The sequence below is a fragment of the Ictidomys tridecemlineatus genome, chromosome 8 (assembly GCF_052094955.1).
Source record: "Ictidomys tridecemlineatus isolate mIctTri1 chromosome 8, mIctTri1.hap1, whole genome shotgun sequence".
Taxonomy (NCBI): Eukaryota; Metazoa; Chordata; class Mammalia; order Rodentia; family Sciuridae; genus Ictidomys; species Ictidomys tridecemlineatus.
The window spans coordinates 53,283,276-53,386,719 of record NC_135484.1 but is presented as its reverse complement, the minus strand read 5'-3'; the positions used below and the strand labels follow the sequence as shown (position 1 = coordinate 53,386,719).

The window sequence follows — 103,444 nt, the reverse complement described above, 5'->3', positions numbered from 1 at the left end:
CATACACATAACAGAGCAAAGGCCTTTGGTTTGGGGGGATTGGCATATACATTGGAGAAAAGATCAACAAAATGGTGCTGGGAACACTGGAAATCCATTGGTAGTAAAATGATATTAAACCCCTATCTCTTACCCTGCACAAAACTCAAAATGGATCAAGGACTTAGGCATTAGAACAGAGACACTACACCTAATGGAAGAAAAAGTAGGCCCAAATTTTCAACATGCGGGCTTAGGAACTGATTTCATTAATGAGACTCCTAAAGTACAAGAAGTAAAATAGGTATGGAATTTTTAGTTCATTTTTTCATTGAGGTGATATCCCTCCAAAGGTCTCAATCCCCCCTCACCACCCCCACCACCAGGCCTTATCTCTAGCACTCTAGGCCTCTAACAATTTCTGTTCAACTAAAGCCCTAGGGAGGCTGTCATGTGGATTCCTGCCATACCCCCTGCTCTAGGCTCCCTCTGGGATTTTTGTATCTGAAGATTTTTCTTTCTTGGACATTTAAGCACACTTGGGGCACACGTGCACACACACACACACACACATTCATACATCTTGGGGGCTGCCCTGAACAAGAGCTTTTTTCTTTTTTTTTTGGTGGTGCTGGGGATTGAACCCATGGCCTTGTGCATGTGAGGCAAGCACTGTACCAACTGAGCACACCTCTTTAGGTCTGGAGTAAAGGGGTACTGGACAGGCATTGCACCCTTTGCAATGCATCTGGACTTGCTTGTGCTGGGCAAGAGAGGTGCAGCTCTGGGAGTGTACATTACCCAATAAGATAGGCGTGGCCTTCCAAGATGTCAGTCAATCTACTGACCCCAAGACATCAAGAAGCTGGAGTCAACCCCTTGAAATCTGACCCCTTGCCTCATTTGGGGTGGAACTTTCTCGAATGTCTTCCCCCCAATAAAAGGGCTCCAGAATGTGCTCCTCTCTTTCTTGCCTGCCTTGCCCACCTTGTGGGATGTGTGGCTAAGGACCCGTCACTGAACCCAAAGAAAAAGGGATTTTGTCTGTGTGATTATTTCATGCCAGCCCAGTTCACCTGGAGTGAGCCTGACTAATTTAGTCACGTGTCACATCACATACACATTGGAAGAATCTTTGGGAGGATACATTTGGATGCAGTCATGTTGTTGGGACAGTTTAAAACCAGTATAAAATTGGTGCAGCCTGTGAAACCTCCATTCTGGTTTTAAGAACCATAAGTTTAAGTACATAATCCAAAAAAGTACTTCTACCAAAGGCACTTCACTCAGTAACTGAAGAACTATCCATCCTGGATTTTCTTTCTATCTGGGCTCTGGGATTTTTCTTATGCATAAGCACACCATTTGGATTCCTCTGAATTTATCTGAAGACTTCTCTTTATAGACTTCTTGGTCCTTTGGGGCTGCTAAAAATTCTGAAGACTGAGTAATTTATAAATAACAAACGTACAGTTCTGGAGGCTAGATGTCCGAGATGAAGGTGTCAGCAGATCTGGTGTTTGATGAGGGCTTCCCCTCTGCTTCAAAGATGGTAACTTCTTGCTGCATCCTCACGTGGTAAAAGGGGGAAACACACTCCCTCAGACCTCTTCCTAAGGTTCTAACCATGAAGGCTCCAATCTCATAACCTAATCTCTTCACAAAGGACTCACCTCTTAATACTAACATTGGGGATTAGATTTCAAGGTATGTATTTTAAAAGGAAAAGCATTCAGACCCTAGCGGCACACAAATTGAGAAATAATCCTATTGTCTAAGTCTCATCTGATCACAAAACCAAAATTATGAGATGTTCAAGCCAGAAGGAACTTTAGAAATTAAATATTATAAGAAAGTAATCCTAGAAAGGCTAGGACTTGCTTAATAAAATGCAGCTGCTTAGCAGCTCTGTCAAGATCTCCTTTTTCTTTCAACTTACTGTCCTACTTGGACATATGCCATTTAATTGTGTATTCTTACAACTCAGTTTGTGTCATAATCTTTGCAGCTTCCAGCTTGCTATCTCTGTTAGGTAGTTTTTTAAAAAACAACTACTTAGGTAATGTTTCATTCTTTAGTAAAACAGAGTCTGTACCTGAAGACATTCTCATGGTTCCTTCCTTTAGAGTAGGACCCCCATCATTTTCTCTGTACCCAAAAGGAAATTTTCTTGATTCATACTTCAGTCTTGAGAATCTACCTTTTCTCACCTTGACTTTTACTCTTTCAATACTGTCTTTATTATCCATTTTGTCCTATAAAAACAATGTGACTTGAATAATCATATTTATAAAAATACCAGTCCCCATCCTTGGTAGAAATAGCCTTCCATCATCACACATTCCTTGTCTCATTAAACAAAAAATATGCTCTATGCTACTGTGAATTGTATATACTGTATTGTATTTTATACTGATTCTTTAAAAAAGGTTGTTTGCTGGAGATTGGTACAAAGAAAGGACAATGAGAAATAAAAAAGGAAGATTGAGATTTAATATCATAGGACATAGATCTATCTTCAAATAATAACTGAGCCTTCAATTATATTTAATCTATTCAGTTCAGTCATTATATAGCTTTCAATTCCCCAAGGTCAAGAACATCTCCGTTAACATGTTTTAATCAGGAACAGGACTACCACATGCAGTACAGTTATGTCAAGAAAAAGAAAAGAACAAAATGTGTCCAAATTTAAGTTAACAAAATGAGAGACACTGATCCATTTAATTTCCAAACATTTTTAATGCTAGAGGAAAAAAAACAATAGAAAACGATGATGAAATAATTTCATAGGAAAATTCTATATGAAAGAGGTTTTAAAATTTATATTCAACAAATATTTATTGAGCACCTTTTAACTAGCAGGTTCCATAATAGGCACTGGGGCTACAGACATGGCCCTTACCTTCATGGAGCTTACAGTCTGCTGGGCAAGACAACATAATACAAGCAGATACATTAAGGAACAACAAGAGTAAAAATAGAAAGAATAGAGGTCCCTGGGGACACATAGTTGAAGATCTTAAGGAGGGGGTCCCTGAGCAAATGATGTTTGATCTGACATCAATCCTTGAGAAATAATAATACAGATAATTAATATTTTATTCATACATAACTGTAGTTTCTCATCAATGTTGCAGAACACATTTGAACGTTTTTTCTTATACATCTTTCTAATGTCTATCCAGGAGTAGATATTGATATGCCCTATATCCAATAACAAGTAAGATAGAAGATAAACCAGTTAGAATAGACCCTAGCCACAGTATGAGTCAGGTCCTAGAGGCTGCCTGTACATTAACCTCTAATTGTGTCATTAACTGTGCATTAACCTTTAATTGCTCTACTATGGAGAGGTCAGGCATCCTGAGAGAGACCTACAGTGGAAGGACCACTCTAGAACTCAAGACCACAGCCTTTTTACCAGCCTCTATAGCTCTACTGGTGGTTTTGTTTCATTTTGCATGAATAATATATGCAAAGTATTTCATGGGACATACTTGTTTAACAGGTAAAAATTATGTACATTTATAGTATGCAAGATATTGTTTTTGTATAGTATACATAAACATTGAAAAATGACTCAATCATGCCAACAACATCTTATCATTTTGGGGGGCTAAGAACATTTAAAATCTGCTCTTAGCAATTTTCAAGTATACAATACATCATTATTTACTGTAATCACCATGTTGTTCAATAGATCTTTTCTGCTTACATATAGATTAGATATCAGTCTTGGCTTCTCTATTGAAATAGTCTAGATTAGAATTTGAAGTTGCCACCCACAAAAATAGTCCCTTATCCAAGCTTACTGTACAAAACCAATCACTAAGACAGTTATAGTATTTTTAAAATTTTTTATAATTGTAGATGGACAGAAGGCCTTTATTTGATTTGATTATTTTTATGTGGTGCTAAAGATCAAACCCAGGGCTTCACACATGCTAGGCAAGTGCAATGACATTAAGTCTGCTGGATTTATTTTTCTAAGGACAGGAGTTTAACAAAATTATTTTTTTTAATTTAATAATCTATAAATTTAGATAGGTTTTAAAATATAGATGAATCTTTGGGTTTTGATTTCATATAAATAAAATTAAAACACCTCTTTTAAGGTAAGTAAAAGGAAAATTTTTGAGCCTAAAGCAATTATTGAATTCTCAAAGTGCCAGCAATTGGCTACCATGAAAAGAATTATTGCATGAAAAGCAAACATAAATTTATTGCCAGCAGAAAAGAACAATTACATTAATTGAGCTTTGGAGGTATTGTTGTATTGTCAAGTAAAATCATCTGTTCATATAAGGGCTTGATTTTTCAACTGGCAAAATATTATGAACCTGACTTCCTGGTTTAATCCAAGATTTGCAAAATCCAAACATTTAATACTTAAGAAATTCAAATCTTGGACTGTATTTATTAAAAGATCTTATAACTAATGCAGAAATGCTTACATGAATAACAGATTTGGACTAAACACTGTAAATTCATGCATTTACTTTGTTCTGCCCTTATGTAAATATTAGTCGATTCTAATAGAAGTTCATTCACTTTTCCATGGCTTTCTTCATGTAAACATGTCAAACAGTTACAAATATTTATATGATAACCTATTATAACTGCATCTAACGCAATCACAATAAGAAAAGAGGAAGGGGAAATTGTTTTTCTTTGACTTTCAGCTCAAATCATGACACAGAGTTTGTGCTAAAAAGTGACTTCAGAATCTCTTACATCCTCATATGTCTCACCCCTTAAAAAGTGCAAATTTAAAAAAATAATTTGATCAGAACATCATTAAATTTGTACTTTCAGAATCATTTATGAAATACACTACGCTGGAAAGAGTTAATTAAAGACGTGCATGTCACAGATGTTCACAACTTAGCTCATTCATTTGCAGGTCAAAGACAAGTTTTAAACGAAGTAGCAAGTTCACACGTGCCCTTTCTAAAGCCTGAGAGGAAAGTATGAAGTATTGGAACAAGCTTAGGCAAGAGACCCTCCAAGGCCAGGCAAGAGCTTTACTGGCAGTCTAATATATTAACAGAGAATCTGGGTTCCCATATTTCTTCAGTAAGCCTCCATTTGATGGGCTTACTTTGATTACATAGATGATTCAAGTTAAAGAAATCTATCTATATGCTACAAAATTATTCTAACAGATTTGCAGGTCTGGTTTAAGTATGTATGTCATCCATACTCCTCCCCTCCTCCATTTTTTTTTCTCAGTAATAGGCAAAAAAGTGCCTTCCAATGTGGCATCTTGCATTTGGTAATGGCTACAAAGGTCATGGTGGAAACAGGCATGGTCTTTGTGGGGATCTGATAGACCAAAGGGTAGTTTTCTGTTCTACCATCTACTCGTAGAATAATCTGAATAAACTATGTAACATCTCAAGAGTTTATTTATTTATTTTTGTACCAGGGATTGAACTCAGGGACACTCGACCACTGAGCTATATCCACAGCCCTATTTTGTATTTTATTTAGAGACAAGGTCTCACTGAGTTGCTTAGGGCCTCACTAAGTTGCTGAGGCTGGCTTTGAACTCCGTGATCCTACTGCCTCAGCCTTCCCAGCCACTAAGATTATAGGTGTGTGCCACTGTGCCAGGCTCAAGAGTTTCTTTGACCATATACTTGGGGAAATCATACTTACTTTTTGGGTTGTGGCCAGAATTTGAAATAACCTAAACAAGGTACCTGGCATACTGTAAGATCTTGGCAAATAACTCTTGATTTTTGTTCACTTGCTACATTTTGTTTGTGCTGCTTTTGTGGTGGTTCTGGTGGGGATGGTTATTGTTTTGTCTATTCCTTCCAAGAGGATGTTGTGTTTGCCAGTTTTTTAAAAGCAAACGTCATGCTGTGGTAACTTCATCCCCTTCTCATGACCTACACCAGTACTTCTCCACAGTGGGTAGTTTTGCCCCCTAGGAGAATTTGGCACTGTCTGGGAACTACAACTGGTTGTTATAGCTTGTGGGGAAGAGGTTTTTGTTCCTACCATCTAGTGGGTAGAGGCCAAGGATGCTGCTAAAAATCCTTCAATGCATGGTACAGTCTTCCCATCCCTATCAAAGAATTACCCAGTTCAAAATAGTATAGTGGAAAGGTTAGGAAAACCTGGTCTACATGACAAACATAATCAACTCTAGAGACAGGGTTTCTAGAGACAAGCATCAGAATATTCATTGTAATTTTCAACTATCCATGAAGGGAAATAAGCATAAATAAGTATGGATCACTTTTGAACAGGCTGCCTAAGTTATTGGGTATAGGTTGGTGTGTTTGTGATTTTTTTTTCAATATTACATCCATTCTTACTTCAGATATAGAGAGTGATGAAGTAGATGTTCTGCACCATCAATCTTGATCAAATGGTTAACTGGCCTTATACAAAACAGTTTTCAGTAATTCCTTAAATTAATTCTTTGAATTAAAAATCTTGATATGGGTGTGTATGCATCTAAAAGTTGATCAGGCTGCATACTTAAAACTAGCATACTCCACACTGTACAATATAAGAATATATACTATGTATTTCAGTGTATAAAATTTTTATGAAGAAAAAAATCTGACATAATTCAAGTGGAACTGGACTGAATAAAGTGAACTTTGCTTAGGAGAGGACAGCATACAAACTAACAGTTTATGGACCCTTCAGCACATTTGAAATACTTATGCACATCAAAGAGACGGAGCTGCCATTTCAAATTATACTTCTTTAAGCTGCTCCTCTCAATCCAACAACTTTTATTAGTGTACTGTGAGTTTCAAATCAAAACTTCATTTATACCTTTAAAAATAGTCACAATTAATTCAGAACTTCTGTTCTCTTTTGAACTCAAGTTAAATCATTCTATTCTATGTTGGTTCTCACTTGAGGAATGGTATTTTCAAATTGTTGCAATAAAAAAAATCCAACCAGGGAATCTGGAGGCAGAAGCAAGTAAAAACCTGCAAGAAGGAAAAACCATGGCAATATTCAGTGTTCTACTTCCCCCTGCCAATTTTTTGAACAAACAATATACATAAGAGTTTTCACACCCTCTCAGGATGTTAAATAAAAAGCCAAAAAACCCACCTAATTTATAATAAGGCAATAATTTGGTTTATTTTTATACTACCACTTTATTCAAAAGAGAATTTTTAAAAATCATTCATAGGAGAGTCTGTTCCTGCATATAGGAATGATGGAGATTATATGAACAATAGAGAGCCTACATTCTCTACTTAATTTTTAAAAATGTAAAAAAGTTTAGAAACACTGAAACAGTATAATACAATTCTAGGAAAAATAGACTACGGCCTACAGTCTTATAAATAATGCCACTGGCAATAAAGAAAAATATACTTTACATTCAAGGTAGTGTATTTAAAAAAAGATTTGACAGTATAGGCAAGTCTGTGGGGAGGGGCAGTCATGTCCATAGACGGAAGAGTTTTCTACATATTATAAATTTTGTAGGAAGCAAAAGGAATTTGAAATTGAAAATCTCGATCAAAGCCCTTGATGGTCTATTTTTTTTTAAACTCAGTGACAGAATTTAATGCATCTGATTCCAAGAAACCAGAATCAGTGTTCTTATAAAGCCACAACTAGCCTCAGCAAAGGCTGAGAAACAATGATTGAAATCTAGCAGGTTGCAAAGAATATGATTGATTAGGTCAACAAAGGAAACCTTGAAAGAAGTGAGTCAAAGTCACTTTTAAATATGGGACGATAAACTTAAGAATTCTCATCATCAACCTACTAAAAATGGAAACTACATAATTTCATTTTAATGTTGGTGAACTCATGGGCTATAGATACATGACGATTCTTGGGAATGAGTCGGGGAATAACACTCTGTCAAAGGCAAAGAGCCTGAGTTTAAGCAAACTTGTCCATTCCTTCAACTGTGCCCTTATCATTCGCCAAGCACCAGGGTACATGCACTGCACACAATACCACAATCCCTGTCTCCAGCAGGTAAAGGGTCAGTGGGAGGCTGGTTGGGCAAATCTGAGATTAGAAGCACAGACATGCTCCATTTTGCAAATATTTCCTTGGATTCTGGATGAGGTCCTGCATCCTATTTCCATCTTGTATTCACCCAACTCAGAGTGTAACAGCTACTAGCATTGAAAATGTCTTTCTTCAGAAATAGCTGAGGTTTAGATAAATCCTTATAACTGTAAAAAAGCCTGAAATCCTTCCGTTCTAACTCTTTGAGGAGGCTGTACCAGAATCGAACGACGCTGCTGTCACTGCCGCTGACCTCAAACCCAGGCCAGTGGAGATGAATCTCAAAGATGAGCTGTCCAATCTGTTCAAGGACATCTTCCAGAATAAGATTTTCCAAAACTTTCCATTCTGCACTTTCCAGATCTGCCTTGAGAACATCAATCTGTAGTTAAACAATGAGATGAGATTAAAAGATTTGGAAATCACTATGAAATATATCATTTTCCTATGAGGAGTCTCACATCATAACCTCCTCCCAAGGTAGCAGAATTTTTAAAATTTTAGAATTAAAGGTCATTTTCAAGGGGACATGATGCTACCAAGATGCTAGGTGGAACTCATAATGGACCCTCTTGCTTTCTGTCCAATGCAATTGGCTACCCAGGAAGAAACTGGATCATGTGTATCATGGAGCTTCTCCCCACAGCCTGTCCAAGAAACACAGGCAAGTCCTGACAGAATGATGGCCATGGGAGGGACTGACTGAGGGCCACTGCCTGCAGAGACCATCTCAAGCATTGTCCCCCTCCAACTTCATCAGGACTGGAAATCAAGGAAAGGATTTCCAAATTCTGAATATTGGACATATAGAAAAATTATTATCCCATGAATTCTTTATTTCTAAATGCCAATATAGCATCCTTTAAAAAAATCCTCTGCCTATTTACTGAATACTAGTTCATATCACAGGTAAAATGGAATACAGCAAGAAGTTAGGATGGGAAAGAAATATTTTGCCATTAATCAAGTTATAAAAATTAGCTCCTTTCTGCTGGCTTTGCAAACAATCCATTAGAATAATGGACCTCTCAATACCTTATAAAAGCAGGACTGGGGGTGTGGCTCAGTGATAGAGCACTTGCCTAGCATACACAAAATCCTGGGTTCACTCCCCAGCACCAAAGTATTCAAAAAAATAAAAAATAAAAAGCAATAAAATTATTTATATGTGCCTGACACCAATCTAACTGCTTCCCTTTGTGATATCCATTTAATTACATCTTAACTGTGCTGCAAAGGTAATCCTATCAGGATCCCTAATTAACACCTGGGAAATCAGACTCAGTGAGTAACCCATCCCAGTCACACAGCTGGAGAGGCAGTGGTGAAATTTAACCACCCTGTTGCCTCCCCTCTGCCCCCAAACCACAAGGGGAAAAAAATGGTAACTCAAAATCCCAAAGAGGTTTTAGGTTTGGAAAGTGAGATGCTATTTATGGAGAATGAATATGGGTCAGCAAGTAGCGTTTTGTTATCAGTATCACTGCTTGACATTTGCAAAGCACTTTTCAAGGGGATCATTTTACCACGCAAAGGAAAGCTGGCAGCATTCAGAAACAAGTTGGGACAGTTGAAATGGAGGGAATCATGCAAAGGAACTACGGCTATAGTCCCAAGAGGTGACAGCAGAACCATAAATAGCCCTTCAGGAAGCTGCGGACTGAAATCACTAGTCATTGTCCTGTCCCATGGAAGTGAAAATATCTTTGCTGGTTTAGGATGGCTAAACCCCAAGACGGATCCTGCCCAGCCTCTCCTCTCTCTCAGTACATGTCTATTGGATAAGTTTCCCATGTGAGGCTGAAAAGCGAGGCTCCCAATGCCATGGAAACATTCCTTGTGTGACTTTAGAGTTGGGAACAGGAGAAGGTACGCAGAACTAACATATAATTACTCCAAGAAAATGGGCTTTGCCTAGTGACCTGGGACCTGCAGGCAAAGGCTTCAGCTTCTGGCTTTGGACAGTACCTCCTGGTCTACCAAGGAAAGAACAATGGTACGATCCCAAGAATCCCCAGAGAGCTTACTGGGGATTCTTAGGACCTTAAAACAGTTTGGGGGCAAATGGTTTCAAAATCAAAGAGAAAAGGTTAAAAAAAAAAAAAAAGAAAGAAAAAAGAAAAACCTCTTTGTGAAAGTAACTGAGCAAGGGCAGGTACCGTGGGAACATACACCAGGCTAATTAATTCTTGAAAATTAGACACAAAGGAATTAATTCATCCTTTTTTTTTTCCATCTCTGCTGCCCTGGCACTTCCATGGCTTTGTTTAATTTTGGCAGTTTTCACCAGAATATTCCTGGATTAAGAGTAATTAAACTGCCTAAAGAAATATTTAATCAAAGTTTCACAAAGTATTCTAATTGGTACAGAATATATCCACAAAATTCAAAATCAGCATTTGTTATATCAATTCATAGAGCCAAGAATTTCTTTGGTTCCTTACAGATTTATTTTGACATTGTTTTCTGTGAGTTTGCATCTGATGAATGTCATCAATAAATCAGAGTGTTAAAGGACAGAGTAAAGTTAATTACCTTACCTTAGTTAATCAACTTAATTGACCTAAAAACTATTCTAGTAAGATATAGGGGAATATACTTTCTAGATTTTTTCCCAAACATTTAAAAAATAAAACCAGCAATTAGAAGTTATGAACAACTAGAAGAAAATCAAATTAATAGACTAAACTATAGCAAATATAAACTTTCTGCAACTTGTATTTGGGGTAAAAAATGGGAGTTCATAACCCACTTGAATCAAATGTATGGAAGATGATATGTCATGAGCTTTGTAATGTTTTGAACAACCAATAAAAAAAAGAAAACAAAAAAAACTATAACCAGATATCACCACACCAGAGTTAGAATGGTTCTTATTAAAAAAAAAACATAAATAATGAATGTTGGCAAGGATGTGAGGAAAAAGGCACTCTAATGCAGTGTTAGGGGAAATGAAAATGAGTACAATCTTTATGGAGAACAGCATGGAATTTCCTCTAAAAACTAAAAGGAGACCTACCATATGATACAGCTGTCCTACTCCTGAATATCCATACAAAGGAAATGAAATAAGCATACCAAGGGGGATAACAGCATATCCATGATTACTATGGTCTATTATTTAGCCATAAAGAATGAAATATTGTCATTGGTGATATTATGGATGGAGCCAGAGGTACTGTATTAAGTGAAATAAGCTGGACATAAGAAAAAAAGTACTGCATAGTCCCTCTCACATGCACAGGTTTAAAATAAACAAAAAAACTCAACCTGGACTTAGAATAGTGATTATAAGAAGTAGGAAATGTGTTGGCAGGGCTGATAAAGGGAGGTTGGACTTGATCAGTGCATGCTGTATGTATATATTGAAATAATGTACTGAAATCCATTAAAATGTACAATTAAAATATTAATCAAAAATAAAATTTTTAAATGTTGATTTTAAAAAAATCCAATTTTATTTACGAAAATGCAAATCTATTTTAAAAGGCACTTTTTGTGCTTTCAATAATGATAATATCCCCACCCTGTTTGATCCCAGTGACCAAAAATTCCCACTTCAGTCAGAATTGTCCAGGTTGATCTACAACACTCAGCCTAGAGGTGGTACAACCCTGAGGCTCACCTAAGCTCTCCCCTGTCCTCCAACCTGAGATCACAGCCACACAAAATGCATTGAATAAAACATTCCTCTCTCCTGCTGTGATTTTTCTACTTCTTGCATTTCAGAATGTCCCATTACCATTATTATTTTGCAAATGTAATTTCCATTATTACTGCATAATGCATCCAATATTATTGTTATTATAAAGCACTAAACATTTCTGAATAAGATATGCCACTTTTAAGATTCTAATATCAGCTTCCAACAATTAGGACACTAAAAAATCATGCAAATGATTGTATTGGAATAATCAAGTGCCAATCCTAATACAGTTAGATTAGATGAAATCAGGTTTCTAGAGAAAAACAACCAAGTGTTAAAAATCCTTATAAATTCTGGAATAAGTGAAGACATATTTTGGATAGAAGGGGCTCAAACAACTTATTTGATGTTAGAGGGGTTTTATTTCCAAGATATTAAAGGGGTTCTCCTATCAAATATTATCTCCTTTTCCTTGTACCTGAAATAGCCAATAAATTGCCTTTCACAAAAATTTTTTGAAGAAATGACAATTTTAATTTTAACTGGATTAAGATGTGATTGGCAGATTTCCTTTGGGCACAAGGTTTTCCCTGTGATCATGCACCCAGATTTGCAGATGAGATGAAAAGGGAGGAAGGGGGATGGGTGTTTGAGAGAGTACCACAGCCTCGGTGGTTTAAAGAACAGAAACATTCTGTCTCCTAGTTGTAAAGACCAGAAGCCCAAGGTCAAATGTCAATAGGGTTGCTTCATTTTGAGAGTCCTGGGAAAGAAACTGTTTATGCCTCTCTCCTAGCTTTGGAGGTTTGCTGCTAATCCTTAGCATTCCTGGGCTTCTGTGTCACCTGAGCTCTGCTTTCATCTTTATATAGTATTTTCTAGGTGTCCATTTCTATGTCCAAATGGCCCCTTTGTATAAAGACATCAGCCATCTTGGAGTGAGCCCACCCTACTCCACTATGACTTCTTAACTAAGCACATCTATAACAACCTTATTTAAATAAGGTCATATTCTGAGGTACAGGGGCTCAGACTTCAACATATTCATTTTGAGGAGACATAATTCAACTCATAACAATGTTCAAGGCAGCTATCTCAGTGGGCCTTTCCAAAGCAATACGTGTTCAGGAGCCAATTCCCAGAGCCAATGCTGGAAAAGCTGCCCTACTAAAGAGATCCAAGGACTGACAGCTCTCTGAGGCAATCATGGTATCACCCCGCCAGTCCCTACATCAGCCAACACTTAAAATTACAACTTTGCTAAGTACCAAACCCAGAGCAAGTCGACAAGCCTCCAAAGCCAATTGACACTCCTGTTGTGAAAGCCCTGCACTTCATTCCTTGCTTCCTCCTCAGCCACATAGCCGGATGCAGCAGCTACAGCCTATCTTTGGCACTTTCCCATTCCCTACATGCATCCCTCTTGTCCCTCTGGAACTCCTTCAAGCACTCAACATCTTCCCATCTTCAGCTCCTCACCCAAGACTTTCCCTCTTGAATAGGGATGTCCCACAGGACAGGCAGATTTTGTTACATGTTGGCTGGCTTTCAAGAGTACAAAACGGAGCTGCACCACCTTTTTTGAACTGGGGATTGAACCCAGAGGTGCTTAACCACTGAGCCACATCCCCAGATCTTTTTTATATTTTACTTAAGAGACAGGGCCTCCCTGAGTTGTTTAGGGCCTCATTGTGTTGCTGAAGCTAGCTTTGAACTCACAATCCTCCTGCTTCAGCCTCTGGAGCTGCTGGGATTACAGATGTGCACCACCATGACTGGCCACCTTTCTTTCTTTTTTCTTTTTTTTTAGAGAGAGAGAGAGAAAATTTTATTAATATTTCTTTTTCAGTTTTCAGTGGACACAACATCTTCATTTCATTTTTATGTGGTGCTGAGGATCCAACCCAGCGCCCCACACATGCCAGGCGAGCACATTACCGCTTGAGCCACATCCCCAGCCCCACCTTTCTTTTTTTAAAAAAAATCTTTAATGGTACATTCTGTACATAATAGTGGAATCCACTGTGATATATTCATACATGCACATAAAATAATTTGGTCAATTTCATTGCCTAGTATCTTGCCTTTCCTTCTCCTCCTTCCTTCCCTGACCCCCATACTTTACTAAAATCCATGTGATTACCACCCACCATCAACTCCCCCTACTTTTTTTTTTTTTTCGCTTTTTTCTATCTTCCACACATAAGATAAAAATAAAACTCTTGACTTTATGAGTCTGGCTTATTTCATTTAACATGATGTCTTCCGGTTCCACACATTTTTCTATGAATGACACAATTGTGTTCTTCCTATAGCTTAGTAAAACTCCACTGTGTATATATACCACATTTCCTTTACCTGCTCATCCACTGACAGACACCTAGGCTGGTTCCATAATACAGCAATTGTGAATTGTACTGCTATAAACATGGGTAGGTATGTATTTACTATAGAGTGATAACTTTGATTCTTTAGGATAAATACTGAGGAGTGGTATAGTTACATCATATGGTGGTTCCATTCCTCATCCTTCAAGGGATCTCCATGCAGATTTCCATAGTGGTTGTACTAATTCACAATCCTACCAAGAGTGTATAATTAAGTGCTTCTTTTCCCCACTTCCTCACCAGTGTTGATTATTATTTGAATTCTTGATGATGCCGCAATATCTTTCTAAGTAAGGCCTAGTATGGAAGTCATGCGGCATCACTTCCACAGCATTCTCTTGATCAAAGCAAACCACAAAACCATCCCAGAAAAAAAGGGAAGGCAAAATAGAGTCCATTGAGGAGAGGAGTGGCATAATTGGGTGAGAGTTGTTCATGGCCACCTTTGCAGGCAATTAGTCCCAGTGATTCAAAGTAATATTGCTTCATACAAATCCAAAAATGATCTACATTATCACAGGAGACATAACCCTCTCCTAGGCACATGCAATATTTAGGAAAAATAAATAATAAAGCCCTTATTCATCAGAATATCATTAAAGCAGGGACTATTAGATTTGGACTTCCTTGGAAGTTGACAGAGACCCTAATGGATTAGGATCAGTAATTAAGAAAATATTAACAAAGGCAACTGAAGTATGGTTAGTCTTAGATATTATATTGGCTACTGCGGTGCTATAACAAAACACTGCAGACTTTGATGACTTAGCAGAAATTTCCTACAGTTATGGAGGCTGGGAGTCTAAGGTCAAGGTGTAAGCAGGTTTGTTTTCTCCCCATGACTTGCAGATGACTGTCTTGTCACCATGGCCTTTCCTCTATGTGCAAACTCCTGGCATGTCTTCCTTTTCTTATAAAGCCTTTTGGATTAGGGGTTAGGATCTCACTTAAGCTTATTACCTCCTTAGATGCCCTACCTCCAGATAGAGTCAAACTGAGTGTTGTGGTTTCAACCTATGATTTGGGGAGGGACACAATTCAGTTCCTAACAGACACAAAACAGGTACTGTTGCTATACTTTATTTTGAGGCAATCACTATGTTCACAAAGAATTGTAAAATACATCCCCAATACTGTTATGGCAGCCTGAAATTTATTCTCTGTGGTTTATGGCCAACTAGGGTTCTAAGTAGTAAAAGTGTAAGAAGCCAACAAATTAGTTGGGGGTGAGTCACAGAGACTGTAGGAAATGTTATTTTATAAAGATGGTCACATAATTATCTCCTGTCTCACATGCTTTCCTACACCTGCTTAAGAGATGAGGTTAAGTTTCCCTCCCCACGACCAACTTTATGGCCCTGGAACCAGGGATCAGTCACACAGGACCCTGCATGCAGAAGGGCTTTTTTTGTGTGTGTGGTACTGAGGATTGAACCCAGGGCCTTTTGCATGTGAGGCAAACACTCTACCAACTGAGCTATGTGAGCAAGCTCCATGTTTGCTTCAATGCTCTGTTGTCACTGTCTTGAAATCCTTAATTAGCTTTGAACAAGGAAACCCTCATTTTCATTTTACATTGGGCCCCACTAATTATGTAGCTGGTCCTCTTGGATCTTGATGGGTCCAGGTGTTTGGCTGCCCAAGAGTTTGCCATGCTCTGAGCAAGTCCCAACTGGCCTTTGAAGAGAGACCACCTGAAGAGGCCTGAGTCCATATGAAGAGAGCAACCCCTGGCTACATGAGAGACTCTGAGCCAAAATCACCCAGCAGAGCCATTCCCAGATTTCTGGTCCATATAAACTATGACAGATAATAAAATAATCAATAGTTGTTTTGTTTTTTTTGAGGGGGTCTAGCCATATTACCCAGGTTGGCCTTTGTGATCCTCCTGCCTCAGACACCCAAGTAGCTGGGATTATGAGGGTGCAGCCTCACACCTTGCTTGTTATTTTAAAAGTTAAATTTTGGGGCTGATTCATTATGTAGTAATAAATAATTACAACAGAAACCAATTTCAATTTATGCAAATCTTTTTTTTAAAAGGTAGAAGTTGGGGCTTGGGTTGTGGCTCAGCGGTAGAGCGCTTGCCTAGCATGTATGAGGCCCTGGGTTCGATCCTCGGCACCACATACAAATAAATAAAATTAAGGTATTGTGTTCAACTACAACTAAAAAATAAATATTAAAAAAAATAAATTAATTAAATAAAAGGTAGGAGTTATTTATATTGTGCCAAATACTACATATTCCAAGGCTGTGATTTCTAGAAATTAACATATTTAACCAAACATATTTTCTTATAAAATAAATTGTAATAATTTTAAAATCAAACTTATAAATAAGCAAAAATAAAAAGAATTTTAAAACCTATAATCCAGAGTTCAAAATATTCATTCCTGAACTCCAAAGAATTTTTCTTTGCCATAAACACACATCATACACGCACCCCCACCCCACAACACAGATTGCAATATGCACAATCATAACTGAAACACATATTTTTAAAAATTTTTTTTAGTTGTTCAAAACATTACAAAGTTCTTGACATATCATATTCCATACATTTGATTCAAGCGGATTATGAACTCCCATTTTTACCGTATATACATGATGCAGATTCACATCGGTTACACATCCAATTTTACCTACTGCCATACTAGTGTATGTTGTATTCTGCTGCCTTTCCTAGCCTCTACTATCCCCCCTCCCCTTCTCTTCCCTCCCCTCCCATCCTCTCCCTTCCCGTCTTCTCTCCCTACCCCATCTACTGTAATTCATTTCTCTCTCTTGTTTTTTCCCCCTTTCCCTCACTTCCTCTTATATGTAATTTTGTGTAATAATGAGGGTCTCCTTCCTTTACCATGCAATTTCCCTTCTCTCTCTCTTTCCCTCTCCCCTCTCATCCCTGTTTAGTGGTGATCTTCTCACGCTCTTCCTCTCTATTCTGTTCTTAGTTGCTCTCCTTATATCAAAGAAGACATTTGGCATTTATTTTTTAGGGATTGGCTAGCTTCACTTAGCCTAATCTGCTCTAGTGCCATCCATTTCCCTGCAAATTCCATGATTTTGTCATTTTTTAGTGCAAAGTAATACTCCATTGTGTATAAATGCCACATTTTTTAATCCATTCGTCTATTGAAGGGCATCTAGGTTGGTTCCACAGTCTAGCTATTGTGAATTGTTCTGCTATGAACATTGTTGTAGCTGTCTCCCTATAGCACGCTCTTTTAAGGTCTTTAGGGAATAGTCCAAGAAGGGGAATAGCTGGGTCAAATGGTGGTTCCATTCCCAGCTTTCCAAGGAATCTCCATACTGCTTTCCAAATTGGCTGCACCAATTTGCAGTCCCACCAGCAATGTACAAGTGTACCCTTTTCCCCACATCCTCGTCAGCACTTGTTGTTGTTTGACTTCATAATGGCTGCCAATCTCACTTGAGTGAGATGATATCTTAGGGTGGTTTTGATTTGCATGAAACACATATTTTTATAAAATTAGAATTAACTGTTTTCTGAGCTACATCCTAGACTCAAATCCACTTTTTAATATAATAGACAGTGAATATATGTTCATGTCAAATATCTTTTCAAACAGAGTCCCACAGAACTTTACAAGAATTTCATAGAGGGGCCTTAGCAAGGGTATAGGTGATGGGTAAGGTTCAGATCTTCACTCCAATTCACTAAGAGCAGTTCCTCCTCTATTTCTTTTATATATTTTGAATTCCTCAAAAAAAATTCATTTGGGAAAAGAGCTTTCTTATTTTGTTTCTTAAGTTTGAAAGCATCCATCTATAATAGATGCTGTTACCAACTGATATGATTAACAAATTGCATCTAAGTCTTTGAACAAGTTCTACTATTTTCTTAACATAAACAAATCCCCAGAAGTAGAAGAGGTTGTTTAGAGGACAGATACCATTTACAACTTTAAATAATTTTACTAACCTGTAGCCCCTTCCTGTCCCTGCACTTGAGACATCGAGGACAGACTAGGTTGTATTAAGTATGAAAGCCCTGAATCGCTTAAGGCTCTTCCACTTGTCAGCAGCCAGGTTAACATCCAATTCATTTTTTTTTAACCCTCAAGCCATGTGATATTCTGAAACATCTAAAACCCACCTCTGCCTTTATGTCTCAATGATTCAATAGGACACACACACACACACACACACACACACACACACACACACACAGAATGCTCTTTTTTAAAAAGTGCAGAAAAACAAATCAATTTTAACTAAATGCATGTAAAATTGCCTTTATGTAATTTGTTACTTAAATCATTTTAATAAAAATATTTCAACATGAAATCTTTAAAAGGATATAGATTCTTTTTTCCACCTGGAAAATGCATATTATAGCTTAAAATTGGCTATTACCATAATCATAAGGATAACTAATCATTATGTTAATCAAAATCCCTAATTAAGAGCTAAACCTACATAAGTAACACCAATGAACTGTCCATACGACTGTCCATATTCTTGATTATTTGGCCAAGAAAAAGGGCATTTCCATCCAGGCTTTACCTGACCTGCAAACCCTGTTGAATAAGTTCTACTATGTCAGCTGTCCATATTTGGGGCCAGAATTATACACTAGAAGGCATTTACTTATTACTTTACCTTTCATGAAAGAAAGTGTGAAAATTGAGTTTTGCAACTGAGCTCATATTTTTAAAATTATTGTTTATTTTACTCATCATCTAGTATTCATGTATATTTTAAAATATTAAATTATCATCAGTTACCTACCATCCCAACAAATCAAGCTATATTCATTCTCTATTTTCTTTACAGTTTGGGTCCATATTCAACCATAAGTTAAAAGTAATTGCCTCAATTCTTCTTCCCACTTTTTAGTTTAATTAAGAAAAGCAGTTATCTAATGACAAAGTAGTGCAAATCTAAGTTTTTATATATCAAGTCTACTTAAAGGAAGATATTTCTGCACCTGCAAAACTGGGAGCTACATGCATTAGAAAAGGGATCTTGTTGCAGAAAAAAATAGAACAAATTAATCTATTTTAAATGAACAAAAGGATCAAAAGTCTCTTTGAGAGTTTTAAACTCTGAACACACTGAATCATGTTTAATTAACACTGTCAACTGGCAAATATGTAATATCACAAAGTTTCTGCTATCAGTAGGGAACAGAATGAGGTCTGCTCTGCACATTATGAGAAGCACGCAGGGTCACTCTAAGATAATGTGAGACCAATTTTAAACTAATAATGAAATAAAAATTTTTTTATGAAGTAATCAGCTCACAGAAATGACCTCTGCAGGGAGCAACACTCTGGAAATGAATTTAAAAGGAAATAAGGGAAACATTTACAACCAAAGATCTACTTTATTTTTTCCCCCAGATATTATCTAGCTTGACCAAAGAATTCAACCTGAGAGCTAGGTTGTAGCTCAGTGGTAGAGCTCTTGCCCAAGCATGTGTGAGGCACTGGGTGTGATTCTTAACATCATATATAAATAAATAAAATAAAGGTCCTTTGACAACTTAAAAAAAAAAAAAAAGTCAACCTGAGACTGCTGAGCAAGAAACTCTGGGCTGTGTGACATGACACAGAGAGTAGTCATAGAAATCTAAGTCAGGGACAAGTAATGGGAGAACCGATGACAAGTCAAAATGTCATCAGTCAGCAGGGCTATTGTTGACATGCACCAGCAAGGAGCCAAGCAGCACAAGCTTTGGGCAGGGTTACTGTTGTAGCCAGGGACCTGGCCAAAGAAAGAGTCAGGCAGAAAAGCAGAGGCAGAACCAAGGACAGCGCCAGGCAACGGTATTTATATTTTTCTATCCCACCTTCTGGGCAGAGATGGGACATAAAACATATATATTTATAGAAATGAACATACAGAACGTAAAAGGAAATGAGGGGGAAATAATTTAAAAAGACTTTTCTTGGCCAGATATCCAGCATGACCAAATGATCCAAGTTAGGGCTAAATTAATAGATCTACAGACAAATAAATACTCAAGGAGCCACCAAATAAAATGCTCTTCAGAAATACTCTCTTGGCCTTGGGAGGTCTATAGCGGTTTTCTAACCAACTTCTTTCTTAATTAAGATGCCATCACATCAGCATGTTTCCTAAGCACGTGGCCAAAGTTTCAGTGAGGCTTGTAGTCCCTGGAACTGTGTACAAAAATGTGTTTTTGTACGTGAGCACTTTTATAAGAAAAGTGTGGTGGCTGAGGGCCTTGTCTCTGGAGCAGAACTTCCCCACCAAAGGGCCTTAAACAGGTTGTTTAGCCTCTCAGTGACTCAGAAGAAAACAACAGAACCTATATTGTAGGGTCATTTTGAAAGTAAACAAGAAATGTGAGTAAAGCACAACATGTACGTGGCAGAGTGAGGGCTCTATCAGTGTTAGCTGTATTCTTGCCAATTTTCTATGAGGTCTATAATAAAAAAAAATTAAAGAGTACCTGATTTAAACTAATATCAAAATATGCCTTGTTTGCATCACAGCAGCTGCATTTTAGGAGATAGTTCAGATGTGAAATTAAAATTTGGCACAGGAAATATACAGACATAATCAAACATGATAGCCAAAAGCCATCTGTATATAGCATGTTGGCAGGTGAAACTGGAGCAGTTCACTTAACTGCATTTTCATCTGAAAAGAGGCAAAAGAGGTCCATTACCTGAGCCTTAGACTGGGCTACAAGCTTCATGAGAGTTGGTCATTTATTTTTGAATCCCTATATGCTAGCACATTGCCAGGTAATTTGCAGATGCTCAAAAATATTTGATATATGGGTGGATGTGTAAAAGGATGCATGGAGAAACAGACAGGGTAGATGGATGACTGGTGATGGACAGAAAAGTGGAGGATTAAGTTCAAGATCACAAAGTACTTATTGATAGGGATTCCACATCTCAAACATACCTCCTTTGCTCTGAGTTTTATTCCCTCTCCCTCTCTTTCCTCCCCCGCCTCCTGCATACATATGCAGCTTTACAGTAAATTTATAATTCTAAGCCCCATTCTCTTTGGAACTTAAGGACTGGCCAGGTGGTTACTTTAAGGATAAATATACTACTTTAGAAAGAAGCACATTTCCTGTCTTCTCCAATATCTCTGCCAATAATCTCTTTGCACCAGAAACACAGAAAAAAGCACAATCTGTTGTTTTCCAAATTTATTTCTGATCAATACCAGTTTGCACATTAATAAAAATTCAAATGCCATAAAATTGCACTGAGAAATTCATTTTATAAAATGGGAAAAATAGCAATATATACCATTGTTTAGTTTAAAGGCAAATATAGCATAGCAGAGCTGTTGCTTGCCCACGCATTCATATTCTTCCTTCTTCCTCAATAACAAAACCATAACTGACCATAATGCTGTTCAGTTAAAACACTGTTTTCTAGTCTTTCTAGGCTGTGTGGCCCTGTGACTAAAATCAGATAAGATATAAGTAAAGGTGTCATGGGGAATTTCCAAGATGTTTTCTTGAAAGAAAAGGTTGTACTTAATGCTTCTCCTACCTCTTTACTTGGAGTAAGGATGTCATAACTGGAACTCCAAGAACAATATTGGGCCACTAGGAAAAGGATGACAGGATAATACCTTAAGGGTGAAAAGGGGGAGAACTAGATGGAGCGTAGGTCCTTGATATGGAATCTCCATGTAAGATAGGTATAAATGGCTTCCAGACTTCTTTTATGCAAGAGGGAAATGGTTTAAGCTACTTTTATTTTTTTTTTCACATGCAACTCAACCTAATCTTGTGTACATTTAACACATTCTAGTATTCTCGGCTACTTATTAAGAATGGTGCCTCCTATTGGAAAAGTTACTCAGAGTTTAAAACTTTTGTGAGGAAGTGTTGAGTGGCAGAGCAATAGACCACCAATCAGTGTCTACTGAGAGTTACAGGTCCAAACTAGAGGTTCACTGTTCTTTTCAGTACTTCTGAATTAGTAACTTTCTAATCCTGGGATACCCACTCTTCCTCTAGATTCTCTACATATTTCCTTCTTGCCTCCTCCAGCTTTGCTCCAGAACCACAGAAATTTGTTTCTTTTTTTGGTTTTCTTTTTTGGTCCCTTTCCTCTACTGATTTCCCTTGGATGTTCATGAGATCCATCCTCCACCCCACACTTCTTTTCCTTTTTCCTCTCTAGCTTCCACATATGACAATTCATTTTCCAGAGTTCCCATGACCTCCACACTACACTCTCCTCCTCTCCTATCTAGAAATTCACTATGCATCACAAACCAGATTGCAAAATCATGCTTGGTCAGTTCCATTAGTCTGAAAATTCTATTCTATGTATATGAAATTCTAGGATACAATTAAGACGCCAGATACTGATTTATTGTGACCAGCCAATGGATTCTACATGTCTGTATATTTTTGATGAAAGCACATATATTTTTTCACCTTTGAAGTGACCAAGATTTTATCAGGACTTCAAGTGAAACAATAAAATAATCACATTCTTAGTTTCAAAATGCTCCTAAAAGAATAATCACTTTAGATAATTTTGCAAACCATCACAAATGTTGCTTCCTTTATTTATTTATTTATTTGTTTGTTTGTTTGTTTATTTATTTATTTATTGGTACTGGGGTTCAAACCCAGGGCCTCAGACAGGCTAAGCACACATTCTAAGATTAATTTTTTATATCTAACTCATATCTGAGTCTCTAGCACATTTGTTTGTATGGAACACATGTGTATTCACTATACATCACAAACCGGGTTGCAAAATCATGGTTGGTCAGTTCCGTTAGTCTGAAAACTCTAAGCTACATCCCAGACCTTCATTTGAGACAATTTTAAGTTGAAAGGGAAAAGTCTTTCATCAGCAAAACCAATTTAACTTGTAATTTGAGCATATTTAGATTTTGTGGAGTTTGAAACTTATTTAATTTGAAAGGGTCTTAGTTTTGAAAGAAGAAATACAAAATTATAATTACAATTACTATAGAATTAAGTGCAGGTCTTGGAAGGGGCCTGTGGCCCATGCATGTGTGAGGCCCTAAAACCTGAGTTTTATCAACTTCGTAGTAAAGTCACTTTTGCATAGAATGTATATAGAGATACATATAAATATACATACACACAAGACTCAGCCCAAGAGAAAAGAAAGGATTAAGTGAAAGTGAACTAAGGGGAAAAATCCTGCAAGAAAAAATTCAGGGCTGGGCCTGTGGCTCTGTGGCAGAGCACTTGCCTAGCATATGTGAGGCACTGGGTTAGATACTTAGCACCATATAAAAAATAAATAAAATTAAGGCATGCTGATCATCTCCTGTTTATAAAGAAAAAAAGAAAGAAAAGAAAAACATTCAGCCAGTAGGAGTTTTTAACTTCCTGTTAAATTTATGTAGCAATTGGAATGGGAGGTAATTTATACACAAAAAGATCAATACCTGCAAGATACACATAGGTTCCATACAAACAAATGTGCTAGAGACTCAGATATGAGTTAGATATAAAAAATTCATCTTAGTAAAAATGTTTAGACAATGAATTTCAGAAATAACCACTCGTTGGCTCTCAATGGGTATTGTTTAAAAGTTTTGATGTACCATCCCTCAGAACATATCTTGTATCTACTGGTAATGACAAAACTAACAGCTAACTTTAGTAAAGCACTTGTGAGTGCCCAGCCAAGCTGCGTGTTTAACACTTTACAAAGAATGCCTCAATGAATCCTCAAACAAGCAAATGAAATAGGCACTTTTGTTACACAGCTTGTGAGAGAGAAAACCAAGACCAATTCCAAGCAGTTTCCAGAGAAACCTGAGATTCGGAGAGGTTAAAGTCAAAAGTTACTCAGAGGCAGAGTCAGGATTCTTAATAAGGTCTGACTGTAAAAAGGTGTTCTCACATCCTCACAATATTAAAGGACAAAAGCATGAACAACCTTGTTAATGGTTTCTGCCTTTCTGGTTCCTTTTGCAGAAACCACATACAGGAGAAAAGCAAACATGAAGTAGTTATAAATTTAATAAGTCCTTGTTGAGCTTCTAATGTGTGTGTGGTCCACTTGGGGGCAGAAGGCAACAATCAGGCCTGACTTCAGACATTGAGTACACACTGTCAGGTTTTTTTGTTTTGTTTTGTTTTTTAATCTTTAGAACTTGACCTCCTGATCCATGTACGTTTTCTAGATTTATGGCATTGTCATTTATATTAATTTCATAGTCTCTCCATGGCATGATATGGGGCTGGGACATTTTCTTTGTTACTTGTTTTATAAAGTTCCATATAAATTTATGTGATTACATAATAAGAAAGTCACCATTTTCATCTATAGATGCTGGAATAACTGCTGCAAAGTCCCTGTTCCTGCTACAGAAGGTTTCCTCCACTAATTCACCCCCTACTCACACACACACACACACACACACACACACACACACACACACACAAATGTTATTCCCTTCGATTCCTAAATTTAGGTTCAAGTCCAATTGAAAGGGACCAGGTCCTCAGCCAACTGTATATCAGGTGTTACATTGTTAAAAAGAAAAATAATCACTATTACATGACATCCCAACCCACCCCAGAAAGAGATACCAATTTGGGAAGGTAGACATTTGTTTCTGCTGATAAAAACAAGACATGGTGATTACTAAAAATTAGGAAAGTACAAAAGGCTCTGAGAAGAAGAAAAAAAAATGTTACAAATCCCTGTCCCAAAATAATTGAGATCAAATAGTACATATAACTCTGAAATCTCTTTCTGGTGAGTTTTGCTGTTGTTTTCTTTAAAAGGTCATCTGTTTAATGCTCACAAACAATTCTGTTATATTTCAGGCAAAGATCATTTCAACATCATTAACTTGTGTAATTTATAGAAACATCCACAAAGAGCCTGAGTTTCTCATAAATGCAATTTAGTAGGCTGCCCTGGGACTTTCTGATCCCCTAGTAGTGAAGATGCACCTATACATTTTAACTACATAGGATCTCATGACAACATGAGAGCTGACCTTCCTGGAAAATATGATTATCATTGTATTTTCATCCTAATCTGAATTTAGCAAAATGTTTTTAATTTTCTCATGTTTCATAACATCCACTGCTTCACACCTGGCGATCTTTGAATTGCACAAGCAGGAAAGACTGCAACTTCAAAGGGAAGGAAGAGACACATTGAGCAGTTTGATGTTAAGAGCCCCATTCGTCTGCCAAGGGGGAGACGAAAGAAGATGTGAAGGAGGAAGAAAGGAAAAGAAGTGTTCTACAGGACTTCAGATTATGCTATGTCCTCTCTTACTTACTTTTCAGTCTTGCAATAAGAAAACCAGTAGGATGGCTGCCTAACAGTTTAAGTAAAGAGATACTTTGACCACTTTGTTTGATTTGAGCTGACATGTGGAAGTTTTGGCAAAAGTTCATCCTTTTAAAAATGATCCAGAAATATCCTCTTCGAACTGAATCAAAGAGATCAATATATATAATGGATTTTTTTTAAAAAAAGTATGTATGTTGGCCCAGAACAGAGGAAGGGGAAGTAATCATCGTTGTTTTATGGGTTGTCAGCCAAGGACTTTGTCATCTGGTCTAATTTTAGTGGTCGTGGTGGTTCTATAATTTTTTAATTGAAAGTCCCCAGGATTCTCTATCCTTTTGTTCATCTTCCTTTGTTAGAAGAATTGCTGGTGCCTGGAGGCATCAGTCATGAGGCAAGGCAATGTTACTGGAGCTGGAGGAGTTTTCCAAATGGCATTTTATCAATGGCAATGAGGGCAGAATGCAGCTTCCCCAGTGTGCAGACACCATCTATGGAGCTTAGCAGCCAGGTCCTTTGTTGACCTGTTGCCATGAACTTCCCTAAATAAAAGGTATGCTCTGTATTTCAGGCAGTGGGTGATTTCAGACAGATATGTTTCAGGCACCAAGGAAAGCTCATGTTAAATAGAATGGGAACTGTCACATCCCAGCCTAGGGGCTTCTTTCCTGGATACCATAATAACATTTGAAGTTCCTGGACTGCCAAATCTCTAATAAGACATTATGCTAGCTACCAAAGGTCCTCATTCCAGTGTTTTCCATAAATGTCTTAAAGGAGACAAATGTATTCTTATCACTGTGCCTTACGTGAGGGGACAGAAAACAGCTCTGTGTTGGTTCTTGTAAAGTGTGGTTTCCAAATATGATTATTTAACTGCACTAACAGGACATTTAACCAATAAATTCATGCTGTAGACAGCTTCCTCATATTCTCGCTTAAGAGCATACATTTTCAATTTGTTGTTTCCAGAAAAAAAAAAAACTGAATGTGATGAACTAGCTACATCAGTTGTGAGCTTTTTGATCTATGTGCTGGAAATGTTTACCCCAATATGTATTTGAACTTGAAAACAATTCTCAGGGAAGGTTCAACAAAAGCATGTTTTTAGTCCATGTGAAAAACTTACACAGTCTTCATTTCAAAGAAAAACCAATTCTCAGTTATCTATGGATTGATTCCCAAACCCACATTCAAAAGCAGTTATAAGTGCACAGTTCATAGCTAAATATTTTTTGGAGTTATCTACAACTTATATGAACAGGATCCCTGGAGGAAGAAGATGAATAGTACAAAAACAGTTTTCATTGTTTCTGATCAATGTGATATATGTCTGTTTTCTCCATAGACCCCCCCCAAAAAAATCAAATTTCTTAATAGCAAGCCCCATAGAGATTTTTAAGTGTTTTAGCATGAATATTTTAAATGAATTATTAAATAGAGCTTTTAAGTATTTTGTGCTGTAGCTTTAATTTTATGACATTAGGATTTGCTTTTCCTCTTTTTCAGAAATATATTTGTTCCTATAAAAGTTGTTTATAAAAATATAATTAAGAGAGAAATCTCATGCTTGGCCAAATTTTGAATTTCAATACCTATTGATAGATCTAATAGCTATTGCTAAAATGTCAAGCCTGATTGATTAACGATGACTGTGATCAATCTTTTTAATGTTTGTTCACCCAATATTTTTAATGAACTAAGTCCACTCTCTCAAGAGATCTCAACCTTGAATTGTCCCCCCTTCTGCAATACTTATAGAATTATCTGTTTAATTTAAATTCTCATTATTTAAGTGTCTTGCTTTAAAAACTTTGCCGGCTCCCAGAGGCTACATAATGAAATCCAGATCCCGTTCTAGGGCTCACCAGCCCAACCTTCCTTCCTTGCTTCATGTCCTTTCTCCTTCCACAATTCACCATTTGTACCAATCATGCTGAATTTTTTTTTTACCTCGCTCAGAATCCACCATTCTCTTTCTCACCTCTATGCCCTACTATTTTCCCTCCCTCCTTCTACCTTGAATAAATTCCTATTCAACTACCAAGAGCCACCTGAAATATCACCTCCCCTGTGGTCTATACTTGAACTCTCCAAGAAAAACAAACTGCTCCTGTTCTGCCGCTCTGTAGGGGCACTGAGCACACTATTATATAATTCTTGTGCAAGTGCTCATCTCCCCCTATAGACCCTGGTGTGTCTGAGGGACAGGACCCTTCGGCATTGACTGCCTGTCTTTGATTGAGTTCCTGACTGGCAGGAGACCTTCAAGAAGTGTGTATAACACTAAATCATTTTAAATATTATCCTGAAAAAACAAACAATAACCCAAATCCAATCTCTTCTTCATCCATAGCAGGGAGTAAGAAATACTTCATAGTCATTAGTGCATGCAAGCATTCCTAACCTCTGGCTGGCCAGTTCAGTGAAAGCATGCCTGATTTCTGCGGCTGGTATTTCCACAACATCAGCCAAAATGCAAAGAAGGCAAACTACATCCAAGTGTTTCTCCTTTCCACCTTCCTCTATATTCCTCTCCCACCTCTTGTAACTTCACCCCCACAGCATTCACCTTAAGATGTCCTCTTGGCCAAAATTTCTTATTATAGCATGTGCACCAAGTCATGTATAAAAATTTCTCCCTTTCCACCTTGGCCAATGTCCATCTCCATAGCCAAGTATCATAAGACACCTACATGAGACATCAATAAGATTACATGATTTAAGTAGTTGTTATTTGGGCTAGCTCAACCTCCTAGAGAGGAGTGAATTTTTCAAACATTACTAATGAATGAATCTACCAGTAGAAAAAAACTGAAGAGGTATTATCATTGGGAGACCTTATGGACATTTCTGTGGTTTTCTGGATCACAAGATGCCACCAGCCCCAAGGTGTTGAAAACATTGTGTCAATAACCAGAACCCCCATTTGTGAAAGGTTGTCAACTCCTGGCCTGTCTTCAGGACTTCCCAGTGTACCCTCATTAAGGGATCAGTGCTCTGAAAGTCACAATCACTGTCCCATTGTGAGTGGTTATACACGGAGTATGTACACTGTCTGCAATATATATACTACATTGCCAGACCCACAGAAAGTGTCACTAAAAGACAAATAGAATTTGGGCAAGAAAAACAGGTAAGAAAAAAGGGTTGAGAACAGTATAGCAAATGAGAAAGAATCAGAATATTGGGAGAACCACCTAGAAAATCCCATGCCCAAATAAATGGCACTTGCACAAAAAGCTTACTGAAAGAATCAGAAGCGCACCCACTCCATCATTTTTTCTTTAAAACGTTTCTCGTCTAAAGCTGAATGCCCTGTACCATATTAGCTTAACAAACAGGGGCAGGATTTGCAAAAAGATTGAGTGGGTCAGAAAACTTCAAGTATTTTTCTTCATGAATTTTTGAAACCCTCCAAATGGCTGGAAATGTCTCTGTTCTACACTCACTTCTCATGATATAGTTTCTGTCCTCAATTTGATCTTATTTTCAGGGAAGCTATTCCCTCTAATGGCCACACATGCTGAGATCAAAGGATGGAGAGGCTGACACATACAAGACCAACATTACTGAGAGAAGAGTTAGGAAGGGCTCAGACTCCATTATATAAAAGAATAATTTCAAGAAATAAAAAAACCATTTTCAGAGGAAGCTGAAACCAAAAATAGGAGCAACCTTAAACTTCATTTTAGGAGCTTGAGGAATGTTATACCCTCCTTGTGGTTGCCTAGGAGACAGGATCCATTTATCCTTTGCTGTCCAATAATTTCTTAGAAATTGCTATCCTATATTATATCTATGGTTGTTAAATTCACTCTAAATGGGAAAACTCTTCAAAGAGTGCAGTTTAAGTTATAGTAGAAGAATCTTTGTCAGGAAAATCTTATGGAAAGCTAAACCTCAGTTAATATTTTTTGCTGTCCCAATAAATTCACATTCTTCTACTCGGATAGGATTTTCTTACCCATAATATCTTATTCTTCATTTTGATTCTTGGATGTGTGAAATTTATAAATAAGTGAATTCATCTTGACTAAAATAATTTCTCTTAGCACTTCAAAAAAACATAAGTAGGAATATTCTAGTCTGAACTAAAGTATAGAAAATTATTCTGCCTTTCCTATAAACATTCAAGAAAGGATATTGTTGATAACAGAATGTGTAGGAAGCTGAAAGAGTGATGTTTGGCTGTCTTCATATGATAAATTTTCTTCAGATTTTGTCTGCTATAAACCCAATCCAGAGAGAGAAAATATGGGTATCTGTCATGGGCAGGCATATCGGAAGTGCCATCAATAGAGTGTGTGTGTGTGTGTGTGTGTGTGTGTGTGTGTGAGAGAGAGAGAGAGAGAGAGAGAGAGAGAGAGAGAGAGAGAGAGAGAGAGAGAGAGAGAGGTTTAAAAACAACACTACGTGCTGAATTTCTATCTTTTTTAATTCCGGTAATTCTTTCAGGCCAAGGTAATTATTTCTCAGGCATGCTGGAGTCCTTCGTTTCTGGTTCCTTCGTGTTAATTGAATAAAGGGCAGTCTGAGAGCCAACTCTCCAGCAGGTGGAATATTCCTTCTGCTTATGTTCCTTGCTAATGCTTTTGGCTTCTCTATACCTTATCATTTTTTACAAGCTAGAAGATGCTGAACTTTATCTCTGCACATTCCTCTTTGAAACAATTTGTGCTAAAATTTAGATGGGGGAAGAAACTGAGACAAGAAGCTAAAAAGGGAGTCAGATGATTTGGCAATCACCTATTTTAGTTTTCTGTGAAATTTTAAGAGCCTGGCCAGAGTATGCCTGAGACCAGAGACCCTCTGACTCAAATTCATGCCCTCTAGTAGGACATCTGTAAATCTTAATGAACAAGAAGAAGAGAATTCCTATTTGTCATAGTGAACACTTTCTTGGGCACTGTGGAAATTAAATAGATGTTAAAACATTTTTTTTCTGCAAGTCCATTTTAAGGGAGCTGAATTATAACATGACAGATTCATGTATGAAATCTTGTATTAAAAAAAGAAAACAGGGAACATCTTCAAATCGGTGCATATCCAGTTCTGTCTCCCACAGTTAATTTCTAGCCATAAGAGTGAAGCTCATAATGATGCTACAAGATTGTCAAATATCTTACTTTCCTCACTCTATTTTATTCATAAGGGCCTATTTAGGTTCCTATAAATGCTGTATCAAGGTTTTTGAACACAGAAGTGGATTGCTGGTACAAATAAAGCTCTCGAACAAGATCTTATTAAGTTTTAAACTGATTTTTAAGTTTTAAATGCAATGTGCATTTGTTATCTTTGAGAATATTCCTTTGCAACATATGTTAAGAATAAAGGGCTGGAGTTGTAGCTTAGTGGTAGAGCATTTGCCTTGCAAGTGTGAGGCACTGGGTTTGATCCTAGCACCACATAAAAACAAATAAAGGCATTAAGTCTGTATATAATTAACAAAAATTAAAAAAATAGAAAAGTCAGTAACTTATGAGACATTAGGTAAAATTAAAAAGTAGTACATATGTGTGCTACTTTTTAATTGTACCTAAAATTAAAATTAAGAGGAGGCTGACCAGCTGATCAACTCTAGCCCTTCTATTCTTAACATATGTTGTAAAGGAATATTCTCAAAGACAACAAATGTACATTGCATTTAAAACTTAAAATTCAGTTTAAAACTTAATAAGATCTTGTTTAAAGAGCTTTATTTGTACATATGTATGCTAAGCATAGGAAGTGATGGGAATGCTGATTAAAACACCGAAGTAGTTACTAAACATGAAATATACATGAGATATGTGTGTCACTCAATATTCATGAGGTCACCAATTGGCCACCATGGGTGACATCCATTCTAGCCCCACTGATAAAATCCATAGCTGTTCATAGTCAAATTGGTGAGCTCACAGCTGTGACCAGAGCACTCATCCCTGCATCTCTCCAGTTGGGCATCCTTGATCTATACCTTAACTCTGGTCCTGCTAGCCACAACAGCAGCAGGGGAGGCTTAAGAGAAGAAGAGGGAAGGGAGAAGGGAAAGCTCAGGGAGAGAGGGAGGGAGAGGAAGGCTGACCAGCTGATCAGGATTCAGGCAGTGTCCTCCTTACACTCTGTTTGTACTTACCCCAGCTTCCTCCCCTTACTTCCCACTGTGTTTTTTTAATTGATTCAATAAACCGTGTGATTCAAGCATCTTAACTTGTGATCCATAGCCTCTGGGATAGCTTACCTCGAAGTATATGTGAGGCTATTGCATCAAGGCAATTTCCCACATGACACAACTCATCAGTGTTTCATAAGCCTTCATGCTGACAGCTAATTGCCTGCCTCCAAGAGCCAATAGAAGGAAAATAAATGATAAGTGGCAGCCAATTATTAATAAGAAAACCTGAAGTAGTCAATACTGCCTAGTTCTGTGGCTTGGTTGCATGACTATAAGTTGCATACACAAATAATCATGTTTTCTCTTAGTGAAATTATACTAGCTCAAATTGTTAAATTACCAACATTAGTATTTCATGATATTCCACAAATAAGGTAATGGTTTGGAAAGAAGACTATGATCTCAGGATGCTCAGCCAACTGGGCAAGTTTTACTGCCATTATTTTTAAAAGATTCTCATTAATAGTGTGAAGCATTCATTTCAAAGCATCTAATATTTATTTACCATATATTTCACATGCGTCAGGCACTATGCTGTGTGCTGTAGTGGAGAAAAAAGATGAATATGACAAAGTTACTATCTTTGCAATTTCAGAGTGTGTGGCCTAGATACATAGTATATCAAATAGATTGTTAACACAGTATATCACAGAGCTCTCTACAAGGAGGAAAGAAACTAGCTAACTTCCATGAAATATATGCAAACAAAGTTTTATGGGAATTCAAGGAAGTAATCAATCACATTTATTGAAGAATCCCAGTAAGGTAAAATGGTGCAAGCTCTCTTGAGGGTAATTTAACAATGCATATGAAAATCCCTTAACAATGCATATGAAAAGTTTATACTAGTCAAAAACTTGAAACACTCCATATATACAATTGGGGAATGGTTAAATGAATCATGATACAGATATGTATATGTATATATGTATTACACATATGTATATATGTATGTATATACATATTTCTCTGCTTCTTGTATATATATATATATATATATATATATATATATCATAGGGGGGGAAGTTGGTAAGGAGAGACTATGTATACTAATAGCGCCTATTATGGTTTGAATGTGGGGTGTCTCCCAAAAGCTCATGTATGAGACAATGCAAGAAGTTTTGGAGGAGAAATGACCAGGTTATGAGAGCCTTAATCCACTCAGTGGATTGATTCCCTGATGAGATTAACTGAGTGGTAACTGAAGGAAGGTAGAGTGTGACTGGAGGAGGTGGTCATTGGGGGAGTGCCTTTGGAGTATATATTTGTTGAGTCTTTCTCTGCTTCTTGATCATCATGTGAGTTGCTTTCCTCTGCCACATTCTTCTGCCATGAAGTTCAGCCTCACCTTGAGCCCTAAGGAATGGAGCCTGCTGTCTGTGGACTGAGACCTCTGAAACCATGAGCCCCCAAATAAACTTTTCCTCCTCTACAATTGTTCCTGTCCAGTCCTTTAGTCACAGCAGTGAAAAGGCTGATGGAAACAGCACCTATCCAGTGGTAGAGTTATTGGTGACTTTAATTTTCACCATTTTACTTTCTGTGCTCCCTACTATCTAAATTTTCTACAGTGAACATATGTCATCTATGAAATAAAAATTAAACTCAATGCTTTTGAGAAAGACTCTATGGAAGAGATAGCATTTGGGAAAGGACTTGAGAGATGAGTGATTTTTTTTTCACTTGTTTAAGTACAGAGAAAATATTAGAGCTAATAACAAATGTGATTAAAGCTAATGGGATGAAAGTGTTTAGGCAAGTTATAAGTAAAACCATCCAGTTAGGTTAGAGCATAGGATACCTGCAGGAAAATAGTGGGAAATGTGCAGGTAGAAAGATTGGATTCAGACCTTGCACTTCAAAGCAGAAGTTCATGTTAAACACAGTAGATAGCACAGGAGGGGAACAAAAAAGACAAGTGAGCAACAAAGCCTCCTGGATTTGGTCAGATGAGTTAAATAATCTAGAATATTCCTTAGTACTTAGTTCATACAGTGAAAAGTCTTGAACTGTTGCTACATAAAATATCTTCAACTATATCAACACCACCTAAATTACTTCATAATACTATACTCAGCAGGTCTGTGTAGCTTCAAGGACTTATGCCCAAGAAAGTCACATGGAATGAATTCATAACATTTCTACCAAGGCCATGAAACAGGTGACCTATTTGAAACACACACTCATTCTGCCCATGGTTGTCACTGCAGAAAAATTGATTCCAAGTCTATCAGCAGGATGTATGGACATCAGATTCACACCGATAGTGTCGTAAATACTTCCAAAATCCAATCCAGAATATTGACCTCCTTCAACATTTTCCTGAGTAAATAGTTGACCTACTAGAAACTACTTACTAAGAAAGTAAGAGCAATAAAATATACAGAATCATTCATACTATAGTGCTCCATCCCCAGAATTTGAATGTTGTCCTAAAAACAATTAAAATCAATGTAACCCAATAACTATTTGATAAATAGCTTCCATCTGGAGAGTAATTGGCCCTGTGCTAGGTTCTTTATAGTTCTCTGTTTTTAGTACCCACCCCGCAATAGTCTTGCATGGAAAGTAATTATTCCAGTTTTATAGAAAACATAGAATGTGGCTTACAGGGCTTAATTCACAGTCTATTCACACAAATACCAGGTTGTAGCACTGGTATTCAGGTCACTTGAGTTGATAGCCAGCAGCTCTTCCACTGGGCACCATGGACCAACATTTACTATCTGTCCCCAAACCAGCATCCTGAAAATGTCATCAACCTTTTCTTTCCTGTGCCAATAGTATCAAGACCAGAGCCACTGTGAGAAACCCCAGGGCTCATTTCAGACAGGCAACTGATCTTTCTAGCTAATGAGAATAATAACAACCCAGCAAACAGCACAACCAATAAAAATTTCCAAGGAAAGAACGGTGCCAAATATTTTTGCGGCCAGCTTCTTTCTTTGCCTCAATTGCTAGCAAAATTAAAAACTGAACAGAATAACAGCAATGCCTTTCATTAGTTGGAGGACCAAATAAGCAGGATAAGTCTTCAAATGTAATGTCAGTATATTTTAAATATCTGAATTCCTCTTGAAAAATCTCAAGACTGAATTTCAATTTAAAATAGCTATAAATAGCACATAACGGAGCAAAATATTACTGATTGAGTTAAGTGAAAAAATGAGCAAGAAGCCCTTTTGCTATCTTAATAGAACACAATTCTTTAGAGAAGAAAGTCAATGTTCTAAGAATAGAAAGAACATTCTCTCCCTGAATATCCCACTACTTCCTAACATCACTACACTTTCATCTTACATCCACAGGCAGATTCCTTCTTCCACCCCCAAAGAAAAGGCAGGGATCTGATGGAAATATTTCAGCATCATAGAATATTAGGTCATATTCGAATGAGAAAAGGAACAATACTGAAAAAAATGTTATCCATAAGGTCACCAGAAAGCAATAGAGGCAACCAGGGAATTAAAAAAAAAAAAAACAGTAATCCATTAACAAGTACTCCATTGTTCCCCAGTGCCATTCCTACAGAACCGAGGACAGTGAGAAGCAAGAAGGAAACAAGAGAGGCCTCTGCACCAAGGACTCATTCACCCAGCAACCAAACTCTTATCAAGTCCCTGTCTGGCCTTGGCATCAAGAGTAAGAGCTGAGATTGGATTTCTCTATTAAACATTCCGGTAGCTCACCATACTTTTACTTTTTAGCATTCATTATGAGATCACGTTTCTATCTTTTCAGCGACATGTTAATCTGAGACTTGTGTATGGGAATATAAAATGATATATCCACTATGAAAAACAGTATGGTTGTTCCTCAAAAATAAATTGAAAATACAGCTACCATATGGTCCATAATCTACTTTGGGGTATATATCCAAAATAACTGAAAGCAGGGTCTGAAAGAGACATGTGTACACTTGTGTTCATAGTAACATCACTCACAATAGGCAAGAGTTGGACGCAACCCAAGCGTCCATTGACAGATGGATGGATAAACAAAATGTGGCATATACATACAAAGGAATATTATTCAGTCTGATAAGCAAAGAAATCCTGACACATGCAATAACATGGGGAAAACTTGAAAACATTATGCTCTGTTAAATAAGCCAGTTAAGCCAATTCCACTTATGAGTTACCTACAATAGGCAAATTCATAGACAAAAAGTAGGCTAGAAGTTACCAGGGGCTACTTAAAGCAAGAAAGGGAGAGTTATTGTTTACTAGGTACAGCCTGAGAAAAAGTCCTAGAGATTGGATGCATGATCATGTTGAATACATGAACACTACTGACACTACACTACTAACTTAATACTATTGAGACATTTAAAAATGATGAAGATAGTAAATTTTACATGTATTTTACCTCAATTAAAAATGAAAAATTAAAAGGAAACTTGTTTATCATAATATCTTTATTATTTAAGCATCGGATCTTGTTTATAGAATATGCTTAATAAATATTTACTGGATGAACAGGCAGACACATGGAGATATGAACAGAAGTCCAACATGTAAACCCAAATTACTCTACCATGATAACATAGGGAAATGGGCCTTGTGGTTAAGAAGAAATGATGATTTCTTGCTTTGGTTAAAATTTAACATTACATTTATCATATAGAGTACTGTGTTTTACCTACCAATGCTATACAACATTTAATATAGATTTAATTGTCTAGTTAAGTAATTCTTATTTTTTATCATATATCTCTTATACCACTTATACTATACCAAATCTTTTGTCCAAGTGTTATCGAAACAAAGAAATTGCACTTTATGTCACCTTTGCTCTTTCCAGTATCTCTCTTAATCCAAAAGGGCAATGTGAAATAAAGCTTATGCTTAACATTGCCAAAGACAAAGCAGGGTAAGTTCCTTGCCCACAGGTTATTAATCAGCTCTCCTCTGGGGCACAGTATTATGAAGCTGTTGTGTGTAATAAACAGCAGGCAAAAAGAATAATCTCCATTTTCCAACTCTGAAGTGCAGGCATGTGCTATAAAACTAAATTGACATCTGTTAGCAGGCTTGTCACATGGATGGTTTTTCCTGCAGAATCTGGAATAAATTAAACCTTAAAATAAAATTTGGAACAGAGAGGCTGTTTTACATAATTCCTTCTAATGGTGTGCTGTGAACCCATCACACTGATTTTAAAGAGAAGTTCTTGTGAGAAATGTTGCATTATCATTTTAATTGCAAAACCGTTGAATGCCACTCCATGCTAGGAAATTTGTGTTTTTGAAAAAGGTCCTTATGTTTTTAACTAAAAAGTGGTGAATGAAATCTTCTTTTCCTGGTGTTGTCACCGACTAGAAAAGAAATCAGGTTTTACCTCAAAATGAAATTTTGACCACCTTTTCCCAAGCGCTTGGAACCTGGTTCTGGGTGTGTCTATGATGCTCAGGCACCTATGAAAACTGGCATGGCTGAGCTCCTTGGGATAGAAGTGGCCAGCATGGGTGTGACCTGGAAGAATTTGCTCAAGGAATACACTCCCTCCGAGGACGCGCTAATGGATAGGTAGTGCTCAGGGCTCAGGGCTCTTATTGTCAAAAGGCATTAATCTTTTTTTTTTAAACACACATAAAGGGATTACCGAGCTGTGTGACCCTGCAAATCTGAGCTGTAGAGCACAGGATGAGACATTCTTCTACGGAGGCACAATCCCCTTTAGGGAGGAAAGTCACACAAAGAGAAACCCAGGGAACTCATGGTACCTGGAGCTTATAGTTCTCTACACCCTCAGAATTCACTTGGCTCTCATTCCCCAAACTTTGTCAAAATGGCAAGATTCTCAGACAAGCCTGCCCACTCCCAGAACAGAGCAACAAAGAAAAACAAAAGTCAACTCCCTGGAGGCTAATTTCCTCCCTATGTGAAAGCTTCCTCCTTTGTAATAATTCCTTTTTATTTTTTTTTGTACTAGGGAGAGAACCTAGGGTTGTGTAACCACTGAACCACATCCCCTGCCCTTATGTATGCATGTATGGATGGATCAATGGATGGATAGATAGATTTTTTTTTTTTATATTAGGGATTGAACTCAACCCAACCACGGAGCCACATCTCCAGCCTTATTTTTTTTTTTTTTTTTTAATTTAGGGACAGGGTCTCACTAAGTTGCTTAGTGCCTTGCTTTTACTGGGGCTTCTGAACTCGTGATCCTCCTGCCTCAGCCTCCCAAGCCACTGGGATTTCAGGCGTGCACCACTGCACCGAGCCTCTTTGGTAATAATTCTGGACCCCTTCAAAAATCTCAAAGAAGTAACCATCATAATTCTCCAAAAAGTATAATCCTAATTTGGGTCTCATGAAAACTCCTTGCCCCTTTCTTTCCCTAACATGAGTTAGTTCATATGCCTGCACAATCTCTCCAGTGGCAGAGATTCATGCCGCACAGCTTACAATAGGGGAAACTGAGGTACAGGGGACTCGGAGATTTGGTGAGAAGACGGGGAAAACACCGCAGAAACTGACAGCTGGGCCCCTGCCCCCTTCTTGCTTACAAGGTTCTATGTACACGGAGAGGTAGGGATTTACAAAAGGAAGGCTGAACCACTCAAGTCCTGGGAAGAACACCGTACCCTGAGGTTCCTCAGAGTGGTGTGTGAGTCAGCGTTTGTCACTGTGACAATCAACTTAAAAGGATGACAGGTTTATTTTGGCTAATGGTTTCAGAGGTTTCAGTCCATGGGTACCTGGCTCCTCATTCTGGGGCCTGTGACAAGACAGAACATCACGGCAAGGAACACATGACAGAGCAAAACCGCTCCCCTCCTGGCAGCCAAGAAATAAAGAGAGAGAGAGCAAGGGTCTCAACAGCCCCTTCAAGGACATGCCCAGTGACGTAACTTTCTTCCACTTCCCCTAAGCCCACTTCCTAAAGCTTCCTCCACCTCCCAAGAGCACCGCAGACTGGAAGCAGACTTTTAACACGTGAGCCTCTGGGGGACATTCATAACAGGAGGTCTTCATGTCACCTGGGTTAGAGTGGGGTGGGGCTGGTTAAAAATGCAGGTTCCTGACTCCATGCCTGACCCACTCCATCAGCATCTCCCTCTCTAGCTGGAATTCTTAACTTGTGGTATGGCTGTTGTTATTATTTTGGTTTATCATCCAGTGTCTTCCATCCTAACATTAGGATCTGAGGACCACTGGGTCACACAGGTGGGAGTGGGTCTCTAGGTTCCAGAACACTGTTCACACACCAGCTGGCCAGTCACAGCTTCTGCCCAAGGAACACAGATGGGCGAGTACATCAAAGGAAACACAGTTAAATCCTGACATACTTAGTTCTCTCGTTAGATGCCTTTCTAGTCTGTTGTAGCTCCATGTTAGCTGAATACTAAATTGTTTGAAAAACACTGAGAAGAGCCAAGACATTTTTCTCCATGGCAAATCTCACCATTATAGATGAGTAAGCAAAAAGGGATTTAAAAAAAAAACAAACAAACTTATTTCCTAAGTGTTGAGTTGAGAAGTTCTGGACTCACTCTCATTCCCAAGATGGCTTGTCCTTAGGGTCCACTGTAGATTGATGGGGATGGAAAGATGTCTCTGCATTTCAAATTGCAATTCAGCACCATGAATGACTCATTACTGCTAAATTGCCACTGGCTTATTTCACAGAAACACAGCACCTTCGTGATTAAACAGCAATTCCACAAGATGAAGTTGCCTTCAAATACTCTAAATGATACACACCTCTCATTGAAAAAGGAATATAAATGAATTTAGATAGGAGATTACACTGGGACCTAAAAGAATCACCTGCTTCTGCCTTTACCACATCATATCAGGTTTTCTATAAAATTTCTATTTTAGTCAGCTTTTTTTTATCATTATGGCCGGAAGACCTATCAAGAATAATTTTAGAGGAGCAAAAGTTTATTTGGGGCTCAAAGTTATAGAAGTCTTAGTCCATAGATGGCCAACTCCAAAGCTCTGAGGAGAAGTAGAACCTCATGACAGAAGGGCACAGAGGAAAGCAGCTCAGGTCATGGCAACTAGGAAGTGCAGCAAGCTCCATTCACCGGGAACAAAACATAAACCCCAAAGACATGCCCCAGTGCCCCACCTCCTCCATCATACCCTACTTGCCTACAGTTATGTCCCAGTTACTCCTTATCAGTAGATCAATGCACTGATTAGGTTAAGGCTCTCATAACCCAGTCATCTCACCTCTCAGCTTTCTTGCATTGTCTTATCCATGAGCTTCTGGTAGAAACCTTGTCTATACCATATAGTTTCCCACCCAAATATTCTTCTGAAATATCAGTCACCTTCCATAAGATTCCTAGATGCTCAAGTTTGCTGCTTATAGTTCTGGGGCAGGTTGTGTCTAAAGATAAGGTATTCAAACCCTAGTTCCTTACACATTTTACTTAGGAATGTGCTAGACAGAAAGTCACCTTGACAAGCATCCCATGTGTTTCTAGAGCATTTCGCTAGGAATCTGGAGTGGAAGTCCCTATGATCAGGGGTCTTTGCCCATATGGCCAAGCTCAGTTAGGAACAGATATCTCAGAAGCAGGGCCTCAGTTCAGTTCAAGGATAAATCATTAATCACCCAGAAATTAGGTATGCCTGAGCCTTAACCTGATAGGGTAGGCCAGCAAGGGGCATTTTTAAATAAAATATATTCCCTCTTGAGGAAGAATTTGTTCCAGTATCGTAGCTACTACAGAAATGTTGTGCAGTAGGCTGCAGGTGGGAAAATGATCTGGATAAAGGCACAGCATCTGCCCCTCACACCACCTTGACAGGGACTAGGGTGAGGGCAGGAGAAGACATCAACAGGACACAATGTGGCTCAGGATCTGGAGGATACTACCCTGGTTCAAGTCCCAGCATTGTCAATTGCAATTAAAGAGCCTTTGGTCCTGTGTTTCTCCAAGTGTGGTACAGACCTTGCTACTCATAGTTTCCCAACTAGCAACATTAGCTTCCCCTCAGACTTCACTAGAAACACAGAATCCCAGCCCTGCTCCAGACATCCTGCATTACCACTTGCATTTTAATTAAATTCCCTAGTTGGCTCACATATACATTACATTTCAAAATAATGATATATAATATGATTTGGAGGCAATATAAATAAGCATTTCAAAAATCATTCATTTATTAGGTTTGTTTAATATGTACTAGTAAATATAACCAGGACAGCTAACCCATGAGCCCATGGACATTATTTCTCCAAATGATTCTAAGAAACTTGAATTCATTTAAAGTATTTAAATGAAAGTATGCATTCCACCCTATGTTAAACACAAAGCAAAAAGGTAGAAATATTTCCAAAATGACAAAAAGAAAAAAAGAAATCAGGGTTCAAAAAGAGATAAACATCTCATTTGACCAGAATACAGAACAGTAAGCAGAACTAAAATCAGGATGTTCTGGGTTTCCACCTTAAAACAGATGGCAGTGGTGCTGCACTGCATGTCCTACAGAGAATAGGAATTAATGCTACTCCAGAGCATTACTCCAGAGATAGGAGCCAGAGCCAGGTTCATTGATCAAAGCTAGAGGCTGGGATAGAGCTCCCTAGTTCTAGAAAGGAGATAAAAATAAACTGCTAATAACCCTTCCCTGGAGTTTGGCTTAAACTAGCCACTGACCTAAGGAGATGAGAAAAGAGAGACACGCCCTAGGAAATATCAAACGAAACAGCCCCCAGAGGGTTCAGTGGTAGAATATTCCCAAAGTCACTGGGGAAGTAGCAGTTCCCAAATGCTTATATAAGACTGGGTCCCAAAGGCTATTATAAAATCACTAGGCAGAAAATGTTAAGCCAAAAAAGAAAGAAAAAAGCAAAGTAAAACAAAACAAACCCTTCTACTGAAAATGAGCCAGCAAACCAAAAATTCCAAAATACACATAAAATCAAAGGATAAGAGAAAGAGATATCCAAAACAATAACAAAAATATTAATTCATTCCAAGATTAAATTAATTTTATTGAAGAGTAGGTTTAGGATACTCACAGCAATCAAAAAGAATATGTATTTCCACAAGTGTATAAGCAATATTACCACATGTACTCCAGATAGAGCACTAATCTCCAGGACATATAAAGAACTCAAAAAACTTAACTCCAAAAAACAAATAACCCAGTCAATAAATGGGTTAAGGAATTGAACAGACACTTCATAGAAGAAGAAATACAATCAATCAACAAATATATGAAAAAAGGTTCAACATCTCTAGGAATTAGAGAAGTGAAAATCAAAACTAAGATTTCATCTCACTCCAGTCAGAATGGCAATTATAAAGAATACAAGAAATAATAAGTGTTGGCGAGGATGTGGGGGGAAAGGTACACTCATACATTTTTAAATAAAACATGAAAAACTACAAAATAAAGGATGGACAGGAAAAACACCAATTAAAAGTCTTAGAAGTGAAATATGTAGACTTTCTCTATATAAATATCAACAAATAATATAAACTCTCAATTGGATATAGTTGAATAGAAAATTAAAGAATTGGAAGCTTGTACTGAGGAATTCACCCTAAAGTAAGACAGTGAGACATTTTAAAATATGAAAAAGCAATTAAGAAAGAAGAAAGATTAAGAGACTCTAAAATTTATCTAAAAGGAATAGAAATTTATCTAAAAGAAAAAGAAAATGGAGAAGTGTATTAGTCAGCTTTCCATCACTGTGACAAAATACCTGAGATAAACAACTTATAAGAGGGAGATTGACTCACAGTTTCAAAAGTTCTAGTTTATGGTCAAGTGACTCCATTGCTTTTAGGTCTGCGACATGGCAGTACGCTGTGTGGCAGGAGCACATGGTGGAGGAGGCTACTTACCTCATAGCAGCTGGGAAGCAAAAGAGGAAGGGATGGAGGTCACAATATTACCTTCAAGGGCACATCCCCAATGACCTAACTTTCTTTCCCTAGGCCCCACCTCTTAAAGGTTCCACCACATCCCAATAACCCAAAACACCAAACTGAGGACACTTGGGCTTTGAGGGGACATTCCAGATTCAAACTATAGAGAGAAACAACTGAAAATACCACACACACACACACACACACACACACACACACACACACATAAATGAGAATTCAACTGTGTGGAAATTTCATAAGAAGTAGAATTGATGAATTGGCATTTGCAATGTGATAGATTTTTCCAGACTGTCCTGCAGAAAAGGTTGTACCAAGCTAAATTCTTGCTACTTTTTATCCTTGATAACCTGATAAAAAACATGTTTACACATAGCTTTATTTGAATTTTTCTTAATATGAACAAGCTTAAGTGACTTCACTATGAGATATCTGATTTTCTTTTCTGAGAACTATTTTTTCATCAGGATTTTTAGTTTTTTGCTTTTGTGTGGTGTTGGGGATCAAACCCAGGGCCTCACACATGTTAGGCAAACACTCTACCTGCTGAGCGATATCTCCTGCCCCTTATCAATTGTTTCTTCATCCAATTTCCTATCAAGTTTTGCATTGGGTCCTTATTGATTTATTGAAACCCCTTTATGCCAGTGAAATTAGCGCTTTGCTTATTAAATGAGTTGTGACCATGTTAAATAAACAGATTAATATAAGAAAGATTAAATCATTATGAGTCTTCCTCTCAAAGAATATGTCATAGCTTTAAGTTTGCTCAAGTTTTCTTTTAAATTTTCCTTGTAGATCCTACACATGACTTTTTAAGATTTTAATCTTTTTTGTTGCTTTTAAAAATGGCTTATTTTCTTCCTTCTTGTATTTGAACTGGTTTTTATTTATAAAAGTGTAGTTTAAAAATTTTTGTGTATTGTACTCAGATAACACACTGAATTCTTATAGTTTGATATTTTTTGTTACATTTCTTGAGTTTTCCAGTATATAATCATATTACCTTCAAATAGTAAGTCCTTAAATAATAATACATCTACAAATAATAATAAAATTTTTATCTCATTCATTTTTTTTTTGTGGTGCTGGGGACTGAACCCAGGGCCTTGTGCATACACTCTACTAACTGAGCTATATCCCCAGCCCTCTTCTGTGTTTTTATACCTAAAATTTCTCTCTTTTCTGATTATACTAGCTAAAACCTTAAGAAATATGTTAAATAGCAATGGGGGATTTCACCCTGTATAATTCCAGTTATGTAACATTCTTGAAAATGGCAAAATTATAGAAATGGAAAAGCAGATTAGTGATTAGTGGCTACTGGGGTTCGGGAAGGTGATAAGGGGATGAGACAGGTGTGGCTATCAACAGGAAGCATGATGCTTGTTGTGCTAGAAAAGTTCAATATCTGAGTCACATCAATGTCAATCTCCTAGTTGTGATATTACACTACAGATTTGCCACTCAGAAAAATTATGTAAAGGACACATGGAATCTCCATGTTATTTCTTACAACTGCATGTGAATCTATAATTGTCTCAAAATAATTTTTTTAAAAAGTGCTCTGGTTTTTTCAAGTGATGATGATAGACATCCTATTCTTTTTTAAGATTTTTAAAAAATTATTTATTTATTCTAATTTGTTATACATGATTGCAGAATGCAATTCATTTCATATTATAATAGGGCACAATTTTTCAAATCACTGATTGTATACAAAGTATTTTCACACCATTCGTGTCTTCATGCATGTACTTAGGGTAATAGATGTCTAACTCATTTCACTATCATTTCTACTCCCTTGCTTCTTCCCTTCCCCTCCTTCCCCTTTGCCCTATCTATGGTTTCTCCATTCCTCCTATGCACCCCCCATTGCCATTATGAGTCAGCATCCTCATATCAAAGAAAACATTGGGCCTTTGATTTTCTGGAATTGGCTTGCTTCACTTAGCATTATATTCTCCAACTCCATCCATTTACCTGCAAATGCCATGATTTTATTCTCTTTTAATGCTGAGTAATGTTCCATTGTGCATATACACCAAAGTTTCCCTATCCATTCATCTACTGAAGGGCATTTGGGCTGGTTCCACAGTTTAGCTATTGTGAATTATGCTGCTATAAACATTGAGGTGGCTGTGTCCCTGTAGTATGCTGTTTTTAAGTCCTTTGGGTATAAACCAAGGAGTGGGATAGCTGGGTCAAATGCTGGTTCCATTCCCAGGTTTCCAAGGAATCTCCATACTGCTTTCCAAACAGAATTTTAGGCAAAAAAAAAAAAAAAAAAAATTTCTAAAAATAAAAAGTAATATATACATATGGTCAAATTTCCTTCCTGAAAGAGTATATCATTTTCCATTTCCAATAGTGAAGCCTAACTATTATTCCCCAAAAGTATTCCAATACAGGACAGTATCAATAATTTGTTATTTGTCAATTAGGTAAACAAAAAGAAAAGAAAAGATCTTTTCATAGTTTAGATTTGAAGCCATGCTCTCTCAAACACAGAAGTCATACCACAAAGCTGATGGTGTGAAATCAATGTCAAACTCCCAGCCGAGGGAGGTAGAAACACTTCTTTTAGGGCCCAAGGGGACACTGGGCCACCGTAGGGTAGTGACAGGGGTAAGGGAGGGAGGAAACCTGAAGCTGACCAGCAGGAAGCCCAATTCTTCCAGGTCATCTAACCACTGAGCCCCTGCCCCTGAGGTTGACATCTGCTCATGTGGAACAGATTCCAATTAATTCTCAGCAGCTTATTTAATTTCTATACAGCAAAGTATTTACTTTCAGTACAATCACCAGCAGAGCTGTTGGGTGCCCCAGGCACAAACACTTAACAATTCTCTTAAGAGAAAGTCTGAAGGACCAATTGCCCTTTGGTTTCACACAAAGCTTTCATTAAAAACTCGACAGGAATTAGGTGCAGTTAGCAATTTTCAGAGAAATCTCTGCTATATTTTCCCTGAAAACAAAGAAAGAAAAAAAAAAGACAGGATTTTTCTATAAAATTTAGCAAAAGGTTACTGAATTTGATGATAACAATTCTTTGAATTTACTGAAAACAAATGAGCGATTAATCCGTGCCAGGCTTTCTGCTGGAGACTTTTACACTGTGTTCTCAGATCTAATTCTCCAAACAAGTCATACTTTCGGCAGCATTATTGTCCTCATTTTACTGACAATCAAATTGAGTGCCAGAGAGGTTAAATTACTTGCCCATTGCCAGGCTGTAATAAGCAGATTCATGATTCACATGGAGATGGATGGGTTCACAAAGGTGAACTCTGGGGCAGCCCTGTTATTCATATTATCAGCAGTGTAGTTAAGACTGAAAATAATAGTAATAGTTGTAATTTCTCATTAATAAGCCCGGATCATTTAGGAAATTCTGAAGATGTAATAACATTGTGGGGAAGCATACAGTATGATTAATGCAAGAAGAAACTTTCTATACGTTCTGGAAAACTTCGTATGTTCAGTTAACAGCAACAACCACTTCAGTAGAGTAGACTGTTAATCATTCTCAATAATGCTGGATCCAGGAGATATTATTTCCTGACAGGCTGAGCTGCTGGTCCGCATGGTTTTGCTGATACAGCTGCTCCTGCTTGGTGCTCTAGAAAGGTTGGTATTTTGTTTTTTTTTTTTTTTTTTTTTTTGATTTATAGTTTGAAGTTAAAATTAGCAGAGTTTTAAAAACAATACAAAAGCCCCATGCATCTTTCTGTCACTACTACCTTATTCTGTCCACATCTTGCCACATTTTTTGCTTGAGTGGCTAGGATCTAGGTTTGGATCCAGAGAAGATGAAAAATAGCCAGGTGGAAATTATTACAAAACCGGACAAGACATTTTAAAGTTATGCAGGAAAAAATATTTTTTTAAATTGCTTTGGTTTCTAGAGTCACTAGCAGAATCAGTGAGTAAAGAAAGCAAGACAAACACAAGGACATTTTTTAGTATTCTATTTGCTTCTCCTGCCACAGCCGCATCCTATTTACTGATGTCTGTATGAAAACAGACCAGGCCTGCTACAGGCCACAAACAAGGTTTCCTTTTATCTGGCACTGCATAGTTCCTAGAAGCAAGGTCCTGATGGAAGAAATCACTCACCAAGGAATTTAGTTTTTGTTGTTTTGTTTTGAAGCCTTTCAACCAAACACACACACACACACACACACACACACACACACACACACACACACACCCTCTATGAGAAAAGATAAATATTCCTTAAATTCTTCTTCAATGAGGGATATTTTTAAAGTGACAAATTCATACCTGGCAATTCTGAGCCAGATCACTCTCAATGTTATTAATGTTTTTAATAAAAACGAATAACTTTAGGAATATAAACAATACTTTAAAGCCTTTTCCTTTTTTTAGATATTATTGTAAATACTTGTGCTATCTCAGGGGTAGTGTTGCAAAAAGGTTTCAGACTTTATCCCCATTATAAAGGTTTTGCTTGCTGCAGCTCCCAGGGAGCTGAGCAAACATAATTCAGGTATGTACTTTGTTATCCCAAAACACATTCTCGGTTAGAAATGTAGTTACATCAATTATATCCCACAGATCACTTTTTTCAAAGCCTTATTCTATCCTCAGTTTTAGCAAATAATTTACTAAAACAATGAAAAAAATGCAAAATGGCATTGGATTTCACCTCTTTTCTCTTTTCAGTCTACTTGAAGAGTGAGGGAAGAGAAGGCCAGGAAGTAAATGGGATGAAGGAGGACCAGCGAGACTCCTCACTGAATACAGAGAATAAATATTAGATCTTTGAATAATCTAGAGTTGACATATTAGAGAAGTGTTTGCCAAAGAAATGGCAAAAAATAAAATTCTGAAAAGAATGCTCCTGCTTCTTTTCACACTTACTAAACAATTCATAGCATATGAATAAAAAAAAATCTGTTCAGAGATTTTACCCAAAAAGTACTATGTAGGTTTCATTAAGATTCCTGACTATTAAATGCTAATTACTCTCAGTGGCAAAGGAAAATACAAATCAATAGTTAATCACATGTTAAAAGAACAGTAAGTTCTTTGATGTTGTTCTGAAAAGAAGCTTCAGCTGTCTAATTCAAGGGAATTTTTTTTTTTTTTTTAAAGAAAAGGAGAAAGAATGAAGCAGGGAAATAACCCTTTTACTAAAGATCAAGAAGCCAACTCAAGTTCAAATTTGAGTCCCACACATCCTGTTTTTCAGATAGACAATCATTTTGACATGTTCTAAATCACATGGCATCTCTGACTGGGAAGGATAGGCGAAGACAGGCCAAATCTAAGAACGGCTGGAGATCAAACACCAGCTTGCTGCACTCAGAACTTCTTGAGCATTAGCCTAGGACTACAATTAGCTCTGGTATATCATGCTAGAAATTGCTTTCAAGGAACACAGTTCAAAGATCGAGTTTCTCTTTTGCTGTCCATTCACAAATAAGTATTTGCAGAAATTTGACATCCTTTGACATAATTATATAAATAGCACACACAGAATGTCTGTTCAATTTCATAAAGCAAATTTTAATCAAAGTTACACAGATTTCTGAATACTAAGAGCCTAGAGGCTCAAAATAGTAAGAAACATGTTATAATAGTGAGAAATACTATACATGAGTAATCTCTTATCAAACATAAGCATAAGCCTGGCTCTGATTATATTTTTGTATATGAGGGCAACATAAATAGTTTGGTCTTTCTGGAAATTTTAAATCCATTCCTAAACAGAAAAGATACACTCCAGCCTGAGCATTAGATCTCTTAGTCTTCTTGCCCAGTCTTGGCCAAGATCTTAGCATTACTCAACAGCAACTAAAATTTTCAAATCAATTTAAATATCTCTATCCTTGCTAAAACTTTTTATCTACGGAGCAGACTATAAATAATGGTGGGCGATCAGTAAGATTCAAACTGGACCTTCAACTGGGCAATGTCGATGTTATCTGTGGTTTGCATTTTTTAGGGAAAAGAGTTTATGGGTGTGTTCAATTTAGTGAACTATGAAACCAATTGAAAAGCCTCACCTTGTGATGTCCAAATTCATTCAAAATGCTTCCCAGTTTTCTGGTGTTGCTATGTAATTTGGGGGCAGCAACAGCTGGATGGGGATCCCGCCAATCGATGGACAAGCGGTGATACCAAAGGCGCTGACTTTCCAGAATGTGAGCTGATTTGACACTAGGATCAAAACGATGCACTTCACATCCCTCGTTGGCCATGCTCACCTCAAAATGAGTATCATCGCTTCCCAGCCTGGAGAGGAAGAGGATAGAAACCAGTTAACAACAACAACAAAATGAAGTAAAGCAAACTGTCAGACTACCAGAATGACAGATCCAAGGCAATTTTCTTAGTCATATCAAATCTTCTTTCTCTCTCTCTTTTTTTGTTTTTAATGTGTGTCTAATGTACACATGAAATAAACTTTCTTTCAAAAAGAAAAAAAAGTATTACAGCTCAAAGCCTCTGGATAAAAGATAGAGAAATTATCTGCTCAAAACAGACCAGAAAATCAAGTACTTTAACATGTAAAAGCATAACAAAGTGATTTTTTAAAAAAGATGTAAATCATAGTAGCTATGAGACAAAGAAGAATATTCACTAGTCTTGAGATTTTGCTCAGAATATGATAAAAAATATAAGCCCCATATTAGTTCCTTGAGGAGATTTGCATTCTACTAACGAGATAATTTGTCTCCATTCTAATGACCCAAGAGCTATGTATGCAATTTGGCTTAAAGACAACAGCTGTTTTCTTAGAAATTTTCTTAGAAATGGTGTGTATTTTAAAACGGTTAAAGAAAAAGGCAAATATATGTGGTTCTACTACATCCAGGACACAAGAAGCAGAAGGGTTTCCTTACCTCAATTCACATCCACAAAGAAAAGAAATTATGAATTAATTATAATTAAGTACCCAATTGGGTACTTACAACATACTTACAAATATTTGAATTTACTCAGAAATATTTCTTATTTAATGGCGTAAGAATCATCACTTTGATTAAAGCACTGATTTGAATGAAAAGCATAAAATTAAGCCAGAAAGGGTGATTTTTAAAAAAAATGGTGATTATGGCTTCTCTGCCCAAAATACTATAATTACATGTGGTTTAGGATAGCAAAAATTCACAGGGTATCCACAATACATGGCCAAACCTGGACCTAGTGCAGAAATACTTTATTCTCCTAGACTCCATTGCAGACTATTGCCTAATTTGGAAATACAGAAGTTCAATGGGTAAGAATTGTTCTCCAGATTTTACTTAATTAAACCTTCAATGTAGATATCCTCCACTAGACATTCTTAATAGTCTTATTGACCTCATCCTCCCCTTTCACCCTACTGCCACTGGGATCCATGATGTGTCAGTCAAAGAATCAGAGGATTCATTTCTTTCAATGCTCTTTGGCTAAAAAAAAAAAAAAAAAAAAAAAGATTCAACAGTCCTCTCAAACATTCCCATTTCTTCTACTGTGCAATCCTCCCTATTTTCTATTTCCTTTTGAATCCATATAGTTCAGACCACTGTTACTTTACCCAGTTTCCTCCCGTATTTTCTATGACCTAGTCTGGTGTGGCAGATTGACTCGCTGGCCTTAGTTCTTTACCCCTCCCTCATCCATGCTACGGCCACGCTCATCTATCCTTTCTGAACTTTGATTTTTTGACTTGGTCATGTGACTTCCTTTATGGGAGGAAGTAACAGTAAACCATTTGTGATCCTAAAAATTGAGTGCTTCTGTTTACTCTCATGTATCATCACAGTGATAAAAAATTTGCCTTGGATAGCTTGCCGGTCTCAAGAAAATATGAGTTATGAGGAGCACAGACAACCCCAGCTAGTCCCAGCCTTCCATAAAAAACAGAACTGCCCTTACCCATTTCATCATGAAATAAATCCTCCCAATTGAGCCCAACCTGGGTCAGCAGAAGCCCAGATGACCTGAAGACATATTAGCAGTAATAAATAACAGTGATATTTAAGCCCCTGAGTTTTAGAGTGGTTTGTTACACAGCAATAGCTAACTGATATGCCTGGCATTAAGTATGAATCCAAGAGTTTCAGCTAAAACTACAAAGCATTTTTCCTTAGCAGATTTGGTTCCATATAGGTGAGAATATTGTAAAAGTTGTCTGTCCCAAATGATTTTTCATCTCATTAAATTTGTTGACTCTTAGATGAGCAAAGCAGTATTATCATAGGTAAGTTAATAAAAGGACAGTTTTGTATCTGCAATTATGCCAAAATTTACTTGTTAAATACATTTTGCGTATAAACCCTCTAGTGTAAAAATGTGCATACTTTCTTCCTCTGAATTTTCAGAATTTTTTTTCAAGCAAACATTTTATACTTTAAAATATATATAAATATTTAATCTTAAGTATAAAATTTATAAGTATAAATCACATATATAATATGTTTATATTTATATGCCAAATCATATGTATATGTATATATGATTTAAATCAAGACCTAAAAATATCTTAATCACTAAACAAGTCACATACTCTTCTATAACTAATTTTTTTTGGCAAGGCAAAAAATTATATATTGATATTATCATTTATAATTTAAACTAATTTCTATAATTAAAAAATAACAAATACACATAGAAAAAAATTAAATGGCACTAAATACATAAGTGAAAAGTAAGTTTTCTACTATGAGAAATTTTAGCCACTAATTTCCAGAGATTTACATGATTAGTAGTTATTTGTGTATCTTTCCAGAAATTTTCTACACATACACAAGTATCTTCTATTATAAATTATTATAAGAAAACACATACATATATGGTGGGGGAATTATCTTGCATGATACATTAGATAACATGAAACTATTTATAATTTGTAGTTTTTATTAACTTATGTTACTTTCACTCAATCCATTTAATCTTAAAATATAAATATGTACTTGTATTGGAAAGAAATATTCAACACTTAATTGGCATCTATAATTTTTATTTTTATTTGTTTGAAATGGTACTTTTTTAGGCTTAAATTAGTCAAGTTTGTGATAGAGATAAAATCAAGAGGAAGAATAAATGGAATATACAAAGATGTCACAAAATATAGTCCAAAGTAGTAAAACCGAGAGTCAAATCCAATCTGATAGTTCTAAGGCATGTGCTCTCTATACTCTATATCACAGCAGGTAAGCACAGGATACAGGTTCATGGAGGGAATATTTATAACCTCAGGAGTATAGAAAATTGTCTGTTACTAGACAGTTAAGATCCATGAAGGAAAAAGCTTGCTCATTTCTGAATCCCCAGTGCTATGTAGATAAATTATGTTACACAGACTTACAGAATGCTGCCCTGAGTGAAAGAAGACTTTTAGATATGTTCTAAAATTGCCAGAATATACAGCACAATATCCAAACATAGTATATGTGGTGAGCTACATTTTGCTGACTCAATAATGTAAATAAAAATATTTAAAGCATACTTCTTATGTGCAAGGCACTATATTGGACACAAGGGACAAACAGATAAATTAGTAATGAAGAAAGATTTTTGAACAAATAACTATAATAAAGCAACAACTATTATTTGTAGCAAAGAGTGTACTTAGGGGCTGGGATTGTAGCTCAGTGGTAGATCACATGCCTAGCACGTGAGGCACTGGGTTCAATCTTCAGCATCACATAAAAATAAAATAAAATAAAGGTAGTATGTCATCTATGACCAAAAATATATTTTTTTAAAAAGACGTGTTCTTAGTCTACAAGAAAACCATTTTCTGCTATTATTTAACCAGAAAGATAATTTACTGTTCCTTTTAATTCATACAAATATTTTACTTAACATATAATCCATGAAGCAAGAAGTATAGATCATATGCCTTCCATCTCAAAGTCTAAGACAGCTGTTTCATTTCCTGCCATCTTTTCTGTATTGCAGCCATCAGGAAAGGTAAAGGGGAAGCCACGGTCACATCTTTCCTCTTGAGGCTACGGCCTAAAAATTGCACACATCATCACTCCTACTCACATCTCATTGCTCACACCTATACATGGCCACTTAAGAGCTTTAAGGAAGGCAGGAAATGCAGCCATCTGCAGGGTGGCCACATGCCCTGCTGACCTTGGGAGTTCTGCTTCCAAAGGAACAACAAGAGAATAGATACTGGGGGATAATTAGCATTTCCTATGTACTTTGAATTAAGACTGCAGCTTTTCCTTTCCATTGGGGTGATAAAATTATATAACTCATGATAATAAATATTATTCTGCATACATTACTGGTGGAGTTGCAGGTCACAACAAACTTTTCAGCAAAGAAGGACCATTAAACCTAAGAGCTTGTAATACATTCCACTACTGTCATGTATGTAAAAAATAAGTTTGGCCTGGGGATGTGGCTCAAGCAGTAGCGCACTTGCCTGGCAAGCGCAGGGTGCTGGGTTCAATCCTCAGCACCACATAAAGATGTTTATCTTTAAACACCACATAAAGATGTTTATCCGCCAAAAACTAAAAACTAAAATAAATAAATAAATAAATAAATAAATATTAAAAAGTCCCCTCTCTCTCTCTCTCTCTCTCTCTCTCTCTCTCTCTCTCTCTCTCTCAAAAAAAATAATAAGTTTAAAAAACTAATACTACATATTTTAAAGAGGAAAAAAAACCCCTAAGAACTATTGAAGAAATAGGAAGGAGGCAACTTGATTTTCAATGGTAATGTAGAATAATATCAGAGTAATCACCTTGGCCATCCTTCTCTGATATCACAGAAACAAACAAACAAACAAAAAAGGATTCCTAGACTCGGTTGTGTGGGATATGTACTAAACAATGCTAGGAGGTGCCATTCACTTCAGAATGACCCAGTGATAATTTCCTGGCAGATGGCAGTAAGGTTCTTGGAAGAGGGGTACATTTTCACAAGCTGCACCAAGGTGTTCTTTGAATTAGCTTTGGTTGGTGCTGGCAACCACCTACCACTTTATACCACTGAAGGGTAAAAGGGATGGATGTGGCACTGTGTCAGGTCCTTGGTCACTCTTTTAAAAATATTCTTCAGACTATTAAAGTGAGTGACTTTTATATTCCCTAGGAATTAAAAATTCAGAGCTTGAACAAATAGGTGCTCAAGACCATTAGCCAGTAGGGAAATACAAATCAAAACCACAGTGAGATACCCCTTTGTGTTCAATAAGATAAAATAATAAGTGTTGGCAAGGATGCGGAGAAAATAGAACCCTCATAGATCACTGGTGAGAATGTAAAATGGTAAACACCCAAGATATAAAAATATGTCCACTCAAAAACTTCTACATGAATGTTCATCTCAATATTCATAATAACCAAAAAGCAGAAAAACCCAAATGTTCATCAGCTGATGAGTGGATAAATAGAAGGTGGTACATCCATACAATGGAGTATTATTCAGACATGAAAAGAAATGGAGGTCAGTACATCCACATGGTACAATGTGGATGAACTTTGAAAACATGATGCTAAGTGAAAGAGAACAGTCACTAAAGGTCATATATCCTATGATTCTATTTACATTAATGTCTAGAATAGGTGAATCTACAGAGACAGAAAACAGTAGTGTTTAAGACTGAGGGCTGAGGGGTCAGGAGATGATGGCTGCCAGGGAGATTGGGAGTAACTGCTCTGAGGTATAGGGCTTCTTTTGAGGGATAGTGAAATGTTCTAAAATTTTCTGTAGTGGCTAGAATATCATTGGATTATACACTTTAAATATGTGAATTCTATTTCCATAAAGCTGTTTAAATGTTAAAAAACAGAAACCCAGAGCCGATACAGGGAAAATTTTAAACCCTCATCATTGAAGGAAGAGGGGTTAAAAGAGGTCAGGCAATTACCATTTTCCCAGAGCTTTCAGTACTCGTTCTCCAACCCAATAGGAACCAGAGAATCTGGCCAAAGGATTATCTTAATCTCCACACTGCTACTATTAATGGGGGAGAAATAGGTTTTGCAAAGCATAAATGATCCATAATAGTGTATAAAATATTTTGTAATTATTGATTTTTGTCAAATAACATGGCAGCAAGTGCTAAGATTTCATCCGAAACATATTCTCAATAGAGACATCATTACTTCTAAGGAGGTGAAATGGATTCTGGGGGAATCTTCCTCTCCTTGCATACAGTGCACAGCTATTATAATTTTGCCTAGGCAGATATTCAGTACATCTATGGATTTGCAAGATCATGGAGGGTGATTAGGGAAAACGATCTAAAAAGAGATTTGGGGTGCCCAATTTTCTGATTCCTCCTTCACCTTTACTATGCTAACACCATTCCTGCTGTCTTCATTAAACTACCGTAAGACAAAAATGTTTGGCTCTGAAGCTTGTTCCCTCTTGAAACGCTTACAGCAACTGGAAGAGCCAGATTTTCTATATAAAATATTGGCTCTTATTGCCTAAGCATGTGTCACTTATGAAATCTTCTGTCTTATGCGAAGAATTTCATGCCTTGCAAACAAATACTACCACCTACCACAGAACTAGAGAAGAGAAGGAGAATGTTTACCCCCGTGCTATCTCAGTTTTTCCCTTTCACATCCAGCTCTACCCCTAAAATATAATCTTTGACATGAAAAGTAAAAGAGGTGATAATCTCTTTAATCTACCACTCCTCCCCGGCCCTCCCCACCGGTGCCTGAAATCTCTCCCACACCAAGGACACGTGAAGACCTGCAGGGAAGACGCCACCTGAGGTTTCCAGGTGCACAACGTTATCCTCCACATCCATGGCCTCTCCTTATTTCTCTTCCCTTTTCCTTTCCTGTAATATTTACATTTCTTCTCGCTCCCTTCCCCTGTCTTCACTGGTCAAAGACAAAAAGGGATCCTATTTTAACTTTCAATGGAACACCATCAGAGTTCACTGGACAAAATGTCTTTCACATTTTATTCTGGAATAAAACATTTTGACTCCTGGTGAGGAAAATTCACCACCAGAGAGATAGCAGTGGGGACACCCGCTTTAGCTATTGTGGTGGAGGAAAGGGAGATGTAGGGCTGCTGGTCTGTGTTTTCTGACTGCTGTGTCCTCCTTCCAGGAAGGTCACCCCTGCATCTTCAGTTTGTCAGGGAATTACTGGGCCCAGCAATGGCGTGTTCTTGGGTTTGCAGCACATACCCCATAGGCAGGGGCCACATGACTCACCACCTGCCCTCCTCACCTATCATGCAACTGTCCCAACACTCCCCGATGCTGGGATGGAGCCCACATTTCCTGCCGCCACCCTTGATTTTGGGACCACCACTTTGGGTCCAGGTCTTCTCAGCATCAGTTGAGATGACCTCAGCCAGCTAACTGCTTGTGCCGCCAGCATGTGATTCACCTCAACAGGAGGTGCTTTTCTGGATCCTGATCCTAAGTCATAAGCCAATCAACATTATCACTCACGATCCCAGCATCCTTTTTCAGCCATCAAAAATATTTTCTTTGGTTTCCATCAAATATAGACCCTTCTAGTCTATTCATTCCTTTTCTCCGTGGAGTTCAAATGCCCTCATCTGCTCTTAACAAAGTTGACTTTGAATGGTAAAAAATTGAAAGAAAAGTAAGAAACTACCTTTTTATCTGTACTAATCTGAAACCTGACTATAGAACCATCTTAATCCCACAGTTTTGAAATATAAGAAGAAAGAAATTTAACGTTTTCCCCTAAAAACAACTTTTCAAGTTTTATTTTACTCAGTGATATGCTTTAAATGAAATTATTCTAGAGTGTAAAATACTAAGTAAAACATAAAGGCATTTCAGAGCAGAAAACAGGACCAAGCTGAGATTTCCAATTTGCATGCGGTACTATGCAATTATTTTTTGACCTACTTTCATACATCTTTAATATGACATAAAATAAACTCTGCTGTCACAACTTCCCGTTCTTCCTACAGTCTTAAAGCTGAGCCAGTGGACTCTCAGGAAAAGAGCTCAATTCTAACCATCTGTCTCAGCAGCTCATCATCTAAACCAAGCCTTCAAATTCAATGAAGAGTTTCCCTCCCCAGCCTCCTCCCCTCAGGCCATCATTTACATGGTAAACATGTATTGAGTGCCTACTGTGTGCCAAGCTCTGCCAATAGACACCATCAGTATATCTTCATTTAACCCCATATGGATCCAATATCTCTAAATTCTTTCTGGATCTTTTCTTCTTTTAATCCACCATGACTAGTAATTCTTGTTTGTTGTATTTGATAGCAGTTGGGATCTTTTCTGCATCAGCACCTTTGGAGAGGCCTCCTCATTACCTTTGTCTGTTCCTAAACCTGACCCCCACCTATGATTCTGGTTATCTGAATGTACACCATAGAGGTAGATAATAAAAATCAGAAGTGAGGAACAGACATGTGATATTAGTGTCCCAAGTACTTTTTGAAAAGGACTTCAATAGTCTAGCCTGAGAACCTACATATTTCCTACCAAAGAGTCTTTTGGAAAAGGTGTTTTAGCAGAAATAATTTCTTCCTGCCTTTTCTTTTGAGACACATTATTTGTAAGTTCAGAACCATTTATAAACATACGGATATATTTGATGAAATAGCCTCATTTCTTTATGTTCATGCATTTACAAAAAGCTCTCTAGCCAGGTATGTTGGCGCATACCTGTAATCCCAGCAGCTTGGGGATTACAGGTGTGCTACACCATATTCATTCCTTTTCATTAATTTTTCATTCACCATACTCATTGGGAGGCTGAGGCAGGAAGATCATTAATTCAAAGCCAGCCTCAGCAATGTATCGGAGGTCCTAAACAACTTAGCAAGACCCTGTCTCAAAATCAGAAATAAAAAGGACTTGGAGGTGTGGCTCAGTGGTTAAGCACCCTTGGGTTCAATTTCTGGTAACAAACAAACAACAACAACAACACACACACGTAAAAAAAAAAAAAACTCTCTAAATTCATTTGTACATATAGGTCACTTTCCACCTGAATAACTGAACATCCATATTTTTATTTTGACAAAATCACATAGTTTTCATAAGAATCTCCTTTATTTTTTAAAATGCATAAAACTATACTTAGATTTATCATTGGTTGTTATAGTTCGGATCCCTCAAAGACTCATGTGTTGCTGTTCCCAGTGAAGTAATGTTCGGAGATAGGGCTTTTTGGACATGACTGGATCATGAGTGCTCTAACCTCATTATTGGATTAACTCCTGTGATTGATTAGTCATTTGAATGAACTATTAGGAAACCATGGAAACTAGAGGCCACAAGGCATGGTTGGAGGAAGGTCACTGGGGGCGTGCCCCGCAAGGATACTTCTTGTTCCTGGCCCCTTTTCCCACCCACTGTCTACTTCCTGGCCGCCATAACCCATGCGGCTTTCCTCTGTCATGCCCTTCCATCATGATGTTCTGCCTCAACTCAGGCGCCAAGTAATGGAGCCAGCTGACTGAAACCATGAGCCAAGGTGAACTTTTCCTCCTTTAAGTTGTTTATGTCAGGTATTTTGGTCACAGCAATGAAAAGTTTGGAACCAAACATAAAAATCCAACAGTACCCATTATTCATCTCTGGTCTCTCATAACTGTGTATAAAATTTCTAACTCTCTTTTTCTAGCTATATTCATTAATATTCTCTCTAAAGATAGTCTAATTCTCACTGGAAAATATTGGTTTTATTAAGAGGATCATCTTGTGCTGCCAGCTTACTACCAGCAAAATGGGAGAGAAAGTGGCCCTGGTGATTTGCCTAGGCCCACAGATTTACAACAGATCAGTCTGAGACAATGGCATATGGCAAAGCATAGCACCTGTATACACTGCAGAGTCAGAATTTTGTGTTGCTGAAAAAGTCATGAATGTCTGCTGGAAAATTTCCTTCTGCTATTAAAAAAAAAAAAAAAAGTACTTACCCTAAAGAATAGAGGCGGCACTGCCTGTTTCGGATTTGATGAGCTAAGCCAAACCTGTCATCAAGACACACCAACCAGGGCTTCTTTGCAGAGCTGGAGTCGGTAGCCAAGCCGTCTGTACTCATGTGATCACATGCAATCTGCAAGGATTGGAAATCAATATGAATAATTTTTAAATGTTAGATGATAAATGTTAGATAGAGACTTATTGCTTCCCTGGTCCCTGAAATTCTTAATAGGAGAGTTATGTCCTCCACTTCTCACTATTCCCCTCCCCAGGGAACTACATGGCTGCTGTAAAATGTTCAGAGGAATTTCAATTACATACCAGATAATAAGTAACCTCAAAGAAACTCAGAGCAGGTTTGAAGGGAAGTTAAGAACTGCTGTCGCCATTTGTCTTGAGAGCAAATCAGAAGCAGAGTTGGGAGTGGTGTCCAGAGGCTTTGCAGAGGTGCATTAGTCTTGGAGGATGGACAGAAATTGACAGAGAAGCTCAGACCAAGAAGGATTCCAGACACAGAGGACGGTGCAGACAATGTCCCTACTGTGAGACATGCAATCCAACTACAGACACAGACCTCAGAGGGACACTGGCAAGGTTATCTAGTCCTTATTTCAGGCAGATAAGGTGCGGCCACTAAGGTCAGAAAGGCGGCCTGTGTTATCCAAGGTAGACAGTTGATCACAGGTCAAGTGAAATTAATAGGCAGTCCCTGCTGATAAGATGGCATTCTGTGTGATAAGGTGCCCTAATGAGCTTCCTCCTGGGAGAGAAGGGCAAGAGTTCCAGGCAGAAGGCCCTTCCCCCAGCTAACCAAAGCATTTCTTTGAACTCATCCATCAAAATTAGATAAGAAAACCAAAGGCAATGTGGGTGTAAGTCAAGCAGAAGTTAGTCTCAAATTCCAAGTGCACATTAAGCAAATGTACATCATGAGGGATGCTGACTTGTGTTGAGGCCAGTACAGTTTGCATGGCTGAAGCTGTTAGAATGACCAAGAGATGCACCTTGCTGAGCAGCAGTGTCCCCCTTCCCATTCCTCAAAGCTTGCATAGTTGTCAAGATGCTCCATGACACAGCAGCTCCTGCTGTCACACCAGAGACAATCAGACCACTCCAGACACAAAGGATACTTTCAGGTTTAATTCATTGGAAAATATAACAGCAAGTGATTTTCTTTAGATGATATTCTAAGCTTGCCTAATCTTTTTTATTTGACTGATTTTCCAAAGTTCTAATCTAAGAAAAGCATATCATGGGAAGCCTATTCAACTAGTGCAGCAGCTGCTCTGCTTTTGCTCTATGAGGGCTCTAGCAAAATCATCCTGGAGATATTTATCAGCCATTGTGACAGAATCTTCAACGAGGATTTAGGGATCTCAGAGGAAAGCTGAAAAAGCAAAACGGGAGGTGTTCTTTTTCCCTTTCCACTTCTCTCTCTCTCCGACAACTGTTTAAAGGGGAAAATACCAATACAAAATGGAATTTAATTTTCTCTCAAGCAACTACTACAGAATACATTTATTAACTGAGTGCATTAGCATCTTAATTTGTGTAATTCATCTTTACTAGTTTCCCATAGAGAAATGGAAATTATGCTTCTGCTTGCCCCCCCCTCTTCTTCCCCGCTCACCCACCCAAAGGCAGGGAAGTTTGCTAATCTAATTAATCAGAGCTCAATGTGCTCACCGAGCCCTGATCTTCTAGTGGGCACATTACCAGGCCTGAAACACGGGCATCTTCATTACTGCTCTGCCTCCTGCCCTGCCTCTAGCAGGAAGCTAATTAGCTCATCAGGGCAGTTCTGTGTGACCCCAGGCCATGCCTTTACCACAGGAGACTGAGCCATTGCTCCAGGGCAGCTTCTTGGAGTGTTGTTGGTTTTTTTTTTTCCTAAAGTGGTAGGATTGATTCCCGAAGCCATTGTCCTTTGTGGGTGCTTCTCCCTAAGAACCTCCATAATGACAGATAGGATATGGATGTTCACAGGCCTTAGTTCCCTTCTCCGCACCATCAAAATCTAACCCTAGCCTCTTCCACAGAGTTTCCTAAGGTGTGGTCCACCTGCATCAGAACCACCTGTGAGGTACTTTAAAATGCAGTTTCCTGGGTCCCACTCCACAACTGCCAAAAAGAACCTTTGAGACTGACACCTGGGAACGTGCATTCTAATAGGCTCCCTGGGTTGATTCTTATGCAGACAGTCCTGCAAGGTTACTGGAAGGTTTGGCCTTTTGTAAAATCCAGGGAAATGATCCAAACTGGTCTTACCTTGGCCTTAGTGAATTAAGGCAAGAAGCTATAGTGGGCCAAGGCTTTCATCTGCAAACAACACCTTTCTGACCTCGCCCCTAACAAAGGGCCAACAGGGTAGGTACCAACAATTAGTCAAAGGCCTCCAACTGTCAGGTATGAAGGGTCAAGAAGGCTTCGAGATGGCCCTGCTCCTCCTTTTGTCCATGCCAGGCAACTGGATTTTATCTTATTGAAGATAATACTTTTTCTAATTAAGCATTGCTTCTTATTCTAAGATTTCATCTTGCACAGACATATCCCTGTAAAAGAGAGAGATTCTTTTCCATTCAATCACTATGATAATGTGCCCCCTTCTTTTTCTTAGCTTTAAAATAAAACACAGGGATTATCTAGTTTTAACCATTTAGTAACCATCTCATTGACAGACCTGAGCTTTTGAAAACAACTAGGAGTCCTCCATAAATTCTGCTCCTAAAAATTAATTAAATATTGATTTCTCAAACTTTCTAGTTAAGATTTATGGCCAGGGCTTCAATAAACTCTCTTGCAAGCAAAATAAGTAAGGGCAGCAACTTCAAGCTAAGCTTTAACTCAAGTAATTACATCCTCTGTCTGCCTAATACCCCTTGTAATTTTAGCTATATAAAGAGAATTAGGCATGGACAAGGGAAAACAAACTCCAGAAAAGAAATTTCTTGATTTTTTTTAGTTATTTAACTGAAAGGGCTAATTTATTTTCATTTCATTTTGTATCCCAAAAGCTTGAATAGTATTTTTGCCAACTTATAAGTAGAATGTAGAACCCTTAAATCTGGGGACTTTTAGCAAGAATCACTTCAACAATCAACTGTATGTTTATATACAGTCCCATTATTTAAAAGGCTCAAGGGTATTGTATATCTGTTGTTTTTATCCTGGTGTATGTGTATGTGTGTGTATGCACACGAAGCAGTAAATATAATAGATGCCATTGCTATGATGTTGTAAAGTTATGGTCTGAATATTCAGAGCCTGAACTGAACTCAGGTTGTCTTTATAAGTATATGTGTAGATAATTACACAAATAGATAAATAATAGAAAGAAAAACAGGTCAACTTTAAAACACATATTTTTTTTCTTTTTCTAAGCCACTATGCTTAGATTCATTTTGCACAGCAAGGCTTGCTTCCTGGAGGCATATGGTTTGGGGGTTGCCATAAAAAGCTATATCTGGAGCCTTCCCTCAGAACAGAGCACTGTATTTATGATTTAACCATTTCTTGTTAGCAGCAGACAGTATCATCATTGACTGCAGAACCCCACATATAAATCATTATCTTTTATTTATTATATATATATGTATATATATATATACATATTATATATATGCCTAACTGAACTCGATGTTTTACACCTTACACAAATACCACATCCTTTGGTGTTTCATTAAAAAAATGAAATATTGAGGCTCTGGAGGCTAAGACAGGAGGATTGCAAGTTCAAAGCTAGCCTCAGCAACTTCGCAAGACCCTATGCAACTTAGCAAGACCCTGTCTCAAATTAAAAATAAAAAAGGGCTGGAGATGTGGCTCGGTGGTTAAGTACCCCTGGGTTCAATCACTGGTACCAAGGAAGGAAGGAAGAAAGGAACCAAGATCACTACAGTACACAGTACAGGCCCAGGATCATGTCTATGGCTATCTAATGCTATGCTGTCCTGTGTGCCCTGTGTCTCTATTCCCAAGTTCCCTTGGCCTAGGAAGCCTTCTTCATTCATCTATCCACCCTCCTGTTGTCATACCTCTCTTGCATGCTAGCTGTTTACCAGTATGTGTGTGTCGGAGGGTGGTATTTAATATTCCAGAGCCTAGCACACTGCTGGCCAGGAGCAGGTGCTCAAATAACCTGCTGCATTGATGCATGGATAAATCAAATCAACAATGAACACATCAAATGCCAGTCCTCACTCTAGAAGTTTGAACATGGATTTGAGGGAATTAATTTTCTTTCTTAATTTTGAAAAGCAGCATAAGAGAATGGGGGTGGAATTCACTTTAAGTACTTTCAGAGACTTTTTTTCCCTAGCCCATTATGACTCACTACTGCTAACTGAATTTTTTTCAGTAACAGTGACTCTAATATTCTGCCAGTTTTACAGAATTTCTTTGTCAAGATGAGCTCTAAATGAGGCATAAGCCACAAAACCAGTCACAAAGCTCTGCATTACATAGGGAAGTGGAGGGAGCAATGGTTAGCAAAAGATTCAGGTAAAGAACCACTTACTGTTATTTCTGATGGCTCCCACCTCCTGGCCTCTTAGTAACCCAGAAGTGCATCAGAGCACAGTACTTTGCCTGGATAAAATGGCTCTTGATTACAAAAACCAGTGGGTGGTCTAGAATCTTATCTCATTCTTTCTAGAGGATAAAAATCCTTCTAGTGAACTTTGAATAAGTTCAGGACATGCTATTTCAAAATATGCCCAGCTGGTATATTGATTACTCCAAGCTGAAATCATTTGAGTAACTGTAACTTCAGCAAGGAGCATTTGGACTGCTTTTCCTACATGCAGCAAGACATAAAGATTCTTTGGGGAAAGATGTCTTTTCCATACCACGGCCAGAAAAGAGTTTCGATCACCAGAGGCTGGTAATTGGGACTGCAATGAAACAGAATAAACAAACTATTTAAGGTAATCCCTATCTTCCACCAGCTTTTTCATCTACTATCACTACCTCTTTTGGAAGCATCCTGAGAATCTACTGCGCTAGTCCAGATATCCATTTATCCTGTCATTCCTTCACAAGTTTATTGTTCTTTATCTTAAAGAAAAAAGCACCATGCTTTGGTCATTTTAGGGGATCTTCTCTTATGAAGATTCCCGTGTATATGTAAATTTAATAAAACTTTTATGCTTTTCTCTTATTCATCAGCTCCTATATTAATCGGGATCCTAGAACCAGCTAGAACACAGATTTGAGGGAATTTGTGGGAACCAGAATGCATGTGGGTGGAAGAGATCTAGCTCTTCCTTACAGCGTCAGCAGACAAGTCTCTCTTATTGCACTCATCGAACTGAATAATAAGTATGCACTCATTTATCTGCCTTCACAATTCATTTGTTAGCTCCTTGAGGGCAGAGATTATATTCCCAGGGCCTAATGCAGTTCCTAACATGTTGCAAGTATTTGGAGACCCTTGCTTTTCATAACAATCCTATTTTCTCTGCACAAGACACAAAATCTCTGCACAAGATCACAGAACTGAGAGAGACATTAGAACCAACTTAATCCAGTCTCTATTTTTTTCAAGCCCAAAAATCAAAGGAAAAGGAAATTGCCCAGGGTTCCAGCATCAGACTACATCACATCAGAGGACATTGCTCCTTTTTTTTTTCCCTTGTCTTTTTTTTTTCTCCCCCAGAATTTTTCTTCTTTCAGACCATGGCTCATGAGAGAAATCTGAAATGACCATGGCATGCCTCAAGATCATACTTCTGAGTAAATATACCTTGTGTAAGTTAGTTCAAATGCCTTAAAAAGGGAATTTGGAGTCTTACACTCAGTAAATTAATTTTGGAGGGTGAATCCCATCATTCTCAAATTCAATTTATAAACTTAACACCTCTCCTTTTTCTCTGAGGCCTTTAAGAGCCTTTTAAAGTCATCATTAAGAAGTCTAGCTTCCTATCTTTCATGTAAAGCCAAAGTGTAAAATTAAAATTTCAGTATTTTAATTAAGTCTGCATAAGTCCACCCAATTAACTTGCAGCAGCAAAATAAGGTGAAATTATGTAAAGCACGGGGACTAATTCATCATTCCATCACCCACAATTAATTCCACAAGCTTCTAATTCCATGTTTGGGTGACAGGTATTAAAATCTCCATGATTGTCTAACTGCATCATAGGAGAAACAGGACTTTCTTTTATCCCTAAACCAGCATCTCAAAGACCAAGAAATATATTGCTTCCCACGGATGAAAAAAAAGGCTTTACTGACAATGAGGTTCAGGAGGAGGAGAAATGTGCCAAGAGCCAGTGGGATGAAGGAAAGAAAAAGAATCCAGGATCCCCAGACCCAGCCACCTCCAGACCCCCGGGAAGTCCCCCGAGTGGGCCTATGCTAGCTCCCTGGCTGTCAGGGTTCTTAAATTACTAGCACTTCATAGTTCAGGGCTAAGTGTCTCTTGGGCCTAGATCTCCTCTTATATCTGCCTTTTTTCCCAGGATCAGGCAACTTGAGAACGGAAACCTCCTGATTAACGTGTCAAGAGCCATAGACTCTCCTTAATGGACAGTCTTTTCGCCTGCTCGGGGCACAGACTCAGCCTGGAGCTAGGCCGGAGCTGCCACTGTGTGTTAAGTCACTAATAAAGGCTGTTGCTCAGTAATGATTTAAAGTGCTCCGAGGAGAGGGAGACTTTGGATTCATTAACTTCTCATCCTTCTGCCTCAAAGACTCCTCTGCTGTCTTGCCTACTGCATCCCTGGCTGCCAGGCATCTGTGGCAGAGAAGTGAAAAGGCAAATGCTTCCAAAGGCAAACCGGAGCTCCAGCCTCCAGATGATGGTGTTGTTTTGTGACACACATGACTGCCTACTCACAGGGACGAATCTGTCACTTCAAATGGTTTTCCAAAGCAATTTTCTAAAGTGGATCTTTAAACCACTTTGGGATGAATCATTAGAACATTTCAGGTTGATGAGACTCCTGGAGGAAAGAAGATGCCCGAGCAAATGGAAGGCACCTCATCTTCCTCCGAGAGAGGGGATAAATTTAAGCAGCAACACCACAGAAATCAGGTCCCTGTCAAGTCGCTCAGAACCTCCCTACCCATCAGGAACTTAGGTTTCAAAGGGGCAATCAATATTTGAGCCTCAAACCCAACCTGCGTGGTGCTGATGTATTGCAGGAACCTCGAGGCTTCTTCATCCAGGGACTGAGCAGGGCCCGCCCAAGGCTGGAGCTCTATATGCCACCGGGGACCCTGTGAGAGACAGAGAACATAGTGGGTAAGGAATGAGGAGCCTGGTGGGGTGGGGAAGAGTACCAGATAGGATCAGGCTGTCATAACAAGCACGTGTGCACGGAGGCAGCAGGGGGGTCATCTGTAGCTGCTGCCATTAAGGCCACATCAGTCACAAGGAGATAAATGAAGCCTGAGAAAGCCCAGGACCAAAGGTAAGCAGAAGACTGCAAGAGCTCTGGGGACTGTCTGAGCTTCTGATTAAAAAGCAGATTCCACTTGTCCCTTAACTACGACTCTATGTTACCTGATGCCAATCCCCATTTGGAAGAAAATATCCCCAATCTGCGATGGTTACCTAAGCTTAGAGCTCCCTAAGGGCTAGCTTTTTGTGTTGGCGGTACCCTAAGGCTGAAATCTCATCTTGGTGGGGAACCAACACTCAGGCACTTGGTCATTTTCCTCAGCCCAGGGAGATGGGGTGACGCCACCTAGTGGCTGAGCTCATGCACATGGGGGTGAGAAGCCAGGAGCTGTCCCCACGGGGACCAGAATTTTGGCTTTCTAGTACTATGACGTGGCCCTCACTTTTCAGCAAAGAATACAAGGTGCTCTCCCACAATTGGTAGTTTGGGATGAGCTCTAGGGCCCCCTTTTGTACCAAGGATAGGTAGATGAAGGACAGGGGTGGGTGGCAGTGGTTTAGTTCCCACAAAAGTGGGAACTCCTCCAGTCGATAGGACACACAGGTGATGATGTCTTGCTAGACAGAGCCTGAAGCTCCTCACCTGTAGTTGTCACCACCTGGAGACCTCCAGGAGGCTCACTGTGATTCCAAGGGAAGGGAGGGTTCAACCTGCAGGCAGGACAGGGTTGTGGGGTCAGGAGATGCTCCAGCAGCTGGCAGGATGGATGTCCAGCATCAGGGACATCTTCAGGGGTCATGGCACTGGGGTTCCTGCAGAGTGGCCACTTAACCCCCTTTATGATGAGGAGGGGCACGGGAGGGTTCTGGGGACAAGATAAGGGGAACACTCACATAGACATATTGTCCTCTGGGTGGGTGTTGTGACAGGAACTGTCTGTACCCCCAAAAAGAAACATCTGCACAGCCTGTCAGTACAAATGTGGTTGGTGGCCCATGAAGGGGGTAGCCTAGGTGACTTGAGGTTAAATTGAAAACAAGAATTCAGGGAGGAGCGAGCAGGTTCATCAGTGTGAAGCCAGGTGTCTGGGCTCAGGGAAGAGAAATCCTCTTCCATGTGAGGGTCCAAGATACTTGTAAACATTCTGGAAATGATAAAGTGTTGCCCGGGTTAGGCAGCATTAGACACATGTCATCACAGAGTCCCAGAGCCCACAACCTGTGACCTCTCGGCCTATGCGCCCTTTGTCATGGCTGAGCACCATGCTCTAGAGCCAAAGAGGCTCCCTGGCCTCCCGCAGGCTGCCCTTTTCTCAGGGATCCACAGGCAGGACCGACCTCACAGGCGGGTCCCTGTGCAGGCACAGGAGCGCCGTGCTTGGTTTATCTCTCTGCTGATGCTGCCCTAAAATTCTTCATAATTTTTGAACAAGAGGCCCCGCTTTCTCCTTATACATTGGGCTCCACAAATTATGTAGCCACTCTGCTCCAAGGGGTAGCTTTACTGGGAGGAGAGCCTTGTCTTTTATCTTTTCTGGCCCTCTGAAGGTGGAAGAGGCAGAGACTGGGGTCAGAGAGAGCAAGAGCTGATGTCTTGGCAGGGTATCTTGTGTCCCAGCCCCTTCGTTCTTCTTTCCTTCTCTGAATTAGGTGTTGATGACCAATCTCAAACAATACTTACTGAGCATCAGCCATTTCGTGCCAGGCACTGGTAAATACAGGTCTGAATAAAACCTGGACCCTTAAAAAAGGCACCCAGTCAGGAGGGGGAGTCAGATATGTACAAAAGAATTTCAATAACGAAATATGAAAACATTCAGGAGAGTCATTCTATTCAGGAAACTCTAGACTTCTGAAAATCACAAATTATAAAGACATTTAAACACAAATGCCTCCTCATTTTTTCTTGGTCACATTCTACCCAGCGGGCCACAGCAGTTGTCACAGCAACACAATGTTCCACAGACCTGTCAGAGTGGGGTCTAAGAGCCTCCCGCGCGCTGTCATGGGGCCACTCACAAATGCCCCTAGCATCTGGCCCAGGAGCCTCTTGATGGAAATGATGGAGTTCACATGTCTGGTTTTTCTCTAAATCAGGGGTCAACAAACTTTTTTTTCTACCATGGGTCAAATAGCAAATATTTTAAACTTTGCAGGCCAGATGGATTCTGTTGCAACCCCTCATCCCCTGTCATGGCTCAAACGCAGCCACAGACAGTAAGTCAACAAATGGTCGTGGCTGTGTTCCAATAAAGCTCCATTTATAAAAACAGGCCGCAGACTGGATTTGGCCTGCGAGCTGTAGTTTGCTGACCCCTGCTCCAGTTGATTCTAATTTGGAGGTTGGCTGGCCTAGGAAAGAGCATTTATTTGAAATAATGCAAGGGAGATGGACTGTGATACTTAGATGAAACCAACTTTTTCATCTGGGTGAGTTGGGCAAATATCCGAGTCCCAGCAGGGTCCTAGAGACCTGTGAACTGGCTAATTGGGGAGAGTTTCACAAAGAGACTACTTACAAAGGGGTGGGCAGGGTTAAGGAAACCAAGAAAGAATAATGCTAAACTGTGGCTGGTAACCCAGAGAGCCTTTACCTGCCCTAGCGAGAACAATACGGAAAGAGCCTTTCACCAAGGAACACAGACCAGAGGGAGGCTGCGGTTGGCTCATGCAGTCATCCTCCCAAGGTCAGAGAAGGAGGAGCAGGGTGGAGATTGGACCTGGTTGGGCAAATAGGAGATCTCCTGGGCAGCTTTCCTTGGAAAGAGGAGGTAAATTTGACCAAGGAGTCATTCATTCATTCAGCAGGAATTTGTGCCTTAGGCCAGGCTCTGTGTTATGATTTAATAGAGAACATGGCTGTGTCAGCCAATAAACGCAATGAAGTGATCAGGGGCTCTGACAGAAATCTCTATAAGGTACAATAGGGGGCACAAAGAGATTGAGCATCACTCCATAATAAATGCCAAAAAAATTTACAAATATAGTAGTCTTCACTCCTTCGAAGCTCAAATGTACGTCAAAGTTCTTTCTAGCAGAATTAAAGGGATGCCTTAAGTACAATAGCAGCATTTAACAAGGCTAACACACAAAAGTAAATTCACAGATCAATAACTCTGAATCCATCTGACGAATCAATATGGTGAAACAATAGAATTACCTTAAGGATCCACAAATACTATCTTTTTTGCTATCTGATATTTCTTGGCTCCAGCTGAGTGTTGACCACAAAGAAGCCAAACACAGCAGCTGGACCAGTGAATACTATAAGTTGAGGAGTCTCAGATGGGGATCTAATAGAAACATACAACAAACGGATGCTCTCGCTTGATGCTTTGGTTGAGCTGTTTAAAAAACATTTCACATAAAGCACTCTTCTTATTGGAATCTGCCTGACAGCAATTCATGATTATTTCCCCATGGAAACCACTAGCTTTTACCATCTCTTTCAATTATCATTTGTCTTAATTTTTTAGTGTATACATCAACATTTGCCCTTTCCAAATTCCCACAAACAGAATTCTTTGTGCATCTTCAAACACCAATGGCAGATTTAACACAAAAGGGCAAAAACCCATCTTTTTCTTTAAAAATTTTTTATTATGATGATTTTAACTCAAACAGTTTCTAAATACAGGGTCTACTAAATGTCTATCATCCATGTGTTTCAAGTATCAGGTGGCCATAACAATGCTATGCCATCTCTCCCAGGAGGTAGAAATATGGATTCTCAGTCCTGAATGTCCATAAAACTTCCTGTTTACGCAAGTACAACAGCATCTTAGCAGAAGGTGGCTGGAGGTACCATTATTTTGGATTTATCTGTCTTTCTGTCCCCAGAAGGCCTGCACTGAAATGTCAAATGGAGTATTAAAGTGAGTTGCCATAGAGAAGGGACCTGCTTGCTCCTGAGCCCTTGCAGAGACAGAGCTCCTCTACTCTTTTTCAATCTAGTCCTGCTCCCAAAACAGCAGACATTGACACAAAAAGCCCTCCCTTATCACAGACAAATTCCTCAGAGAAGGTAGAGTCCTGGATTTCCAAGGAAAGGAAGCAGCCCCCTTTTTGCTTTGCAAGATCTTATCTGGCACTTTCTCTAGGGATTGTGCACTGCAAAGCTAGCTGACTTTTTCTAGCAAGGTAAAAGTCTTTGTAACATAGGGAAAAAATTATAAAATAAAAATTGAGATTAAGGAAGTAGAAGTTTCTATATCCAACCAACTCATGTCATGGTGGCTATCTTGCAGATATCTGAGATTCTACTTCCCAAAGGATAAAAAGGTGACCACTGAGTCATTCAGTGAATAGAGATAATGGATCTGACTCAAAGAGACTGCAATGAGCACAGCCAGGAGATTTCTGAGTATTTTTATCATTTGTGATCTCAGCATTAAATTGATTCTCAAAAAAAAAAAAATCCCAAAAACAACAACAACAACAACAAAAAAAAACTGCGTCTCTCAAGTCATGAAGCTGAATTCCAAGATTTTGCTCTTAATAGATCATACAAAAAAGAAAGCAATTTAAAAAAAAATACTTCTTTGCCTACCAGCCTACACATATTAATTCAAAACCATAGCCCCAAGCAAAACTTGTTGCATTAAAAAAAAATGTTAAAGGAAAAAAGCAGGCCTAATCATGACCTAGAAAAGAGAGCCATCTCTGCCTTGTGTAAAAGCTTTCTTTGTCTCAAAATTTGGAAGAACAGCATTCTTCTTCACAGTTAGTTCCCTTACACCCATGAATGATCTCATGCAGCCCGTGAAGAAATTGTCAAACTAAGAATACTGCCATCACCAGCTTTACAAGCAATTTTTATGAAAGTTTTTTTTTATACTTTTAGGGGGAGGACATATAAAAATTAACGATAGAATAAACCGAAAGAAAGCTTCCAATGGTTCATTCCTTTGTGTTTCAATGCTATAGTTCTTTGGGGAGATGAAATTGTGTAAGTGATTTAAATGACCAGTTTCTTTATTGTGGAAGAGAATTGATAGAGTGTTTGGGATAAAATGTCAATAGTCCCAAATAGATATTGCCACTGTTATCAAGCTCTGAAAGTTTTCAGGATCAGCAGTTTTCCTGTGGGAGAAATATCTAGCAACGGATTCTCTGTGTTATGGTTGTGCCCATGGAGAAGAATGAGGTGGTAAGTTCTTGATTCGATTAAACAAGATGCTGAGTGTGGGTTGGGTGGATGTTGGGGAAGCCAGGGATTTCTGGAAGAAACAAACCAAAACAGCAAAATAGATTTACTTGGTAATTTTGCTGCAATTTGGTCCTAATTAAGAGCATCTGTTAGTGGGCAGGGAACAATGGCTGCAGGAAATTGTTTATTCCTCTTTAGAAAGAGAAGGGGGTGCTCACAGGAGTTGTTGGGAGAGGGGGAGGCCCAAGATGGAGTGAGTACAGCTCACGCCTTCCCCCTCCGCTTCCTCAGACAGCCCTGCTTCAAAAAGAGCAGGGGTCAGTTTTGTGTTGTTACTTAAAATTCAGGAACTTTGTCAAAAATCTCATAAAAATAAAAAGAACCTTAGTTTCAGTTCTGGGTCAGAGGTGCAAGCTCCCTTCTACCCCACGTCTCCTGCTGAATGCAGCAATAAAACCTGGATGGAATGCAAGGAACACTTATTTGAGGAATCTGAAAAGTAAACATAAGGAGACAGATTGGAGAAGAAGACCAGAATTCTGAGTACCCTGGAGCCAGCAGTCAGTTCACCATTATTTTTCCCTCTGGTACACCTCCCACCCCGACTCAAGGTGGCCCTGCAGGGGCAGAGGCACAGGCCCATACCGAAAGTCCCAGAGCAGCCCTTTAGTTCAGAATCGGGGAGATGGGGTGGGAGGCAGCTTCTTTTTTAAAATTTTTATTATTAGTTGTTCAAAACATTACATAGTTCTTGACATATCATATTTTATACATTTGATTCAAGTGAGTTATGAACTTCCATTTTTACCCCGTATACAGATTGCAGAATCACATCGGTTACACAGCTTCTAGTGTTCAGAGAAACTGGGGAATGTTTCCATTTCCTCCTTTTTCTCCATTCTTGTATCCCAACCCCTGGGCTCTGAAGAAAAGCCATCTTCCTGTCTCATCTGAAGCTGTGACCCCAGAGGATGGCATAAAGCCTGCTTTCTCTCTGTCCTCTCAGAGCTTAGCCTTGGGCTCAGCCACAAGTACAGGAAGTGTGTAGGAAAGCATGGGCAGAGCAGTGGCACCTAAAAAGCCCAAATCTGTCCAGAGGTTCAGAGATTGCAGGGATCTTGATAATACTGGGGCAATTGCAGAAGAGCTCAGGGAAAGAGCTGTGCTTCCCCTAGAACTGTACATGCATAGATCTGACCCTGGCCAGTATTTCAGACTTTAGGAACTGAGCTAATATGGAACCAACATAGGCGCCCTTCAACAGATGAATGGATAAAGAAAATGTGATATACACACACACACACACACACACACACACACACACACACACAAAGGAATATTACTCAGCCATTAGATGGATGGAACTAGAGACGATCATCCTAAGTGAATTAAGCCAATCCCAGAAAACCAAAGGCTGAATGTTCTCTCTAGTAAATAGTGCTAACACACAATAAGGGGAGGGGAAAGAAAGAATAGAAGTTCATTGGATTAGACAAAGGGGATTGTGAAGGGAGGGGAGGGAGGATGAGAATAGAAAAGGCTGTAGAATGAATTGGACATAATTTTGCTATGTTCCTATATGAATGCATGAGCAGTATAACTCCACATCATGTACAACCACAAGAATGAGCTCCTAAGTTATATTTCATGTATACACTCTACTGTCATGTATATCTAAACAGAACAAATGAACAATAATGAAAATATCTACCCCATTAAAAAAAAAAAAAGAAGAAGAAGAAGAACTGAGCTAACACAGACCCCTGCCCAGGTCTCAGACTAGCCACTAGACACGGGCAAAGGAACAGACGTGAAACACACTGCAAAGGCTTTGGAAACAGAATTGATAGAAATCACAACCCACAGGAACTCAATGCCTGAACCCCACCAGGTCAATTATCAGTTAAAACAAACGTATCACTATCATCCCTAGTCTTCAAACAAAAATCAGAGTCTCCTAATAAAATGTTTAAAATATTCAGGAAACATTCCAAAACTACCAAGCATATGAAGAATCGGAAAAATCCCAACTGGTATGAGACAAAGACAATCACAGATGTCAATGAAGGCATGACACAGATGATGATAGTTTTTGATGAAGACTTAAAAGTAACTATTATAAGAATTCTTTACATGAACGAGAGGTGTATACTCTTGAAGCCAGTGGACACATCGAAAGTCTCAACAAAGACACAGGAGTCACATGGAAATTTTAAATGAAAAATATAATAACCAGCTGGGCACAATGGCACATTCCTGCAATCCCAGCAACTCGGGAGGTTAAGGCAGACGGATTACAAGTTGGAGGACAGTCTGGCAACTTGGCAAGACCCTGTTCCAAAAAAAAAAAAAAAAAAAAAAAAAACAAGACTGGGGATGCAAGTGGTAAAGCACTCCTGGGTTCCATCCCCAGCACCAGAAGAAAAAAGAAATCCCCTGTACCAGAAGAAAAGAAAAATATAATAACTGAATAAAAATCTCAGTGGACAGAATCAACTGCAGAATGAATTTGGCACAAGAACGAGTCAGTGAATTTGGAAATAGAATAATAAAAAGTATCCATCTAAACCACAGGGAAAAAAAATGATTTGAGAGGAAAAAATAAATAAAAAGAGTCTCAGGGACCTATGCAATGATACCAAGAAGTTGAATGTTCACAGCGTTGACATCCAGAGGAGGAAGAGAAAGAAGGCAGGGTAGAAAATAATATTTAAAGAAATAATGGCTAGTCAATTCCCAATTAAGAGAAACACTCAAAGAATTCCACATCCGTACACTGAAAGCAAAACACAACGAATAGTAAAGCTGCGTCCATGGATGCTGTGGCAAATGGGACATGGGCCAGGGCCAAAATGACTAGGTGAGAAAGGGCAGAGCCAGCCCTGTCCCCCAGGGAACGGCTTCCCCCAGGCCCCTCCTGTGAAGGCCCAATCCCACCTCTCCAAGCCCATCTGCTAAATGTCTCTGGTGGCAGACAGCACGCATGCTGAAATCCAGGTCCAAAGCAGCATTTTGAATGCCTTCCCCATCAATCTGCCACCCCTGCATCATTACCCAGAGTGGAGGCTGGGAGGCGAGGGGGCCAGAAATCAAATCAACTCTGACAAGAAAAAATGCACCATAATTCAAGCAGGCCCCGATAACTTTTAAGAAGGAAGAAGAAGAAGAAGAAAAAAACAGGACAAGGAGGAATAAGCACTCACCTCTAGATTTATTATCTACGTTTTCCTACCTGGTAAGTCGAAAAGAGAGGCCAAGCCAATTAAAGTAGGGTTTTTGTTCTGAAGCCGACATCTTTAAGTTCACCACATTTTCTGTGTGTGTCAGAATGGTTCAAACCTGGGTGAGATAGAAAACCACCCCTCCTCCAAGGCTAAGAAAATAAAAGATCATGTATTGAGGGTTTTCTCATAGGCAGTAAAAAGAAAAGACAAATGCCTGAAGTAGATCCAGTGAAAGCCAGAGGTTGTCATCTGTTTTCATGAGGCAGACGCTCACACAGTGTCTGCATACATAGTAGGGACTCAAACGTCAAATCAGGGATTTCACTGAGGTGGCCCATCAACCAGGAAAGAGGAGGAGAATAGCATTTGTCTTATGAAAATAAGTTTACATAAGACTGTTTGCCTAGGAAAACAAATAGAAATTTAGAAAAGCATTAACCACATTTTTAAAGGTTCTCCACCTCTCTGTGTCTCCAATTATCTGTCTCTGTCATCCCTCCCCCACCAACACACACACACACACACACACACACACACACACACACACACACACACCTCCCTCCATGTGCATGCACAACCTCTTCAAAATATATACAATACGTGGCCTTTCTGGAGCCCAGAATCTTAGGAGCTTAATGTTATCTGCATCAGTATCTATCTACTATGTTCATGGAATTACTGCTGTCAGAAAACTCAGGTAGGATGTGGTGGTGCATACCTGTAAGTCTTAGTGGCTCAGGAAGTGGAGGCAGGAGGATCTTGAGTTTGAAGCCAGCCTCTGCAACGTAGTGAGGCCCTAAACAACTTCTTGAGATCCTGTCTCTAAAATATAAAAAGGACTGGAGATGTGGCTCAGTGGTTAAGCACCCCTGGGTTCAATACCCAGTACCAAAAATAAAAAATAAAAAAAAAAGAAAAGAAAACTCTCATCAGTTAACACTCCTCCAAATAGTCACCAGTTCCTGACACATCAGACTCTTGGGATGGAAGGTCTGCAGATACAGAATCCTGAGCAGCTGTCACAGCCAAAGGAAAATGAGATGGCTAAGGGTGGGGAGGGACAGAAAAGCCACTGGGAGGGAGGAAGGAGAAAGAAAAAGGAAATAGAGAAAAAGGAGCATGGGGGGAAGAGAGGGTAAAGGGGCTTGCCTCAGTGTTTGCACAGTGATCTTCATTCTCCCCGCAGGTTCACCTGGGACCCAGAGGGGCCACAGTGGGGTTCCCAGGCCCTTCTGAGGGGCCTCTCAGCCCACAGCCCACATCAGTCCTCAAATCTCATCCAAACCAAGGAGAGTGTTTCACTTCTAGACTCTAAACAAGAAGCAATTTTATCACCACGAAGAATAATCCTGCCTCATCCCTGGTCACCAAGGGTAGGAGGACAGGAGTTGTGGCAGAAAGAATGCATCCCAGAGGCCACACGGAGCACCTGAAATAGCAGCAGCCCACAGCCACCAGAAGGCTGACAAGTGGGGTGGCAGCCACGTCGTATTTCATGGTACGCTGATGGGAGCAGTGAATTCCTGGAAGTCAGCCTCTTGTTTTAGTCAGCTTTTTCCGCTGCTGTGACTATAGGACCTGACCAGCACAATTGTAGAGGAGAAAAGCTTTATTCAGGGGCTCATGGTTTCAGAGGTCTTGGTCTATAGAAGGCCGCTGCATTCCTTGGGGCTCAAGGTGAGACAGAACATCATGGTGGAGTGTGTGTGTGTGGCAGAGGGAAGCAGCTCACTGGGTGATCAGGAAGCACAGAGAGAGACTCCGCTCACCATGTACAAAATATATACCCCAAAGCCACGCCCTGATTCTCACCTCCTCCAGACACACCCTAACACTTCAGTTACCAGAGAATCCCTATCAGGAGACTGATTGACTTATTAGGTTAAGGCTATAACCCAATGATTTCCCCTCTAAACCTTCCTGCATTGTCTCACACATGAGCTTTTGGGGAGCACCTCACATCCAAACCATAACAATGCTGGATGATGCTTGAATGATGTCCTGAGAAAGGGCATGAACAAACAAGACACAGGTGCCCTGTCATGAGGTGGACAGCCCGGGGTGGCTGCAAGAAAAAGAGTAAACCGGGTCCCAGATGCCTAGCCACACCTCACAGCATTTACCACATAGCTAAAGAGTAGCACCAGGTTCCTAAGGAGGCTGTTGAATCCCACTGAATATGTGTTGGTTATACATAACTGTATGCATGTGTGTATTTCTCAGTTTTAATCATGCATCTATTCATATTAACTAACTTTTTCATTTTCATATTGTCCATACTTTCTCTCTCTCTCTCTCTCTCTCTCTCTCTCTCTCTCTCTATATATATATATATATATATATATATATATATATATATATATATATATATATATATCTGACCCTTAGACAGTGATACGATTTGGTTGCCTCAGTAAATCCTACCTGACAATTAGAGATAAGGCTCTGGTTCTGGGACATTCCTTGCATAATTCTATATTTATAGAACATTTTTCTGTCTAACTGCACTGTAAGTTATAGTGCCTGGCAAGTTAGAAGAATCTCACTAAATGTTTTTTTTAACCTGTGGGAAGCTGCCAGCAGTGTAAATCAAGGCAGTCAGAGCTGGCTGGACTCCTCTAGCACCAAAAGCACTTACGCCTCAAATCTAAATGGAAGGAAAAAACCTACCATCTTTATCACTAAGTGGTCCTTTTCAGGAACATGGAAAATTGCTGAAGGAAGCAGACCTGTTTGGAAGTCAATTGTTATTGGGTTTGCTGCTGTGTGACTCTCTGGAATCAGGGTTCTTTGCTGAATAGGAGTGGGAATCTCCAAGGTTGGAAGCTAAGCTGCTGAAGTGGCAGATAACCTTGGCCTAGTCCCCTTTCCCCATTTCAGACTGGAAATAGCAAGAGCAAAGGGGAAAATCTCTACAAATAAATAAAGCAGGTCTCAGCTGATGAAATTCTGAACACATTTATTGATGGCATGAGAAAGGATTAATATTGCTTGCATTAAAGAAAAACAGACACACTTCCTCCCACAGGGAGAACTTAACAAACTAACAAAAAAAAAAAAAAAAAAAGAAACAGAATCCAGAAGATACAAACTATTTCTAGCTTTAAATTTTACTTGTGTCATACTTATAGAAAATCAGTGCATTAAAAGAGATCTTAAAGATAATCTAGACCACCCCTTCATATTATAATTGAAGAAAATAAAGTTCAGAGAAATTAAATGACATACTGAAGTCACATGGTAGGAAATAGCAGGGATGAGATTCAAGCAGATAGTTCCATACTTTCTCTGCTACACTGGGCCGACTACATTCCATCTCTGATATTTATCTTCCCCACACATAGCTTTCCTGTTCATGAAGACATAACATGCTAATATCAATTTACTCCCAGGTAAAACCACAATGGCTGCCTTGTATTAGAAGACTCATTGATGCAATGGGTAACATTAAGTTCTTTATCCATAAGCTGTGAAACACATTAAGAAATTTACCAGTGGCGCCAAAAATGTCATGGCTGATGAATTCTTGGGGAGTTAAAGAGAAGGATTATAATATACCAGGTGAAAGGATTCAGGCCTTTCTGACGAATAGTAATGGTTTACATAATATTGTCAGGAGTCAGTATGAGTCCCTGAATGAGACCTTGCCTTTCACTATACCCATCAACCCACACTGGATATGTAGCATGAACAAGAAAGAAAAGTTTTGTTCTTTGAATCCACTGAATTCCATTTGAAATCCATTGAATCCTTTTGAAATCCAAACATCCACATAGATGTTTGTTACTGTAGCATAACCCAGCCAATCCTGACTGAGACACGTACCTAAATGTACTCGGTAAAAGATGGTTGTCATTATTTTGCCACCATTCACACAGAATTTTCCCAATTACACACCATCAAAGATTAAATGGAAAACTTAAACAGACTATTATTTTCTGGAGAGTGTTGATTAGAGAAAGAAAAAAAAAAAACATGTAACCAAAGACAATTCAGTGTCAAGTTTAGACTCAGAGAAGTTAGGTCCTCAGAAAGAGACCATAAGGAAATTCTGGTTACAAATCCTTTACTGTCTGGCCTCTTTTCTAGCTCTAACATACTGTGCCAGGCCTTTTTCCTCGTACCTAGAATTCTCTTGCTTACTCATTAGTTAGTTCAAATTCCACTTATTCTTTGAGGTCCAGTTTTAGTCCCACATATTACCCTTAAATACCCTAGTCCTTAAGGCCTCCCCCAGGTGCAAAATGGACTATGCAAATGAAGTACTTCAGAAATTATCTATTTTACTTCTCCCTTTATACTTATCAAATGTTTGCATAATCTGATTCAAGTGAGTTGAACTAACCAGAACTATAAGCCTTATGAAATTGCCACATGTTTTGCTTCTTTCACAATCCCCCACAGAACTGATTCCAAGGGACTTTTTTACATTGATTTAAATGCCAGGGAAGAAAGAACACGCTATAACTCTTGGGAATGAGGATAACTGTTTTATGACTTTGAAAAAAAGTAGGGAAATTCACTAAGTGAGCTTTAGAGTAATATCTTAATCTAACTAAATATACTCTTTATTTAGGCAGAAAGAAATTATTATAAATCCTGCTATAGTTTGGATCTGGGAATGTCTCCCAAAAGTCATGAGCTGAAGGACTAGTCCTCAATGCAGCAATGTTCAAAGGTGGGGCTTTTGGGAAATGATTGGATCACGAGGCCTCTGATCTCATCAATGGATTCACCCAACGACAGATTCAGAAATGGATGGAACTGTTGGGAACTGGTAGGAACTTTGAAAGATAGGACCGAGTTAGAGGAAGAAAGTCACTGTGGGCATGCCCTAGAAGGGTATATTTTGTCTCTGGTCCCTGCCACACACACACACTCTCTCTCTCTCTCTCTCTCTCTCTCTCTCTCTCTTTCTACTTCTCTTCTCAGGTGACTTTTGCTCTACAACACTCTTTTGCCATGATGCTCTGCCTTACCACGGGACAAGAGGCCATGGACTTGAAAATATAGAGGTATTAGATCCCAATGACATTCCTCATAGAAACAGAAGAAGTAATCATGAAATTCATTTGCAACAATAAGAGACCCAGGGCTGGGGCTATAGCTCAGTGGTAGAGCGCCTGCCTCACATTATGAAGCACTGGGTTCGATCCTCAGCACTATATAAAAATAAATAAATAAATAAATAAATAAATAAATAAAGATATTGTATCCATCTACAACTTTAAAAAAATATTTTAAAAAGAAGAAAGAAATAAAAATAAGAGACCTAGGATAACCAAAGCAATCCTTAGCAAGAAAAGTAAAGCAGGAAGCATCACAATACCAGACTTTAAACTATACTACAGAGCAATAGTAACAAAAAAATGACATGGTATTGGCACCAAAAGAGACATGTAAACCAATGGTATGGAATAAAAGACACAGAGATAAACCCACACAAATACAGTTATCTCATACTAGACAAAGGTGCCAAAAACATACATTGGAGAAAAGATAATCTCTTCATTAAATAGTGCTGGGAAAACTGGAAATCATATGTAATAGAATGAAATTGAACTCCTATCTCTCGCCCTGCACAAAATTCAAAGTAGATCAAGGACCTAGGCATTAAACCAAAGACCCTGCAAGAATTAAAATCAAGAATCAATAAATGGGATGGATTCAAACTAAAAAGTTTCTTCTCAACAAAGGAAACAAACAGTAACATGAAAAGAAAGCCTTCAGAATGGAAGAAAATCTTTACCATGTACATCAGATAGAGCACTAATCTCCAGAATATATAAAGAACTCAAAAAACTTAACACCAAATAAAACAAATAACCTAATCAATAAATGGGCTAAGGAAATGGACAGAAACTTCACAGAAGAAGATATACAATGCATCAACAAATATATGAACAAATGCTCAACATATCTAGCAATTAGAGAAATGCAAATCAAAACTACAGTGAGATTTCATCTCATTCTAGACAGAATGGCAATTATCAACAATAAGTGTTGGCGAGGATGTGGGGGAAAAGGTACACTCATAAATTGCTGGTGGGACTGAATTGGTGCAACCACTATGGAAAGCAGAATGGAGATCCTTCAGAAAACTTGGAATGGAACCACCATTTGACCCAGCTCTCCCACAACTTGGTCTAGACCCAAAGGACTTAAAATCAGCATAGACCCAAAGGACTTAAAATCAGCATACTACAGTGTCGCAGCCACATCAATGTTTATAGCAGCTCAATTCACAATAGCTAAACTGTGGAACCAAACTTGATGCCCTTCAATAGATGAATGAGTAAAGAAACTGTGGTACAGATAACCAATGGAATATTACCATCCTTAAAAAAGAAAGAAATTATGGCATTTGAGATAAATGGATGGAGTTGGAGACTATCATGCTACACAAAATAAGCCAGTCCCTGATTTGTGGATGCTGATCCATAATGAGGTGGGGGCAGGGGCAAGGGAAGAATGGAAGAACTTTGGATCAGGCAGAGGGGAGTGGGTATGGGGAGGAAAAGATGGTGGAATGAGATGGGCATTATCACTCTTTGTACATGTATGATTGCATAAATGGTGTGACTCTGCATCATGCATAAACAGGGGAATGAAAAGTTGTGCTACATTTATGTACAATGAGTCACAATGCATTCTGCCATCATGTGTAACTAATTGGAACCAAAAAAGCAGAGGCAATGGAGCCAGTCAATAATAGACTGGATCCTCTACCTCTGAAACTATGAGCCAAAATAAATCTTTGCTCCTTTAAATTGTATTTTGCCACAGAGACAAGAAGTTGACTAACACAAATCCTAAATGTCTTTGATTTAGCTTTGTTCAAATTTTTAAAAAATTACAAATGACAAGTGCTTTAGCAGAAACACTGAAACTGAAAAAAAAGCATTTCTGAGAATTTAAAACACTCCATTAAATATTAGCATTTGTTTTGATAGATTTTAAAAAGTTAAATATTTACATGTCAGTTACTATAAACTTTAAGCTAAATCTGTACACATTCTACACCTTGAAAACATGCTAGATAGATTTTGTCCAAATCTTTAGAGACTTAAGGAGAGCATAAAGCTTTTCTATAATATTGAAAGTTTATTTTCATAATTCCAAAGAATTGAAAACTACAAATACTTGTTACTGTAAATTTTATTTGTTAAATGCAGAAAATGTAGCTGTTCAGGAAAAAGATAAAACTATCCTTGTCAGCAAAGGTAGATCCCCAAGGCATCACAGAGATAACCTTCTGATCCCGACTGCTCTGGTCTAGTTCTTATCATTCATACTGGGCAGCAAGGCTGTGCAGCTTCTCTTGAAGTTCAATAAGTGTAAGTGTAGTCCTTGTAGGAATTTATTTTACAGGTAAAGTAGAATCAACATATTTTAAAACATAGTACACAATTTTGCTTTTTTATTTTCTTCAACATTTCTTTATGGGATACACTTGATCTATCTCTACAAAACCAACTCAGAATTTCTCTGCCTGTGCACTCCTGCTGCTACCTGAATAGTGTATTTTCACCAGGAGTCACTTGGTTTGTTCCCAAACAAGTTCATATCAGCTCTGTGTGTGTGTGTGTGTGTGTGTGTATACATATATGATATAATTTAATTGAAAATTAGGTAAATCCATGAAGTGTGTGCACTGAACAAAACAGTTTTTTTTTCTTCTATAAAAACCAAGTCCATAAAAGACAGGTGCTATTTTAAAATGGTGTTGTCTTTGGCATGGGTGAAGTAACTGTAAAAGAAAAGAACAAAATCACTAAAATCTCAGAGTGTTCTGCACTCAAATTGCTCAGAAGTGTCAAGTTCTTGCTCCATTTTTTTTTTTTTTTTTTTTTTTAGAAACCAAAACTAGAAAGTGTGGGTGATGCAGTTTAGATGAATTTTTGCAAGAAAGACCAGAACTCCAACCAGGGACACACACACACACACACACACACACACACACACACACACGATTGGCAAATGAATATACATGCATATTTTTTCAATTAAAACAGACTGTGTGTGTACATGTTTTTGTGATTCACTGCTTTAACCACCTTTTATATAACTGACCCAATTATTACAAATGGGTGACTTTAGGATGAGGCTTCTACTCAACTTGTTAATTAAATGGTTGTAGAGATTACACAAGTGCATTGTCAGAGACAGTGCAATGTTATTGGTCAACTTAGAATGCTGCTAGGCTAGTATCAGAGTGTGGCTCTAGGAATAGAAACATAAATCCGAATGTGGATAAGATGGAAGAGATGACCTATAATTTCCTTTTATTTATTTTCTCAAGAAGAGAAATTTTTCCACCTTCAAAAATTTGTTTAGCATTGACCAGTTTTAGAGCATAGAACAAGAGCTTGTTTACAAATGAAATAACACAGAAAAATCAATGGTAGGGATGGCTGCTATTCTGAAGAGAAAACATGGCTGCGCTTCCTGATGAAGCTTAAGGAAGCCAAGAAAAAGTAGACCTGACTGACTATAAGAAGCACCTCTCAGTGCCCAGAGGAGGTAACTAGGCCAGGCCTTGCAGGGAGGATCCCTACTCTCCAGTCCACAATACTGGGCTCCACCTCCTGGAGGACTCAGCTCAGCTCACAGTGAGATGATTCCAGCAAAGAAAAACTCATGACACTGTGGCAGCTCTCAGTGAAAACTAAACACTAGTTATTGAACCATCTACCCCAAGTTTAGGAATCGGTCCTCCCCAAAATAATTGTTCATGTCTTGAGCAGGTATTTGCCTCCCTGAGAAGTGGCCCTTCACAGGAAGCCTGGGTCAGGAGAAGTATCTATATTCTGAAAACTGCTCTAAGTGATTCTGATTCACTCTCACATTAAGTGTTTAGCTTCACGAGGATCATGAGCCCTCTGAAATCCACTACCAGTGAATGTGTATATGTGCAGATGTTCAGTATTCTGCAATGCCTCCCAGAGCAATTTGTTTTCATCAAATTTTTGTATCAGAAAAACATCAAGAACCCCTGTTGTGAACTCAGTTCAAGTCTTACCCGCCTGGTTATCTGCATAGTCCTGAGGAAATCCCAGAAGAGCTGAACAGAAGTGTTTTTTGTTCAAAGACTTCCTGTTGTATTTCTCTTTCTCTTTCTACATTTTTTTTCCCCTCTAGACTCCAATCTGTTCCTATTTCTTCACTTCTATTTTTAAGTTGAAAAAACTTTTGGTTTCAAAATAACTATAACCTAAGAATTCCTTGGATAAAAGACACAGAAAATTGAATTTCCAATTTCCCTTGCCCCACTTCTCCCATTCCTGTATGGTTTTATTATTAAAACATTAAAGGGAAAAAAAAAACTTTAAGGGCACTTTCTGGTTTTCCTATTAAGCTAATGACTTGACCAAATATGCATGTGTTTATTTCAATTCTATGCATCATGGCTTACCTATATTTTTAAGACAACAAATTATACATATAGATAGTACTTCTTTCCTGTTCTTGTCTTAACACATCACTATAAATAAGGAAGGATTTGATGTTGTATGTGTTAAGCAGGCTCCAATCTGTGCTGGTGGTTTGGTTTTATAAATAAGAACATTCCTAGTCCAGGAATAAGGCCCAGGCACTTGGATTTTCCAAAACAACTCTCGTATCCAGGGTACCCAAATAAATTCAAGCATTTCAGTTTCATAACTGATGTACTTCTTTCCTCCTGATTGAGGTTCCTCTAAGTGAACATTAGTTAAATCAGCTATTTTTTACTATTTCGGTGCAAAATGAATATTCACAATTCAAAAGAACATTCCCTATCATAATTATATAATCAGTTTGAATTTGTTTTTAAGCAATGTAAGGCATACTTGAAATTCTAACCTGACAAAAATAGCTAAAACTAAGCTCTAAAATATATTAGTTGATTTGGAAAATATCTACGAAGCCTTAATATCAAACCTAAAATCTATAGTAATCAACATTGTTCTGAGATCTAGATTTTGGCATAGAGTACTTATAACATAGAGTAGAAACAACACTAAGACTGACCTCAGCTGACCTGGGTTATAATATCAATTTATCTTGACCAAGTAATGTGACCAGATTCCCTGTTGATGGAAAGGAAACAATGTCCATATCACTAATAAGATTATTACAAGAACCACTTGGGATAACAACAGAGCCAGCCTTTGTAAGCTAAGAAGAGTAGTCTAAGTTCACTGCTCTTTTGTTTAACACAATGCCCTACAAAATATAACAGAATTCTCCCTGCACACAGGTCATTGCGAGTGAAGTGACAATGGTCATTTGGGTGGGAATGAAAATGAGGGGGTAAAAAAAAAAAAAAACAACAAGGTAGCTGAAGTCCTGAGCAGAATAAGAACCCACTTGCTTGGGGTTTATCCCAAGGATGCAAGGTTGGTTCAACATATGGAAATCAATAAATGTAAGAACTGTCTTAAAGACAAGAATCACATGATTATTTCAATAGATGTAGAAAAAGCATTTGACAAAATATAGCATTCATTCACTTTCAAAACACTAGAAAAACTAGGAATAGTAGGTATATACCTCAATATTTTAAAAGCTATGTACATTAAACCCAAGGCCAACATCACTCTAAATGAAGAAAATCTGAAAGCATTCCCTCTAAAAACCGGAACAAGACAGGGGTGCCCTCTTTCACCACTTCTATTCAACACAGTCCTTGAAACACTAGCCAGAGCAATGAGGCAAAAGAAAGAAATTAAAAAGTTATGAATAGGAAAAGAAGAGCTCAAACTATCCCTATTTAACCATGAATAAGTCTATATTTAGAAGACCCAAAAAACTCCACCAGAAAACTTCTAAAAATCATAAACAAATTCAGCAAAGTAGCAGGATATAAAATTTACACCCATAAACCAATTGCATTACTATACACCAATGATGAATCAGCTGAAAGAGAAATTAGAAAACCTATCCCATTCATAATAGCTTCAAAAAATACAATAAAATAAAATACTTGAGAATCAATCAAACAAAAGAGGTAAAAGGCCTCTACAATGTAAACTACAGAACACTAAAGAAAGAAATTGAAGAAAACCTTAGAAGATGGAAAGATCTTCCATGTTCTTTGATAGGCAAAATTAATATTGTCAAAATGGCCATACTGTCAAAAGCACTATACAGATTTAATGCAATTCCTATTAAGATTCCAATGAAGTTCCAGAAAAAGGAGTCATGAATTCATTTGATAAAACAAGAGGCCCAGAATGCTAAAGCAATCCTTAATTAGAAAAGTGAAGCAGGAGGCATCACAATACCAGACCTTAAACTATACTACAGAGCAATAGTAACAAAAATGACATGGTACTGGCACCAAAACAGACCTGTAAACCAATGGTACAGAATAGAAGACACAGAGACAAACCCATATAAATACAGTTATCTCATACTAGACAAAGGTGCCAAAAACATACTTTGGAGAAAAGATGGTCTCTTCAACAAAAGGTTCTGGGAAAACTGGAAATCCACATGTAATAGAATGAAATTGAACCCCTATCTCTCACCCTGCACAAAACTCAGCTCAAAGTAGATCAAGGACCTAGGTATTAGACCAGAGACCTTGTGCCTACTAGAAGAAAAAGTAGGCCCAAATCTTCATCATGTCAGCTTAGGAACCAATTTCCTCAACAAGACTCCTGAAGTGCAAGAAGTAAAATCAAGAATCAATAAATGGGATGGTATAAAACTAAAAAGCTTCTTCACAGCAAAGGAAACAATCAAGAATATGAAGAGAGAGCTTACACAATAGGAAAAAATCTTCCACCTGCACCTTAGGTAGAGCATATAAAGAATTTAAAACACTATATAAAGAATTTAAAAAACTTGGGCTTGGGATATAGCTCAGTTGGTAGAGTGCTTGTCTTGCACAAGGCCCTGGGTTCTAATCCCCAGCATCACAAAAAAAGAAAAAAGAAAAAGAATTCAAAAAATTTAACACCACAAACACAAATAACCCAGGCCACGAATGGGCAAAGGAACTGAACAGGTACATCACAGAAGAAGAAATGTTGAACAAATATATGAAAAAATGTTCAACTTCTCTAGCAATTAGAGAAATGCAAATCAAAACTACACTGAGATTATATCTCACTCCAGTCGAAATGGCAACTATCTGGGTTGGGGTTTGTGGCTCAGAGATAGAATGTTCACCTAGCATGCGGGAGACACTGGGTTCAATTCTCAGCACCACATGAAGTAAAATAAAGACATTGTGTCCACCTATAACTAAAAAATAAATATTTTTTAAATGGCAATTATCAAGACTATAAATAACAATAAATGTTGGTGAGGATGTGAGGGAACAGGTTCACTCATACATGATTGCTGGTAGGATTGAAAATTAATGCAACCACTCTGGAAAGCAGTATGGAGATTCCTCAGAAAACTTGGAATGGAACCACCATTTGACTCAGGTATTTCACTCTTAGGCATGGATCCAAAAGACTTAAAATAAGCATACTACAGTGATATGGCCACATCAATGTTTATAGCTGCTCAATCACAATAGCTAAGCTATGGAACTAATCCAGGTGTCCTTCAACAGATGAATGGATAAAAAAAAATGTAGCATATACACACAACGGAATATTACTCAGCCATAAAACTGAATGACTTCATAACTTTTGCCGGTCAATGGATGGATCTGGAGACTATCATGCTAAGTGAAATAAGCCAATCCCCAAAAACCAAAGGCTGAATGTTCTCTCTGATACATGGATGCTAACATACAATGTGGTGGGGCAGAATTAGACAAACAAGAATGAAGGGAAGGGAGGAAGATGGAGGGAATAAAGGAAAAAAGAAAAGAACTCACTTTCTTAAGAGATGCAATAAACTGAAAGATGCTTGGTTCTTTCTTTTAACAAATCCTGGGGCTCTGTGTCAGTGCTTTGGGCAAAAAAACACGAACACACCATTTGTCCAACAAAGGCACAGAGATGGCAGCTTGAGGTTCTCCTTCATCTGTAGCTAGCAAGTTCCTGGGTCCCTATAACACATGGCTGGGTATGTATGTTTCTGCCAGGTGCCTGCCAGGTTTGGGGAGCTGTTGGGAGAGTGAGCACCACAAAGCTCACTAGGAACCAGATGATCACTCCCGAAAGGCCAAACCAGGTGCTACCTACACAAGCAAATACAATGGGCTCCACATTTCTGCTACACAAACACAACTGTGCCCATCAGTGAGCACCATCCCAGGCTGGGGTGCCAGGGCTCTCTCACCATTCATTTAGCTTTATCCGAGCAGAGCAAAGTATAGGGCTTCACTGACGTGTACTTCATGGGCTTCTGGGCATTTTTAAAATTTGCACACTAAAATTTGCCATTTTAAAGTGTACACTTCAGTGAATTTTGGTATACACACAGTCACCGCTATCTAATTCCAGAATGTTCCATCCCCTAAAAAAAGAAACTTTGGAAGAGCAGTCACTCTACTCCAGGCCTCTGGCAACTGCTAGTCCACTTTCTGCCTCTCTAGATTTGCTTCTTATGAACATTTTATTAAAATGGAATCGATGCAATATGTGGCCTTTTGTGACTACCTTCTTTCACTTAGAATAATGTTTTCAAGGTTCATCCACACTTTAACATGTATCATTACTTCATTCCTTTTTATAGCTTAATAAGATTCCATTATACGACTCTATCACATTTTGGATATTTGAGTGGTTTCCAGTTTCTGTAAATTATAAAAAAATGTTGCTCTAAACATTCCTGCACAAATTTTGTATAAACATGTCATTAATAACTCTTGAGTATATCTCCAGGAGTGCGATTGCTGAGTCTCTTGAACCCTAACATTGATGCCAGCACTTTCTGTGTGAATCCATTTCCACAGCAGACAGAAGGAAATAGAGTTCACAAGAAACCCCCAAAGTCAAAGAAGGTATAAAGAAGGAATAAAGGGGTTCTGCATGAAGCAAAATATTGATGCTCACAAAACACCATGAATAATATCTTTCACTTACACCAAAACACAGCAGTGGCCATAGCCAGAAAGAGGGGATCAGTGCTGGACCTAAGTTGGCAAAGTCTTCTTAATAATAACAACGAGCTCATAATGAGTGCTTGCTATCTTTGAAGCACTGTGTCGAGCACATTATGTAGATTGTCTAATAGTAGAGAGGATGGGGAAAACATGATTATCGCAATCTCTGGTTGCAGCCAAGTCTGCCCTCTGCTAGAGCGGCATAATTCATCCCTAGGCCAGAACCTAGAGGGAGAGGGGAAAACACAAGAAGCGAAATGCCCGAGCAAAAATAAAATAAAATAAAGGCATATCTTTAGGATTTGTTTGCCGGAAGCTCAAAAGATTGGGTGGAAGTGGGGTTCAAAGGCTTGATCATGGAAGAGAGGTGCTTATGAGAAGGCAGGAACAATGCAGCAGGAGTCTGAGAAGGAAAGGCAGCCAGTAAGATATCTCAAAGGCCAAGAAAACTTTAAGGAATCCATGTCACCTTGGTATTTGTTTTGAACTGCATTGACATCTCCCTCTATTTCTATGAGACCTTTGATCAGGCCTGTAGGTATCACTCTGAAGGATTAAAGAGGTGGGCAGTGCAGGCCGGAGGTGAAACACTAAGCTTACCGCAGGAATTCAGAGACAAATGAACAAAAAATGTAACCTCCAGAAATGTCAGAATATTATATGGGAGGAAAAGTATGAATTCCAACTCTATGGCTCAAGCCATTTTCATGTTTAGTATTAAGGGAAAAGTGTCTTCAAAAGCTGGACTCGATGGGATCAGCTGACTTTCACGCCATAATCTGTCTAATGACCCTACTGTTGCATTGGGAAGGAGTAGCAGGTCAGAGTAAGCAAAACCAAGGTCCAAACCACCTTCATAGTTACTGCCTGGCAATGGCACATGATAATGACCTTCAAGACATCATATTAGCATTTCCCTGAAAGCTCAAATAGTACCAGAACATCTTCTCAGCACCTGTTGGAAGTCTAGGACCATTCTTCTCTGATTACAGATAGGAAACTCAAGCATGGAGGTCTCCTGGACTTTAGTGGGTTCACTGAAGTTTTCTCTCACCCGCATCTAAAATAGTCACATTCAGGTGGACCTGAGGCCACTTCTGCAGCAGCGGGTGGCAAACATTTTCTCAAAAGAGCTAGATAAGAAAACATTTTTTAGCGACTTGGGAGGCTGAGGCAGGAGGATCGTGAGTTCAAAGCCAGCCTCAGCAACCTGAGTTCAAAGCCAGCCTCAGTGAGGCCTTAAGCAACTCAGCGAGATCCTTTCTCTAAATAAAATACATAAAAAGGGCTGGGGATGTGGCTTATTGGTTAAGTGCCCCTGGGTTTAATCCCCTGTATCAAAAAAAAAAAAAAAAAGAGAGAGAGAGAGAGAGAGAGAGAGAGAGAAAGAGAAAGAAAGAATGAAACACTTTTCAGACTTTTAGACTCTGTGAGCAAAGAGGCAAAATCGAGGAAATTAAGTGGGTACTTATAGAACAAGAAAGAAGACAAATTTCCACAATGTTTTTAATGATGAAATTTTAAAAATAATAATTTCACACAATTTTTAGTAACAGATTTAATAGTGAGAAGAATGAGATTTTTTAACTAGTTTGTTTCACTGAAGTTCAAAGTTAATATTTCTAACATCCAACTGATTGTAAATGTTCATTGTAAAAACCATTCTTAGCTCATGAGCTATACAATAATAGGTGCAGGTTCAATGTGGCTCTCACCCTCTGTTTTGTAGTCACCATTGTCTGAAGCAAAGTGAATGCTGGGTGTTCTTGCCAGAAATCTATAGTTCCCTTACTTGGAAATCAGAGATCTTGAAGGGAATTAGGTGTTGCCTTTGAAACATTCAGATATTCCTCAAACCCATTTTCCTGGTGCCTAAATGATAGAAATAACCATTCTTCTAGTCATTACTTAATGAGCACCTACTATGTGCCAGTATTATAGTCACTGGGGATACTTTGGTGAGCAAGACAGATCAGCCACCTGCCTTTATGGGAGATAACAATAAAAAAAAGAATTGAAGAAAATGGTAAGAAAAAATGGTAGTGCTATGGAGAAAATAAGAGAAAGAATGGAGACAGGGAGCTACTTTGGGTAAAGCAATGTAATAAGGAGCTCCTTTTTCTCCACATAATTATCAATCCTTATTTTACCAGACCTGTTAAGTGTTTTGCCAATGGAGGTAAAATTGAATATCATTGTGTTGTGATTTGCTTCCCTTCTTGAACTTTATATGTATGTATACATTTCTTCTTCGACCTTTCTTTGACCTTCCTCTTCTGTTAATTCCTGGTGATTCCCTGTTTATTTTCTGTTTATCTTATTTACCTTGTTAAAGTTTTGTATTATTCCTTTATTGGTGATATGCATTGAAAACATCCTCCCCTAGATTCTGATTTGTCTTTTAACTTTGTAATGTCTTCTGTTTACCAGATTTTCATTTCTATTTGGTAAATAATCTGCTCTATGTGAAAATTGGTTGTTGGCTGCCTGTCTCAGCAGGCAGATGGAAAAAGGCATGAATTATGAGTTGAAGCCTTCATTTCATCCCTTACAGACACTTCTTATCCAAATTTATTAATGTTCCTGAGTCCTAGCTTCCTTGTCTGAAAAAAATGAGCACAATTCCTACCTCATGGGCTGGTTCTGAGAACTAGAGAATACATGAACTAGGATTATGGTCTCCTCCAAGTCCACTTAAATTACAAGCTTCTTGAAGGAATTATATTCCCCATAATACCAGGTGCCGTGTTGATACTTAACATTTTGCTTACTGTGTTGATTAAAATGAATTTTCCTTTAAAATGCATATAAAATACCAACTACAATAATATTCACTTAAATTTAACTAAAACATGGAAGACAGGATCATTTATTAATTAGTCTTTAACACAGGATTACTCCAACTGACTTCTTGTGAATTAAAGAAGTAATGGAGTGGTAGTAGGTGACCCACAACAGTGGTAGTTAAAGATTTTCAAACAGTCTTTTGAGGGAAAACTATCTCTCAAGAGCTTGGAATCACATTTATGCAGTCAATCCTTATTCAAACCAAAATTATTTAACAGCATTTTCTAAAAGATACTTGTAATTAGTTTTAAGGAAAAAAGAAATCAAACTGTGCAAATAGGTAAGCCTTACAACTTCACAAGTGAGTGATATGGGGAACAAATGTATAATACACACACTAACAAAATGTCCTAGTTACTGCTAGCCTTTATTTCAGATTAAATTATACACACATATGTATGTACTAGCTCCTCTGATTCTTGAGCATATTACATATATTTTAAATTTCAAGAAGAATAAAATATTTAAATAGTTAATATTTTAATATTAAAATCCCAGCAGCTTGGGAGGCTGAGGCAGGAGGATCAAGAGTTTCAAGCCAGTCTCAGCAACTTAATGAGGCCCTCAGCTACTTGTCTAGACCCCGTCTCTAAGATACAAAAAAAGGCTGAGGATGTGGCTCAGTACTTAAGCACCCCTGGATTCAATCTCAGAATACTGGGCTTTATATACCACAGGCCCATGTGCCTATAACTTCCTGATCCTCATAAACCAGTGTCACAGGCGGTGACACACCAGGTTGAACATAGATGACCCTCATTTGCTGGACTGTTTCTGTGCTCCAGAACACTCTCAGTGCTTTCACCTCTATGCTCTCATTTCATCTTCACAACAATCCTGTGAGTTATTACGACTCATTTTTTACAGAGGAAGGAACTCAGGTTCAGAGGAGGTATGCCACGTGTCCACATTCAGAAAGCAGAGGAGCAGCATCTAAACTTCCGACCTCCAATGTAAAAAGAGGACTGGAGGAGAGGCTCAGTGGTGGAGAGCTTGCCTAGCACGTGCCAGGCCCCAGGGTCCATCCCTAGCAATGCAAACTAACAAAGCAACAAACATGAGCTCATCTTACAGGTGAAGCTGCAACACGCTCAAGTATTTTCATGCCTTTGTAACTCCACATAAAGACGAGTCCAAAGATCCCAGGTATTACCTTCACTGGCTTCTCCTATATTCTACCCCCAAAACTGCTGACGAAAGAAGCTGCTTTCCACAGCCTCATCAGCTGAGCTCAACGAGCATGTATTTTGCTAATTAGGATTTTTAAGTGATTTGTTGTGCTCTACTCAAAGTAGATGAAATATAAACTAAAATTGCTTGCTGTCATATTGTGCATAAGAGTAAATGCTATTCAACACGAGTATTGCCTCTGATTTGTGGTTAGATTCTGAAAATACATTTGGAAGTCTTTCAACAAGCTTCGAATAAAAATGAGGCAGTGATCGCCATGAAGATAGATTTAGACACAGAGTTTGACTCTCTCATCAGAGGCCTTGGGCTCATTTACACTCATGGCTTTATTTATTCAAATAACTTGCTGCTTCTCCCCACCCCCAGGGGGATTAAAAAAAAAGGAAAGAAAGAAAGACTGGCAGACCATCCTTCCATTACTGCCCTGTGCAAGGAACCTAGCATAAACAATGTCAACAAGAATCATTGTGTTTAACAAACTCCAAGATGTGCCCCAGCACTGTTTGTAAGATGTAAATCAAGACTGGTTTTTATTTCAGTGTGCAGCTAAATTCAAACGTCTGCTTCCTTTTAGATCTCAGCCCCCTGAAAAGAGCCAACCAGGCTTTATCCAATACTGTCAAGTGTGCAGATTCAGTGAGGCATCAAAACACAAATGTGAAACATGACCTACACCATGTCCATTTACATACGGATGATTGAAAGGTCACCATACTATGATAGCCCTAGGTGCTTGTCACCAAATATTTCCAACTCTGACTTCAGGCACACAGCAGGGTGGGACCTCTGGCTTTGGTGGGAGAGAAACAGTCTCTGGCCATTGAATCTAGAACAGGTGTGATATGCATCACTTCCAGGCCAGGGCTTTTAACACTACCATGTAAGACCCTCCAGAGCACTCCCTTTTCTGCCAAGGTGATGAGCAATGTTCCAGATGGTGGCTGTGCTGCCAGCTTGGGGCCTGGAGAGAGGCCAATGATAGCACAATGATAGGCACCTGTCCCCTAGCCAACCTTCAATGAATCAGTGAATACAGAGCACCAGCAAGAAATCAATCTATGTCTATGAGCTTTGTTTATGACTGCAGCATCAACTGGCCTTTTCCTGCCTGGCACCTCAGGCAAATGGTATCATGAAAAGGGCTTGGTGACTTTAGAGATAAGTTAGCAGGTCCGTGTAATTTAGTATCTGAAGCTAAATGTTATTATCTTGTCAGGGAAAGGCTCCTCAGCCCACAGTTCACATGGTCCCAGCCATCATGTTCCAAAATCTGAATTAAATAGACCTATTTACAATTGGAAATTGAAAAAGGAAAGTTACAGCTGTAACCTTCCGAACTGCCAGTTCTAATTTATTGGTCTGTCAAGGTTCTTAGTTGTAAACAATAGAAATCACTCTGGCTAGTTAAGCAGAAAAGGAATTGATTAAAGATTTATTAACTTGCAGAATCTAAGGGCAGGAACACCACCTCCTGACACGTAGCTGTAGACTACACTGCCTCATGGTTGGGCAGATGCCACGTATAGCTCACTTCACCATTACTAGAACTCCAGCCACTGAGCCATTCTGTGGTCTTCATACCATCTACTTCTTTCATCTGTGAGGTGCAATCCAAACTCTCATGCAGGTGCATCTGAATAGTGATGTGTCTAGGTCCCATGAATGTCTGTCCCTCCATCCGTCCTCCTTTCCTTCTTTTTCTCCTTCCTTTCTTTCTTTACCAGAAATTGAACCCCAGCTAGTTATTTAATTTTTTTTTTGAGACTGGGTCTCATTAGGTTGTTTAGGGCCTCATTAAGTTGCTGGGGCTGGCTTTGAACTTGTGATCCTCCTGCTTGAGACTCCCAAGTCACTGGGATTACAAACATGTACAACCACACCCAGTCATGAATGCACTTTAAGTGCAAGGGAAAATGGTGGGGAAGGATTGACTCTTTTCTTGAAAAGGTAGAGAATTCCTCAAATAAAGGAAGGGAAGATGTGGCCAAGAAAAGTACCCACTTTGTAAGTACCCACTAAACTTATGGTACTATATAACTGTGTTCTTCAGGGCTAGTTTTAGTTCATAATTGGGTTCCCAGAGACCTGGTTTCTGCAGGTTTCCTCTTTCATCTAGTACCTGAAAATCAGTCTCTGGTTTTACTATATCTAGTTGGGTCTGTCACTTACAACTTGGAGAGTCCTAACTGGTATAGAAGTAACCATACACTTTGGAATCCCAAACTAGTCAGTTGGAAAGGGGATTGTAAATAAGCAGATGCCTGAAGAATTATTTGAATGATTTTTTTCTTAAAAGTAACTCTGCATTGACAGAAAAAGAAAATCAAAGAAAGTAAGACTCTAACTTAGGTTTGAGAACTCTAATTGGGATCATAGACTGAATTACTGATATTTACTTTCTCTGCTAAAAATCTTCACATATAACTTTTTACTTTTTAAAAAAGCAAGGGGGCAGAATTACATATACATAGATCTTGTAGGCATATACCACTGAATAAAAAAATCATGTACAATCATATATATTCAAGGTACCAACTTATTGCCAAATTCTACTTGGAAATAAGGTTATCTATAAGAAAACATCTCAACAGAAGTAATTAAGAAATAAAGATAAATAGGTTCATACATATACAAACTCACACATATGCTAGGGTCTGGGATTATTATAAACATAAAAACAAAAACCCAAACTCTGTAATCTATTTTATGTGCTTAGGTCCAAGATTTCCAAAATGGGATAGTTGAAATAAGAGAATAAAATACTGTGCAAAAAATAATATTCAATAGTTAGGGAATGCCAAGGCCTTGACTTTTTTGGATAAATTAGATGATGTTTCCCTGTCTCTAAAAATGGTGCCCAAAACAGGGAGGGGTACTGTTGTACCATGTTTGGGGGAAGTGGCCAGAACCAGTCAACCCAAGGCCCTGGAGTGGAGTCAGGTTAGTCACTCTGGTGGCATTGGAGGGAGAAGGAGAAAGAACTCAGAAAGCCAGGATTTCCAGACTAGCCCTATTCCTCCACAATCAAAAGAATGTTACATTAATATTGTATTAATACAAATTCATATTAATATTATATTAACATTAATATTAATAATATTTGTATATTCCCTTCAAACTAACCCTCCCCAATGTCCAGCTCCAGTCTTTTTAAAGTTTTTTTTATATGTATGTATTCTTTAGATGCTCATGGACCTTTATTTTATTCATTTATTTATATGCAGTGCTGAGGATAGAACCCAGTGCTTCACGCATGCTAGGCAAGTGCTCCACCACTGAGCCACAGCTCCAGTCTTAATGTAACTGTCTTTCTTAATAGGAAGAGTTCAAAAGGACCTTGAGCTTCTCTTTACCTGTTATGTGAAGGGTTGCCACTGAGCAACATTAATCTTGCTTGTCACTTTTTAGGAAGAACAACTGTTAATTTGAGAACATCTGGCTTATGGTTGTAACTTTAAATGCCTTCAGAGATCAGATAGGTAATGTAAATGGAAAAAACGATAAGCTGGATCTCACTAGATGCTTCACCTAAAGATATTCAAGACAGGGCTGTAGCTTAGTGGTAAAGCACCTATCTAGAAGGCACAAAGCCCTGGGTTTGATCCTCAGTACCAAAAAAAAAAAAAGGATATTTACTTTCAAAAAACATAAAATGCTATGTGGCTAGGACCAAAATCATAGTCTAAGTTTACCTCCTACACCATCAACTAGCAGCCCAGCTTGCTATTCATTTAAATTATATATGGCTCCGAATCATAAGGCTCCTAAAACTCAGTTTCTTTTCAGGTATTTGGCAGGATAAAAATGCTTCTTGAATAGCAAATCTTCTCACCCTCTTTTAGCAGAGACTCCACAGGCCATTAATGGGGACCAATGTGAGATATTCAGAGGACCCTACTGCTGTTTTTCAAAGAAGCTTATCAACCCTGTGTAGACTCCTCCTCTGTGTATGCATGTCTCATAGCAAATTAAACAGGCACCTGTTACTTTCTATGAATCATAGAACAAAGAGCCAAACTCCTTATAAACACAAGAACTCCAAAGGTATCATTGCACAGATGGAAAATCTCAAACGCCTACCAGCCTTGACAGTGACCAGTTTAACTCTGAGGCCCTGATTCTCTTCACAGACTAAATAGGAAATCTAATTCTATTTGAGAGTACTGACAAGGCATTCTTTCCCTTAGAGAAAATGGACTGGACAAATTACACACAAAAACCTAAAATCTCCACCAGCGGTTGTTGAAAAACAATACAGCCTCCATTAGCAGTTCCTTTACCCACAGAGTGCCCTCTGAGAACTAACTGCAGGGTATGGAAAGAGTGCAGAACCCTATTCCCTGTTGCAGGCACATCAAAGTTGTAATAAAAACCTGCTTTTCTTTATGAAACTAAGCAACTGCTATTTCACACCCACATATTGCTGGAGCTCATTCAATTACCCTCAATGACTTTGTTTAAAATGAAAATACTTTGCCTCCTGAGGACAGTGTGAGAGGACTGATTCATGCTACTTCCTGAAGGACAGAAGTGTAGGTACATGTACAAACCTGAGGGGCTCTAAACTACTGCTGAGCCATATTTCACAAGAAATTCAAACTTACCTCCAAGTATTTTTTAAAGAACAAGGACTCTCGATGCAGTTGGATGTATCAGGGGGGCATGCTATACCACTTTTCCTCATTCTTCTTACTGACAATCACAGAATTAGAAAACTAAGAGGAGGATGACAAGAAATGAGAAAGACCAAATTTTGCCATATGGGTTTTCAGAAGAAGAGGAAACAGCTCTCCCCCCACCACACACCCCCACCCTGACACATTGTTCCAAAGGAGCTATAACTCACAAACCAAGCCAGCACATTGCTGGATTTTGCAGCTCAGTGACTCAGAAGTCACTCTCCTAGCCAACATATTAAATGTCAAATTATGTGTCTCTGATAAGAGAGAAGACATTTCTTTAGGAAGCTTGGTCCCTGAGCAAGTGTCTCTCCTGTGCATATGAACCCTCTATTTTAAAAGCTGCTGTCTTTTAGATGGAGTTCCAGGCTCTAAGAGATACAGCATGCACCCAAGAGCTACATGAAGAAGCATAAATCACAGAGACCATATTGAGTCCTCTATAAATTCACCCCCCCAAGAACTTCACCTATGGGAACTATAGTAAATGTGTTTAATAATAATAATAATAATAATAACGCACACAGATGGAAAAAAAGAGAGAAGGGAAAGAAAAACAATCACAGTGATATTTTTATGAATATTCAGTATGCAAAATTTAGAGTTTAAGAGCTCTGATGGAATGCTTAAAGAAATCTGTAACATACAAGAATATATAGCTTCCAGGGTAGTCACAATCAAAATGGGCAGTATTTATTTATCCATCATTTCTCATTTGTCCTCATTTCATGAAGTTCTAAGATTATAACTCCTGGTGTACAAGAGGACTTAATAACAGCTAGTTTCTATGCAGCTTGATGAAAAAAGGGGGATGCAAGAAGAGGGAAGAAATTTTATGAGGACTACACTTTTCTTTTTTATAACAGAATGTTTTATTTAAGAATAGCATAAGCTATGATTAAAGTAGCAATATAATTGCTGAATTTTTGTGCCTCTAACACCTGCGAAGGAAGCATGGTGACAAGAAACGCCGGCAACCCAATTATTTCATGCAGGTTTTCATCCACCCAAAAAGCTGTCCTCAAAATAGAATGGAACTTGCTCTCCTTTACCAGTCTGGTAGGTGCCTGGGGCAAAGTAACCAAGAACTTCATAACATTGTTGATCAGTATTCCCAACAAGCAAAATTTAAATAAAATAAAATCCCAAGAGCCTAACAAATAACTGCCAAATGTTATTTCAATTATTTAATGGTGCATTCAGCTTAAATTACACCATGTCTTGATGTGAGGCTCAAAAGGAACAAGATTTGTCCCCAGAGAGAGAGAATATTAAGTGTGGTTCTCAGAAGTGGGAAGACAGATTAGTAACTGGTTTTTCCAGTTTTGAGGAATATTTTAATTCAACTGTGATATAATGGGAAAATGGAACAAATTCAAGATCCTAGCTCTCTAGGAACTTGGGGAAGTTAGATGTATATCTGAAAATAAATAAATGTTTAGAGAGAAGGAAATGCAGCAAAACTTTTTCCTTAAGAGGCTAAGAACCTAATATTTTTACAACAATACTAAGTCCATTTGCTTCTTTCTTATATAATATATAAAAAATATAACCAAAGACATACCTATGATCAGCTTAAATAGTAAGATGATTATATTTTTATGCTTCAATCTCTGAAGTACTTGCTAGAGGTCACTATGGGAAATGCGATCCTTCCCATTGAGAACACTTGGAGACAAAACATTCCATTTGAAATGACTTGTCAGGTCTCAACATGCACAAAACAACTCACAGCTCACAGAAGGTATAGCTGTTGTCATCCCAAACTGGGGCAAGATCAGCTTGGAAATAGGATTGGTATGGGAAGGTTTCCAGGCCATAAGCCTTGACCTGAGCATTCAAGGATGGAAAGGACAGGAGGATGGAAGAAAGGAGGATGGGGACCTTGCAGGAAAAGGAGTCAGCATGAGTCAGAACAGAAATAGGTTTTAACAAATTACATTTGAAGAATGGCTGAGGCTATAGAGCTGAGACAGATTTGTGAAAATTAAAGCCACCATTGTTGAGTTCTTGGACACATTAGGCACTATGCTAAATATTTCCTTTTTATTTTCTTTCTAATCTAATTTTTAATAAAATTGAGTCCCAGGGTTCAGACTTGGGTCTTTTGTCCTTATTAGCCACATTCCCTCCCTAGTTGATCTCATTCAGTCTCATGGTTTGAATGCCACCTGAACATGAATGACTCCCAAATCACTACTTCAGCCTGGACCTTTCCTTCAATCCCAGATTCATATGTCCAACTGCCTATTTGATATGTTCACTTGAATGTCTAAAGGATATCCCAAACCTAACATTCCTGAAACCAAGCTTCTCCTTTCTATCGACCAAAGCAAAACAAACAGAAGCTAACTGCTCCTCCATGTATCTCTACATATATCCAGTATCAAACCACTGCTCACCACCTCCACATCTATGGCCCTGCCTAAGCCACTCCTATCTCCAGCCTGGATCACTGGGGCATCCCACTAAAGGGAATGGATGTGAACTTGCCCCTTGTGACTCTGATTTTATGCATTCCAAACCTTGCCATTTGTAGACAGGCTCCAATTATCTGAAATAGAGACAAAGTCTTAAAATTAATTCTTGGACAGGTGACAGCAGAAACAACAGATGTTGACAGTGAATCTGAAAGAAAAGGGATAGGGAGCAGTAAAGGATATCAAGGATAGGACATTTGAGGATTACCTACAGAGGAACAAAAGAAGCCAAACTCTTAAGAAATGTCAAGTCCTGGCTCAAACGTCCCCTCCTCTGTTTGCCCTCCTGACTCTTCCTTCTTTAGTTTCCAGGCCTAAATTTGAATTAGCAGACTGTTCACAGCACTAGATGTCTCTACTAAATGTCTCCCCCTCTAGACTTTGAGCTCATCTTGTGCCCCCAGCATTGGGTGCCTGGCAAGCTCGTGGCAAGTGTGTTGAATGCATAACACAGTGACATGGAAAGTACCTGGGGAGCATGAGAAAGAAGTGGCTGCTCTCTTATGAAACAGCTAATTAAGACTTTGCATAAGATGTACTGTTTCAGAGATAGAAAAAAAGAAGAGGAAGAAAAAACAACAACAATAACTGGGTTTATCCAGGAAGATAACATGGATGGCCTGGAAAGGAACAGCAATGGTGGGGGAAGACAGAGGACAAGGCCTGAAAAGGAAGTTATCCTTCAAAAAGTTGCCACAAAGGCTGAATTAGAAGCTTCATGTCTGCATAAAATTTCCTATATTTTTAATATATATGATAGACTTAATTTTCTTGAATATTAAAGATGCCAATTGCTACAAAAAAAAAGAAAGAAAGAATGAATGAATGAATAAATAAATAAATAAATAAATAAATAAATAAATAAATAAATGGTGGAGGGTATTGGAAAGTGGGGTAGAAATGGGCAGCTGGAGAAAGTAGCAGAGTCAATGGGAGAGCATGGTTTGAGTGGGGTGTGGGGTTTGTGATACTTAGAACAGAGGAAACACCAGGCTGGAGAGAGAGTTTGCTTCAGAGGATACAATTGGTGTTGGGATTGGGAGTGATGTGCCCAAGAACAAGGCAGGCAGTTCTCAACCTTTCCACTCTTGAGTTCTATGAAGAAGGCTGGGAGGCCAGAGGCTTAATCAGAGGTTGAAACTGGACGACTCAATGAGGTGTGCGGTGAGAGATCAATGAGTAAGAAGAGCAACAGAGTACAGCGTTGTAAGACAAACCCAAGTTATTACTTCGGTCCTCGAAGATCCAATTAATTTGCCATTAAGTGGCGCTGGGGCCTTGACTTCTTACCACTGTACAGCCACCCTATCAATACCTGGGGTGGGATTCCAGGGAAATTCGTCGGGAAGGTGGAACTTCATCGCTGCGATGAAGGTGGGAGACAAGCCACTCACTGTGGATACCCACCCAGCTCTCCCGACCTCCATGGGGAAAACAGGCAAGGCTTGTTTTCCAACCACAACTGCTTCCTTTCCCTTTCCTGCCTATCACCCTGCCTATGGATCACTAAAGTAAGCCGGCCTTCGTCCTTCATTGCTGGATGCCTGGAGCCTAGAAAGGGGCCTGGCACACATCCTCTAGGTTCAGCAAACACGGTTTGAATATGGACCGAACTCAGTTCCACGTCATTCCATCGGGGCACTGAAGGATGCTACAGTGAAGTCGCCTGAGCACAGAAAAAAAGACTCTGAGGTCCCCGTAGGGCGGGCTGCCATGCCCAGGGCGGAGAACTCCTTAGCAGGGCCTGGGTGGGGGATTCTGGTCCAAGGCCCAAGACTGCTGGGTTTGCCACTGACCTTCTGGCGGGGCCGCCCGCGAAGGGCGCAGCAGCTCGGCTCCGGCGTCCCGCTCCCGCCGCCCCCCGGCGGTGCTCTGCGCCCGCTGCGCACGTAGGTCACCTGTCTCTTGCTTGCACCGCGCGGCGGGACCGGCGCTGGTAGCAGGTGCGGCCCGGGTGGTCGGGGGATGTGGCCTCGCGGGACGCTGTGGACTGCGGGTCCCGACCCGGCGCGTCTCAGCTCGAGGCAGAGTCGCAGGCCCAGCAGCAGCGCGGCGCCGAGCAGGCACCGGTGCAGGGCGCCGCAGCTCCTCCCGGGAGGCCTCTCCCGGACCATGGCGGGGGACTGCACTCAGGGTCCCGCAGGCAGCTCCTGGCCCAGCAGGGATGGCCCCGCAGGCCCGAGCTGCCAACTCTGGAAACTCCCCCTCGGGCCGGGGCACGGGCTCGGACCCGCCTCCCTCCCTTCCGACCGTGGAAGCCCCGGCGTAACCTTATCCTGCCCAGCCCAGCCGGGGCGAGGCGCGGTCCCCCGGCTGCAAGCGGCTTGGACTAACCAGGGGACCCTCAAGAAGGGACCTCCGCCCTGACCTCCAGAGCAGGGCCGAGGTGAAAGACACAAGGCCAGGAAAAGCTCGTTTCTAATAGAATCCTCGGCCCTAACTTCATTTTCTGGTATTGGTATTATTAGAAGACAAACGGGAGGCGGATAGGTGAGCAGCTAGGTTTTGCTACAAGGAACAAGCTCTGATTGTCGAGCAGTTTGTGCCATTAAGTGAGATATAAAAATAAATCATACTTATGCTCGGGTTTACAACTTCTCTCCCTTGAGAAGGGCGTGGGGGGTGGGGGTGGGGAAGAGGAGGAGAGAGAATAGCACTCATTGCAGAATAATCAAATTAGTTATTCCATTTCTAAATTCTGCCTGAAGCCAATCCGTGCTTTCTCTCTGTGTTATGAAATGTGTGGGGGTGAAGAAGGAGAGGGAAAAGCCAGCTAAGACATCTGACAGCAGGGAGAGAGAACAGAAGTTACCATGGCATGATGTAAATCAAATTAATTTAGCTCCAAACACACACCTCCCTGCTGTCTTGCAGAGATACAGAGGGACAAATTTATCTTTGGGCAAAATACTCCCCAGCTGGTATTGCCATCATCACCTTGACCTTAATTAATCAGACTGAACGCTCACAGCCTGCAGTCCAGTGTTGCATGTTCCATTTTCAGTTGCCGGTAGAATTCTTTCCCACCTTCAGTTTGAAGTGGGTTTGAATTAGGTTTAGGTTTGGGTCATTTTTGGTTTGCTTTTTTTTTAAACTATAGCCAGGTCCTCCCCCACCCTGAGGCTTTATGCTTGCATTTTTCATGCTATTATGTGAGGTTGCCCCTGCTGACCTTTTCTCTTTCCCTTAAGCCTATGCATGGACAACAGAGACCAAGTACTGAGTCCTAGCCCCCTCCCCGTTTGAATTTTGGGAATTTTCCATAGGGAGCTCTCCTCCCTAAAATTCTCTTTTCTTTCTGGCTTAAGAAAGACCTAATTTATTCTTTGTCACCGAACAAAGCACTTACACTCTTTCTCTACATCTGACATGATTTCTTGACCCAAACTAGTCCATTCTCTGACCACTCCACATGCTTAGGCTCCTGAACCTTTCATTATGATTAACCTTTTTTTTTTTTAGATACAGTCCCCAGGAAAGTTGCAAACAGGCTGTGTTTTAATGGATTCAAACAAGTACATTTTCTGCACACAGTCTATAAGAAACAGTCTTATATCTTGTGACTAGTTACTTGAATTGTATTTGAATCAGGACCCTGCCATTCAGCAATGTGAAGCTTGTAGATAAAGTACTTAACCTCGCTGAGCCTCAGTTTCCCTGTGGATAAATAAACCTACATATATGGTAGGATTATAAATATTGCAAAACTATTATATGCTTAGTACCTACATGATACCCAGCCCACAAAAAATACTCAATAGTAATTTTAAAAATTAGTTATTATTAAAGAAAATCCCAGATGTTGTCATGAAAAACAAAAAGAAAGCATAGTTTAAAGTCAGTAAATAAAGTATAGATTTACAAGTAGCTTACACAGTTTTCTTTGAAATTAGGAGTCTCTAACAATTTCAAGAAAACAACCATTAAGACTCAATAAACCACAAATATACTCTATTAAGTTCTATAATTGCATAATACTATTTAAGACACAATTTGTACAATGCTTTATAAACTTGGATCAGCAATGTCTGATGTAGACTTTGCTAGAAGTTTTATTTTCTATGCAATCAATAATAGTACTAAAGAAATAATCTTTTTTTTAAGATCATGATACCACTAACGTTTAACCTCCATTCATTGTTGGGTTCCCCTCCATAAGAGAAACATGAAGAATATTTCAAATCATTAAAATGGGGGTATTTGATAAGACTCTAGACTGGGGTGTGGGGTGGGGAGGCAATGATGCATATAAAACAGTGCAGCTCTTGGAAAGAGTGAGCAAGATGAGCTCATATTTTCCCTGTCTCATTTCTATGGTTCTC

The 103,444-nt window shown here is 38.8% G+C and overlaps 1 protein-coding gene across 1 annotated transcript; it reads right to left on the bottom strand.

Annotated features, from left to right (window-relative positions):
• Nucleotides 1-2,701: 2,701 nt before the first annotated feature.
• Nucleotides 2,702-101,621, bottom strand: Mettl24 (methyltransferase like 24). Its single transcript, XM_005330164.4, has 5 exons — nt 100,919-101,621; nt 65,334-65,432; nt 58,205-58,344; nt 48,364-48,592; nt 2,702-8,377 (listed from the first exon to the last, which is right to left on the bottom strand). Exons 1-5 carry the CDS (start codon nt 101,234-101,236, stop codon nt 8,063-8,065), a joined length of 1,101 nt encoding a protein of 366 aa, XP_005330221.1. The 5' UTR covers nt 101,237-101,621; the 3' UTR covers nt 2,702-8,062.
• Between the last annotated feature and the right edge of the window lie 1,823 nt (nt 101,622-103,444).

Coding starts and splice junctions, on each gene's coding strand:
- Mettl24 (XM_005330164.4), bottom strand. CDS start 101,236: ATGGTCCGGGAGAGGCCTCCCGGGAGGAGCTGCGGCGCCCTGCACCGG. Junction 65,433..100,918: donor GCGGGCGGCCCCGCCAGAAG/GTCAGTGGCAAA, acceptor TGTCTCTCACAG/GGTCCCCGGTGGCATATAGA. Junction 48,593..58,204: donor TGCCGCCTCTATTCTTTAGG/GTAAGTACTTTT, acceptor CTTCCTCTCCAG/GCTGGGAAGCGATGATACTC.